The 142,349-nt window shown below is 32.4% G+C and overlaps 18 protein-coding genes, 1 long non-coding RNA gene, 2 other non-coding genes and 1 pseudogene across 31 annotated transcripts in view; 11 read left to right on the forward strand and 11 right to left on the reverse strand.

Annotated features, from left to right (window-relative positions):
* LOC109362179 (MATH domain and coiled-coil domain-containing protein At3g58210) overlaps positions 1–1,242 on the forward strand; it is a 2,398-nt gene extending 1,156 nt beyond the window's left edge. For both annotated transcript variants that reach the window (XM_019607796.1, XM_019607797.1), the window contains exons 4-6: positions 1–213; positions 504–670; positions 839–1,242. The exon at positions 1–213 is cut by the window's left edge. In XM_019607796.1, coding sequence (XP_019463341.1) covers positions 1–213; positions 504–670; positions 839–996 — 538 coding nt within the window. In that variant the 3' untranslated portion in view covers positions 997–1,242. The remainder of the gene's footprint in view (positions 214–503; positions 671–838) is intronic.
* On the reverse strand, positions 1,191–2,882 carry LOC109362182 (autophagy-related protein 8i-like). The gene is made up of 5 exons (XM_019607801.1): positions 2,577–2,882; positions 2,307–2,362; positions 2,026–2,078; positions 1,586–1,704; positions 1,191–1,493 (listed from the first exon to the last, which is right to left on the reverse strand). Exons 1-5 carry the CDS (start codon positions 2,614–2,616, stop codon positions 1,405–1,407), a joined length of 357 nt encoding a protein of 118 aa, XP_019463346.1. The 5' UTR covers positions 2,617–2,882; the 3' UTR covers positions 1,191–1,404.
* Positions 6,959–9,225, forward strand: LOC109362178 (S-adenosylmethionine synthase-like). 4 transcript variants are annotated; one of them, XR_002109373.1, is made up of 3 exons: positions 6,959–7,096; positions 7,778–9,060; positions 9,113–9,225. XR_002109373.1 is itself a non-coding variant. In XM_019607793.1 (3 exons), the coding sequence occupies exons 1-2, from the start codon at positions 6,974–6,976 to the stop codon at positions 8,966–8,968; spliced, it is 1,314 nt and encodes a 437-aa protein (XP_019463338.1). In that variant the 5' UTR covers positions 6,959–6,973; the 3' UTR covers positions 8,969–8,982; positions 9,028–9,218. The 4 variants fall into 4 exon arrangements, 3 of the variants coding, with proteins under 3 accessions (XP_019463338.1, XP_019463339.1, XP_019463337.1); XM_019607793.1 differs by having other exon boundaries at positions 7,778–8,982; positions 9,028–9,218; XM_019607794.1 differs by having other exon boundaries at positions 7,778–8,978; positions 9,023–9,218.
* LOC109362177 (pleiotropic drug resistance protein 3-like) lies at positions 15,099–24,338 on the forward strand. Its single transcript, XM_019607791.1, is given in 24 exon segments — positions 15,099–15,730; positions 16,082–16,205; positions 16,357–16,442; positions 16,649–16,733; positions 16,926–17,085; positions 17,178–17,254; positions 17,325–17,378; positions 17,500–17,590; positions 17,741–18,042; positions 18,133–18,414; positions 18,515–18,931; positions 18,933–19,098; positions 19,173–19,276; positions 19,358–19,511; positions 19,598–19,732; positions 19,829–19,902; positions 19,992–20,324; positions 20,410–20,700; positions 21,459–21,542; positions 22,057–22,190; positions 22,358–22,585; positions 22,799–22,970; positions 23,065–23,319; positions 23,834–24,338. Coding segments are annotated over 24 exon segments (4,419 nt in total). The 5' UTR covers positions 15,099–15,386; the 3' UTR covers positions 24,101–24,338.
* LOC109362918 (pentatricopeptide repeat-containing protein At3g06430, chloroplastic) lies at positions 26,893–29,652 on the reverse strand. The gene is made up of 2 exons (XM_019609010.1): positions 29,219–29,652; positions 26,893–28,359 (listed from the first exon to the last, which is right to left on the reverse strand). Exons 1-2 carry the CDS (start codon positions 29,576–29,578, stop codon positions 27,226–27,228), a joined length of 1,494 nt encoding a protein of 497 aa, XP_019464555.1. The 5' UTR covers positions 29,579–29,652; the 3' UTR covers positions 26,893–27,225.
* Positions 30,201–30,859, forward strand: LOC109362055 (annotated as a pseudogene).
* LOC109362730 (probable receptor-like protein kinase At5g18500) lies at positions 31,393–36,611 on the reverse strand. 2 transcript variants are annotated; one of them, XM_019608725.1, is made up of 8 exons: positions 36,219–36,611; positions 35,009–35,653; positions 34,784–34,888; positions 34,320–34,442; positions 34,037–34,207; positions 33,303–33,432; positions 32,883–33,095; positions 31,393–31,981 (listed from the first exon to the last, which is right to left on the reverse strand). In XM_019608725.1, exons 2-8 carry the CDS (start codon positions 35,647–35,649, stop codon positions 31,856–31,858), a joined length of 1,509 nt encoding a protein of 502 aa, XP_019464270.1. In that variant the 5' UTR covers positions 35,650–35,653; positions 36,219–36,611; the 3' UTR covers positions 31,393–31,855. The 2 variants fall into 2 exon arrangements, with proteins under 2 accessions (XP_019464270.1, XP_019464269.1); XM_019608724.1 differs by lacking the exon at positions 36,219–36,611 and having other exon boundaries at positions 35,009–35,681.
* Positions 45,091–49,335, reverse strand: LOC109362326 (novel plant SNARE 12-like). The gene is made up of 10 exons (XM_019608043.1): positions 49,014–49,335; positions 47,766–47,858; positions 47,338–47,431; positions 47,035–47,072; positions 46,634–46,731; positions 46,253–46,332; positions 46,128–46,184; positions 45,950–46,042; positions 45,788–45,862; positions 45,091–45,524 (listed from the first exon to the last, which is right to left on the reverse strand). The coding sequence occupies exons 1-10, from the start codon at positions 49,088–49,090 to the stop codon at positions 45,417–45,419; spliced, it is 813 nt and encodes a 270-aa protein (XP_019463588.1). The 5' UTR covers positions 49,091–49,335; the 3' UTR covers positions 45,091–45,416.
* Positions 60,078–62,134, reverse strand: LOC109362323 (pentatricopeptide repeat-containing protein At5g66520-like). The gene has a single exon (XM_019608039.1). It carries the CDS (start codon positions 62,095–62,097, stop codon positions 60,190–60,192), a length of 1,908 nt encoding a protein of 635 aa, XP_019463584.1. The 5' UTR covers positions 62,098–62,134; the 3' UTR covers positions 60,078–60,189.
* Positions 63,663–67,182, forward strand: LOC109362324 (probable GTP diphosphokinase CRSH, chloroplastic). The gene is made up of 4 exons (XM_019608040.1): positions 63,663–64,124; positions 65,018–65,950; positions 66,200–66,484; positions 66,829–67,182. The coding sequence occupies exons 1-4, from the start codon at positions 63,756–63,758 to the stop codon at positions 66,961–66,963; spliced, it is 1,722 nt and encodes a 573-aa protein (XP_019463585.1). The 5' UTR covers positions 63,663–63,755; the 3' UTR covers positions 66,964–67,182.
* Positions 69,004–75,534, reverse strand: LOC109362325 (CBL-interacting serine/threonine-protein kinase 1-like). Its single transcript, XM_019608042.1, has 12 exons — positions 75,014–75,534; positions 74,621–74,683; positions 71,352–71,423; positions 71,147–71,254; positions 70,982–71,062; positions 70,707–70,886; positions 70,311–70,523; positions 70,095–70,202; positions 69,838–69,954; positions 69,622–69,684; positions 69,452–69,526; positions 69,004–69,356 (listed from the first exon to the last, which is right to left on the reverse strand). The coding sequence occupies exons 1-12, from the start codon at positions 75,200–75,202 to the stop codon at positions 69,276–69,278; spliced, it is 1,350 nt and encodes a 449-aa protein (XP_019463587.1). The 5' UTR covers positions 75,203–75,534; the 3' UTR covers positions 69,004–69,275.
* TRNAR-UCU lies at positions 80,581–80,653 on the reverse strand. The gene has a single exon. It is a non-coding gene; the product is annotated as a tRNA-Arg (tRNA).
* On the reverse strand, positions 81,090–85,206 carry LOC109363046. Its single transcript, XM_019609214.1, has 4 exons — positions 85,035–85,206; positions 84,205–84,554; positions 81,990–83,887; positions 81,090–81,511 (listed from the first exon to the last, which is right to left on the reverse strand). The coding sequence occupies exons 2-3, from the start codon at positions 84,549–84,551 to the stop codon at positions 82,006–82,008; spliced, it is 2,229 nt and encodes a 742-aa protein (XP_019464759.1). The 5' UTR covers positions 84,552–84,554; positions 85,035–85,206; the 3' UTR covers positions 81,090–81,511; positions 81,990–82,005.
* On the reverse strand, positions 86,588–94,123 carry LOC109361593 (5'-nucleotidase domain-containing protein 4-like). Of its 2 annotated transcripts, XM_019607095.1 has the most exons (18): positions 93,749–94,123; positions 93,048–93,145; positions 92,200–92,319; positions 91,659–91,748; positions 91,463–91,578; positions 91,078–91,177; positions 90,297–90,368; positions 90,171–90,218; positions 89,998–90,075; positions 89,801–89,920; positions 89,515–89,620; positions 88,634–88,797; positions 88,240–88,374; positions 87,626–87,756; positions 87,099–87,161; positions 86,927–87,005; positions 86,786–86,821; positions 86,588–86,742 (listed from the first exon to the last, which is right to left on the reverse strand). In XM_019607095.1, the coding sequence occupies exons 1-17, from the start codon at positions 93,900–93,902 to the stop codon at positions 86,801–86,803; spliced, it is 1,695 nt and encodes a 564-aa protein (XP_019462640.1). In that variant the 5' UTR covers positions 93,903–94,123; the 3' UTR covers positions 86,588–86,742; positions 86,786–86,800. The 2 variants fall into 2 exon arrangements, with proteins under 2 accessions (XP_019462640.1, XP_019462639.1); XM_019607094.1 differs by having other exon boundaries at positions 86,588–86,821.
* Positions 87,765–88,201, forward strand: LOC109361594. Its single transcript, XR_002109307.1, has 2 exons — positions 87,765–87,887; positions 87,942–88,201. It is a non-coding gene; the product is annotated as an uncharacterized LOC109361594 (long non-coding RNA).
* On the forward strand, positions 100,477–107,244 carry LOC109362846 (ABC transporter B family member 4-like). 3 transcript variants are annotated; one of them, XM_019608892.1, is made up of 13 exons: positions 100,477–100,811; positions 101,153–101,559; positions 101,804–101,858; positions 101,942–102,117; positions 102,229–102,450; positions 102,548–102,786; positions 102,881–103,406; positions 103,769–104,042; positions 104,123–104,988; positions 105,105–105,371; positions 105,566–105,829; positions 105,932–106,225; positions 106,554–106,907. In XM_019608892.1, the coding sequence occupies exons 2-13, from the start codon at positions 101,218–101,220 to the stop codon at positions 106,905–106,907; spliced, it is 3,879 nt and encodes a 1,292-aa protein (XP_019464437.1). In that variant the 5' UTR covers positions 100,477–100,811; positions 101,153–101,217. The 3 variants fall into 3 exon arrangements, with proteins under 3 accessions (XP_019464437.1, XP_019464438.1, XP_019464439.1); XM_019608893.1 differs by having other exon boundaries at positions 101,170–101,559; XM_019608894.1 differs by lacking the exon at positions 100,477–100,811 and adding an exon at positions 107,061–107,244 and having other exon boundaries at positions 101,112–101,559; positions 106,554–106,912.
* On the forward strand, positions 109,088–109,705 carry LOC109361927. The gene has a single exon (XM_019607453.1). The coding sequence runs from the start codon at positions 109,088–109,090 to the stop codon at positions 109,703–109,705; it is 618 nt and encodes a 205-aa protein (XP_019462998.1).
* Positions 111,855–111,925, reverse strand: TRNAG-GCC. Its single transcript has one exon. It is a non-coding gene; the product is annotated as a tRNA-Gly (tRNA).
* LOC109362200 lies at positions 122,403–123,115 on the forward strand. 2 transcript variants are annotated; one of them, XM_019607838.1, is made up of 3 exons: positions 122,403–122,593; positions 122,626–122,766; positions 122,851–123,115. In XM_019607838.1, the coding sequence occupies exons 2-3, from the start codon at positions 122,664–122,666 to the stop codon at positions 122,970–122,972; spliced, it is 225 nt and encodes a 74-aa protein (XP_019463383.1). In that variant the 5' UTR covers positions 122,403–122,593; positions 122,626–122,663; the 3' UTR covers positions 122,973–123,115. The 2 variants fall into 2 exon arrangements, with proteins under 2 accessions (XP_019463383.1, XP_019463382.1); XM_019607837.1 differs by having other exon boundaries at positions 122,404–122,766.
* LOC109362198 (auxin-responsive protein IAA31-like) lies at positions 126,621–128,261 on the reverse strand. Its single transcript, XM_019607835.1, has 4 exons — positions 127,719–128,261; positions 127,341–127,543; positions 127,148–127,244; positions 126,621–126,963 (listed from the first exon to the last, which is right to left on the reverse strand). The coding sequence occupies exons 1-4, from the start codon at positions 127,964–127,966 to the stop codon at positions 126,909–126,911; spliced, it is 603 nt and encodes a 200-aa protein (XP_019463380.1). The 5' UTR covers positions 127,967–128,261; the 3' UTR covers positions 126,621–126,908.
* On the forward strand, positions 135,693–139,516 carry LOC109362195 (cation/H(+) antiporter 19-like). 2 transcript variants are annotated; one of them, XM_019607829.1, is made up of 4 exons: positions 135,693–135,903; positions 136,580–137,581; positions 137,875–139,099; positions 139,161–139,516. In XM_019607829.1, exons 1-4 carry the CDS (start codon positions 135,709–135,711, stop codon positions 139,235–139,237), a joined length of 2,499 nt encoding a protein of 832 aa, XP_019463374.1. In that variant the 5' UTR covers positions 135,693–135,708; the 3' UTR covers positions 139,238–139,516. The 2 variants fall into 2 exon arrangements, with proteins under 2 accessions (XP_019463374.1, XP_019463375.1); XM_019607830.1 differs by having other exon boundaries at positions 137,875–139,516.
* The window catches only part of LOC109362197 (protein FATTY ACID EXPORT 2, chloroplastic-like), a 2,808-nt gene continuing 2,281 nt past the window's right edge, over positions 141,823–142,349 (forward strand). The window contains exon 1 of the mRNA XM_019607834.1: positions 141,823–142,318. Within this exon, the coding sequence (XP_019463379.1) occupies positions 141,898–142,318 (421 nt within the window). The 5' untranslated portion in view covers positions 141,823–141,897. The remainder of the gene's footprint in view (positions 142,319–142,349) is intronic.

Here is a 142,349-nt window from a genome sequence, read left to right on the forward strand (position 1 = left end):
CAATGATGGCTCTAAAGGCTATTTGGTGGATGATACATGTGCATTTGGAGCAGAAGTATTTGTCTGCAGGGAAAGAAGCAAGGATAAAGGAGAATCTTTAGTGATGATGAAGGATGCTATTACCTACAAGCACATTTGGGAGGTTACCAACTTCTCAAAATTGGTTTCAGAATGTTGTGTCTCTAAGCCCTTCAATGCTGGAAACTATAATTGGTACAAATAATCAACCCATTTTTTCCCTTAACTTACTGGATGCACTCCAATATCATTTTCCAACTTTTTTTCTGGATCTATAAGTTAATTAAAGGAAAGATGAAGAATTCAATCCAACTAAAAAAATGATAAATTGATATAAATTGCTTAAAAAAAGTAAACTGTGATTAGCACAGTTTCTGCTACCAAAGTGTATTTGCTTGAACCTGACCATAAGTTCTGTTTTACTTCTGACACCTTAACATTTTACTTATTGGTCATAGTGATGTATTATTTTCTCTTTTTTTCAGGAACATGAAACTATATCCCAAAGGAAAAGGAGATGGATTGGGCAGTTATCTTTCACTATACGTTGCCTTAGCTGAGCCTACAACCCTTCCTCAAAGCTCCAGAATATATGCACAGGTACAATTGCGCATCATTGACCAAAAGCAAGCCAAGCATCACTTTGGAAAAGGTAAAGTTTGGTTCTCATTTATAGTTTCAATTCCTCAAAGAGATATGGTAGTGACACAAAATGAGAGTTGAATGAGTAAATGACATTACAGGCAAGTCCAAACCAGTAACCATATAAGAGCATAGATTCAACTCAATAACTGACAGATATTGTTTTCTCCACTTGCAGCTAATTACTGGTTCAGTGCCTCAAATCATGAAAATGGTTCATCCAGATTTATTTTGTTAAGTAATTTCAACAGTCAATACTTGGGTTATCTGGTTAGGGACAATTGCACAGTGGAGGCAGAGGTTACAATTCTTGGAATTGTACGTGCATTGTCCTAAGATTATTCAGACATTATGTATAATATGTAATGTATATATACTATTAAAATGCAGTAAAAATGAAGCATTCTATTAATCCACTACATGCCCATTCGGCTTTCTATAACTGAAATGGTTTCAATTTATGTATAAATGTATACACAGGCATCTTAATTCTTCTACTTTTAACAGAAAAGATATGGCTCTCTTATTGGTCTTTTAAATTGTACATTTCATTTGAAGTGCAATGAATCATAATTTACATGAGAGATTCTGTCAAGTCATACAAGTAGATTATGTACTAAAGTAAATTACAATTGCCAATGACAATACACAATTGACTAATAGCCAATAGCCAAATACATACAATATGCAATTGGTAAATAGCCAATAGCCAAATACATAAAAGAATTAACAAACAAAACTAAGTTACCCAAATGTTTTCTCACTGCTGTAACTCATGTACAGAAACCCATCATCATCCTTGTAAGATTGGTAGATAGAGTTCATAAGACTTGCTGTGGATAGAACATAGGGAAGAAATAGATTAGGTTAAATTTAAGATAAAAACTTATCTATACCAGCAATTTTAGTGATAAGGTGCATTTACCAGTCTGAGGTAAGGTGTTCTTCACGAAAATAAACAAAGCTTTTCCGGGAGGCAAAGCTAGCCTACTACTTAAAATGTGTATAAACTGCCCAACAGACATGTCTCGAGGAACCAAATATCTAAAAGATAAAAATTAGAAAAAAATCAGACCCTTCAGGACAAGATAGACCTTAAATTTATCAATTATCTAGTCATGATTAGGGATTCAATGTGATTACAATAACTACAATATATTAGAGAACAATTGTGAAAATAAATGAAGAACATGCAAAGATATTATAAAATTGAAAAAGCAGAAAGGTAGCCATTAATGGTAATATTACAAATGATTCTATAACCTATAAAAATGGAATGAATTACATTAAAAGCATTGCACAAAGACTACAAAACATATAATCAAGATGTAGGAAACATAGTTAGAAAACGTAAAGTGAACCTACTTCTTCTTGTCCAAATCTGGCAGGTCTGTCCTAGAGTATCTCTCAATGATGACCTGCAATAATACTAAATGCATTAACATAAAGAGCATCATAGAACTCAAGAGTTGCTTACAAATGTCATACACAAATTACTTTTCCATTTAAACACTTTTCAACAATTGTGGTTGTGCTATGATATACAATACAATTATCCAATACTTAAGGAATTGAAATATTAAGCAATTGGGATCTAAAAATCTAGTCTTGTGGAGTAAAGTGTGAATAAATGAAGGAAATGTTACAGGAATTCGATCTGGGTATTTGACTATGATGTTTTGTGACTCCTTGAAACGTTCATCTGCCACACAATACCCAAAAGTTAAAAACCAATCAAAATACATGAGATCAAAATAAGAGCTGCCCAAAGCACGAGGCTATATAATAAAGGTAAATGTATGCAATCTTACCCAAAGATCTCATACCGGATAAAGTACATAAAACAAAGAATGCAATGATACAAATATCATGACATACACCAATTGACAATGAAATGAAAAGAGAGAAAAACAAACCAAGTGAGAACTCTTGTTTGAAAGATTTAATCTTGCCCATGATTCAAAATAAGGGAGACACAACAATAACGGAATCGTAAATCTAGTGAGAATGACTTTGTAATGGAAATGGAAAATATAAAGGAAACAAAAATGGGAAAAGGAGGAATGGGTTTCTGTTTACGGAATCGTTTTACTATATTATGTTACTTCCACCGTCAGATTTTCTGGCATTATTGCTCACAAGTCAATCAAAGAGACACGTTATTAGTGACTTGACAACCTCAAATGTTCCAAAACTAAAGGAATAATTCTAAATATACTTAAAAAATTCTCTTTTAAAACACCAATATTAAGATGGGCTTTAAGTGCTGTCGGTTGGCCTGTTCCTTTGTCTAAAGGCCCAATAAATGTGCATGAGTAGTAGTAGGTAACAAGTAGCTCTGTTGAAAAAATAGAAATTCTACATGAAAAACAAAACAGATATTTCACTATTTTGGGATCGACCACATAAATTGAATAATAACATAAAATCCTATTATAATTAACGCATTAATAAAACATTCATTTCTAAGTTATTCTTAATTATTTTTCCTATAATTTTTTTTGATCGTTTTCCTATAAGAATGGGATTAACTTTCATTTCTTCAGTCAAAATACATAAAATATATTTTTTAATGTGGAGTTTCTATTTTAGATATTTTAATCCATATGATTAGGACATTCATTTAGCATTCTCATTTTTTATGTATTAAAGATGTGTTCCAATTAATAGTTGATGAATAATCTTTTTCAAGGTAGAGAAATATTATTAGTGAATAGTGATTACCACCTCTCCTGATAAAATATTTACCATATTATTTTGCCTATTTTACACACTGTTTTATTTTGAGACGCTCACCCTATATCAATTATTTGGTTTGATTTTGCTTACCACTTTTTTCAATTATATTAGATGGGGCATGCTTTTTTTGTCTTATTATTTACTTGTTATCGGGTTAGTGGTTTTTCCATACTTGTGTGTTATGAGTACTAAGTAGCCTTCCCACATTTCAATAATTATTACTTCTTTTCCACATCAATAGATGTAATATAAGTTGGATCCATTTAAAAAGTCTATGATAAAAGTTACGCGTTCTCCATGCAAGAAACGCTTTTGTGAAATTTAGACACACCCTTATTCAAACGGATTGAGATTGCTTACCACCTTGACCCACCATTTATGGATATATTCCCACACACCCACGCTACCTTAGAAGGAATAAAAGTACATTCTCTTACATTTTTTGTACCAATTATTTGTATTGAATACCAAATTAATCTCATTATAGCTTTTTTATTAAGGCATACAAACAACTCTATGGGTGTAACAAGCGATTACTCTAATTCAACTTTTTTCTATGTTATTTTTTAATAAAATGGGGGAATAATTAAAAGTTCCACATAATAATGGTAAACCTTTTCGTTTTCATTTTGGTGTTGATTAGAGGATGACGTAGCACCATAACCCACCTACCCCTTGTGACTAATCAATTATCAAAATTGGTAGGAATTTCTTTGCTACGAAGTGCCTTTCAAAACTTATTGCTTCATTACCTCGCATGTGTTTGGTAACGTCAAATGTTCCCATTTACACATCACTTGATGTGAATGACTAATGAAAATTATTCAACTGGAACTTGGAAGTATAGGGAAGGGGACAAAAATGGTGACTAAATTATTCAATTATCAAAATATTATATCCTCTTAATAAATAAGCATAAAAAATTAACTATAAAAAGAGAGAGAAATATATATACTAACATAATAACAGTTTTTACACCAACAATGCATCATTGACTATTAATATATTAATCATTAACTATTAAATATAAATAATATAAAATTTATATAAATCTTTATATTTACAATAAATATATAATACACTAATAATATGTATCACTTAAATTAACAAATATCTACATTTTATTGTGGTAGAAAACTCTTTTTCGTTAATTTTATTGCCCACAATTCAATAACGAGTAAGGCTCCTCTCCATTAATGGAGAGACAAGTGATACACATTAACACACAAAATGTAATATGTAATAACAATTTTACCCTATTGTGTATTATAAAATTACCTTTTTACCATTAAAAATGTGAGCAAAATAATCACTTGCCTCTCCATTAATGGAGAGGATCCTTGTTCTTCAATAACATAGTTTTAAGAGTGTAATATATATATATATTATTGGCCTGAAAATTTATTCACGATCAATATATCATTCACTATTCATTTATATTATATTTTTAAGAGTTAATGGTGATCGAAAATGAATGATAGATATTTGAAAAATAGTTAATAAAACTGCATTAAATCCCATTCATACATAAATGGTATGAAAGAATGTTAAAACTTATCATTTCCGTCCATTGACAAGTGGTATGAAGGAACCATATCAAAGCACGCAATCAAGGGAATAATAGCTGTAGAAAAGCGTGTTGAAATATTCAATATTATTGCGACCAGAAAGACAAAACCAGTCATACATAATCACAAAAATATGATAAAGGCTCTGCATAAACAATGTTGAAATCAATGGTAAAAGATAAAGCAACTAAAAAGAACAAGTTACTATATAATAGAACATAATCAACTTAACATGTACATACAAGAAATAAAAAACAATTAGAATATTAAACACTAGTTACATTCCTCTAATCCACTTACTAATAAAGATTTAAATTATGAGACAGGAGAGAAAATCACGAACTTGTTAAAAGGAGTCATAAAAAAATGGAGAACTAATGTGTAAAACCGACAAAGAAGAAGGGGCGAATTTCATGTAATTTAATAACATTAGTGGCATGAATACCACACTCTCAAGTGAATAAATAACTAACTACAGCATGAACGTGGTATGGTCATCTTCCATGACTCTATTACTCTATAGTATCATCCATATCTCAATCTCACGTATTCTTCTATATAAGTGTCTACATGGTTAATTTTTATTATGATTATAATATGAGTTATTTACCATTTATTTTTAATTATTATTGATTCTTCAAATAATATATAGACCGTGTAAAAATCTTTACGTTAACAAACTATTAATATTACATTTTATTTACAATTCTTTAAATATATATATGTTTTTCCTCTTAATTCTTTAACTATAATTCTAAAATGAATGTAATATCTATGCATTGACAATGTAAAGATTTATACGCAATTAGTATATTACTCACTCTTTATTTAGATTACTTACTTTTTTGTTTTGAAGAGTCAATGATAATTGAAAATGAATAATAAATAATAAATAATGTAGTGAGAATGTAAAAAACTCTTACACTGTCTATCAGTCTATATTTTCTCTTCTAAAATTTACCAATTCTTTAACAGCTCCAAGAAAAGTCGTTAAAAGTATTATAAATCCTCATATTTTTCTTGTACCTTAGACTATGTTGTCTGGAAAATCTCGTATGTTGATCTTGGTGATGAGTGATAACCTTTGATACATTCGAGTCAGAACCAGGCCACCCATTAAAATGGTCGGTAAAGAGTAAATATGTAATAAGTCAAAATCAAAGTTAGTGACAGCATATAGTATTTGAATATAGTTATATATGATGGATGAATCTTCCATGACTCTATTACTCAAATCTAGATGGATTTTTAAGAAAAAACGATTCACTATTTGTAATCATTAATATAATAATGATTAAATGACTTTAGAAAAATTATTAAAAGAATGAATAAATCAGTTTAAGTAATTGATAAAATAACTAATAATATTCAATAATGCTCAGAAATACTCGTTGTTTAGGTTTTTTCCTTAAAAACTAATTTACTTATTTGTCAAAAATTCAATTCCAAAACTAATTTACTTATTTGTCAAAAATTCAATTCCAAAACTAATTTACTTATTTGTCAAAAATTCAATTCCAAAACTAATTAACTTCTTTGATTTTTTTGGTAAGAAAACTTCTTTGAGTAGAAACTAGTCAAAAATAAAGTTGGAAACTTTATAATAAGAAGCAGTATTTATGTTTGATATATAAAATTGGAAAAGTTTTATCTATTTAATTAATGATCTGTCATTCACATCTAGAAAAATCAAAATATTAATATTTTAATTTTCGTGAATAAAAATTGTTAAAAAAGATAATCACACGTTCCAAAATAAACTAATTAATTTAGTTTATTATCAAAAACAAAAAAAATATTCTCGATAATACTAAAAAAATCTACTATTTCACCAAATTTTGTATATAAAAAATCCCTTCAAATTTGTGATTGTAAAAATTAGAGGTGGGGGTTGGTGAGTGGCTTAATTGTATTTTACGCGTTAATCTGGAGTCACCACCAATCCAAATGGACCGCTGAGATTGAAATGGAGATGCAATTGGATGAATCTAACCGTAATTACAATCATGTTACTTAGGGGTATTTCAGTCATTGAGATAACCACACTCAAATTTGGCTATAAATTGATCAATCTTACACACATTTGGACTCGAACCCATTTCTTCCTCTATCTTCTACCTTCTCACAAGGTACTCTTCTTTTTCCATCTCTTAACAAGTTAGCATAATTTTCTCTTTATTAATTATTTAAATGGATTAAATACCGGCTTTAATTTTGATCCTACTAAAATTGACCCACATTTAAGATCTTTTGGATTTTATAAATTTTCACTAACACGAATTTTGGTTGAGCAAAATGGGTCCTTACTAATATAAATTTGCATTATATAGTAGATTTTGCTTTGCTGAGATTTCTTAGTGTTTTTGCTGCTATATGTCTTGTTAATTTTTGCTGTTATGCGAGGTTTGGCCTTTATGATTTCAGATCTAGTGGAATTCATGTGTTAATGACGTTTATTTCTGTCAGGTTAAGGCGAATTTGAAATTTTACTTCTGATTTACTAGATTTGAGTAATGAATTCGACTTTGACCTTGCTTGAACTGCCATCGTGCAATTTGTTTGTTTATTAGATTTGTAGTTGTAGTTGCTATATGCAATGTTTATAAATGGGAGTTACCTTTGACGAGTTAATCTGAGTTTGTTTAGGGTTTTTGTGTTTCTTAATATTAATTTAAACCGTTTAACTGAAAAAGAGACTGAGATTCATTTTTTAGGTTTTAGGTTTTACCTAATAGAATCAATTTTTTTTAAGCCTAAGCAAGTGAGCCCTGTGTTTTTGTGTTTGATTTTTGTTTGATGTTGTTCCACAGTTACTGAAGATGGCTGCGGAGACTTTCCTATTCACATCTGAGTCAGTGAACGAGGGACACCCTGACAAGCTCTGTGACCAAATCTCCGATGCCGTGCTTGATGCTTGCTTGGAACAGGATGCTGACAGCAAGGTTGCATGTGAAACTTGCACCAAAACCAACTTGGTGATGGTCTTTGGAGAGATCACAACCAAGGCTGATATTAACTATGAGAAGATTGTCCGCGACACTTGCAGGAACATTGGTTTTGTTTCGGACGATGTTGGTCTTGATGCTGACAACTGTAAGGTCCTAGTCAACATTGAGCAGCAGAGCCCTGATATTGCACAGGGTGTGCATGGCCATCTCACAAAACGACCCGAGGATATTGGTGCTGGTGACCAGGGTCACATGTTTGGCTATGCTACTGATGAGACCCCAGAGCTCATGCCCTTGAGCCATGTTCTTGCTACCAAGCTTGGTGCTCGTCTCACTGAGGTTCGCAAGAACGGAACCTGCCGCTGGTTGAGACCTGATGGGAAAACCCAAGTCACTGTTGAGTATTACAATGACAAGGGAGCCATGGTTCCAATCCGTGTCCACACCGTGCTTATCTCCACCCAGCATGATGAGACTGTCACTAACGATGAAATTGCTGCTGACCTGAAAGAGCATGTTATCAAGCCTGTAATTCCCGAGAAGTACCTTGATGAGAAGACCATTTTCCACTTGAACCCATCAGGCCGTTTTGTCATTGGTGGACCTCATGGGGATGCTGGTCTCACCGGCCGTAAGATCATCATCGACACCTATGGAGGATGGGGTGCACATGGTGGTGGTGCTTTCTCAGGAAAGGACCCAACTAAGGTTGACAGGAGTGGAGCTTACATTGTGAGGCAAGCTGCGAAGAGCATTGTTGCAAGTGGACTTGCAAGGAGGACCATTGTGCAAGTGTCTTATGCCATCGGTGTGCCAGAGCCTTTATCCGTCTTTGTTGACACATATGGTACTGGCAAGATCCCTGATAAGGAGATCCTCAACATTGTGAAAGAGAACTTTGATTTCAGGCCTGGAATGATCTCTATCAACCTTGATCTAAAGAGGGGTGGCAACAAAAGATTCTTGAAAACTGCTGCCTATGGACATTTTGGAAGAGATGATGCTGACTTCACATGGGAAGTGGTGAAACCTCTCAAGTGGGAGAAGGCTTAAGTGATTCCATTGCTCTAGGCTTGGGAATTTTGCTGGTTGCCTTCAATATGATTAATCTATAAATCTTTCTATGCCTTTGTGTGTGTCTCTTTTACCCCCTCTGTTTTTTCTTCTCAGTTTTTTTGTAATTTTTTATTTGCTGAACTAGAAAAAATGTACTCAGTTTGTATGCCCAATATATTTCATGATCTCAAATCATATAGTATAATATGGATGTCCTTGTTTCAATGAGCTCATGTGCACTTTAATTTTAAGTCCGTAGCTTCCCCTGTCCCAAAGGCCAAAACAAATGCTTCAAAAGGTGGAAAGGGAAATGTTGATAGTGTTCTTTATTACACAACTTTTTACACATACTGTACTTACTGTCATGTTATTTAATATCCAAAATTGTACTGCTATATGGTTAGTGATAGTTAAATATTTATAATTTCATTGGTTGACTAAAAATATTAATCAAAATTTATAACATGTGTATTAAGGAGTGACAGAAACGAGAGTCTCATGTTTTTATACTTGGGAGATACTATTAGTAGTGGCGTGCACCAAACGTATTATATGTCACCTAATTCTATAATGCACCTAATACTATGAGTGATACGTGCAGTAGTGGTGTGGTGCACGCCTGACTATAGTCAACGTATTGCTATGGCCCCAAAAGGTGTGAATTTGAATTAGCTTATTTTATTTAGATATATTTTATAATTGAAAAGATATCACAGAAAACTTTTAAAACAAACAATTACTTTCTTGAATCAAGCTCATCCAAACATGTTATAAATGCTCAAATGCACCTGCTTAAAGTGATAGGTAAGATTGGTTATCCTTATGAAAAATGTTATTTTTTATAAATACTATAAAACTTTTACTCATATTAGTGCTATGATTGGCATCCCTATGTTCCCTTTGTACATGCAATCAAATTTTTGGTAAATCAGGAGTGAGAAGTTAGGATCAGTGTGAGCTTCATGAAGACAATAAGGTTGCTGATTGGTCAGTTAAGGAATCTTATATGTTGCTTGTAGGACTTCACTTGTTAACCATCTCACCAAACATGTGTGGTTACTTTTTAGCTCAGGATGGGATGGAGGAGTTAGATGCTTTGATGCCTAAGAAATAAAGGGTTTGGGTGGATTGATGATTGATTCCTCTCATAAAATTAGTCTATAATTTTTCTTATTTTCTTGTACCATAAGAAATTGATACATGGCAATACTTTTATGAGAGGAATCTCCATATCCAATTATGATTGATTGTTGTAGTAACAAGATATGGCTGAGTTAGAGAAATATTCATATTTAGATAAGCTCTATGTGTGTGCACATAATTGGCAAAGTTTATCCTCATACTTGTTTACATGGTTCATTTGTTTAAATTTGGAGGGAATGAAAAAAATAAATAATTTTATGTTAGGTTTGGGCACCTTTCATGTATGGAGAAAGATCTAATTGAATAAAATTCACTTGTCTCACTTAATCTAATGGATAGAAGTCAGATGTGGTGAGTGTGTGAAGTTAGTTTATGCAAAAAGAGACAATAGAAAAGTGAAAGGGGAGTTAAAAGAATTCAACCTGTAGGAACTCATAGCAGATGTGAGAAATTTACGACTACGTCTTTGTTCATCATTGAATCGGGCTGAAATTTGGACAACAGGTTCACAGCTTCTGGTACTTCATTCTGAATGGTTGGATTAGTGAGAAGTCATCCAAGCTGGTAGAAAACGAGCCAAAACAGTGGTTGTTTTGCTTGTTTTCTACAACTGTGTTTTCATTTCCAAGCTTCTTGCTATGTTGTATACCGTATTGTTTAGCACGTTTTGTGCTGTATTTTAGACACACACTTATATTCCTATTTTGATCATAGTGAAACTTGATTTACTGACTTGTGTCCGTAATTTTTACTTCTCACTTTGGGAGGTTTTCCATATTAAAATTTTTGGTGTTCCTTGTGTGTTCTTAGTTATTGCATTATTTGTTATTGTTCCTCATAAATTCTAGCAAATATGAGAAACTATTATCACTACATGTACTCGGTTAGAATTTTCATTGTTATTATGTAATTAACTCATTATATTTCATAAATAAAAAACATTTACTTTCCTCTTATTATTCTCGAAAAAAATAACTCACAAAGTACAGTAGAATAGATAGATTCCACTCACTAAAGAGCAACTTGTAAGCCCATCTTCACATTGGAACTTTGTCAACCCATATATTCTACAAAATAATGATTGACATTATGCTAATCTTCTTCGACAAATAATTTTAAAGTACAAAAATGCGTGAGGTATAATTTCGTTAAATTTTAAAGAAGTTCTTTAATTAAACCATTAACCAATCTCTTTCCACTTTTGTGATATATGATGATTACGTGCTGTTACTTTTGCTTTTTAAAGAACATAAAAGAGAAAGCCACCGTATCTTTTACCATCTTTTTTATAAGAAATATATGAGATTTAGGGAGAAGTGGAATAATTGCAAGTATATAAATAGAGCATCTTCCAGTGTAGGTGCTTAAATATATGAGTCAATATATGGTCACTTAGAAATTCTATATCACAATTCACAATTCATATGAAGCTTCCTCCATTTGAGATTTCTAATGGCTGAGCTACTAAGCAAATTTCAGTCCAGTGCCACCACTAAGTGCTCAACCTTGGTATACCCAGCTTTTGGAGAAGACCATACCCGGTGGGTTTCTCACCCTCTCTTATATTCACTCACCTTTCATTTTCACATCTAATTCTCTCTCTCTATATATCTAAAATGAATGAGTGTCTAATTAGAATTGGTTCAAATCACACTTTTAGTTGTATGTTTATGTTTATTGAAGAGAGAGAAATTAAGGCTTAGAGTTATTATAAAGTAGTATTATGTGACACTATTATATATGTTTATGATATGATAAAATAATTGACAAACCTGAAGAATGGATGTTAAGAATTAAAAATGACTAGATGATGCTATATTTTTTGTGAGAATTTCTACATGTCTAGTTATGAAATCAATTCTTAGGTTGAGTGCTGGTTAAGTAAAACTTCTCTAACATGATGACTTGAAATTGAACTCATAGTCAACAAATATTGGAATGTGTAACGGTTTCTCTCAACAAATATTGTTTTTAAGAATTCAAACTTTTAAACTTTTGTTTTATATGAGATTTTAGCAAAGTCTTAAATTACTGTACTAATGCGAAAAATACTATTTGATTTCCAATAAAAACCTCACGTCAAGTTATTGGAGAGAACTATTAGTTTCTTAAATAAAAGCAACCAGTCTGGGCTAGTAAATTTCAAATAATAGGCCTGAGTTTTGATTGGAGTGGCCTAGAATAATGTTGCTCGAAAGTCCAAATTGAAAATGTTATTTTGAGCTAGCCTACTTCAATCTAGGATTTCATTCTGGAAAACATGATCTCTAAAGTGTTAAAAAAAATCTGTATAGTTAAGAAAAGTATTAGTATTTTAAGCAAATTTTTTACAAGTATTTTGTCTTTAAATATAGACTCTTTAAAGCTATCCGCATAAATAAAGTATTTATTGTTGTTTAGAATTTTCAATAAACATCTTCTAGCTCCCCATTTAATTGAACTTTATGTGTGAGATTCCAAACTTAAAATATCAAATACTCATTTGTTAAGTGCAGGGAATCATAACAAATCTATCCATGCCACAAAGCCAACATTTTTAATAGAATCTTTATTCAATTATTTTTTTTTTGCAGAGATGTTGTACTCATGGAGTAAATTTAAATGATTTTAATTGAAAAGTGTGCAACAAGTTGTCATTAAAAAACAGATAAAAGCGGAAAAAGAAGAATCTGAGGAGAAAGGAATAAATAACTACAATAACTATTTTTTGTCTTTAACAGGATAAACATTGACATTTTAGTGTTTGAGAAATAAAAATTGCACATTTTCATAGTCTAAAATTCCATTATCTAAAAAATTATGGAGAAACAAATGTACATAGTAACACCAAAATAATTTTTTATATTTGACTACATAATCAATTATTTATATTTAATTATTATTAATTTAATTTATAAATAATATTAATTCAATTATTTACACTTAAAATTGAATTGATAAGTGGATTAAGGGACATTATTAAAGATATGTTACTATTTATAGGAGGAAAGGGATGAAAAGGATAGACACCATGACTCAGCCAAAAGAAAAGTTTTAAAAGTCAGAGTTAGTTGAGGTGTGGCCCATATGTTAATCCTCTATCACACGGAAATCAACTTAAATAAATTATCTTATTGAACGCGATAACAATTAAGAACAACTTAAATTTAATCATTACATTACAAAATAAAAACCACCATTTTTTGAGCGTTTTGCCAAAAAAAGCTGCGCTTTTTATGGCAAATAATAATTGTCCGGCCCCACAGACAGAAATGTAAACTATTTTGGTAGAGAAATTATTTAATTATTATGTTTAAATGTTTAATAGTAACCAAATAACTAAATCATATTCTTATGAAATATTAATCTTGATTAATATTTTAAACTAATGATATTTTGTCCATTACATGTATGAGGTACTTTTTACTGTTTAATCACCATAGCCTCTTCCAACTCGATATTGATTTTTATAGCATTTTATAATTTTGTGTGAAGATGACCCCTTGGGGTATTAAAATTTAAAAGTGATAAAAAATGTTAGAAATCTAAATTAACTATTTTTGAAGTATTATACACAAGTAGGATTTGTTTACACCCAACTTAAGTTACATTAATTATACTTAATCTCAATTATTCATTTTCTTCATTTTCTTAGATCCAACATACTAGAATGATGAGTGAAATAAGTGATGAGAGATAAAAAAAATTAAATAACTTTTAATTTTCACTTATTTGTCCATTGAATTTAAGAAAATAGATTATTGAGATTGAATGTAAGTAGTATGAACGATTATATATATATATATATATAGTGATTTAAAAGAAAAATCCTTTCCACATGTGTGACAGGCATCCCATGTCAAAGATGAGTACATAGCTTTTGAGAAAGAAACAAAAATACAGCCTCATTCACTATATATTTATTCAATCAGCCGCCTTAAGACTTTGAAATTCCACATGCATAAGCAAATCTCTATTCCAAATTTGCATCATACAATTTACTATACATTTAATTTGATCCTGATTTTTTGCTTACTGAAAAAAATTCAAAGGGTTAGACATATGATCTAATTAGTATTGTTTTCACTCAACTCATGAAGTGAGCATAGAAAAATAGACACAATTTTTTTATATATAAATCTTTTACTAAAGAAATTGAGTAAAGAGGAAAACACTATTAAGAGATCCAGTTTGGTTAGAGATAGTGATCATGTACTCTCTTTTAATTTAATTTTGATGTGCTGAGTCATTTTTCATTATTGAAAACATAAAAATGTTACTGCTACTATAACAAATAAGAATTCTCACTTTGTAACGCCACAAGGTTAATTGTTATAGGATTTATAATATATATACTTAGTCAAAATTAAAACAAATACCTTTTCTCATAGAAATGCTTTATTATTTCTTCCTCTTTCCTAATCAACTTTATCTAAATTCCATGGCTCCATTCCATCATAGTAACAAAGCCAAAACTATGTTTGTTGGTAGCATAAATAATAATCTATCCTTTGGTAGGTAAAAGCTTAGGACAACAAACGTTGATTAAAGGTTGAAGCAAACTTTGAAAAAACAGCAAGTCTTGGTCTATTACTTGAAAACTGAACCACACAAATCTATGTTAAAAAGTAAAATATATACACTTACCTTAACTTTTTTTTATATTAAAAGATGGTCATTTGTTATTATAATGTGAATTTATAAAAAAATTAAATAGAATAATTCAACCTCCACAAGGAGTTTCTGTATTGGTCAATGAAGGAATGAGGTGAAAAGAAAATAATAGGAATGGTAAAGGCACCAAATTAAATAGCCACCAACAACTCCTATCATTGTTATTGTAGTAGATTTTTCTTGGCGTGATATAAGTAAAAAACTAATCTATTTTTTGGAATGTGTGGCTACGATTTACTACAAGTGTAATCATTCTAACTCTTTACATTTTTGTCTATCTCGGTAGATAATGAAATCTTATACGACTAGTCCTACGACAATTTTTTGGTTGTTGTAGTAGTAGATGTAACAAAACATCTTTCTACATAGCTATTAAATGAACCTTTGATAATCATTGACCAGAGTGGATTGTTTCCTCATAAAGGGTCACTGCCATTCAAGTTAAGTGCTGGCTGCTTTAGCAATCTCATTAGAAGAAGAAAAAGAACATAACAGTTTTGTGTTTAGTAGTCTTTGTCTTTTTCATTTCATGCATCCCCCCAAAACCTGTAACAATCATTGGCAAAGCTTAGAGTTGTTGTAACAGCTTCAAGCAAAGCTCTTTTCATCAATCACAATAATGGAGTTAACTCCAAAGTTAACTCCAAGAGGAAGAACACAAGGTCATGTTTTGACCTTTGATAGAGATGCTGATTCATTTGTGGATGAAGATAAGGAGCTTCAATCAAAGTGGGCTGCAATTGAGAAATTACCAACTTTCAAAAGGATTAAAACTTCTTTTGTTGATGTCAGTCATGATGATGAAGAGGGTGGAAGCACTAGTAAAGAAGGAGATGGAAAAAGGGTTGTTGATGTTACCAAACTTGGAGCTGTGGAAAAGCGTTTGTTTATTGACAAACTCATCAAACACATTGAGAATGATAACCTTCAGTTGCTGCAAAAACTCAGGGAAAGGATGGAAAGGTAATTTATACTAGACTTAATCATGCTGCAAAAGTTCATTCTGTAGAGTGGAGTTTCGATAACCCTTCTAAGTTCTAAATCTGGAATAGTATACCTTTTGACTTGTTTTCAATTTGATGGATGAAAACTTGTTCTCTAGTTTTTACTATGTTCACATTATTATTGCCTTTCAATTTTGAAACTTTAGAAACTTCACTTTTTGTTTTCCCTTTTACTCACTTTCCCACTTTGATCTTTTAGATACACACATTTTTAGAAGCTTATGTTACTCAGTTAGGTAAATGGATAGGGAAGGGTATGGGGTATAGTGGTACTTTATTTTCAAGAATTGAAAAAATGTTTGTTTTTCAGAGTCAATGTGAAGTTACCTACTGTGGAGGTTAAGTACAAGAACCTGCATGTGGAAGCAGAATGTGAGGTTGTTCAAGGAAAGCCACTACCTACTCTATGGAACTCTTTTACTAGCTCGTTTTCAGTGAGTATGCTTCCTCCATGAACCTAAACTTGCAAGTGTGATGCAAAACTGAGTAATATAAAGTTACATATGAGATACAAATAAAAGATGTATGCATAGAAATGTTGGTATCTGCTCTTGCAAAGATGGGCTAAGTTTATCACTTTAACAGGGTCTTGTGAAGACTATATCGTGTAATACACAAGGAGCCAATGCAAGCATTCTAAATGATGTTAGTGGCATCATAAAACCATCAAGGTAAGTGAAAATGTTATATGCATATAGCACTCTAGAACATGCATTTGTAGAGCCTTTCAGAATTCAGTCCCTTAAGCGCATGAATATGGTACAGTGGAAAAAATATGCATATAGCTTATATAAAACCAGATTCTACCCACATGCATTTGTGCATGAATAATTATCAAAGGAAAGTAATAAGTCATCAAAGATGGTTCTAAGTGCAGGCTTACTCTTCTTCTTGGTCCACCTGGCTGTGGGAAAACAACCTTCTTAATGGCACTGGCTGGAAAACTAGATCAATCTCTCAAGGTTAGTAAATATAGAGTGAAATTATTGGACAGAATCATTGAGTTCAAGTGACTTTTTGTCTCAATTTGTCATAATCATATAGAAAGTATGTTTAAGCATAACATAACTTAATCAAGACTATGACTAGCAGTAGCAACTGAGTTGCCCTATACAACAGACATTGTGATGTCATACTGCTTTAATTGTCTTCAGGTTTCTGGAGAAATATCTTACAATGGTTACAAACTAGATGAATTTGTTCCTCAAAAATCATCAGCTTATATAAGCCAGTATGACCTGCATGTTCCTGAGATGACAGTGAGAGAAACAATTGATTTTTCGGCACGCTGTCAGGGGGTTGGAAGTAGAGCCGGTAGGGTTTCTTAATTATTGAAGCATATGTTATCCACAAATTTGTAACACAGATAGGTATTTATATATATCCTTCCATCCTTTTTATTGTAGATGTAATGGCTGAAATCACCAGGAAAGAAAAAGAAGCAGGAATCATCCCGGACCCAGATATTGACACCTACATGAAGGTAATATTAGTAAAGATGACTTCAATGAGAAAGTAAATAATTGACAAATAAAATAACAAGACTTTTGCAGGCAATTTCAGTTGAAGGACAAAGCGAAAATCTTCAAACAGAATATGTTTTAAAGGTACATACTACTAGCTACATCCACTTCTTGCAGGGCTAAGTTAGAGTAGTAGTTATTTAGCAGCTCGCATATGATGTTTCTATTTTTTCTGACAAGTTAATACAAATTATTTACATCCTAGATTCTCGGACTGGATATGTGTGCTGACACACTGGTTGGTGATGCATTAGAAATAGGCATTTCAGGTGGACAAAAGAAAAGGTTGACTACAGGTATGTAGAAAACCAAATAATATTTTCTTTGTCATATTGTTGCAATTCAAAAAAATCAAAGCACCAAATACTCTATTTCTACTATAATAAGACCTCTGCTTAGGTTGTAAACAAACTCTTCATTTAAAAAAAATTCCGAATCATATTCAGGAGAGATGATTGTTGGTCCCATTAAAGCTCTTTTCATGGATGAAATATCGACTGGCTTGGACAGCTCCACAACCTTTCAAATAGTTACCTGCCTCCAGCAATTGGCGCATATCACAGATGCAACTGCAGTGCTTTCACTCCTTCAACCGGCTCCAGAAACCTTTGAATTATTTGATGACCTTATATTGATGGCAGAGGGGAAGATAGTATACCATGGTCCCCGCAGTCAAGCACTCCAATTTTTTAATGATTGTGGTTTCTGGTGCCCTGAAAGAAAAGGAGTAGCAGACTTTCTTCAAGAGGTAAGATAAGGAATGATTTTCACTATTGTTTAGTCCAATCCAGCCTCAGCCACTCAAGTCACACTAGTCTCAAATTTCAACTATGTACAGGTAATATCTAAGAAGGATCAAAGCCAATACTGGTACCGGATGGATATTCCATACAACTATGTTTCAGTGGATCAGTTCTCTGAGATCTTCAAAGAAAGTTATTGGGGAAGAATGTTAGACGATGAGGTCTCACAGCCATCTGATAAATCTCAATCCCATAAAAATGCTTTATCATTTAGCAAGTATTCCTTGGGAAAATGGGATTTATTTAATGCTTGTATGAGGAGGGAGATTCTTCTCATGAAGCGAAATTCATTTATATATATATTCAAAACTGTACAGGTTTGTATTAAGCTCAGCTCAGCTCAGCTATGTTATACTTAAACGCTTCAATATCAATTGTTTCAATCTTACTTGTCTCTTTCTTTCTCTTATGCTGCAGCTCACAATCACTGCAATCATAACAATGACGGTCTTCATACGCACTCAACTGGCTGTGGACATGATAAGTGCAAACTATTTATTAGGTTCGTTGTATTATACACTTGTTCGCCTCATGACTAATGGAGTTGCTGAGCTGATCATGACTATTACAAGACTTCCGGTCGTCGATAAGCAGAAAACATTCTATCTTTATCCAGCATGGGCTTATTGTCTTCCAGCTTCCATTCTAAAGATTCCATTCTCAGTTCTTGATAGTATTGTGTGGACATCAGTAACATATTATGTTATAGGCTACAGCCCTGAAGCATCAAGGCAAGCAGTTTGTAATTTTTTCAGTTCCATGCACAAAAATAGGCCACTTTTCTGTTTCTTTTATATGCTTTCCTCTGATCTTCTTTTATATTTCTTAACATGGAATTAGGTTCTTCCGGCAGTTCCTCTTGCTTGTTGTTTTGCATATGTCATCAACCTCCATGTGTCGTTGTCTTGCCTCCATTTTCAAAACTGATGTTATGGCTTCAACTGTTGGTTCATTGGTGTTAGTACTGATGTTCTTGTTTGGAGGCTTTATTCTTCCTCGACGTAAGCCATTCTATAATTTTTAGATAGGATATAATGCTATTTATAAAGTTACTCATGGAGTTCATTCATTGCAGCATCACTACCATCATGGCTGAGGTGGGGATTTTGGCTTTCTCCTATGTCATATGGGGAAATAGGAATAACACTAAATGAATTTCTGGCTCCTCGTTGGCAAAAGGTATGCACCAAGATGATTTATTTGGCTTCATGATAGGTCACAACAATATGTATATATATCTACAGCTTTTATTATTTGCAGATCCAAGAGGGAGGCATCACCATTGGAAGGAAGGTTCTAATTAATCATGGTTTAGACTTCCATGCCAACTTCTACTGGATATCAGTTGGAGCCTTACTTGGTTTCACAGTACTTTTTGATTTTGGATTTATCTTGGCATTAACTTACTTAAAACGTAAGTCCTATCTGTTATTTGCAAGGGGGGAAAATATCAGACATTTTATTTTGCTCAATTACTGATTTGATGGTAAATGTATTCAGAGCCGAAAATGTCTCGAGCTTTAGTTTCGAAAAAGAGGCTCTCTCAGCTGAGGGGAGGAGAAAAAAGCAACAATGTGGAACTAAAATCAGTTACAGTTGATATTAAGCGCACACCAAGGGGAACTCAAAGTACAGGTGAATAAAGCCACTTTATGATAAACTGTTTTAAAAATGAGTTGGTAGTTTTAAACAAAGTGTAATTCGGAATCTTTTGCATGGTTGGTCATACAGGGAAAATGGTCCTGCCCTTTGAGCCACTGACAATAGCATTCAAGGATGTCCAGTACTTTGTTGACACCCCTCCGGTAATAAGCACAACTATATAGCTTTCTTTTTATGTATATTGTTTACAAGGTTGTCAATTAATAATGTTAAACTTTGTCCTTCTGAACAGGAGATGAGAAAACACGGTTCAAATGAGAAGAAACTACAATTGCTTCGAGATATCACAGGAGCCTTTAGGCCAGGAATTCTTACTGCACTGATGGGAGTGAGTGGAGCAGGGAAGACAACTCTCATGGATGTCCTTTCAGGAAGAAAAACTGGAGGTATCATCGAGGGGGATATAAGAATTGCAGGATACCCGAAAGTGCAGAAGACATTTGAAAGAGTTTCAGGTTACTGTGAGCAGAATGACATACATTCTCCGTATATAACAGTTGAAGAATCTGTCACATACTCAGCTTGGCTGCGGTTGCCAAGGGAGATTGATTCGGTCACAAAAGGGGTATAACATCTTTATCACATGCACCATGATATGTCTCTGTCAGACACCACAAGTATTTGTAACTTTCCCTACATGTCTATTGCAGAAATTTGTGGAGGAAGTCCTTGAAACAATTGAGCTTGATGATATAAAGGACTGTTTAGTTGGGATCCCTGGCCAAAGTGGTTTATCTACCGAACAACGTAAAAGACTAACCATTGCAGTGGAGCTTGTTTCCAATCCATCAATAATCTTTATGGATGAACCAACATCAGGCTTGGATGCACGAGCAGCTGCAGTTGTTATGCGTGCAGTGAAGAATGTTGTTGGCACTGGCAGGACCACGGTTTGCACTATACATCAACCAAGCATTGACATATTTGAGACTTTTGATGAGGTATTAAAAACTGCCTTCTGTTGACAACATTCATGAAATTACAGATTTTAAAATATATAATAAGTCTCTATCTTAATATTCAAAATAATAGCACTACATGTGATATCAGAAATGAACATAGGGATATTATATCCGTTCAACATGTCAATTTTATTTATATGTAAATATACCACAAACATTTGACTTCAAATTTTGCTGTTCATGTGTTGTTTTATCCATTATATTGTTAAATTTATTGTTGGTCCATATGACCTAATTCTCTGCCCATCATAAAATCTATTTTACCAATATAACTATCAGGATCAGTGCCAATACTCTAGTAAACATTGTAGCATTTACTGCTATTGTAAGCAGTCTTCCCTGAAGGGATTATGGATCTCAATAATAGAGAAATTACTTTAACTATATCCTAGACTTATCAAATTTTACTATTTTCAAATACATTTTTTCCAAATTTCATTGAGGTGAATATTATTATTAACTATTATCCTTCATCTATAATAAGATGAAGATACTACAAAATGATTTTACAACTGAATTTTAAAACCTTACAAATTAATCGTGTTTGCGTCTCTTTGTGATTCAGTAAATATCTTGATTTCTTTCTTCTATAATTGAAAGTGAGCAGAAAGAGGGGAAAAAATAACTCCCTCTTTGTGCAAATCATCAAATAAAATGCATTCTGTTATCTTCCTTGTCCTATTGATAAATGTTAACATACAGGTGAGTAACTAAACATGAGTTTCCTTTTCATGCAGTTGATTCTAATGAAATCGGGAGGACAGATAATATACAGTGGAACGCTAGGCTATCAATCAAGCAAACTGATCGAATATTTTCAGGTATGCTTAAATCATCATCGAAGTACTTAGAATTGTAGATTCTAGAACTGGACTGACCAATGATCACCTTAGATTCTAATTTCTTATTCTCGCAGTAGTCTTATGGATGTGAGTGATTGATAAATTGGCATGTAATAAGTAACATATACCTGTATGAGGATGATAAAGGAAACATTGATGTGTATATGCATATAATGTTTGATAGATCTTCCCTTCAAAATGAGAATAGCTTTATTTATTCAAGCAGTTGGGAACAGAAGATTTGTAGATATTCCAGAAGTTCAGATTTTAGTGCATAACATATTTATGAAGTTGAAAGTGACTCAGGAAATGTATAAATACAATACATATTTTCTTTTCATAAAATGTAGTATATAAAAGTACAAATAAAAAAACTGTTCAAGACTCAATTATCAAAACTGCTCTTGGTGGAACCCATAGGCCATACCTTTGTCTCTCACTTCTTCATTTAAGTTTTTGAAATTTGTAACCAAGTGATTTCACTGTCCATCAGAGTATACCTGGAGTTCCAAAGATCAAAGACAATTATAATCCTGCAACTTGGATGTTGGAAGCTACCTCTGCATCTATAGAAGAAGAACTTCAAGTAGATTTTGCAAAAATCTATCAAGAGTCACATCTTTACCAGTGAGTAACAAGTTGACTATAATTCATTTTCAAACAAATATATCTTTACCTTTTCAGGTTTTTACATGCATAACTGGTTTCGGTTATATAACTTGTATTGTGTTCATAGCAGTCATACATTTGAAAGAGAACTGATCCTAAATTTTGAATTACTTTTCTTATTGTAGGGAAACCCTTGAATTGGTGAGAGAATTAAGTCAACCATGGCCAGGTTCAAGCGACTTACACTTTTCAACCCGATTCTCACAGAATATCTTGGGGCAGTTTATGGCATGCCTATGGAAGCAACACTTGTCCTATTGGAGAAGTCCTGAATACAACTTAACACGTTTCATATTCATGGTTGCTGCAGCAGTAATATTTGGTGCGGTATTTTGGCAGAAAGGGAATAAAATGTAAGTACTTGCATTTAATTTGCACTGAAACCAAACTAATTCATTCAACCTGGAAAGTTCATTGAATAACATACTTTATGTTACATTATGAAAACATTAGAGAATGGATATTTTACATCCTAAATTTCTTGGTGTTGGCATGACTCTAGTGCAGTGTTAAACTCAAAGTTGTTCAGATGAAAGTACTGACCTGTTTTTTTCGTATGATTAAAGAAACAACCAGCAGGATTTGTTCAATGTACTTGGATCGTTGTATATTGCTGTAATATTCCTGGGTGTAAATTACTGCTCAACAATTCTACCATACGTGTCAACCGAACGCAGTGTCTTGTACCGGGAAAAATTTGCTGGAATGTATTCTTCCATGGCCTATTCATTTGCACAGGTTTGAAGTTTCTTCAATCAAGGCTATTGGTATTTATTAGATTGGAAAACCAGTAATGTTATGAACTCAATGAGATTCTATTTTGTTGTCGTAGGTGGCTATCGAAATACCATATATCTTATTGCAATCAATTCTGTATGTGGCTATCACATATCCAATGATAGGTTTCCATTGGTCAGTTGAGAAAGTGTTTTGGTACTTCTACTCCACATTCTGTACATTTTTGTACTTCGTATATCTTGGAATGTTGATAATGTCATTGAGCATAAATCTGGATATAGCTGCTGTATTGTCAACTGCAGTCTACACCATATTCAATCTCTTTTCTGGATTCCTCATGCCAGGACCGGTACGTCTTCCGCATCTCCAAAAGTTTATCTCTGATAGTCTTCATAGCATAGCACCCTATGAGTCTGCCTGTATCTTAAGCTTAATCATTTCAGAACTAATGTTTATATCCGAAGAAAAGCATACATTGATGCAAAGACCAATGATATGATGTAGTTACATTATTTCTATTGAAGTTATTTCCCATAACATTCATCACAGAGGGAGAAGGAATGCATTAGTTTTACATATAGGCATATAAACCTTGAACAAAAAACTTTTGAGTAATCTATTTCCATAATACTATTTCCATTCCATCTATGAAGGATCATACCTACTACAATATCAACATCCAAAATCAAATAACTTTCATGTATAAATACTTTACTCTTAATACTAGCAGTCCTGCCTAATTAAGCACCAGCAACTTGGAAACTGCCCTTAAACCTTTCAACAGAATCATGCCCGAGTCTTAAATAATATCGGTAACTTAATTTACATGTCTCTGAAGAGGTGTGACATTTTTTTACATGCAGAAAATTCCTAAATGGTGGGTTTGGTGCTACTGGATCACCCCCACAGCTTGGTCACTGAATGGGCTCCTAACTTCACAATATGGAGACATGGATAAGGAAATACTCATATTTGGGGAGAAAAAACAAGTTGGTTCTTTCCTAAAAGATTACTATGGCTTCAGACATGACAGATTAAGCATTGTGGCTGTGGTGCTCATTGCTTACCCAATTATTTATGCATCTCTCTTTGCCTATTGCATAGGGAAAATGAATTTCCAAAAGAGATAGACACATGCAGATTGCTTCTTCTTCTGCAGTATGGGTGGCTACAGTTTTCATGTATATAGAAATACATGGCTATATCAATGAGCAAGACCTCTCTTATAAGATGTTTATATATTTTTGTTTTACACTTTGTTTTCTTCCTTCTATTGATTCATTTTTATAAATAAGCTAGTTATATAATGATGAAGAATATATCCAAGCTGTACAAGTTGAAAGAACAATAAAAATGAATACTGTTTTTGTTTGTATTTTCGCCCACTAAGAAAAGTGAAGAACTAGCCTAACATTGACATCTAAAGATAAATAAAAATTAAAGACATTGTGTTAGGAAAATGGAAAGGATATAATATTAGAACGTCTTCCGCATCTCCAAAAGTTTATCTCTGATAGTCTTCATAGCATAGCACCCTATGAGTCTGCCTGTATCTTAAGCTTAATCATTTCAGAACTAATGTTTATATCCGAAGAAAAGCATACATTGATGCAAAGACCAATGATATGATGTAGTTACATTATTTCTATTGAAGTTATTTCCCATAACATTCATCACAGAGGGAGAAGGAATGCATTAGTTTTACATATAGGCATATAAACCTTGAACAAAAAACTTTTGAGTAATCTATTTCCATAATACTATTTCCATTCCATCTATGAAGGATCATACCTACTACAATATCAACATCCAAAATCAAATAACTTTCATGTATAAATACTTTACTCTTAATACTAGCAGTCCTGCCTAATTAAGCACCAGCAACTTGGAAACTGCCCTTAAACCTTTCAACAGAATCATGCCCGAGTCTTAAATAATATCGGTAACTTAATTTACATGTCTCTGAAGAGGTGTGACATTTTTTTACATGCAGAAAATTCCTAAATGGTGGGTTTGGTGCTACTGGATCACCCCCACAGCTTGGTCACTGAATGGGCTCCTAACTTCACAATATGGAGACATGGATAAGGAAATACTCATATTTGGGGAGAAAAAACAAGTTGGTTCTTTCCTAAAAGATTACTATGGCTTCAGACATGACAGATTAAGCATTGTGGCTGTGGTGCTCATTGCTTACCCAATTATTTATGCATCTCTCTTTGCCTATTGCATAGGGAAAATGAATTTCCAAAAGAGATAGACACATGCAGATTGCTTCTTCTTCTGCAGTATGGGTGGCTACAGTTTTCATGTATATAGAAATACATGGCTATATCAATGAGCAAGACCTCTCTTATAAGATGTTTATATATTTTTGTTTTACACTTTGTTTTCTTCCTTCTATTGATTCATTTTTATAAATAAGCTAGTTATATAATGATGAAGAATATATCCAAGCTGTACAAGTTGAAAGAACAATAAAAATGAATACTGTTTTTGTTTGTATTTTCGCCCACTAAGAAAAGTGAAGAACTAGCCTAACATTGACATCTAAAGATAAATAAAAATTAAAGACATTGTGTTAGGAAAATGGAAAGGATATAATATTAGAAACCCATAAATTTATTGACAGTCCTGTATACATTAAGATAGCAAAGAGATTATACTCTGGCCTATTTTCATTTCTATTTGTTATCTGTCTAGCGTACCCTTTTCATTTCTATTTTCACGTTACATGATTAATAAATTTTAGTGAACCATGTCCTAGCAACATGAGCTATATGCCATCTTAAAATAAGAATAAAAGAGCTATGTGTAGACTATCTAAGAGAAATGATTACTTGTGAATTCTTCTCCTGAGTTTCTGCAACAATCCGAGATTATCGTTTTCGATGTGCTTGATAGCATTCTTGAGCTTTAAGCTTGCTGACATCTACCACCTGTTTCCCTTGAACTTACCCTCTTGTTTCCATGCTATCATCATCTACATCAAACAAAGCTGAAGTAATCCTCTCAAATGTAGGTAACTCCTTGAGTTCAGCCCATTGTGATGCCTCATCCTCATTTTTCTCAACATCTTCCACATGATTGATACTTGAAACACTGCGGAAACTCGAGGCATGGCTTCTAAATGAGGACCTTATACTCCTTGTCCTTCCTATTTCTGCCAACTCAATTCTCAGAGATTCAATCTCATCCTCACCAACCACCTCAGACATCTCAACACAATACTAAGAGCTGACATATATTTATAGAAGTGTCGTGCTTTTTTTTTACAGAAGTTAATGAGAACACTAGTGATATCAAAGCTGCATGTTGGCATAGTCCATTGCTTTTCTAACTTCATGTAGTGGAACAACAAGCTTCTGGAATGTTAAAACCAAATTGTACATAAGCAACAAGAGATTTTGGTTCGAAGTTTTCTCATCACACCAATGTGGACTGGGGCCATTTTGAGGAATATCATGGTTTTGAATTATAAAAAATTCCATAGACATAATATATGGTTTTATTATTATATATATGGTGGCCTCATTATAACCCTTGTAGAAAGATATGTGTAGGCTTGTTTGGTAGATTTCAAAGTAGAGTTTAAAAGCTATGTACCGTCAGTATAAAGTTTTTTATATTGTCAGCACATCGTCCACAATTGATTTGTATTACTTTTGTTTGAGAGTCAATGATAATTAACTTATGAATAAAGGATGATTTACTGATAGTGTAAAAAACACTTACAATGTCGGTGTATATACCTATGAAATCTTCAAAGTATATGAGGTGCTTAAAACTCATGGCGATAAGTTGACCAAAGTTAAGAATACCAATGCTTATATTCCTTACGTGTGCAGTTTTTTGTAAAATTATTATTTTGTGCTTAGTCCAAACAACCCTTGACCTCAGCCTTGGTGATGCAGATGACTTCACAGGAAAACTGGTCCATCTCAAATTAAATATGACATTAGCTCAATTTGGCAGAAGACACAAATAAGCTCTATTATCATTCCTCTAACTCTATACATAAAAAAAATACATCTGGTTAAATTCTTTACCACTAATAAAATGGATGCCAAAAATGAAACTTGACTTTACAACAGGAAAAGCAGAAGTTGCTATCATTCATCATGAAAAATAAAGCTTCATTATGCAACCTATCACTCCTTTCACGCCAAAACAAAAGTAAACATCAGCTCAGGAAAAATGAAGGAGGTAATACAGATGCAGTAGCACTCTTAAGTCTGAACTACAAGCCAAGAAATCAAGCAAGGATTTCATCCTCAGGTTCACTCACTATTTTATCATCAGTAAGCATCGTCTGCTTTTCCTGCTCCAAGTAGTATATCTTGTCATTCATACCCTCTTTTCTATATGCCTCGATCATGATCGAGTATGTTGTGTCATCTGGTTGACATTGGTTATCCTTCATACGATTGAAAACTCTCTCCATTTCCATCAAATCCTCTGCTTTTGCACATGCAGATAATACTGCATTATAAAAGGTGATATTCTCGGGTATCTCTAACTTGGCAGCCAAGCGAACGCTGCTAATTACTTTATGGAAGAGACCTGCATTTGCATAACCATTGATAAGGCAGCAGAAAGTCTTGGTGTCTGCTTTCATACCCTCGGTACGCATTTGATCAAACGTATATTCCAAGTGTTTAGCATCACCTACATCTGCAAATGCCTCAATCACATTGTTGTAAGTAGAGGTTGTCCATGGAAATTGCAACTTACGCATATACTCCATAACAGATGACATTTTGTCGTACATTCTTTTCTTCCCATAAGCACCAATCAGAACATTAAAAGTACGTGTTTCTGGCTCTATCCCGAAATTACGGAATTTTTCATACCATTTCTCCATCATATCAATCTGACCCATATTACCAAAAACACTGATGATTGTGTTCATTGTCCAAACATCAGGCTTGCATGCAGTGCTCTCCAGCATACCGGACAGCACTTTCTCCATCTCATCAAACTTCCCCGCTTTTCCATAACCATTCAAAACAATGTTCTGAGTGACAGTGTTAGGTGTGATAGATCTTCCGGCCATTTCTTCATACAACGACCCAACCAAGTCAAATTTAAAAGCATCCACACAAGATTTTATTAAGGTACTGTAAGTGAAAATATCTGGCTGGCAAAAAGGAAGGCTCTTCATCTCATCAAGAATTGAAAATGCCTCATCAATCAGATTGCTTCTGCAATATGCAGCGAGTAAGGCTGTGTATAGTTCAGGAGTAGGCTCCAAACCATCTTCAATCATTGTCATAAAAAGCTGATGGGCACGGTGGGGTTGACCAGATTTTCCAAGCAACACAATGAGTTTCATGTAGGTCCCTTCTTTGGGTTGGTACCACGATTGTTCTCTAAGCATGTCAAATATCTGCATATTTGAATCAACAAAAGCATAATTTCAATTTAGAAAAGCATCACCCCAGAAATTCTGATCGAAGACACGACAATCAAATTTTTCCCACCAAGTAAGGTCGGCTATATGGGTCAAAGAATATCGTAATGTTCTATCATAAATCATGTCCTAGACAAATCATTTACATCTAAGTCTTTATTAATAGTTTCACCCATATTTTTCTTTGTCTCACTCTATCTCTAGTGATTGGGTTACTCGCCATGTGATCTACCCTTCTTGTTGGATCTTCTATCTACAGGTCTTTTATATACATGCCGAACCACCTAATGTGATATTCTACCATCTTTTCTACAATAGGTGCTACCTCAACTTTCTCTTTGGTGCATTCATTCCTAATTCTATTGTGTCTAGTGTGATCACTTATCCAAACAATATTCTTGTTTCTTCTATTCATTCTTCTGTCGGCCTTTTACTGTTGAGCATACAATCCCATTCAACATTGCAGGAGATTTCTTATCGAAGACACAAGCCATAAACTTGATACAACTAGGGGCGTGTGATGGTAAATCAATAGTTATTTTTTAAAAAGCTACAAAGTGCTTATTTTCATAAGCTTCCCTGATAAGCTTATCAAAATAAGTTAAAAATAACTTATGACAATGCCATAAGCTACTTTCAAAAGTCCTTTCCTAAATCCAAATAAGCTCTTTCAAGAATTCCCCCACAATTAACAGTCTAGAATAAAACTCTCAATATTTATAAAGAACACACAACACTTGGCATTCAATTTGAATGTGAAATTTTTAGACACAAAAGCATTGACAATGATATAAAGATAGAGACTTTATGAAGCAAAATGAATAAATAGATTGACCTCAAGGGCTTGAAGCCATTGCTTCTTATCAACACGTTCAGATAAGGCTTCAGTGACAGTGTTGACCCAGGCCTTAGCAATGTCCTTTTTGTCCAACCTCTTCTTGATGTTCTTGATGGGAGTCCTCCTCGTACTCGGTTTTTCCGAAGTACCAGGAAATTCACCTTGCTTCCAGTGTTTCTTTTTTACAACTGAGGGCGACGAAGGAGAAGTGGATTTTGAAGGAGGATATGAAATTGCGGAACGGGTAACCCTAAAGATTGAAACTTGGGTTCTGGGGTTGGGAAATTTGAAGCATTTGTGTTTGGAGATAGGAGAGAGGATGATGGAAGAATAAAAAGAGAGAGACATGGAAGCCATTGTCCAAGGAGTAGAGTTTGTGTGTGTTAGTTCTAAATCCCAAGCATACTCCAACTCAATTCCAAATTACCATTTTCTCCTTTTCTTTCTTTGCAAATTCACACTTATAAGTATATATACTTTTAAATGTAAGTATTTAATTAAGCTAGAGTCTCTATTAAGAAAAAAGTTGTTTTTGTTTGTGTTAAAACTTGTGCTCCTTATTTAAATTTAAGCATGTTTGGCGTACTAAAAAATTTATTTTTTAAGATTATAATCTAATTTTGGTAGCTATAGCAAACATATACTTGATAATTTTAACTTTTCACTTTTCTGGTCTTTGAGTATTGACAAAGGTTCAGAATATCTTAATTACTAAAAAAATCTTAAATAAAGTATTTTATGAAATGTGAAATTTTTAAGAAAAAAGAAAATGTGGAACATCTTGAGAAAATTTTCTGCTATGATAAAGTACTCAAACTTATTAAATAAATGGGTTTTATGTGCTAAGCAGTAAATGTGAATCTGTCAGGGGCTTTGGTGAACCAAATTTCAAATATTAGTCTTAATTAGGTGAACCAATGCAAGCCAAACTGCTCAACTTCCAAACACAACTTTTGCTTCCATCATTCAAAACATGAACTTCATGCTTCATTAGTATTATATAATGGTATAGTATGATTGTTATGATCATAATTAACATTGCATTTTGTGGAAGAGTTTTTTTTGTTGAAATGGCTTGCAACACCTCATTATCATTGGTGAAGGAAAAAGAACATGAAGGGGCAGAGATAGTGTATGGCTCAGAAAAATGTCAAAAGCATTCCATAGAGCTGTTACAAGAGCTTGGTTTCCCAAAGGGTGTTCTTCCCTTGAAGGACCTAGTTGAATGTGGCAGAGTTAGAGAAAGTGGGTTTGTGTGGATGAAGCAGAAGGAACCATATGAACATTTCTTTGAGAGAACCAACACAAGGGTGAGCTATGCTGTAGAAGTCACTGCATATGTGGAGAAGTTGAAGATGAAGAAAATGAGTGGCATTAAGAGCAAGCAAATGCTGCTTTCGGTGCCAATTACTGAGATGAGCATAGAAGATCCTTAGGGAAAGAAGATACTATTCAAGACCCCTGTGAGAATTGGAAAGTCCTTCCCTATCACAGCCTTCATGACAGAAGAGGAAGAGCAGAAGTACCTGCAGTTGCATGAGGAAGAGATTAAATAAAATAATTAACTAGGTCTATGGTTAATGAATTCATCACGTATTTTAGCATAATATAATACAATGCCATAATATTTGTTAATGAGAGGACCACTTTGTCAGGGTTGATTGTTATTTTGGTAGTGCTATACTGCTATTTGTTCCATTATATAAATGGAAAGCTTTTAGAGTAGCCGTTGGCTTTTTGGATGGACTTGCTGTTGGAACCATTAGTGCTGGTGCACCAATTCATTTCAATCTTATTATATCTTCACCAAACTTGGAATTTCTGGTGCTAGTTATTATTATTATTATCTTAACGAAACTTACTAGGTAAAGGTTCATGACCCTTTTGAAGCATACTACCAAAAGAAACAACAAATTCTCAATTCCTTCATTACCTAATTGCACATAGTCTTTCTATATTATTAAACATTGTAGTATTGTGAGGAGATTGAAAATCAAGAACCCCTGCATTTCCCAGGGTTTGTGCTTCCTTAGGATGGTATTAAAATAGTGGGGATAGGCTACTTTATGCTTCCTTAATAATGAACTCTCAGAGACTATAATTATAGACAATAGAGAAGTACACATATTTGTGTGTTTTTTTTTATAATCTATACATAGTCGATTCGAAGCCAGAATAAAAGATTATAACAATATCATAGACAATATAACAGATTGTAGACAATAGGTAGCACACCTTTTCTGTGTCTTGCAATCTTGATTTAAAAATAAAACTTAAGAGTCTTGTGCAAGTAAAGAGCAATTCCTTGATGATATTAATGAGTGGTTCAAGAAATGAAAAGGCAAAAAAAGGGAAGAGAAGGTAAGAATACCAATGAACTGTACACACTGATGCAGAGGATCTATTTAATCCCATATTCATGCACAACAATCTATCTTCTAACATCTACATCTATGCTGTAACAACAATCGTGTATATAAATCACCCCGGCGTAACTTGTTCGTGCTCCATGTCTTTTGATGTCAAATATGGCAAGGCATTAGAACTCAGAAGCTCAAGAGAATGCAAAGATTGCCCTTCCATTCGTGTACCTTATTCTGCAATTTGCACATCTTGGCTTTGAGATCCATATCTCTACTTCCTTTGTTTCCTTCTGCCATTGGAATTGGATTCTGGATTATCACTCTTATCTGTATCCGAAGCCTCCTTCTGGGCCCCCATCTCTATATTTTCTGCCTGACTCTTTCGCCGTCTTCTATCCTGAAATGTCATCCACTTTATTTGAGAAATATGCCATGTTTCAAACACTTCATCAAGTGTAAACCTTATATGGAATAGGTCACTTTGAAGTAGTCTCAAAGTAGATGTTTTAGTTACAGCATCTTCAGAAGAAGAAAAATTCAAACATTGCAACAAAGAACCACATGTAAATTCATAAAAGAAAGAAAAACAACTGCTACAAAAAGTCGATGAAGCGCTAGACACAAGACTGATATGGACAGTGTCCAAAACATAAAACACCGGGACACAACAATATACACACACGCACACACACACACATATCTATATATATATTAAAATGTAAAATAAATTAAATATAAAGACCGTGAGAAAAGATCTAAATTGAAATCAGTATTTATATATTTTCTTATGATAATGAGGCTTAAGAAAAAATACCAAGAGGCATCATTACAATGTAAGCACTCTATTTCTTTAAAAGAAAGATTCTCAAGCAAAAGATTAATTATATCTTTCACCTTTATGTGCAACCAGAAATTAAGAAACTACACAGTCTATCTAAGACTCTTCCCCCCTTCTTGATCACCAACATTGAAAAAGACAACCTCTAGTATCAGTTCATCAAGTGATAAATTAGCAAATCCAATTCCACAATCATCAAGTGATCCAAACTTTCTTACTATATCCAACATTATAGTTACCCAAAAATTTGAAAATTTATCTAAATAAAAGTGTCCTTGGAAGTGTCTATCCATTTGGGTGTCATCTAAGCGTCCAATCCGTATCCGGGAGATGTATAAGCACACAACATAATATTCTTTTAATTGACATTAGTCGGACACTCGATAAGTAGTTGTCAATGCTTCATAGCACAAAGTTGGAAACTTGTTATGATTATTTAGATGAGAAACAGAAGTCAAACCTCTCGGGGAATGGGATATTCCTCTGATTCAAGCATACGAACAACTTGACTCATCTTTGGTCTTTTCTCAGAATACGGATCAACACACCTCAAAGCAGTCAAAAGGGCTCGTTTAAGGGAACTTGTTGATGGCCTGGTTTCAATGTTGGGGTCCACCACCTCTTCTGCACGCCTACTCCCTACCATCAACTTGAGCCAATCAACCAAATTTACCTACAAGAACCATCCAATGATATTAAGAAATATCTAAAAAGTTCAAAATACAGTAAGAATAAGTATTATGGATAGACATAAAGTTGGAAAGTACTCCAAGGAAATTTCTAATGTATGGCATGCGTCACATTAAAAATACAAGTGAAAATAATAAAAACAGATAAATACATGCAAGTCGGGGCATATTACAAAATACCAATGACACACCTCAGCTGTTGGTCGGCTATAATCCACTGGGTCTCTTCCAGTAATTGCTTCAAGAAGCAATACTCCAAAACTATAAACATCACTCTTTTCGTTTAGTAAGCCAGAATTGGCATATTCTGGAGCCACATATCTGAAAATTACAGTGCAGACAATTAAAAGGAGAACGTAGTTGGCTAGCTAGAGAGTTAAAAGAGCCAATAAATTCAAAACATAAATGTTATGGTAGGCCCGTAGAATTGATATTTAGAAATGACAATCATACAATTTTTGAAGCAAAATGAAATGAAATGGTTAATATTTTGTTTTGATGAGACCATGAGGGATCCCCACAGGCAAGGCCCATTTGAACCACCCATGGGACTAACTTTTTTATATCTCGGGACCATGAGGGTTACATGGTCTCCCCATAACTTATTTCTCAAGGATTTAAACTCATGCCATCCTTCCAGGGGGTCGAGGTTACTTGCCAGTTCGACCCACCCTTGTGTTAGGTGAAACACTTAATATTCAGCTTAATATGGTATATACATTGTGTATTTCATGATTAGATGATGAGCATGACTTTACCAAGGACAGTTAATCTAAAACTTAGATTAACTATATAACTCCTCAATTTGCATTATAAAATACAAAAAACAAGCGTTAGTAACCATGCCTTCCCAAAGAAGAAATAACAAGGAAAATTACTTTTGAAACATAAAAAAAAGTCCTAAATCTGTAGACAGACAGCTTACCCAAAAGTGCCCATTACTCTAGTTGTGATATGACTTTTTCCAGCACCTAGTAACTTGGCAAGCCCAAAGTCAGATATTTTGGCATTGAAGTCATCATCAATTAGAATATTACTTGACTTTATGTCTCGATGTACAACTTTAGGCTCAATTGCCTCATGCAAATAAGCCAGCCTGTAAGAAAATAATATTAGATCAGTAAAGGAAAGTCATCAAATAATGAAAAGGGAAAAACATAAGTCGGGATATGTAGTTAATTAGTTTTTTGAGAAGTAAATGAGCATACGCTTTAGCTGTTCCAAGGAGAATTTTAATCCGGGCATCCCAAGTAAGAAAACCATACTGCCGCATGGCTCCATGAAGCCATTGTTCTAAATTGCCATTGTTAACATACTCATAAATCAACAACCTGAAATTAATAGGGAATTCATTAAGAATAAAAAATTCAAATTATACAAACCAGTACGAGAGTAGTATGCAAATGCAACTTGGATGCTATTTACCAAGAAAATAAATACAAAAATCTACACAGCATTTGCTGCGATTATATAAGATAAAACAAATTTAGAGACAATCAAATCAAAACAAAAGTAGGCACCAGTAGTCAAAACACAAATGCATGCAGCTAGACACAAGTATGAAATTGGTCATGATTCATATTTCACTGATTCCAAAATATATAGAATACAAATACAAGTGGGAATCTGGATATTTAACCCAAACAAAATGCAGAACAAACCAATACGCTACCTGTGAGTGCCTTCAATGCAATAGCCCAAAAGTCTGACCAAGTTCTTATGCCTTACATGACCAATAGCCTCAACTTCCACCCTGAATTCCTTTTCAGCTTGTCCTCTGCATCATGGACATCAACAGTATTAGATAAACTATCTGAACACAAACAAACATTCTGATAAAACATGAAACAAGAGATTCAAAATTGAAAATAAAAATGAAGGCCACAATGCCACTTACAGATTATTAAGAAGCTTCTTAACAGCTACAGGACTTCCATTGACTAGTTGGCCTCGATAAACAACTCCATATCCACCTTCGCCGATAATATTGTCTTTTGAAAACCTGTTTGTTGCAACTTCCAGGTCCCTCAATGTAAACCAGTGCCCCCAGCCAAGCTGAGAGAATTCAGGCAGACCAGACAAAGGGGATGGTGCGGTTATCGGATGCGAAGAAGACCTATAAACAGACTTCTCACCACTTTCTTCACCTGACTGAGAGCCATAAGCATCTTTCTCGAAATGAACAAATGAACCTGAATGACTGCTATTATCCCCATTTTTTGTTATGATCGTAACCTTTTCGGAATTCCTGTCACTATATTTGTCATACAGGCTCATAAAAGCTCCATTCTGAGGATGATTATTTGCTGATCCTTGATCAACTCTAATCTCTTTGATCACTTCTGTAACAGATAACATTTGGCTAAGGGGAAGCATGCCATTGACTCTTCTGGATTTCTTTCTTGATGAAAGACATATTGATAGCACCACAAGAATGACTATGATGAACATTCCAACTATTAATCCCATTAACTCCCATGCTTTCAACCCAAAAACAGACGTTTTCTTCAACAACCCGGAATTCAGATCAGATGCCATTTATCTGCAGAAGCCAGTGTTAAACATTAAAAAAAACACTACAATTCATAAAACAAAAACAATGTTGCAAAATAAAGCACACCATACATACACCTGGTTTAACAAAGAAAATCACACGTCCAGTTATGTAAAATTCCAGCAAGAAATTAAGTTGTTTAATATACTTTTCAGTAGTAAGAAAGTAATTTGTTTAAAAAAACTGCAATAAATTGAGTTAAATTTTTTTCAATAGTAAGAAACTCATTTAAAAAAAACTGCAATAAATTGACTTCAGAGTTTTTGAAAAAAATAAATCGGAAGAGACCATGGGGAGGATATAAAGGCAAAATAAAATTTGGTTTTACATAATATATGATACTTGGAAAACTTTGTTCCTTTTGTACACAGGAAAAATTAGGCCAAAAATAGAAGTTCTAATTAGCTAACAAAACAAAATAAGTTAAGCCACTAAACCAATGACAAGAAAAAGAGTCATTTGTTAATATCTCACTGGGATTTTTCAGAAATTAATATAGATACATAATAAATAGATAAATAAAATAATACTATATGAGAGAAAGATTGAAGACCTTCTCACAAATCCACAACTCAAATCCTTCACAGTTTTCTCTAAAGCTCCTTTTAAGACCCTAAATGAACAACTTAAACACTAGATCTGTTATGAACCAAAAATCCTCTTCTTTGCCAAAATGTGATTTTGATTTATGGGTTTTCTCAAGTGAGCCAATGGGTATCTATTTTCAATCTCAAAAATGTAACTTTCAGGCAAGCAGCACCAATCCTTATGTGGGTGTTGAATGGAAATGGAGAAACAGAAGAGGCATATGAGAGAAAAGGGGAATGGTGGGGTGTGGTTAATAATAAGAAGGGGTGGAATTATCAGTGGTAGGTGATTGGGGAAGTGACATTGACTTACAAGGCATTAAAAAATGTGAACCTTTCTTTGCTGTTTCTTCAAATCTATTCCCTCCCCCACACACCCTACCATTTTAATCAATCTCTCATTCCAATGTCTTTTACCCCTTCTCTGTTTTCATTTTATTCTTTTATTAATTACAAGAGAAAAAAATGAATCACATCAATGTGTTTATTACCTGAGGAATATGGCTTATTATGCATATGGGATATACAAATATTTGAGTTCTTCTAGAATAAACTTGAATTTGCATGAGATATAAAAATAGGAACCAGTCCTGATAGCAATACTCGTTGAAAGAGACCATCATAATTTTAAAAGAGATTAGTTCTTTATTCAAAAAATGAGGATAAAGAGATACATTTAGTAGTACTAAAAAACTTAAATTTGCATAGTGTTAGTTTTGTGATGTAATTTCAATGAATTTTCAGGTTGGCCAAAATTAAGTTAAAAGTTTATCCTGGTAACGAGTGCGGGTAGTGTTTTCCCATACCTAAGTCCGCAATATTTATGTGTACCCGTGTGGGTAGCAGGTATTTGCGAGTACCTAACGAGTTTTTAATTTTAATTATATATTTATATAATTTGTAACAATCAATATGTAAAAATAATTGTTACATGAATAATATGATTTTTATATGATAAAAGTCAAATATGTGAAATTTATTATGAAATGATAATAAAGTATATGATATATAATCTTCAAATAATAATAAATATATATAAAAATTTAACTAAAAACTAAATATATAAATTTGCGTATACCAACAGGGTGGGTATCACAAAACTCGTTCTCGCCCATATGTTATTATTGCGATACTCGTTGTGGATATTTTCACGAGATACCGAGGGTCAAATTTTTTTGTCATTCCTAAACCTTAAGAGTGACACTTGTTAAAAGAAATATATCATTAATTACAATGAAAAAGAACAAGTCACCTGATTGATTCAGCTTTGCTAATTGATTGTTCATCAATAGTTACTTACATAGAAAGCAACAGTTAAATTTGCATATTTTGTACTTGTAATGTGAATCAATTTCCTTATGATTTTAATATATATGAATTGGTCATCATTCAATTTTTTTATACAAATACTTTTAAGAATCAATAATGCACTGGCATAAAAAAACTAACAGTTTTAGTGCATAAATATTAAAATTATTAAGTACTAAAACAAAATCTTATTATATTTTAACTCTCAAAACATATGGTTCTAATTGAGATATAACAATTATGTGTATGAGGTAGAAAAAAACTTTTGAAGCAGATTTCTCCTTACACTCCTAACAGTATTAGTTTATTTCTAAATGTATTTCATAAAATTAGTCTTCCACGTATTACTATGTCATTTATGTGGAGAATACTTCGAAAATTTTGTATACATAAATATAAATATACTATAAAGAGATTCATGTAATATATGACTTCCTGCATCCGCTTCTTTTCTTTATTGTTTTTGTCATTCTTAAAGTTTGTTCAGACTATGACAGATAAACAGATGCTTAAATGGGATATTTGACATTAAATAAATATGTGTAGGAAAAACAAAAGGAGATGCCCGTTACTACAAAATAATTAATTTCATTTTAGTCTGAATTCTTTTAAGCCAAACACATCAATAACATTAATTTTATTACACGTGACAAGTAATTAGTGTGGTATTGAAGAAATGCTATAGGATTGATGTGTGTGGAAAATAAATTAAGTTGAAAAGGTCAAAGAGAGTACACCGATGGAGATACTCTATCTATATTGGTATCATGTTCCGGACCAATAAAAATATATTATTTTATTTAAAGAAACAATTATAAAAATATAAAATAATATTTTTATATTATTTAATGATACTCCATTAGATAGAGACGTAAGGACAATGTCCTGTTCGCACATAGGATCCGGTTCTAGAGTACACACCTAAAAAGCTGAAAGTAGTCATTTTTTGAAAATTTCAATATCATTGAATTGCGCAAATTGCTAAATTTCATTTTTATCTTTATATATTAAATGTGAGGGTTTGTTTTGTTATCCCATTCAGTATGCTGGATAGTCAAGGAAACAGACTGGACACCATACCAATTTTCCTAATTGCCCATAATACCCCTCTTCTATATTTGTCTACCCAGCTTTGTCCTTGAATGGGAAGATGTTGTGCTGAAATTAGTAGGATTAGTTTTATTATATTCAATATTTTATGGTCTTTTTATAAATAAAAAAACTTTCTCTCTATTTACGTATTTTTTTCAAACATCAACATGTTAATAATTATTTTTTATCTTCTTATACTCTTTTTTGAGTGGTAAAAAATAAATATAAAATAAAGTTGTAAGAGAATTTAAAAATGGTTTTTGGTAAGAGAAATAATAACAATTTTATTAAAGATTAATAATTTCTTTATTTTGCATAAAGAAACCTGATGTGACATAACAAATATAAGTTGAAGTTTCATAAGTATTAATAAATAATAAATATTTAGTCGGTAGTATAAGATGAATTATATATATTATAACAATATAAATTTGAATTGAGATCATGAGTATTTTGTGAATTGTGATTGCTTTTAAGTGTTCATGAGATATATTTTGATTTATCCAAACTTTTTTAAAAATTTGGTAAGTTAGTTGATTAAATTATTGGGAACATTAATTAAAATATTAAATAGATTACTAGAAATGTTTTAAAGCTCCTAAGTTATAACATGCTGAAATAACTATACTTTTTCCATAAAAAATCTCATACCAAAACAGAATTAACTTTTTGATGAAATAGGTTGGTTGGGTAACTTATGGTCCTATCAACAGTGTTGCCATCAAACACACATGCTATCCTCCATTCATCCCACATGGATAATAATGAAAACTTTGAAACTGTATACACAAGAATACCCAAAGCATCCAACTGTTTCAGAAGGGTGTACTTGATTACATACCTTATAAGGGATGAAGGGGTCCTGCACAATGTGATGTTAATAAAATATTATAAAGGAAACATTCTATTGTTAGAAGAGCAATATAGTGAAAGGGAAAGCAAGTCCCACATTGTCAGACAAATAAATGGGCCTGTCATGATTGGCCAATTTCAACTCATATGGCTACCCTTTATACTGTATATATATGGAGCAATGATTGGTTTGAAAGGCCTAAGCTTGTAGATACATAAATATATGTATATGATACACAAGACAAGTCTTGTGGTTTGTTCCTATGGTCCTATGTTATTTCTTTAAGGCAAATTTTTCTGGTCCAGGTTAAGTACTTTTCGAATGCAGTGAATAAATGAACCCTCATCCACTCAACCAAAGACAACCAATTATTTCTGTGCCACTTGTTAAGATGGGGTACCTTATAACTTCAGTTGCAGTTTTTTCAAGAAGGGAACATTGTTCTGCAGTTCAGTTACATACAGATAATTCTTAAATGGAATGAGTAATTATAAGTTATAATTATTTCACAGAAAAAGTTAATTTTTTTGCTCTCTACTATATGATAATACTCTTACATTGTTTTTCTGTATTATTTTTCGGCACAATAAAGGTGTCTCCAATTGAGATCTCTTTCAACAAGGGAATAGTGTAGTTTCCTGTTAGACCGACAAGATGAGATCAGATTCTTAGATTTTGTACTAAATAAACAGATCATTGTTCAAATGTCATAATAACAAAGGCTCACATGAATATATTTATGAGATTTATTTAACAAGACTCATGTTTTAATTTCTCTCAACGACAGGATCCTAATCCTTTCAGGAAAATCTTTTTCATATACATATGTATGACATAAATAGAACATCTAACATCATAAATAAAGACTCAATTCTCTATCAACTATCTTTGATTTTGTTGGTTATGTATCATTTATTTATGATATTGGGTGGCTTGCACATGATATATATCTGGTAATCTTAACCTCTTTTGAACACTAATTATTTTGTTTTGCCCCCTCTGTCTATTCTTGATTTTGATGTATTCTTTCTTAATCATCCAGTTCTTCTTTTCATTAATTTAAATTAGATATTGGGGTTTTACATTTGTATCCGCAACCACTACGAAAGAAGATATATTAAGGTATTAGAAATCATGGAATTTTAGAAGTTGTGAAAAATATATCACCACTACAATTATAATCACATTGATCATATATACTAAAAATTGTTCCAAGCGTTAAGGTTTTTGAAGTTTTCACTTTAAAACTTTTTGAGATAGGTCAAAAGGAAACATAAAGGAGACAAATAGGGGAGTTATTGGATCTCTCGTGACACACCTTTTTATTGTATAAAGCTGATTAAAATGGGAGATTAGCAATATTTAAGCCTAGTGTAACTAGGAAGATTCATAGGGTGGCTAACAAAGATTGAAAACAGTTCCAGCTATATCAGTGGAAATACATAAATAACTTCTTGCTTTAACATTTTCCACTAATACAATTAATAATTCACGTGGAAACAAGGTTCTTGGATTCTTCTTTTTCCATTTAGCCAGGTTTACATGATTCTTTTTATATACTTCTCAATGTAATTATTTACCCAAATAGGAAAAATATATATTGTCAAGAAAAAATATCAATATTTTTTACCCGCATAGGAAATATTTCTTCGGGATCCGTTTATAAAATTATAAAGCAAGATTCTTGTTTGACCAAAAGCATGCTTAGCTGGACAAAGAGTGTGTTAGTTAATTAATTAAGAATGAGAAAGATATGGGTGGCATAATTGCATTGCCTAATAACACTGATGGTCGATGGAACACTACTTAAATGGTTTGTGTTACTTGGATGCACGCAATGTTAATGCACTTGAAAACTATATTATTGAGTCAATCGACTTTAAACGGATAGTTATTTTATTTTTTTATAGTTTTTTCTTCACAAGCGTAGATAAATTAGCTATTTTTTGGGAGGGGACTTCACTATTTGCTTTTAAGTTCATTTATTCAAAATAATAATATCATGGGAGTTTAGAAAGAAAAAAAGCTAATTCTTCCAACATAAACACTAGCTTGATCATTGTTCCATTATCTTAAATTTATATTTCAAATTCTGAACACGGTTCTTCTCATGTTAATCACTATGGAACAAAATGTTAAAACATGAAAGATAAAATAAATAAAAAAGAAAAGCAACCAACTAAGTACCAAGTACCAAAAATACGTTTCTCTAATAGTGTAATGTTCAGCTACATCCCAAACTAACTAAAAGATCAAATTTTCGAATGAGTACTCAAACACCTCAAAAGATATAAAGATTAATTCATTACCCAAAAAGTGATAGATATCCTTCTTAGTACAAAAGATACAAACAAACTAAGAACCAATTCTCATGAAAAGAAAGGTTAGGTATTCATTTTCTTTTGTATATCTCGTTTGGTAAGCCGAATACAAGGAACTGAAGCAAGGAGGCATTCGTTATGGACTCATGGAATATCCTCAAGATAACATAAACAAATGCAAAGACTTGTCTTCTGCCGACAACTGCTGCTACAATTTTACAATAAATTCTAAACTCAATCTCTCAACTGCCTTCTATGGTAAGATTTTGTCAGAAGTTAGATACATTCCCAATAGCTGAACTTTATACTTTCAAGTTTCAATACACATATTAATAAAAGTAAGAGTAACTATTTATTTCACTTTTAAAAAAATTGTATATATTAATTTGGTCCTTGGAAAATTGAATAATTCAAAATGGTTCCTAAAAAAATAAAATCTAAGACATATTAATTATTTTTAATATTTTTTATAACTTATGTTAATAACTATTTTGATTCATATTTTTTATCATTAATTTATATTTTTTATTTGATCTAAAGTATGCTGGATTTTTTTACTACTTTAACACAATTTCAGATTCATTACCCAAAAAACAAAAGGAGAAAGTACCCTTGATTTATATTCTTGGCTTGTGACCCTCTTAAAGTGTCCCCCGTGTCCTAAATTTACAACGCACAAATGCTACTGGGACCAAAACCTTTGAGTTAAATATTCTATATAATACATATAGTTAACACAGCACATGTTTTTCAAAATAACAAAAGTGAAAGTCTCCCATATTAGATTATTCCTTGGTCATAAACCTTCTAAGGAAGCCCCTTAATCAAACTCAATTCAACAAAACTCTACTAAAATATGGATTATATGGTATACCAGCATAGATTTCATTTCAATTAAAAAGTGATAATCATGGGACTCAATAAGCAAAATCATTTGTTCTTATAATAAATTAAATAAACAATAATATTTGGTGTTGTTAGTGAGACCAAGAGAAGCTTCCACAGAAACAGTCTAGTTGGTATGCTTTGATATTTATTCTCTATTCACAAGAGATTCCAATTAATCATATGTGACATTAGGCTGTAATTTCAAGCTGTTGAGACATCAAATTTTGGATGTGGCTGTGGCGTTTGAGACACGACCACATATGATAATATGACCACACACGCAATGTTGTGGATTCTGGTTTGCTGCTATTGTTGCTTATGAATTGTGATAATGCCTGCTAGTAGTTGAAATTGCTTTGTCTGTTGATGTTATACTTATATAATAATATTAATTGTTAGCTTAGGTGGTAGTGTCAAGTGTCAATACATTTTCATTCATATATCTAATTTATCGTAGGTAATCATAACTATAAATGTGTGTGGTAGCCTACAACTATATAACATGCCTAACAGTTCACATATACTCGTTTAATAATGAACCATAGGTTGGTTCTGGTTCAGGTTTTAAGTTTTTTTATATATGTGTCGTTTCTTTTCTTTCTTTTTTTATATATTTTATCGTAAGGATAGTAAGCATTTGTCATGAATCATGACGTTGACTAAAATTTCCTACCTAAAAATGGGTATACTGGTAGTTCAATAAAATTGTTAATTCAATTGTAGAAATCTAAGTGTTAACTTCAATACCTATCAAACGGAATTCCTTAATATTAATCTTTTTTTCAGGACAGGTGATTGATTTTTCAAAAATGATTTTGGTAGTGTTACTTAGGGTTGACAATAAACTGAACCAACTCGGTATTCGTTCGAAACTCGATTCGTTATTTAGCTCGATAAACTTGGTTCATAAACCAAATGAGTCAATTTTGAGCTAAAAATTGAGCTCGTTAAATAAACGAGCCGAACTTGAGTTAGATACAGTTCGACTCGTTAGGTTCATGAGCTGACTCGATATATATATATATATATATACAAATATATTTAGATGTATATAAATATATGTATGTATATGTATATATATAACTAATTTTTTATGATTATTATGATATGATTTATACATTATTTTTATTTTTATATTTATAATCAAAGTTAAATATATATATAAAAAAATTGTAGTATTTTTAAAAATGAAATAATTAATTGAGTTGTCCAAATGAACTAATTCGAACTGAGTCGAACAGTTTGCGAACTTTAATCGAGCCGAACTCGAGTTAAAAAAATAACTCATATCGAACTCGAGTCGAGTTTCGAGTCAAACCAATTTTTATCGAGCTAAACCGAACAGAACTCTAGTTCAACTCGGTTTGACTCGTTTAATTATTTTGTGTGAAGCGAAAATGTTAAGCTTCTCCTAAAAGCTGAAATTTGGCTTTTATCCACACAAACATTTTTTTATTAAAACTAAGCATAAAAGTGAGGATTAACTTGCTCCAAGGGTAAATTTAGTCTTTATTCTAATTATCAATTTTATGAATATCTAATAGTTTAAATCTACTCACTAATTTAAAACCATTAGATTTCCATAGAATAGATGGCTATGATGAAGATTAAGTTTAAAAAACTTACTCAAGTGGATCTCATGAACCAAATATATAATGTAATAAATAATTTTTATCATACCAAAAAATACATTGTTTAAGAAATAAGCCTAAACAAACGGAGTCTTAGTTCTGAATCCAAATTGGCTTAAAGCATAAATGGAGATCAGTAGAGGGGCACACTATTTAGGATTTCATTTGGAAAAAAAAATCAAGCATCCCATGGATTAAAATAGAAATAGGATTATCACATTTACTAGAATCTTAATATTTAAAAAAATGAGATTAAAATATGGCTATAATCAACAATACGTATCTCAAATGAAAATAAACCAGCTACATTATTCTAAGGTAACCCATCTGCAATTCCAAAGCTACCCATTACTACAGTTTCATGTTTGTAATTGTGAAGAGCACATAGGTAAACCTCTAACTTATATAGTCTCTGGGTTTAATCTTTAGTGTTGGCTCAATCAAATGGGCTGTTAATTCAGTTTTTGCTCAAATTTGTTTCCAAGTGCAAATCTTCAGCCACAAATCTAGTTGTAACATAACTGACAAATTGAATTTTAAACATTTTAATAAGCACTTTTAATACAATTTAGAAAGTAGAATGATCAATTTTGCACCCTGTTAGTATTTCTCATTCAAATTCGGCTAAGTAACTAAATGAAAAACTTGATGTTGAAATATCAGGATCTAGGACTTCGAGGTCCAGGGAAAGAAAAATAACATGAGAAGCTGCAAGCATGTTTAAAATGTCACTTACAAAACCGAATAACTCATAGATTACAGATTATTCATAAATCTCATTTGAATCAGACATGTACATCATGGATTTCACAATAGAGTATTATTTTCATTCTAGTCCCACATGTTTGGAAGTTTACATAAGAAACATGGCATTCAAAGCAAAGCAAAAGGCTCTCGTGTGGTTTATATAGAATCACAAACAGAATGTGCAAGAATATATTTTTAAATTCAAATTAATTGAAGACACCGGACCGATGTCTCTGACAGCAATCCTCTAACTTTCCCATTGATACAAACAAGAATGAAATTGGTAGGATTCAGATGGAGAAAACTCTTCTTCACATTCAAAAATTAATCAAATCGTTCTCCACTCTTTACATACAAAAGCCTTCTACTGGTGGGAACTGGAGGCGCCAATCCTGGGATATCTCTGATATCTTTATTGTGAGGATTCACAATCTGCAAAATATTTCTGGTTAAAACAGTATTGTACACAAAAAATGAAACATTTGATGGTGCAAAATGGAAGATTTGTTGACTACTCAAGCATTTCAATAGGCAATTACTTGCATGGGTCAACATGCAACATAAGTTCTCCCCTTTTTTCAGTGTTGTATAATGCATTACCTTATTTTAATCTTTAAAATGTGTTAAGTTCACTTGAGACAGAAAAATATTTCCCCAATCAATTCATCGAATTAATAGGGAAATGAACAACATACCTTGACGACAATAATGGCAACTACACCACAGACGATAAGGAACAGAAAAAGCATGATGCATTTGTCCGTAGCTACCTGACAACATGGGGAGAGATGATTTAGTTCCAATGAGAGGTTTGAAAGATAGTAAATAATATAAGAAAGCAATGAAAATGAAACTACCTGTCTACCAATCTCCTTAACAAGTTGGGAGGCCTTCTTTATAGAGAATTGAATCGAATCAAGCTCGTTAACAATACGACCCATTTGATCAGTCTGAACAATTTGAAAACCAATATAGATCAAATTTGTGATCACTTACTCTTCAACTCATAAAGTATATTCCACAAATCAAACTTACTTGGCCCTTCAGAGTAGAAGCAGTTTGGGTCCCCACTTCAATTGTTTGATGTACAACCTACATTTTGACAAGGGTCAGAACAAAGGACCAAAGGACAATGGAGTCATAACTCCAAAGTGACTCACCTGCTTAGATCTCTCAATAGCCTGATCAGTTTCATCCATTGTCTTTGTCCCAGCATCAATAAGTTCTTGATTTGACATTTCTATAGGACAAGCCAAATAACATTTTGGGGAGATAAATGTGTGTTATTCGCTACATGTCAAATCATTCAAAATACAATGAATACCCCAGCCACAAGTAGGATGGACTAACAAAGATGAAAGACTGAAGTATGCCATTGCAAAAATTAGCAACAAAAAAAAATACAATATAGAGATCCCAGATAGAGACTGTTTACAATAGAAGCACATCACGGTAAATTAATTTCAACTTATACGGTAACGTGCAGCCATTGTCTCATTGGTTATCAGCTAAAAGTCTACAACTTCAATTGAAATTTTTACCTGATGCCATTTGAACGTTTTCTTGAGCTGTAGGTTCACCTACTCCCGTCCCCATGTCGAAAAGCTCAACTTTCTTATTACCAAGTGTATTCATGAACCTGCCAATCATCCAAGTGATAGTATAAATCCTCCTTTCCCCCATTCATAGAACCCAAACGATTAAAAATATTTAGTTAGGAGCAAAAAAAATTATAAAACAAGGAAACTAAATTTTCCTTTATTGATTCTGCTGACACCAAGACCAAACATTTGTCATGAACTTCAAAGTTGAATAATATAATCACAGGAAACATTGGTATTAATCATCTGATTTGTTCCATAAGCTTTAGAAGACCCAATTGTATGCTGAAAAGAGAATTTCCTTTTCAGACTACAGAAATAGAAAATATAGATTAACTTACGTTTTTCTCAATGCCACGTAAGAGTTTAGCTCCTTGATCTGCAAGAGAAAAGGATGTTAGCAAACATAAAGAATTGGCTGTTTGAATACAAGGACAATCAATGTCTGACATACACATGGACAATATCCATAAAGTAATTGGCATCCCATGCAAACTATTGATGAAGTTGTTAAAACTTGAAAACAGGATAAGCTGGATAATCAAATTCACAACACATGGAAGATCTTGCACCCCCTTCCAAAGTTTCAAGAGGTACATAGAAGGTTCCCAACATAATCAAGAAAAAGGGTTCTGGGTACTGACCATTGATTGTTTTTCGTCATTGAGTTGCTTGTTCACTTCCTCAGGAGTTCTTCCTTCTGCATCTTTAATTTCATGATCAAACTCTTTTATCAATCTGAAACCAATAATAACAATATAGCAATTAATATTCTAAGAATGCTAGGAATGCATCTGAAAAGAAAATGGCAAAATATGCAAGATCACATAAAATTTCACTTCTTTCAGCATTGGCATATAAAAAGGCAAAAGAAGTTTACCTGTCAAATAAGAATTCTGGAAAGCACATAATTAGTACGATAAACAATATATCCAGATTTGTTTTCCATACAAAATTCAATATAGAACAAGGTTGCAAGTATCCTTCTCATTCAGATTTTTTGTGGGATCTCTCAAGTTACAGTTCCCACAAAGAGATGTAAAGATTACAACTAGATAAATGTGCGACTTACCTTTTGCACTCCCTCATTTTCCCCGTGAGTTCTTCCAGCTGATTACTTTGTCTATTTGAATCTTTAATCTTATCCAGCTTATGGAACCCATTTCTGGATGCAAAAAGGTGAATATATTAAAAATGCATACATAAAGAAATACATTACAGATCATCCACATTCTAACATGTATCAACAAATGCTTAAAGAATAGGATCTATTTAGACAGAGCAGTTAACCTTTATTTTCCTTCTACAGAAACAAATAGTTGTGTAACATGTGGCACTGGCTAAGGGTACATTATTACGAGACCAAAAGCAAAAAGTAAACCATACATCACTTATAAAAAGATAAATAAAAGCAAATAACATAATATCCATCAGACGCTTTAACCAATCACTGAGTGGAAGACAGAAACCCAGGCCCCAGACAGTTATATTCACAGTTTAAAGACATGTGAAACAAACCGTTGTCATCGGTTCAAACATGCTGGTAAGTAAAACATGCAATGTTTCTCTAACAACTGACTTTCAATATCCTTTGAAATCCAAATTAAAACTTTTCCGCAGAACATTAACGAGTGCCTTATATGATAAAATAAAATATTAAAATTGAATGAGGATTCACTTTATTCTAAAGACACACATCATGGACATCCAGCAATCTTACATAGCTAATGAAAGTGAAATAACAATGCATAACTATACCTCCATAAAAATTTATGTCTTCAAAATGATCAACATGTAGAATAAGGACAAGCAGTTGCTGAGATTGATGAGGGAGCATGGAGTTCGAAAAAGCAGGGAGCATAATTATACCACCATCACAATGTATTAATACTAGTCTACTATAATGTATATCAAGTGCCCCCTTCTAGTTCAACTAGTACCCTCCGGTCACTCATTTCGAGCACAGACACACTCAATTCACAAAGTACTGTCCTCCCATATCTAATTAGGTAACTATGTACCTTTAGAAACCATAAACCACCTAAATTCTGAAATATCACGAAACATAAAAGGCTAAGATAGAAACAACACCAGAGTGAACAATCATAAAATCTTTCAGCAAGCAACCTATCACTCAAAATGGCCAATTACATATCCCCCAACGTCAACAATCATAAAATCACGATAATCACAACCAAACATACAAAAAAAAAAGTCTTTCTTTCCCATGATCACAAGCAATGGCATACAATAAAAATACAAAGACAAAAGCAAAATAAGCATCAATGTAACATAATGATGATGGGCAAAGATAACATACGCGAGAGCTCGAAAATGGTCGCGAATTTCACCGTGGATCTGCTCAAGCTGTGGATTCATCTGCAAGTTGGAAGCCATGGTCGCCGGAGATAAATTCCGGCAATTAAAAATAAAGGGGAAAAGCAGAGAGAAACCCTAGGTGGTGGTTGATAAAAGAAGCATGATTTTGTTTAATTACACTAACGAGGAAGAAAAGAAAATGAAAATGAAAATGAAAATGCAGAATAGAAGAGAATGAGAATGTGGCAAGCTTTGGAATGAAAATGAAACTGAAAAATGGAAAGAGTGCGTGCAAGCAACACATTATCGCTGTCTCCCTGACAGATCAGGTCAGCTACTATTTATTTATTCATTTATTTATTGTTTTTATTTATAACATTCAATCAACACAAATAATGTTTGCCCTACACTCATTCAATATATTAATTTTTAAATATTATAATTTTCAACATAATATTTTTTTCCCTTGAAATGTCCAATGTAATATTCTATTCTTTTACTCGTTAACCAGTTCAATAAATACCCAAACTACTAAAATTTAAAGGTGGAACCATTAACAAAAAAAACTTTGTTGTTAAGCGATAATAATAAAATAAGGAAACAAGTTTTTTTTATATATAAATTAGAGTGACCCACCCCATATGTCCTTTGACACCCACACACAGCGCATTCCACTTCAACAAGGCTTGGCACCTATTCTTTCAAAATCATAAATTTCTCACCAATAATTTCAAACTAACAAAATTTGGATTTAACTTAACCAATTCATGCATATTTACTTTCGGCGTCCACCATTCATTGTTCAACATTCATGCATGTTCACCAAACTTCTTACTGCATTTTTAGTGTGATTAGATAAGTAACATGGGCTAAGGACTTAACATATACTCCCTAATCTATCCCACCAAATAGAAGGCACCAGTGGCAGCTTTTCCGTCTCAATAAAGCATGTAATGCAATGTAAATTAACATATGACAACAAAATAAATTTATAATATTGTAAGCAATGCTAATATCTTGCAGATCATGCACGCAAATTCAATTCAGGAAAATGGAACCATACAAACAATTGGAAACATTCGAAACTCATGCTGGTCGAAAACTGGATTGATATTATTAGCACATTTGGTGTGGGGTTGTCTAGCAAAGAGCACCTTCACATTCATATCTATACATACAAGGTTTCAATCAGTTTCTCATAGTTCTGAGATGTGGAGAACGATGTTGATTGATGCTACACACAATAGACAGTGTTATTAGCAATCAAAATTGGGCACACAAGCTCACAATGGGTTTTCATAGGCTTTCTCCGATGACACCATATTTCAGAAGAGACATGTTCAGTTGATAATGCATCTTCTTCTTCTTCTTCAGTCGTATACTCTAGAGATGTATAAATCAATGGTGAGTTCATGCTTGGTCCCAGAATGGGAGTGCAGATTTCAGTGTTGGCAAGAATGGTACAGTACTTTTAGCACCCAGTTTTAGTTAGTCCCACATAGGCCAGTTTCCAAGAAGTAGCACGAAGACTGAGCTATAAAACAAAAATGGGTGGGAAGGAGTAACATACTTACCTGGATGGGGTCAATGGGTGATCAAGAAGGCCCATGGCCTAGGGAAGTGACCTCCATTGCACTTAGGAGGGGTGCTTTTCTAAGGTCTACCCAAGTGGTGGAGCCTACATCATAATTTGTGGCAGTGGGGGCCTGCGTTCGCGCGGCCCCTTCCAATATTAGTCCAAGGGTTTTTCGTAATGGGTTACATGTAGAGATTAAGTTCTGGATACGAATTTTCCGCAATAAAATGTAATGGCATTTTCGTGTGTTATTTTGAGATGCATTTTAGTTACTGTAATTTCATTAGAGTGCCATGATTTTCTTGAACAAGCCAGCCCATTCATACCCTTTGTGGCCCATTTGAAATTGTCCAATAATAATAATACCCTTTTACCGTTTTAAAATTTCAATCGCCATGTCGTTTGGTTTTTCTCTCTTCGCAAGTATTCTATTGGATTTTCTTAGATGGTTAAAATTGCAATAAATTAAAGCATTCTTTTTTATCATAAGCTTTCATCCTCTAAATACAATATCGGGCTATGACTTTCTTAGTTATGTATAGTTTTCAGTTCACACAAATTTTCTTTCCTTAGACGTCTTCGTTGCTTGGTCATGTCAACAAGGCTTGGAACTTGGAAGGATACATTTAAAATTTGAGTCTATAGCAAAGTAATTTTTCCCCAGATTTCAGTCTATTATAGTCCTTCCGTTTGCACACTTTGGATCCTGCCATTCAGCTTATTATTATACAAGCATAATACTTGCTTAGGTCAGGGCGGCAAGCTAGATAGGTTTTGATTCAAACTCAACTCTCCTAGATTGGACTCAACAGGGCCAAGTTCTCTCAATCTTCGAGAGTTGGAAACTGTATAGATAGAAATCTCAACTTATATCCTTGAAGGGTTGTGCAATGTGTGTCCGTGTCAGGTTCAAATGATATTTTTTATTCTTTGAAAACTCTGGAAGAGGGTAACAGGCTGCAACTAGCTACTTTTTTGTCCTTAAATCTCACCATGGACCATGCAGTTGAGTGTACCATTCCATAACAACTAGTCTATCACAAAGAAAATGAAATACAAGTTTAACTGGACCAGGTTCTAAGTCTTGCAAGTTGGAACTATGAAGGGGAGGACGAACAGTGTGCTCCCAGCAAGTAATCCCTCCATTATTTCAACATTCTAGGAGTGAATCATTCTAGTTAGTGATCCAAGTTGTTAACAAACGTTTGTTAGGATTCCATAGTTGTTGGTTGAAGGTTGAAAAAATACTGCATTTGTGCCAAGTATGAGTGTTGAATGACAAAGTCCAACATTGCTAGATGGAGAGAAGAAGCAGCCAAGACAATATATAAAAGCAGCATTCCTCTGTATTGTTAGTCATACCTTTCTCGGCCTTTTGGCTAAGATCAAGTGTAGTATCTGTTCTTATCAGTTTAATATCTGATATGTGGGCCATTGGCCCACACGATATTAAATTTATTTTTTGAGGGGGAGAGCCATATCAATAGCTTGCTGTTGGGCTCCTCAAGCGTCGCCTATGCCTTGCACTATAGCATGGGCTGGCACACCCCACCTATTCAGTACAATTATTTGTTTCGTTGTCGATTTTAGTTGTCTCCCCATTATAATTTTTCGTTAAGTTACATACTCTTACATTGGCTATTTGGTATTTTGGGTCGTAATTTTATTTGTCATTTTGTTTCGTATTTTTAATTGTTTAGTCGTGTCATTTGTAGCGATGTTTTAATTTTGAAACAATGCATAGAAGTTATCCTGGAAAATGTTGGAATGCATTTTTGATTGTAGTAACTGCAATAATGGATTGTCTGTGGGTATGGTAGTATGCAAAGTCTAAGAAAGAAAGTGTATTTCTTTTATCAATACTTGTAAAACTTGAGCATGCAGCAAATTGATGTCGTAGTGATTATTAGACTATTAAAGACTTACGTATACACAATACGTTGCGCCATTAAATGAGATAAAAAACAGAGGATCATCTCTTGTTCCTTCAAAGACATAAAAGCACATGTGACCTTTGTGAAACATTAAAACTCAACGCTCCTATTAACAGGAGATTTTGATTTCTTTTATAAAACTTACTAGTAGGATACCCATGCATTCGCCCAGGTAGTAATGTATTTTGCGTAACTTTATTTAAAAAGTAAAAACATAATTTGTTAATAAAAATGTTATTGAACCCATAAAAAATGATATTGATATATTTGATTGTCGGTGTAGAGTTGTTGACAGATTAGATGTTGAATTTATTATATTAAATAAATAAAGAATTGTTACAAATTAAAGAAAAAGTTCAGAAAACATTGTAAAATAAGTTGTAGGATACATTTTGGTGAATTCTATTGCATTGTCATGATTTTCTAGACGCATATTCTTTGGAAGGGTTAAAATTACGCATTAATATCTATGATATATGTATTGATTGTTACATGCACAATATCTAAATGACAACCTCTTGAAACCATTGGCAAGATTTGTCTGAAATCACAATCTTTGCTCTGAATAAAATGGAGTCATTTGTTGTCGTAATCATTATATCTCCGAGACTTTTATTAAATGTCTTGAAGTAAAACTTATGTGTCATTGGAGCTTCATCCCATATAATTAACTTTGCTTGTTTCAATAAGTCTACAAGTTTAAACCCGTAATGAATGTTGCAACAGATTTGTCAAGACTTGTACATGTATTTTGAATTTAGAGTGTGATATTTTATCCTCGTTAATAATAAAGAAGTTATTCTCAATATGCTATACATGTCCTTTAGATGCATATATATATATATATATATATATATATATATATATATGACATTTTTAATATTTTTTTAATATGATCTTTGCATTGAGTACATGATTTGTCTATTTAATGACAACCAAGAACAGATGAAACCTGACTCTATGTGAATCCAATTATGAACATTAAATGTGAGTAAAGTAGCATCCTGCTCATCTCATCCCTAGTAGAAGTTATCGCATCAAATCAGTGTATGAAATAATGGAGAAATTAAGTTCCCACATCCAATCTCACTTCAGGCAAAAACAGCCATAGCATCTGAGTCCAATGACATTTGGTTAAGAAAACAAAACTTTGCTCATCATCCTATATATTTGTATTTTCAGCTTTTTTTTGGTAATATTTGCAGTTTTTTACTTTGATTCAGTGATTTTGGTAACTTTGGAGCAATCTTAAAATTAACATCAAAGACAAATTAACTCGACAAGTCTAATCATATCTAAACTATTCAAATCCAAATCCAAATCCGAATCCAGTCAATCATATCTAAACTATTCGAAAGTCACTGAAATCATCACACATCATTGGAGAATCCCAATCCGATTCATAAATTGAAGAGACAGACAGAGCAATCAAATCTTCAGTTACCAGATTAATTTTCAAGAATAACACAAGGGTCTAAAAATAGATCAATTACCCAAAATGAAACTTTATAAAAATATAGAATCATCTTAACTACAGTGGAATATTAAATTGTACAAAACTTCCAATAAAGAAAAACTACAAAGAGAGAGAGAGAGAGATTAAGCCATGGACATGTTAGAGAGCCTACTAGGTGTTGGCCTAAAATTCAACCATCTTAGTGCTAAACGTTTTGGTGCTGGTGTCAGTGCTCTCCTCAAAATCTCTTTACTTGCCAATCGCTTCTTCATCCTCTTCTCTGATGGTGGCACCAAATATCCGTGCCGCACACAAATAACTGAACCGGTCCTGTTCGAGCATGTGCAGGCCGATCTGGATCGTGGAGCAACTCTAAACTGAACCATCTTCTGCCCTGAAACTGAAATCTTTGGCTGAAGTTGTAAACTTTCTTTGGTTTCCTGCAAAAGGGTACCATCCATTTTCTCTGGTCAACTATGAATATCAAAGAAAAAAGTAGGAAACGGTGTTTTCTTCTCCTTCTGAAGCTCTGGTTTTTGGGTTTCGAAGAGGTTTTCAAGGTAGAGACTTTATAGTGGGAAGGTTTGAATAATAGTTAATGCTTTAATGGAATTGTTGATTTTGAATAAGACTACGTAATGGGGAGTGAGTGACCAAAAATGTTTGACCAAGTACTTATACTAAGTTAGGGTCAAGTAATTGGTGCTTGACACACTGATTTGAAATTCGAACGTTTGATGATTTCTTGGAATATACTTGTTGGCTTCTTTATAACGTTTTGGAGCTGGAGTTGCTCAGAACGTTCACAAAAACAGCTCATTCGCAACTAGCACTGGCCCATTAAGCCCACTTGCATTGATGAGGACAACTTTTTTGGTACTGACAAATAAATCTTCTTACTTTAGATAAGAAACTAATTTATATACGTGACTACATCTCTCAACAAATATAGTTCCCATGAATAAAAATTTTAACCTTTTGATTTGGGGGATAACCTTACACACCACTAAACCAACAATTTGTTGGTTTTGACGAGGACAAATGATATATCGTTTTTCAATTTTAAAATAAATAGGTTTAATTAATCGTTTCATCCTCAATTTCTTTCTAAGAGTTTCAAATATATTTTATTTATACTTGCAACATTTAATTATGGTATTAAGCTATAAATCCTCAAAACGAAAAATAGATTTAGGTTAACATGTTATAAAATAATATTTTATTTATAGATATTTAATTTATAAGTTACACATATCATTTTCTTCTTATAGACGAAGATCTATTTATAAGTGACATGTCAGGCAAACTCTTCAGGGTCCAAGTGGCAACACACTCCCACTCTCCCACTTATTGCCGCATTCCAAATCTTACCCTTTCACAGGATGCTATGGTTGTTTTTGCGTTAAGTGAGATTGGATCTGGTATATTAATTTTGTCTATCAATTCCATCACATTTTGATTTGATGTGGTAGCAGCCAGCTATTGTTATATTGTAAAAATCAAATCATAAATGTAATCTCCGGTTATTAGGAGCGTTTGAGTTTTAATGCTTCACAAAGGTCACATGTGCTTTTAATGTCTTTGAAGGAGCAAATGGAAATGGAGAACACTAGTTGAGAGGATTCCCTTTGGGTTAGAATGCTAAAGTCTAAATATGATCCCTTGAGAAGTCGTGTGATTAACAGTATAGAGCTTAAGAGAGTCAATAAGGAATCTTTATGGTGGAGAGATCATACACAATATGATAACGAGAGAGGGGTTGAACAAAGGATGGTTCTCAAACTGAATTCGGAAGGTGCTGGGAAATGGGGATCAAACTAGATTTTGGAAATATAATTGGATAGGTGAAAAGCCCTTTATAGTTTGAGTGATTATTTGATATGAGCAACTATAGGGATGCCCTTATTTGCCAATTGGGACAATGAATTAAGGGAGACTGGAATGACGCCTGAGTTGGAGGCGACAAGCCGAGAACCTTTTGAATGGGCGAAACCGATTTTGACTGGAGTTGGAAATATGACGTGACATGCAGTTACACAGTTAAATCAGCATATCAAACTATTTATCAACACTCTGAAAGCGGAATTGAAGATAGGTATTTGTTGGAGTTGTTATAGAGTTCAAGGGCACCCTTAAAGGCTTCACCACTGACTTGGGAGAATCATCATGGAAATACTTCCATGTAAATGGAACCTTGCTCTAAGAGGCGCTACGCTCTCTGGGAATCTGAATTGCTCTTGGTGTAACAAATACCAAGATGTAAACCATCTATTTTTTTCTCCTGCAATTTTGCATATTCAGTTTGGCAAAACATTTATAACTGGTTGGGTTTTCAATTGATTCTACCGTCATCCGGAAAAACACATTTCCTACAACATTCTCATTTTAAAGGAAAGATACTGCGGAACTGATTTTCAGTAATATGGATGGTCGGAGTATGGTCCTTATGGACAATGAGGAATTAAGTCGTTTTAACAACACGGTTAGCATGAAGACGTTGTGGACAACATTCGACTGAAGTCATGACTTCGGATTAAATCCAATATCATGCATACTCTGTTATTGCTGGTAGCTGGTTTTTCTGCAGATCAAACAACTGGTTGTTTATGGAAGAACATTAAATTGCATTTCTCCCTTGCTCCCTGGTACCTTGTTCACTGGACAAATAGGACATATTAAGAAGGAAAGAGGTATAGCAGATTAGCACGAATACTGCCATAGTGTCTTGCTGTTATGTTAATTTCTACTCTCTTTTTGTTCTGCTGTTTACTGTTATGAACTGACGTACCTGTAACAGTAGAAACTCTCTTCCTACATCCATAGAATGAAATTGACTTGTAAAAAAAATGTATTTGAATGAGTTAGAGATGCCAATCTTTGTTTTTGATCTCATCTCATGGCGATGTATTGTGAATACCTAGGCCTAATAGTGTAACAGAGACAATAAAGGACAACTTAATTTTCAAATGTCGAAAAAAATAAACAGAAGCATCATAGAAACCAATTAAAACGAGCCACACGGTACTGAAGAAACAATGCATATTCCCCAATTGTAACCACAAACCTTTTGATAATAATAATTACTACGTCATTTAAAAAACAAGAAAGCCCAGAAAAACTTCAGACAGAATTGGTGGGGTGTGCCAGCCCATGCAGTAGTGCAACAGAAGGGCGACGCTTGAGAAACCCAATAGCAAGCTATTGTAATAGCTTCTCCCCTTAAAAAATTAATTTAATATCGTGTGGGCCAATGACCCACATATCAGATATTAAACTGATAAGAACAGATACTACACTTGATCTTAGCCAAAAGGCCGAGAAAGGTATGATTTGTTATGAAAAGGAAGGCTGCTTTTATACCATGTCATGCCTACTTTTTATCTCCATCGAGCAATGTGGGACCTTTTCATTCAACACTCATACCAATGCACCAAAATGCAGTATCTTTTCAACCTTCCACCAACAACTGTGGAATCCTAAAAAATGTTTGGTAACAACTTCCATCACATACTTAAATGATTCCTTCCAAGATGTTCAAATAATGGTGGGGTTACCACCTAGGGGCACACTGTTCATCCTCCTATGCATAGTTCCAACTTGCAAGAGTCAGAACTTGTTGGTCCAGTTAAACTTGCATTTAATTTTGCTCGGGCTAGACTAGGTGTTATGGAATGGTACACTCAACTGCATGTTCCAAGGTGAGCAACTATGGGTGATTTAATAACAACCAAGGAAGCTGGTTTCAGCCCATTGCCATCTTCCGGAGTTTTCAAAGAAGAAAATATTATTTGAACCTGACACAGACACAACCCTTTAAGGATATAAGCAAAATTCCTTATAGTCGATTTATTGATTCCCAAAAATGTTCAATTAAAGGTGATATTTCAATCTATAGAGTTCCCAACTCTCAAAGGTTGAGAGAACTTAGCCCCGATGAGGCCAATCTAGGAGCGTTGAGTTTGAGTGAGAGTCTATCTAACGTGCCGCCATGGTCTAAAGCAGGTATTTGCTTGTATAATAATAATAATATAAGCTGAATTGCAGGATCCAAAGTATGCAAACGGAAGGACAATAATCGACTGAAGTCTAGGGAAAATTAAGTTGTTATGACTCAAAATTTAAATGCATCTTTCCAAGCCTCATTTTTTTGTAAATATTTATGCACCAATAGCATAAAGATCTATACACAGTCAATGTATCTTCTTCATTTTGATTACTTTTCTTGAAAAGTCAATAATAACAAAAATAAATGGTCAATGATATACTCACGGAGTAAAAACTCTTACGTGTATACATCTTTTTCTCTTCTTTTTTATCTACATTGGAATAAAGAGAAACAAATGACAAATCCAACTGGTTGACAATAACCAAGCATCGTCCCAACACGTCTAAAGAAAGAAAATTAATGTGAATAGAAAACAATACAAAACTAAAAAAAATCATAGCACTATATTGAATTTAGAGGATTAAAAATGATTTCAAAAATAATACTCTAATTATTCAATTTTAAAAAGAGTTTAATATTTATGTATGTAAAAAAAATTATTTGACAATTTGTACATTTGAAAATCATAAATGATGTTTTCAAAAAAACTTACATGACAGTTTATAAATATTTTTAAAATATCTAAGCAATTCTTACCAACAAAGAATAACCAACCGAATATTCCTGTTCAATTTTATCTCTGGAAATGGACTTGATTTCTAAGGGACCACTGTTGGAGGCCAATTTAAATTTCAAATATAGGTTAAGAGAATAATCCTATAAAAGCCGACAATTAAAAAATTACAATTTTATAACGGTAAAAATCCACTCAAAATGAAAAAAAACGTGTTGAATAAACATGCCATGGGCCACAAGAAGGTGTTGGACTAGAATTGGAAGGGGCCGCGCGAACGCAGGCCCCCACTGCCACAAATTATGATGTAGGCTCCACCACTTGGGTAGACCTTAGAAAAGCACCCCTCCTAAGTGCAATGGAGGTCACTTCCCTAGGCCATGGGCCTTCTTGATCACCCATTGACCCCATCCAGGTAAGTATGTTTCTCCTTCCCACTCACTTCTCTTTTATATCTCAGCCTTCACCCTACTTCTTGAAACCTGGCCTATGTGGGACTAATTAAAACTGGGTGCTAAAAGTTATGTACCTTTCTTGCCAACGCTGAAATCTACACTACCATCCTGGGACCAAGCATGAACTCACCATTGATTTAGACATCTCTGGAGTATAGCACTGAAGAAAACGAAGAATAAGAATAAGAAGAAGGAGAAGAAGATAAAGTCTCAACTGAACATGTCTCTTCTGATATATGATATCATCAGAGAAAGTCTCTGAAAACCCATTGTGAGCGTGTGTGCCCAATTTTGATTGTTAATAACAATGTCTGTTGTGTGAAGCATATTTCTCCACATCTCAGAACCATCACAAGCTGGTTGAAACCTTGTATTGTATCTTGTATCAGTTGTATGTATAGATGTGAATGTGAAGCCCCACACCAACACAACCTATTCCAACTGCGAACAAACGTTCCCAATCACTTTCTCTACTGATATGACAAATATTTTCATGCAAGTATTGTTGAAACCTGATAGCCTTACTTTTATAAATTTAAGGCATCATGTGTATATGTGTAGTGATCAAATGACATAACAACATCTCTGACCAGGAAGAACAAAATGGTGGTTGTTCAAGTGCACGCACACCAGTCATCTGAAATGATAGTGCATCTGGGATGGCACAAGTTTATTTTACAAATTTAGGGAACACTACAAACTAGCACAGCATTCACATTGTCATCTATAAAATGAGCCTTGCCAAACTTTAAACTCATGCAGTAACCAAAAGTGCAGTATAAAATGCTTGAAGACTGAATTCGTGGAGTGTGCTAGCCCTTATAGGCAAGGGCAATGCTTGAGTGGCCTAGTAGCAAGCTATTGTGGAATACTGAGCTCAACTGCAGGATCTAAAGTATAACACTAGGTACCAGCGGATATAATAACCGGACAAGGATGCTGGTTGGAGCTAAAAACCTTCTTCAGAGTGTTCAAATATGATGGAGCATGATGATCTTAATTTGAATAAATATACATTTGAAGAATACACAGAACTTTGTCAATAGCATTTTCATATATTTTGACACTACTGATACATACATATACATACCAAAAACAAAAAACACAAAAAACTGCTATAACTTATTTCAGTAGCAGTTACCAGTAGTCTTTACAAGAACACACTCCCTTTCTAAAATGGTGGAAACGATTCCTGTCCCTAATTATTATATCACAATCATAAACTTTGGAAATCAGTTTACTCGCTTGGTGACAATCTTTACAAACCCTCAGATTCTTAGTGATATGGAGGGTTTCTCCCCTTTTAGTCTTTAATAAACCATAAGCAATTGCAAGTTTTTCACTATGGTAGAACAGGGAATTCTCCCTTTCCTCCTCAACAAGATCATGTAAGACACCATCTTTGTCAGGAACATAACCAACCAACTTAATCGATTCCAACATCTCATCAACTTTGGCATATATTGCTTTAGCTAAAGGATGAGTCATTTCACCTGCAACAAACTCATTGACAGTGCCTTCCATTTCAATCATAGAAAAGCCTGGTTCCTTCTTCACTCCCCTATCACTCATTAATTTCCTCACATTAGCAACTTCTTCCCACTTACCACAATCTGCATATATATTAGCTAGTATCACATAACGCCCACTATTTGCAGGCTCTACTTCAATCAGTCTCTTGCCTAACTGCTCTCCTAACTCAACATTTCCATGGATTCTACAAGCTCCAAGAAGGGCACCTAATATGCTAGCATCAGGGCTGATGGGCATCTTATCTATGACCTTTCTTGCTTCTTCTAGCCTTCCAGCTCTAGCAAGCAAATCAACCAAGCAACCATAATGCTCCTTTGTAGGCTCAATGCCGTGAACGTCGGTCATATAATGAAAGTAATAACGCCCTTCCTCAACCAATCCGGAATGAGCACATGCACTGAGAACATTCACAAAAGTGACACTGTCAGGGACAACCATCTTCTTCTCCATCTCCCTAAAAAGCCTAATAGCATCCTCTCCTTTACCGTGCATCGCAAGTCCTCCAATCATGCAATTCCACAGAGACAAACCTTTATGAGGCAACCTATTAAACACTTCCAGTGCCTTCTCCAAACAACCACACTTACAATACATGTCAACAATAGCCGTAGCAAGCTTCGAGTCTAACTCAATCCCATTCCTCTCAACATATCCATGAATCCAATTGCCTTGCTCTAGAGCTCCTAGCCCTGTACAAGCGGAAAGCACCGTAGCGGCCAAAAACTTATCCAACCCCACCTTCTCCATCTGCATCCTAACAAACAACTCAAACGCCTCCCGCAAACGATCCCTTTTCACAAAGCCCGCAATCATGGCATTCCAAGAAGCAGAGCTCTTCTCCGGCATGAGTTCAAAAACATCAAAAGCGTCATCCAAAAGTCCCCACTGACAATACCCAGAAATGATTGTAGTCCAAGACACAACAGTTCTCACAGGCATTCTATCAAACACCTTCCTAGCATCACCCAAGTAACCAAAATTAACATACATATGAATCAAATTGTTAAGAGCGAAGGTATCCAATCCAAATCCAAATTTAAGAACATGGGCATGTATCTGTTTTCCTTGTTGAACCGCATTATGGAGTGAACAAGCCTTAATAAGAGAGGGGAATGTGAAGGAGTTGGGGGTAAGGGAATGTTGTTGATGGAGCATATAAGAGTAGAAGAGGAAGATAGAATTGAAGGGGAAGTGGTAGTTGTGGAATAAGAATGACTTAAGGAGAGTGTTGAAAAGGAAGGTGTCAGGGTTGGGGAGGGTTGAGAAAAGTTTGAGAGAGTAGTGGAAGTCACCATGGTTGGAGAGGGAGGAGAAGATGATGATAGGAGTAATGGCGTGGTTGTTAGAAGAGAGACCGAGACGGATGAGAAGGGAGTGGTGTTGCTTAACCTCCGCCATGGTAGAATATGAGTCGGTGACGTTAGAGCGGAGGATTGGGGAGTAATGGGTGGTAGAGGTTGATGCAGGCTGAAGAGGATGAAGAACCTGCAACTGACCCCAACAGCGACTCATTATCCTCTTTTTTCTTGTTTTTGTTGTTGTAGTCACTAAGCTTCAACGTGTTCAGGGTTTTTATATGTTAATTGGATTCTACTCATTTAATATGTTGTTGTCCAGGAAATATTATTATTTAAACTTCCTTGTTTTGTAGATGAAACTTTGATTATGAAATATGGTTGAATATGGTTCAACTTCAATCGTTTGACTTGTAAACAAATATGCCAATTTTGTGTATTGGAGTTTTTTCCCATGCTAAAGGAGATGTTATTCTTTTTTACAACCAATTATACCCCAAAAAACTAATGATTTCCAGGATACTTAAATTAGTTAGATATCTCACTTAATAAATATTACTCTCATCCATTGAATATTTAAATTTTTTTTACCTATCTAGGAAAACCTTATAATACTAGACTTTTTGGTAAAGAAACTTGTTATTTTATTAACTATGATTACATTGGAAGGAAAATAACGAACCCATTTTGAATTTCATACGGTAATGGAGGTTAGGATGGGTCTATGTTTTTAATCAATGGAAACATGTCCAATTATTTTAAATAATGGCCCATTTTAACTAGTGAAGACAAAGCGAGGTACAACCAAGATAGTTCAACTCCTCTCCACTCTGGAGAAACCATTTGCTGGATGAAATTTTTTTTAAATTTATTTATTTATTTTTTAATAGAAATAACATGTAATTATCATTGTTAAAAAAAAAATTTGTCACAAGTCTTAGAGAGTTTGAGCTTTAACTAGAGTGTAGATGTATTGATGAACTACTTTAGGAAAGAAAAAGTCTCACTAAAATAATGCTCTATCACTAAAATAATAACTTGTGTCACAATTTAAATCTTTGTTATGAACAAAAAATAATATTATCTAAAATCTTAAAGAATAATGTGGATCTCTATTCTCTTTTTTAAGTAATATAGTGTTTTTTGTACTACCAAAGACATTTTCTCACATTTTATATAAGAAATTAATATATTTTGGAATGTGTGATTGTCTCTCATAATAAGTATCGTTCATAGGAATCAAACCCTATACTTTTTGGTCATCCAGGAGATCCAGTGGGTCTTACACTATTAAATTAAGACATTTTTTTTATTAAGAATTGTATTTTGATAAATAAGGTTCAAAATTTGAAAACATATATATCTTTTAAAGTTGAGTTATAAATATTATTTATAAAAAATTGATATTTCTATTCCCCTCCTAAAATGAAGATGAATAATATTTATAAATTAGTTAATTATTGCACTAACCAATTATATAGATTGAGTATAATAATATTCATATCTTATACATAACTAATATATTATTTATTTATTTGTATTATTTTTAAAAAATTAGATAATATTAAACACTAATAATAAAATAATGAAATGATAAATGTGAAAATTCCACACATGGATTTTTTCTAAGAAATATTTACAAGCAAGAAACTACTGATTTTTAGATATAAAATTCAAACAAATATTATCTAGATATAAAAAAAGTAGTATTATGGGAAAAGGAAAGTTAAGTAGGGCCCATGACATGGTGAGGAGATAACCAATGAAGAAGCAAAAGAAACGGTAAGACCCACATCGGCTCTGAACCACAAAATAATATTGTGACTCCATGGTCGAGGAACAGAACAACAAAGTTAGCTGAATCACTGAATTTGAATGGAGCTGTTCTCACACTTCCACTCTCTCGATTTCCCTCTACTCTATTCTCTCTCCAAACCCACTCTTTCAATTCCTATCACTCACTTACTCTATAGCCGCCGTCGCCGGAGCTCATTAGGCAGCTTCCAGTTGGCATGTGGCGGCGATGTGTCAGCGATGGCTGGAGGGAAGATGGTGATAGAGTTGGTGGGTGCTTTCAACGATCTGACGGAGAGGATGAACGTGTTATCTACAAGCTCTTCTCGTCTTCTTTTCAAGTCATTGAAGCTCTCTATTCCTATTTTGCAAAGTTCTCCTCTTTCACCTGATGGACGCTCTCCCCTTTCTAAAGCCTTATCTGTTGCTATGCTTCTCGCTGATCTCCAGGTTCATGCTTATCTTTTTTAATTGTTTATTGATATTCTTAATTATAGTATTAACCCAACCAATTATAGTATTATCTTTTTCATTTTCTAGATTAGTCTTAATTAATGAGAAGTTGATCCATACCATATAGGTTTGAGACATTGGCCCAGACCGGATAATTCAACCTTCAGTTTTTATCCGAGCTTAAGACCGGTTAGGTATAATAACATTAAGCACACATAATGGTTCCTACCTAGCTGGATTGAGGCTTTGTTGTTTTATTATTATGCTTCATCAAAATGTGTTTGTATAGGAGAGATGCTAACACACTTTTTTCACTATTCTCTTCAACACACTAAGATTTCATGGACTCGGTAAATAATATATGTCTGCTTTCTAATTAGTGGACTCCATATGAACTGCACACAATGATATAAAATGTATTGAAGAGAGTGTTAAAAATGATTCAGACTTTCTAAGGTGAATTTGTCTCTAAAGTGAGTGAATAAGGGTGTCTACCTTGATTTGATGAAGTACATTGTGATCTTAATTCGCAGCGAGGATAGACTATTATTAGCCCACTTTACAGAGGCAAGTTCATTTTAAAGTATCCAAAACCCATAAAAAAAGAGTGTGTTGTTAGCACTCCTCTTATATAGGATGCTGATGTGGAGTTATTTCTGTAAATTATCTCTTTGGGTGGTCTTCACACCTAGTGGAATAGGCTTGGCTGTTGTTATTCTTGGTGTATCACTTTAGGAGGTTGATATTTTGATTTGTATTCATATCAGTATCAGCGGATTAATTTAAAATTATGTCTTCATACACTTTACGTGTTGATTTTGTGACTAATATTTTTAGTAATCATTATTTCATTACTGTTTATTGTTTGTTTATAGTAAATATGATTGCAGATGGATGCCGAAGTGATCTCTGCTGGAATATTGAGGGAGGTGTTGGAGGCAGGTGAAGTAACTATGCATGAAATTCGGAATGAGATAGGTGTCGGTACTGCTCATTTGCTGCATGAGAGTTTGCGTGTAAACAACATTCCATCTACAATACAAGTTCTGGATGATGAGAATGCTGCTGCATTGAGAAAGTTCTGCCTCACTTACTATGACATTAGGGCCTTGATTTTAGACTTGGCATTGAAGCTTGACATGATGAGACATCTCCATTATCTTCCAAGATATCAGCAGCAAATCCATTCTCTACAAGTTATGAAAATACATGCTCCTCTAGCTCATGCAGTAGGAACTAACTATTTGTCACTGGAATTGGAAGATCTCTCATTTCAGTATCTGTTTCCTTACTCATATCTTTATGTTGATACGTGGTTACGAAGCCATGAGACAGGGGGCAGATCTCTTATTGATGTATATAAGGAACAGCTGCTCCAAACACTTAAAGCTGATGCTTTGCTCACTACACTGGTGGACAATATCTCAGTTAAAGGTCGCTACAAAAGTCGTTATAGTACAATGAAGAAGCTCTTGAAGGATGGTCGGAAGCCTGAAGATGTAAATGACGTGCTTGGGCTAAGAGTTATACTAAATCCTAAACCTGGTGATAATGCACTGGAAGATGGAGATAAAGCATGCTATAGAAGCCAACAAATCATCCAATCTTTGTGGAAAGAACTCCCTAATCGGACAAAAGACTATGTTGCCAGGCCGAAAGCAAATGGGTATAAGAGTTTACATATGGCAGTAGATGTAAGTGAGAATGGTAGGGCTAGACCATTGATGGAAATACAGATAAGAACAACTCAGATGGACCGGTTAGCTGTTGGTGGAGCAGCATCCCACTCATTGTACAAGGCTGGCCTTACTGATCCAGAAGAGGTCAGTGTCCTCAAAATATACAAATTAAATGATCCCCCCTTCTGTCCATATAAGTATAAAACCAAATTAAAAGCAACACCATCTTTACATATCTAAAAACTAAATCAGCAACTACACTTGGAGTCATCTAACTTGTTTCTACTTATTCATGTCTGTCCTGTGAGGAAAACTTGTCGAAATCTATTTAACATTTTTGTCACAAGACAAGATAGAAGGAAATTGACATTTTTTTTAATTGTTGATGCTCAGGCAAAGCGTTTAAAGACCATCATGCTGGCTGCAGCTGAACTGGCTGCTCTGCGCCTTAAAGATTTTCCAAGCGCAAATCATAAAGGAATTGAGATTGACCAGAGGGATAGAGTATTTCGCCTTCTTGACAAGAATGGAGATGGTAAAATCAGCATTGAGGAACTCACAGAGGTGATGGAGGAGCTTGGTGCACCGGGAGAAGATGCTCGAGAGATGATGCAACTCCTTGATTCAAATAGTGATGGATCCCTGAGCTCTGATGAATTCGAAATGTTCCAAAAACAGGTGATTTGATGTCTTGTTACAGAATAGTGTTTTATTTTTTTATTTGCATCTTCATGCCTTCTTAGGTTGTTCTTAATATCCAACTATATGTTCATGGAGAACTTTCAGGCATTGCAGATTGATACTTTGGTGCCTGAATCTATTCCCAGCTTTCATAATTGGTTGAAACTAACTTATTTTGATTTGGATGCCTCAGTTTATGATAGGCTTCCGGTTGGGAACTTTTAAATCTTTTGTAATGAAGATTTGTCTTTATACAATAGATAACAACTTGTTATTGCAATATATGCTAAAATATCATGTCTCATGAATTGTAACCTTTTGTTGTTAATTTGACTTTGTAGGTTGAGTTGGTGCGTAATTTAGAAGTCCGTGATGATCAATACAAGAAAATATTGGATGAGAAGCTTCATATGGCAGATGAGTGTGGTTTAATTCAAGTATATAGTAAGGAGTTTGGCAACAGGCTTGCAAGTTAGTGCTGCATTTTACACCACTTGTTGTAAAGGTGCCTACCATGCTCTCTTCATGTCCCTTCAACCTATCCTTAAACTAAGTGAAAATGGTCATTAAAAGCTAGAGCAATTTGTAAGTGATACATTTTCCATGTATATTAATGGCAGTGTGAAATCCTATCTGTCCAGAAATTGTGACCTATTGGAGGTAACATACCACTCCAGGAGACAAATTGTGACCTATTTGTCTGTGAGGATGCACAAGGAATAACTTTTTCTTAGAATCAGCAATGGATCCAGAAATTTTAAGCAGTGGGGTATGCACATAAATTTATAAATTTGGTTTTCAGAAGAGAAAAAATGAAGATAAAGGCTAGAGAACCATGAATTATACTTATGGAGGATCCTCAAACATTCAATTTCCTTATTTTTCTCATCCAAAAATCAACTCAATGTTTCAAACAATCCTTAAAAAATAAATATTATTTAGATAATGTGGAAATTTACATACAGTATATAAATAATCAAGAAAATTGGAAACAGGGGAAGTTGCCTTCATAACTCATGGTTGGGATCATCCTTTTATTTGGGCTTTTGTACTTTTGATTATTTGGAGAAAAAACTTAACTAAGGGCCCTTTTGTTTAGCCTCAGAAAGAAAATAATTTTCCATAACTGACATAAACAAAAATTCCACCGGCCAGTGGCACGTGTTTCTCGGATTGTCATTGTTGATGTCAGTCACAGGTAAAGATGCTGTTGTGCTTTATTTTCATTTTCTTCCTTTTCCAACTTTTGGAGGTGTTGGATTTAATGGGTTGACTTTTCACTTTACTGACCTCTTCTGCTTCGTTGAAATTTGAAAATATACATAGTTTTTTGAATCCTTTTACATCACTAATTCTAATTTTGTTGTCTCGTTTAGAGCATGGTAGAATATAAAAGAATTTGCATGTGTCAACTTTTGATTTTTTTTATGGTATTAGCTGTCAATTATGAATGATGTTGCTATATATTCTTAGTTTGGGTAACCTAAACTTTTTACAAAAACCCCGAGTCTTTGTTGACTTCAAGAATGAATGATGTGATAATGATAGTAAATGAAAAGCACGTGATTAATTAAATAAGCATGTAAATACTGGCATACTCAATAATGCCAGAAGGCCATTTCATGTTTAAGTCAAATTTACAAACCAGAACTATTTGAGAATGAATTTTAACAATCATGTTTTACAATAAATCATGATAGATTTTTATATTTTGATCATTTATCTTTACATACATGCTATCATAAACTTATGTAATAGAAACAAAATGACAACTTGTAAGTTATTATAATCTCATTATTTAGTTGTTCAACTAATATTATTAAATTCAAATTTTGCTATCAACTCCATTCCACTATTTAATTACATCCCTGTATGAGCGGGTGAATAATATTGATTTATATAATTTTGATTTACTATTTATTTAAGAGAGAAAAAATGTGTGCATTGACTAAGTTTTATACATTGTATCATCCATCACTCATATTTAATCATTATACAAATGAATGATGTGTGATACATTATCTGTGTATAAATCTTAACACAAATAATACATAAATATTATACTCTTTATTTAATATAATATCTTAGTGATAATGTTGGGAGATTTATGATAAAATTAAAAATTGATATATATATATATTATTTATGTTTACATATACTATTCACATAGGCAATCCTACTAGAATTGAATATATGACAATTATGGATGCAAAGACCTCTCTCAAAAGGATTTAACAAAGATGCATATTCAAGGTTATTAGAATCTAAATATCAATAAAGTAGAATCATCTATCAATTATGTCAACTACTTCACATGGTACATACTTTTTGAGACTGCAATGACCACTTCATTATATAAGATTTTGGATCAAAATTTGATATCAATTAAGTAGATCACATGTCTATTAAAGAAGACACACCCGTATTTTAATACATTTAAACTAACACAATTACCATTAGTAATTGATATTTTCAATTGAGTATTTAACATAAAATACTAGCTAATATACATTAACTGCTAATTTCAAAATTGGTGCTATCATCTTATATCCAATAAACATGACTACATGCATTTCACCGATTCTTTAATCAGTTTAATGACAATAGTCACAATACATATTAGGCATGGTGGATGCTACTATCATTCGGCTACTTGCTCCATCAAGAACAGTTTATATGGATGAAACAGAAGATATTTAGATAATATACAATTCTACATGCATAGTTATATTGTATTTATAGGAATACATATATAACTATCTAACTCGAGCAAAACATTATATGTCTTCTAATTCACTTGTGACCCTGAGCTTACTACCTCCATATGATTTGGGGGAACACCCAAATCATTTGATAACCTCTTGCATAACTGCATCACATGAAGAAAACATAGTTATATATATATATATACACACACATCTATGTCTCTGATTTTAGAATATAATTAGGGCAGTGTATATATACCTGTCTATATATTGATGCATCTCCATAGGACTTCCTTAATTCTACTACATACAATGATGGGCTTATTTCGAACACCTGTAATATTATCAACTGAAGTTAGTGTTGCTACCTCAGCAGAATTAAAAGACATCACTCACATCAGTTTATGAAGATTAAGGTAAATTAATTACCTCTGTTGCCACTGAGAGGCAACCTAGACTTTTATGCGTCTTGTTCTCTAGTATCACTTTCAACTGAAATAATTAAGGATGTTATAGTGAGTGACATTGTAGGTAAACTAATATTTAGTTTATATTTTCAGGTTTTGTTTGGAAATATAAGTAGGTTAAACAAATATGATTAAGCAATTATCAATATATATATATATATATATATATAGTACTAACCTTGCCATTTTTATTCCGGATTCTAAATCCCATTTCTGTCACAGTATCCTCAATCCTCTCGATCAGATCTTTAGCTGAAAGGTTAGATGTAAATCTTATGTTCCTTTCAGAGACATCCTGGAACACAAAGCATGTTGTGCATGTAAGTGAGTGAAATTTATCCTTTGGGAGAGGGGTGGTGAATATTGTCCAATGGCACAAGAAAATTATGCTCAAAGCCTCAAACTATATAAAACAAGTTAAGTTTCCATTCTCACCTCTTTCTCAAAAAAGTTAGAGAGGTCTAGGCATGAAGACATCCCTATTAACTGAAATGCATTGATAAGAGTTGGTGATGTGAGACTCCTCTCTTCTGCATCATGCGGCTATTACCAGGAGAATATGGTTTTGGGTTACTACTAATAAATAAAGAATGAAAAGGGGAAGAAGGTGGTGGAATAGATGTAGCATCAATTAAGTGTTCAAAATTATACCACTTCATTGATGGATAATGCTTCATTGTGAATATTTATATCCTCATCCTCATCATCATGGTTTGCTGGATTATAGTCCTCCTTGAACCATGGATCTTCTTTGATTTCGGAGATCGTTATCCTTGTTTTAGGATTGGGATCAAGAATTACCTTTATCATGTTTTGGGCACCCGATGATAGCCATTTTGGTATCTTAACATCTCCTTTAAAAATCTATGATCAATCCCTCAAAAGAAAAGATAAATAAAGAATTAATTTACAATTATAAATGATCTTATATAATTGAACACAATAATATTGTTTAATATATATAGCGGACCTCATCCCTTGACATTTTTTGAAAACTACTATACTAACCATAGTGAACGGAGATAGTAGAGGGAAACATTTGAATACCTTTTGATAAAGAACCGCAAGATTTCTATCATCAAAAGGTAAGCGTCCTGTTAGGATAACGTACAAGATAACACCACATGACCATACATCTGATGTTGCACCATCATAACCCTTATTAGCCAAAATCTCTGGTGCAACATAATTGGGACTTCCACAAGTTGTATGCAGCAACCCGTCATTCTGAAGTATTTCATATAATTATCATTAGTCAATAACCAACCACAATGATATACTTTACATTGAGGTCATGTGGTTCAAAGAATATATATTCTTACCCTAAAATGTTGGGGTAAAGCACTAAGGCCAAAATCTGATATCTTTATGTTCCCTTTGCTATCCACAAGTACATTCTCAAGCTGGAAGAAAACGCATCATATGCGTATCAAAATGCAATTCATGTATAAATAGTGTAACAGTTCTTAAGACGAATGAGTTAGAACCTTGAGATCTCTGTGAAAGACACCTTTATTGTGGCAGTAACTAACACCATCAATCAACTGTTGGAACAATTTTCTCCCCTCCGGTTCGTTAAGTTTACCCTTTGATGCCTATGTATGAATACAAGTAGAAGTAGTGGGTCATTTTAATACATAAAATTGAATTATATAGATTGCATGCGAAAAATAGCAAGTAGGATGTCCCCACAATTTTGTAAAATAACTCCCCTCCAGTCACGTACTCAAGCACCATGGAGATTTTTGTTTTGCTAGCTAACACCTGCGATAGTTGCAAATATGGATTGTAATAAGAAACATAAATGATAAGATGCACATGCGGTCTCTGCAAATGCAATAATAATCACTTTATTGCTGATTATATCTGTCAAGGGCCTATCTATATTTCTATCCTCAGCAAACATGAGAAACCATAAATATAACATGGGAAAAAATTACAGTAGCTGAGCCCACTGGTTGGTTGAAGGACATTCAGCATTAAAATATTATTAATAATGTATATATATAATTATAATTATTGATTTTGAACTGTATAATGATTTTTCCATTCATGGTTTATCTTTTTTCATAATGATGATTAAATTATGAGTGGATTCTCAAGTACTAAATAATTTGAAAATATATATTTTATACATAGTGGAGTCTCCTATATTGATACTGATACATATACTCACATGAAAGAAAGAATATTTTCCAACCAAAAAGGCAGTGATGGCAACGAGACTAGAATACTAGATGATTGATGTGCGGAGCCCACCAACAACTACATACAAATCATTATTACTGTCAAATTGACGTATCTAATGTTTTCCACTAAACTTTAGCATCATCTCACACGGATGATCCTCCTCATCACCTGATACAGGACATTATTTCTGATCATAAATAAATCTCTCCCTGATTGCCCCATATCATCAAAATTTCAATAAAAAATAAAGAAACAAAAGTCACTGTTCACCCTATGTCCAACAAGTCACGTGTCATTTAATTGCTGAAAAATCAGAATTTCAGTATATCAGATGATGGGGCTGCCGCATAATAATTTTGTCTACATGTCTGCCTAATTAAATTTCTAAATATATTTTATGTTGGTATGATTTTTTTGATTAAGTACCACATTTTCATTCAATGGGATAACAAAGACATAGTTGAAAATAGGTAATCTCTATTACATAATATGGACTGTCTATCCAAGATAATTATATCTTCATATATTTAGTCAAATAATTTTCTCCAAATAATATAAGGTATAATTTTTATACTATCAATACATATATCTTTTTATTATAATATAAAATATTATTATTTTATATGTTTATAGTTTTTTTTTTTTAATTAAGTAACATTTTTCATGAGACAAAAAAAGATAACAGGAACACGGTTGAGAACAACAACAAAAATTCCATCTCAAAAGGAGTCCTCTATCCCAAGATATAATTCACGTACCCACTTCTTCAAAATAAAATTCTTATCAAACACAAACAAATCACAAAAGGGACACAACTGAACTGAACATGCATCCATATATTAAAGATGGAATAATAGGCTTGTATCTTCACTTTATCTCTATGAATATAAATTATTATGTTATTTGAGAGGGGAAAAGCAGGTTTTTCAGTTAGAACCTAAATTGGCTCATGTTCGATTTGCACATTAGACTAATATGCATAATTTTGAATCAAATTTAAGTATAAATTCACTAACCAAATATAATAATTTTAATCTTTAAACGAAAAGGTTGCAACGGTGGAGTCATGGCCGCTTGAGGTTTTTTGTTCATTCCCGAACACCGTTGCGACCAAAACCACCACCACCGCTTCTTCACAACCTCCACATGTTCCAAAAGAATGTCGAAAAATCTGAATCATTCAATGAAAAAAAGAATGTCGAAAAATCTGCAGAAAAGAATGTCGAAAAATCTGAATCATTCAATGAAAAAAATCCAAAATAGGAGTCAACAAACTAGATCGATCATTCCCCAAAGTCTTTCGATCTGAAAACTTCAAAGTTATAGCCACCATATATCACATTCATCCGCGGCAACCGCCGTCGACAACTTCGCAGGTATGAAGAAGAATACGAGGAAGTTAGCGCTACAAATTTTCGTAAATGCCGTTTACGAGGTTAGTGGTGGTGATAGAATATGGGGAAAATTTGGAATTGCATAAGATACAGTGAAAACATTTTATCTAAAAACTATTAATCTGGGAAACATTTTTTCTTTACATGTGACATGTATGCTTTCTTTTCATAGGAGAATCATCAAAACGAAGTTAGAGATGTAGTGTGTACAACAAGGTTTGTCTTTATTGATAAAAAAGGACAAATATTTATTATGGGTAGAAAACTATATTTTTAATTGAAATTTTGATGAGTTAAGTCCAGAGTAGCTAGGAGGGCCTAATTAAGGGAGTAGAGAACTATATTTTAAATAATGGTTGGTATTTTTATTCTCTTCTACTATTAAAAAGAAAACAATCCATTGCATATTTGGGTTTAGATTCTTGAGAATGTCTTGGGATTTTTCCAAGGATGTTGTCCTGATACGAGAAATGGGGGCTCTGTCCTGGAATTGGTGGCAATAATAATAATAATAATAATAAAAAATCCGTAACAGTGCTACGCGATTCTGTAAAGCGTTAGAGAGAATATATCCATGATAATCCATCCAAAGAAGTACTTCCATCATTGGATTTGCATCTACCCAAATGGTTACATGCATGTTGGGAGGATGAGACTGGCTAAGGTGGTCCGATCACTTATCCTACTTCAAAAAAGTTTTGGATTATAGTCTTAATTGCATGAGATGTTAAACCACTTGAATCCAAAGAAGTTTCGTTTGACCTTGTTAAACTCAATTAAATTAGAATAATTCAGAAAGTGAGCAATATACTTTACTTAAAATTTTAAATTTTTTGGAACACTAGTATAATATTTCACTTTACTGGGTCGTCCAAAAAATGATGGAGACATATTATTTTAGTATAATTATACATAATTATATAAAATTATATATTTATATATAATTATTAATAATATAAATAGTTTAAAATTTGTGCACCGACAGTGTAAGCTCATCATCCACCATTGATTTGTATTACTTTTGTTTGAGAGTGAATGATGGTTAATAAATCAATGTTGGATGATTGATTGACAGTGTATAAAACATTTATACTGTCAGTGTATACATATTAAATCATAATATAAAATCATTGGATCCAACTTAACAGTTTAATTATTTAACTTAATACCACAACTCTTCCAATTTAATGTCCTATTCTAGTTTAGTAATTTGCAGGTGGTCCAAAAGTAATTAGTAAAAAAACTGTGCAGGTAATAAATTAGAGAGAAATCCTACTAATGGTTAGGTGCAACAAAATTAATATTTCCTTACCCCTTTAGTAATAGAATACTATATGACAAGTCGAACAAAAAGGGGTGAGAATGATGGTACTATACCTCGTGTAACCTAACAACATTTGGGTGTTTGAGGAGTTTCAAGGATGCTATCTCTCTCTTTATCTGCAGTTATCACAATCACCACTACAATTAGACACATTGGTCCACCATATGGGTTTTGGAGTTAACATCACGGTAATAACAGAGAAAATGCGTTAGTTTCAAACAATATATATTAAGGAGTTAAAGAACCAATATATTGCAAATGGACATAAACAGGGTACTTTAAATTGCTATAAATAAGTAACCACAACATTGCAAATTTAATAGCATCCATGGCTACATCGGAAATTGTTCACAAATGCATAATCAAAATCAAAACTGCAACCAAATTTGAAACTGAGAAGAGGCATGGTTAATAAACTGTAAACTTTGAGAAATTGAGAAACAAACCTGATCAGTAGTATTGAGATCAATGATCTTCTTCTTCTCAAGAATCTTAACAGCAAAAGGTTGACCAGAATCGGTGTTCCTGGCAAACTTGACTTTTCCAAAATTGCCCTCACCTAGAGTCCTACCTAACTCATATTTTCCAACTCCCATTCTTTTTTGACCTTCCTTGTCAAGGTTCACAATCACCATTCACAAACTTCCTATATCTTCTTTTCCCTTAACTTCTCTTCCTCACGCCAAACTTGTTTCTATAACCTTAAAACAGATCAGGTTCACCAATAAAGCAAACACGACAAACTCATTGTAACTGTGACAATTTTGTGTACTAGCTTATTTGTTTTTATTACGTGTAACTGTGTAAGTAATGGGGTAACTCTTGCCACAACAATTGAACCGGTTTTGGAATAAAATGAAAGAAACGTAACGAGGTTTGAAAACACGGAAAAATCAATGAAGGTTTGGAATAAGAAAAATGGGGAGTAGAAATGGATGAAGATGAAGAAGACCGTACAAGCATCTGTGCTTCTGAGTTTCTGCACAATGCCCTTTAAATCTTCAACTTCATACTAGCTACCCCACAGTTTTTTCTATATTAAAATAGTTTATTATGGAAATTTATTAATTAGAGTATTTTATTAATTAGAGTAGTGTCTATCCATAATTATTATATTATTTACCATTTATTTATACTATTTTATTATGTTTTTTTAGACTCCATTATTATTAAATATGATTGGTCGGTTGAATGATACAAATGCATGAGAGAGTACATTTTTTCACTCTAACATAATAGCACTGTATTTTAGTTTTTAAGTTGGATTAGTATTTTATTATTATAATCCAATTAGCGTATGAATTTTTCTTTTTTTAAGTTGGGTGGAGATCCAACACTTATTTAACAATGCACACTTTTAAATTCAATATATATTATCCAATCCATTTCCTTTCTCGTTTCAGTATTATAAGGGCAGTTGTTTTATCTCTCCATAATAAGGTGTATAATTATTATAAGGATGTTATTAATAAAATAATTATAAATAATATTACATTGGTATGTGTGATAATCTCTCTCAACAAGTATTGCTCACAAAAATAAAAACTTTAACATTTTAATCGATATGAGAATTGAGTAGAGTCTTACTCCGCTATGATGTGTAAATACAAATAAAAAATAATGTAATTTGACTCTTAATAAGAAATGGGGTTCCTTTGAATACTAATGAAAAGTATTACAAAGACACAAACTTTTCAAGAAACAACGATCATTTCTATTAATGAAGAGATAATGTATATTTCTTTTATTATTTTTAATAATGTTAAAAGTATAATTTCATTATAGTTAAATGGATAGATATCTCATTAAAAATTATATTTCTTGTATTTGCATTAATGATGAGGCTATTAACTCCTTTTGAATGTGCTTGTTTTCTAAGAAGGGTCATGGAGTAATCATGTTCTAACTGGGAAAAATCTATATCAGGGAATACATTTTATGAAAATATAGTTTATGAGCTGATATAAGAAGGTTATGAAAGATATTTTTTGCTGAACATGCTCCTTTTTTGCTGAACATGTATACATTAAACCAACTATTCTAATATATTATATGCAATAGTTTACAATAAAAAAAATACTAATTATCTTGCTTTCTTAACCAATGTCATAGAAAAAAGTAGTAAGAATCTTTCTTACAATCATTGCTTAATACATTACGTTTATTAAAATTATCAATATTATTTTTAGTTTCTAGGTCGTAGTATGAGTATTAAGTTATGGGATTATAAGACAAAGAGACAAGTAAAAAAAGAGTAAAATACTTTCAAGACCATGAAGAAAACTCCTAAAGTGACATCAAAAATATCAGAAATAAAGTATTTCCTAAATCTTTCCTTATTGATCAAATGCTTTACTTTTTATAAACAAATTAATTATTTCGATAAAGGTTAATTATAATTTAAACAATTAATTAGAAACAAATATTTCCTTATTGAAGTTATATAATTTTTATAAAATCTTAATTCTATTTTTTATTATTAAATATGACATATCATCATAGATAATAAATAATTATTTTTATAAGCTCCTATGAAACGATGAAACCTACTCAACCTCTAACAAATTTTCTACTCAAAATATCATGTTTTTTAAAATTGGATCGGATTAGTCAAAAAATCGTCCATGTGACTAATAATCTATGTTACCATCTGAATTGGTGTTGAACAAGTGGAACTGGTTAATAGCCAATTAAAATGGTGGTCCAGGGCTACAAGCCTACAACCACTTTAAAGCTATTGTGGGAAGTTTAGATGTGACCATTGAGTATGAAGAATAATCATAATTTGTTGTTTTGTTGTTTTTACTACTGCCATTGCTATTTTTTATTGACATTGTTGTGCTACTATTATCATCTTGTCTTGTTTTTGTTGTTAAAATTGTTATTGTTCAGTGAATACTTCCTTATAAATTTCTACTTTGTACATTTTCAAATAAATAAAAATTATTTCTAGTATTCGAAAATCAGGAATGTGACTTAAAATAACATTTGTTATAACTTATATAAATGTTAAAAATAATGATTCATATTTAATAATTTTTTAGATTATTTTGAGTTTCCTCAATGTTTCAATATCAAATTAGTATATATACAAATTTTGATAGACCCAAATAATAGTCTTTTAATTTTTTACAAAAAGGCCAAATCTATTCACCTAAACGTACCAAGTGTTGTCGTGGCCGTAAAGGAGTCTGTCCTCTCAATAAAAACGTGTATAGCTTTTTATATGATAATGATCTTCATTATTAACAAAGAGATAAGTATCATACAATAATACACAAAAATAATATAATAATATTTTTATTATTTTATTTATTATGAAATTATAATTTTATTATTGAAAATATAAGTAAAAACAACAGCATACCTTTCAATTAAATTCTTGTTTCTCTATATATGCTTTAACATTCTTCAAGTTATACGTTCGTTTAAACTGATTTTTGTTAGGAACGTCTTACACATGTTTAAAATTGTCAATGAAGATAACTAGAGCCGGAAACGAGTCGAACTAAGCTGAACTGAGTCGAACCAGAGTTCAGCTCAGGTCAGTTCGATAAGGATTGGTTCAGTTTGAAATTCGACTCGAGTTCGATACAAGTTATTTTTTAAGTTTGAGTTCGGCTCGATTAAAGTTCGAGAACTGTCCAGCTTAGTTCGAATTGGTTCATTAACTCAAATAATTAATTACTTTTAAAGAAATATTATTTTTATATATAAATATAACCTTTATATATAATAACAATAAATATAAAAAACAATGCATATATAATAATAAATATAAAAATTAGTTTATATATATATCAAGCTAACTCATAAATCTAACGAGCCGAACCATATTTAACTGAAGTTCGGCTCGTTTATTTAAAAAACTCAATTTCCAGCTCAAATTCGACTTATTTGGTTTATGAACTAAGTTTTTTAAGCTAAATAACGAATCAAGTTTCAAACGAATACCAAGTTGATTCGATTCGGATAACTACAAAATTTTCTATTTCTCTTGTTTATCAAGCAAGTGCCCTTGTTTGAAATACAATTTTGTCTAAAAAAGTACATTATTGAAAATAATAAGAATACACACCCATTAATTTGGCTATGCAGACTATTTTTTATTTTGCTCTGGTGATGATTAATTTGCCTGATTTCCTTTGAAAACACGAAGTGCATCGAGAACTTTTCATGTCAACTTGTCAAGGCATTATTGACAAAATAGGATGGAGGTTGACAAAAGAAGCAAGCAAATCAATATTCTGACCACATATTCACCCCAAAAATCGTGTGTTAGGTACTAAAGATTAGTATTGAATCAAATCTTGTGAGCATCACGTGTTTGTGTATTATGATACGAGTAAATTACACTGAAACTATATGAGTTTTAATGAAATTATACAAATTATTATTTATTTTTTTATTCTTACATAAACCTCTCATAGTTTTTATACTTTCATTACACTGACCACCCCTGCATAAAAAATAAGTGTAATTTTTTAAACAAAAAATGTGATAAATACAATTAAGTTAAACAAAACATGTTTTGTTTAACTTAATTACAAAATGCATCACCAATTCGAAAGAAATATTGTTTAAATCGCTCTTATAATATAGTGTAACGAACCAAAAATAATAAAGAAATATTGACTTATATATTATTTGGATCTATCTCATAATACATCATGTTTTGTTTAACTTAATTGTATTTATCACGTTTTTTTAAAGAGTACACTTATTTCTTATGCAGGGTGGTCAGCGTAATAAAAATATAAAAATAAATTATGGGAGATTTGTGTATGTATAAAAAAGTGATGGATAGTTTATGTAATTTCACTAAAACTCAGGGAGTATCAATGTAATTTACTCTTATCATATCCGGTGCACTGTCTGAATGGCTGCAGAACATGTGTTCACAATGTCTTGACCCATGTGCCACTTTAAAGTTTCTTCCCTAACAACATCATTGATATTTTGTTTTCTTCCCTAACAAAATCTTAATTAGTTGAGGCATTCATTCACACTTGACCCACACAGTGTCCTTACTTGCCTTCGCCACATTGGTACTCCTGATGAAGCGTATATGTAGTTATGTACCCCCACAAGTTCATCTTTATGTACCGTTTAAAATTTACTGAGAATGCATAATGTAATGAACTTTTATTCTTCACTCATCATTCATATATTATCACAATTAACTCTGAAATAAAAGTAATAAATAAATCATTAATGATATATTGACTACATATAAATTTTTAATAGATATTACATTCAGTCAATAAGATATTAGTAAAAACTCTAATAAAACCTAATTATGCTTTTTGGAAGTTGGAACTTTCGATGTTTACTACCAACATCTACGACCATGCATGTGTTCAAATATTTGACTAGCAAAGCCAATGTGGTAGATAGTCAGTTTCTTCAACTAAATGTTTGATTTCAATCATGTGTACAAAACAATAAAATATTTTATTGAAATAAATAAATTTCATCTTAGTTATCTCTACCTTTAAGGAAATTACATGTCCCATACCTAGATGTACTTACGAAACAGTGGTGAAGTTAAAGTGCGTAATGGTAGTTTCATGGCACCTATGAAGATTTTGTACACTGAATAAGATGAGTACCTTTATTTTTTAACAAATATTATTTGTATAGAAAATATGACTACATGAAATGTCACAAAATGTTGTATATGTTAGTTAGAGAAAGTAATAAGGCGTCAACTTGGCAGAATGGCAGCATTTGTCCTTTTTCTTGTATTTATCTACTATCGGAATTGAAAGAGAAATATAGCAAACGGCAGCTTCTTCTATTATTGTTTTTTTACCTCTTTTATTATATATAATGGTAGATGATGTGTTAACAGTGTAAAAAAATTTACATGGTCAATACATAGATTTTAAACTTTTTGTGTAATAACTATGCTATCCGGATGAGATCACTATTAAATATAAGGGAACAGCCCTTAGAATTGAATTAAATAAAATAAGCACATTATTCTACCTAAAAAAACAAAAAATATTGACACGCCCAGTGGGACTCGAACCCACAATCGCTTGATTAGAAGTCAAGCGCCTTATCCATTAGGCCATGGGCGCCATATGCTTAAATCCATTAATCAAGATATATAATACATATCATTAATAGCTGTTAAAGTTAAGCCAACAATCCCATTTGGGCCAAAAAATAAAAGAGAAGCCTCAATTGCGATACCTTGGCATGTAGACATGTTTAGTGACATTAATTATCAACATTTTCTAAAGGCTAATTGATTTTAGCTGCAACCACATTTGCTAGTCTATCCAATTATAAATGGAAAATATTAACTCCATTAGAGACAAGTATTTTGCAAATAGAGCTCTTAGGTTTAAAATTCAAGGCAATCATGCTTTTTATCTCTAAATCTTTGAATCTATTTAGTTCCTTTGAAACAAAATGAATAGTAAGTTTGGAGCCATTTAATGTGCTGATTAACTCTAAATATTAATCATATGGCATGACCAAGGCCTAATGAATCTTGCCCAAAAAAATGGATAAAAAGAATCTCCAATCATCATTCACAAAGAGCCATAAGGATAATAATTGGCATTCCATAGGACACAATATAATATCTCTACACTTAGGAGGAACTAGATGAGATTCCATTAAATCAATAATAAATATAAATAAACAGAAAATATCCCTACACTGAGAAGAGAACTCATGATTTCTGTTCTACCTTAACAGTACACAAAATATATATACCTAACAAGAAGCAGTAATTTGTTCTCAGATCTCAGCCAAATGACATGTAGGAGTGAGCAAGTGCCAAAAAAAAAACAAACTAATATCTCAACAATCTCATGAGAGTCCAACCAAATCCACTATGGACACAAAGAAGTATTTGAGTATTTCTTTCTAGGCCATTTCTCTATGGTGGTTGAAAATAACTTGCATTTTGCTTCAAAAATGATTCCCTGTGCCATACAAAATGTTTCAGTTAATACAGATTTTGAAAGTTCAAGCTTAACGACTAGTCCAGTACCCATGTAGTATGTGAAGCATACACACATATAAAGTTATGTACATAATTTTATGCATATCGTTATTCATAAAGTGACAACTATGTCTCGTTCAAAATTTTAGCAATGTCTAATTGAAGCTGATGCGACCCTTTGATGCAATGAGGGTAACCATCCTTCATGGAATGCATTATATATGGATATCGATGCTTAAACATTTCAAAAACTACTGAAGTTTTAGTAAGCATTAAACATGGTATGATGTAAAGATTAGAATAGATAACATGCTTAGTTGGGATTTGAAGAGTGGGGGTGTGCAATTAGGTTTGGAATTTGTCTGAGAAACCGCAAAAATTCATTTGAACAATTTCATGCAAAAATATAGCTTGGCAACAAGCATATACACCTGGAAGTCACAGAGAAAGATGCTTACTATGTTGTAGTCCTAACTATGAAAGCTTGCATGTCTTCCTATTGTGGCCAAGTCCCTTACAATTACTGCACTGCAGCTGACGTTTAATTATGTCTATTGATTCAACAATCTGCTTTGTTCTTGGTCGACCAGGAGCCCGCTTAGTTGGTGGAGGAGTTACAACAACTGCCAGACTCGATTCACCCAGGTCTGGTCGGTCAACATTTGGCACAGGGTGAATCGATTCTGCATATGTTAATCGGTAATTATCAACTGTGAAGTATCTCGAACAATAATCATATGGGCTCCTACCAACACATTCAAAGACAGCAATGGCATGACAGCAAGGCATCCCAGTAAGTTGCCATCCTTTGCAGCTGCAATCCCAATGATCAATATCAACAATATCAACAGTTTCTCCACGGACCTCAAACATGCTGCTTTCTTGTGAGAACACTTGAAATGAACGAGCAACTGATGTTTCTTTTTGGAGCATTTCCTCCTTGGATGGTGTTAATTTTGTCATCCATTGATTAGACTCTACTCCTCGTGCGTAAATTATTTCCATCATCTTATCTCGCAACATATCAATCATTTGAGTAATTGGCAACTCATGTGCCTCTGATACCCAACTGTAGAATTGCTGTCCAAAGTTTGACGTCAGATAATTATACCTAGCCCCGCCAAAAAATGCATTGGCCCAGTGCTCTGGCTCACTGTGTATGACCCAATCGTAGGCTTCAGGAGAAATACCTTTTATGTTCTCAATACTACGTTCGAATGTCTCCAGTTTGGGTGCATAAGCAGCCGCATAAAAATCATTAATCATGAAACGCCTGGCCTCATGAGAGAACTGCCCTTTCAAATCCTTGTTAAGTTTCTCAGCAAGGTGGCGTAAACAATAGCTGTGGTAGCAATTGTCAAATATCTCAGACAACGATTTTTTAATTCCATTCTGAAAATCTGCAATAAATGTAATCTGCTCTGATGTTGAGATTGCTAATTTCAGTTCCTGTAGAAACCAATGCCAGTTGTCCTCAGTATCAACATCTACAACAGCAAACGCTACAGGAAAAATGCCATCATTTCCATCCATAGCTGTTGCAGCCAATAAGTCCCCCTGGTACTTTGAGTTTAAAGGAATTCTGTCAAGGAAAAGGAGAGGGCGACAGCCTTGCAGGAAACCAGATATTGAGGCGTGAAATGATACAAAAAGACGATGGAAGCTTGAGTCCTCTTTAGTCGTAAATGTTGCAATACTCCCAGGGTTAGTCTCTTTTATCCTCTCACAGAAGAATGGTAACTGGGTATATGCCTCTTTATAGGAGCCTTGGAGTTGCTCTCTAGCAATCTCTTTTGCACGCCATGCTTGAGAATAATTTAACTCAACCCCATACTCCCGCTTCAGGTCATCTGCGATATCCTTTGGCTTGTAATTGGGCGAAGCTTTCAGTTTCTCTTTTATAATACTTCCCACCCAACCCCTAGTTGCCCGATACCCAGCTTTAACAGCTGATCCGTCACAAGTATGATTTGCATTCATTTTCTTAATGCAAATCAATTGTGTAGTTGACAACCGTGACGCATTTATCCTCCAAGGGCAACCTGGAGATTTACATTTGACTGTGACACGATGACTATCATTCTTTTTATATCTGTAGGCAAACTCATGAGCAATAGAGTATTTATGCAATGCATCTCGGAATTCACTAAAACTATTAAACCTTTGGTCCACTCCAGTGATGGTATTTTCCCACTGTTGTGCAGCTTTACGATGCTTGTTGTCAACGGCCAAAGAAAGTGGAGAATGTTCAGGGACTTCATTAGCTACAACCACCTCAAGTTTAGCGGAGGGTTGGGCAGTATCAAGAGGGGCAATAACAGGAACAACAGCTTCTGACATAGTTGTCCTGCTTGACCTGCAATGACAAGTGTTCTATAAGATTTTCTAAAAAACATGTAAGTGAATAAACAAGAGTATATCCTAATATTCTATAGCCATTCATTTTGATCACAACCAATTTTCCAATTATGCGGGGCAGGTCTTTAATCTTGAGAGAATAAAAAAATATGGTTAGAAAAACTAACACATACAACTCTAACTTCACTCATACCTAAGCTCTAATTTCTGCAATTAGGGGCCAGATTAAACTATATCATTGTCTACCAGTATCTAAGGAAGTCTATGCCTGATGAACAGGGGGATTGATAAACAACCATAACTTTGAATAACTACCTACTAGCAGGCATGTTGGATGTATTTCGAGCTGGTATTTCCTCTGATATGACGAACACATCAACCGTGTTAGCGTCTCCGAGGAAACTGACCATGCGATGCAAATCCTTGTCCTTTGATACAGTAATGAGTGTTTTCTTATTGCCAGGAAGGAAGTATTTGATAATCACCGTATCCGTATTGCAGTTAAACATTTCTGCTATTTCGGTCTTGAAATCATCCAACTTTGTCTCCTGATCAATGTCTATTGCATAGGCATCACCCCCATTGTATAACAATGATCCATCTCCATTTGTCACAAATTCACCCCCTGACTGACATATAGCTATAACTTTCTTTGTAGACATGACCTAGCAAGTAGCAAAAATATAAATTATCATTTTATTTTATTAAAGAAAGTACTAGTGAGGGCAATGTAGCAATTGGAACTCTAACTGAATGAAATAGTATGCATTTAGCATTCTGAAGTATACATTGCAAATGTCCAACATGTAAAGTTCACTGCCCAAAATCACATAGTCTTATTCAATATAATCAACATGTATATAAAATCTTATATGTGAAATTCACATGCAACAAACATAATGTAATCCATTGTAAAACTTTGTGATAAAGTTTCAAGCTTTAACCCAAAAAAATACTGCCCAGATGAGAAATTAATAATCCTGAGTAAAAAATAAAAAAACCCTAATGTAATAAATAACAATAAAAACATTTATGAACAATAACATGTACAATAAAGTGACACAAGAAAATGCAATAGAAGTATAGTGTAGAAAAGAAAAGAGGAAGAAGGAATCAAAACCCAATGAAAATGAAAAGATAAAGACCTAAAAGCCAGAATGAAAATTGTAGTGCTGGTGTTGGTGCAAGAAAGTTGGAAACTTTTTGTTGTGTGAGCTGAACCAATTAGAGAATTGCGTCTCAGTTTTGTTAACGCTCAAACCCCAGAAACTGTAATATCACCTTCGCTACGACGTCGTCTTGCTAATCTTACTTCACTTTTCCACAAAGGGAATTTGACTCTCAGTTATCATTTAGCATTCATTGTTAATCGAATTTAAAAAAAAAGTAATAGAAATTAATAATGGATGAATTATGTTTATAATGATAGTATATAAATATTACGGCTAATAAAAAATTCCATATTAACTTCAATTAAATTTGTATTTTTTTTTGGGTAAGCTATTAAATTTATATTTAATATAGTATTTATAATAAAATGTTTAGTCAACTTACATTTATAAATAGTAAATCTATTATTTTTTGGTTTTTTTTTTGTTGTATTCAAATATTTTATTCAATAATTTAAGAAGGATTACAAACAATAGAAAAAAACTATGAGTGCATTTTTTTATTTCCCATATTTAGGGCCATTAGATTTTGAAGAGAAAAAACGTTTCCTATTTTTATTTTCCAATATTGATAATGACCTCATGTTTTAATTCCAGTTTTTTGTTAATTCTTCTTCCTGTTTTCAAATATTTATATGAGAAACAGTGGAACCAAGTCATTTGTTTTAGGTGAAAGGGAATGAAGAAAAAGGAGGATTCAAGCAAAGGCAGGAAAGAAAACAAATGCACAAGAATAGAAGGCATTACATTTTAGAGACATAATTTGTTCTCTGTTGTCTTACTTTATTGTCCTGGCTAATAAGGGTTCGTTTCCCGGGAGAACGTTGGGAGAGACAATCACATACCTAAAATAGATTAGTTTATTATCTATAAGTGAGAGATACTCGGTATCCAAAAAAAACTTTGAAGTATTCTATCAAAACATTTAACTTTTTATCCCCTTCTAACATATTCACATTGCTGAATGTCAGTTTTAAAAATTGTTTAACACAAGTAAAAAGATATCCATAGTAATATGTTTGACCATTTTTTGTTCAATTTTCTATTTCCTCCCACTTTTCCTTTTGTTTTTACTAAACAACTTAAAAAAGACTTGTTTTTTGCTACATTTTTCTTTCAACTTTCTTTCACAAACCAAACAGAACATCAAAATGAAGTTATATCTACTCACCATTTTCTGTTAACACTTTTTATTACCTAATGATAAGTGTAATTTATTTTACCATACATCTCCATAAAAAAGCCTTTCATAAAAATCAAGGTTAATATTCTGTCCAAAACAAAGACTAATTCTCATTCAAAGTTTAGAAAAGGATAAGTTCATAGACAAAAAAAAACATTGAACAAGGATCTACTTCAGCAATTACTATCATGCATTACTATTTTGTTATTCATTCTCCCAAAGAGAAGAAAAGATAACAGAGTAAATGCATAACAATTAACATCTACCTTGATGGTAGGAATATAATTCATTTAAACCAAACAGAAGGATACATATTTGACTAATTATTTATTGATATTATTTGATTAATTCATCTGATGGTAACATCTACCTTGAAAGTTACCATAGGAGTTTTTTATGGACTTTATATGGGTTTAATAATATACAAGGTATCAGTACCTATTATTACAATGAAACATCTGCTTATAATGTCAACAACAACACCTATTTCTTCTGTTTATCCTCCATTTTTTCCTCTAGGAAACAAACTCATCATTATGATAACCCGACAGTAGTTTGATTATGAATCATGGGCAAGGCTCTACAGAACAAAAAGAAACATATCTAAGTCAGTTCAAAACCCAAATAATGATTTAGAGTTTTGTGGCTTATTGTAACTCAGGTAAGAAAAATGTTATCTGAATACCTGTTCCTGAGAGCGGAAATACATGAAGGGTGTATAGTTTAAAAAGTTCGACACTCGAGATGTATAGATATCAGCATACCTGCCATTATAATACAAATTTCAACATACAACTCATTTCAAAGAAAATAGTAAATAACAATAATGATAGAGAGATCGAGAAGATAGCGCATACTTCTCAATTTGTTTCATCAAGTGACTTTTATCCCACAGGCCAGCACGAGATAGAAAACCCCACCTAATGCAGATAGATACACCAAGTTAAATAACAAATGACTCGTAAAATGCAAGACAAGAAACTTCTAAGTTGATAGCTAGCAAAAGTACCCTCTTAATTGCACAAAACCATTTTGTATGCTATTTTGTTTTCCACGAAACGATTTTGCTTTTTCATGTTCATGTTCATTGTAATAATAACAACTTCACACTCCCTTGGGACCACAGAAAGAAAACTAACCAAAACGAAGGGGAAGAAAGAAGTTTCAAAATATCATGACAGAGGATCTTCGATCTTTTTTAAAAATGGAAAGTACTATTTTAACCCAGGACAAATTCACCAGTTGGACTATTTCTCAAAGTCATGGCAAATGGTTATGTAAACAAGGCTTTAAGTATTTAGCAGTGTGGTATAAATAAATAAATCAGATATAGGATGAGTGCAATTAACGACTTTGTCAATCAAAAGCTCTATTTTGAGATTACCTTAAATTGAAGAGCTTCCCATCTGCCTCTAGCATTGGAGCAATTTTCTCATCTAATCTTTGCATAACAATAAGTAGCTTTTGCATGCTTTCATTGAGGTCTTCATCATTTATGTTAGTTGCTGCAAGGGTCTTCAAGTACATGGAAAATCTTGCAGTCAATATTAAAGTAACAGATCTATACATATATGAAACGGTACATTGGACACCTCCAAATTGAGAACCAAGCAGACAGATGTGTTACTCGGTATATGGTGTACAATGTTCTGACTTGTGTGGGAACGAAAAATAAGTTAAGAAGTGATATAAATTCCGAGATATGGACGGTAAAAGCATACCGGGATTAATTATTGAATTATCTTAAGAAGATTAATGACTGTATTAGATAATCACATTAAGATTAAGGTCAAAGAGAACTGAATTAGGCAAGATAATAGCAGCAGCAGAAAGGTTGAGCACATGGGTACTACCAAGTACCATTATAGGTTAGAACGCAAAACAAAATTTCAGTGCCTAATGCTTCCATTTTTCCAACAATGGTGAAAGGTATGTCGCATTAGCACAAATTAAACATAAATACAGAACACATAATAGAATTGTAAAACCAAAACTTACTTGAGCAGGATAGTTTTTGCTTCGCCTTTGCAGAGCAAGCCGAAGTTGGTTAAAGAGATCCCCTGCAAGTTCCTTCTGGTTTATTAGCTCCACCAATGATTCTCTATGACTCTGGCTACGAATCAGGGCATTGTACTGCAGTTTTAACATTTATAAATTATAAAGCACATGCACATTTCATGGTTGGATCCAGTCAAGGCATATGAACATATAGGGTTGCTGAAAGTCATAAAATGCACTTTAGCTTTGAGTTAACAAGCAATTATGTCTGTTTTCACCCAAAAGAAAGTAGTTGTGATACTGTTTTACAAAGAGGAGAAAAAAGTTTCTAGAGAGCATAGTTGAGATTTCTTTACTCAGAGAATTGAATCAAGTGTAAACTGATTATACTAACCTCATCTTCCAGTTCTCGACAAATCAATGCTGTTCGCCATCGCGAATGGACTTTGGATTGATTGACATCAGTGTAAATATGGTCACCGACATACAATATCTCATCTCCATGGACATTCAGGGATTTTTCAACCATCTGTGCACACCCCCCTGAGTACAAACCACCTACAGAAGATGGTAGATAAAGCACAGGGTAATCAAATCATGTAAAATATAACTGAAGTATAGCATATCATCAATTCAATGAAAAACCATGATGATAAGTAGTAATATTAGAAGGTCAAATATCTTGAGTAAAAACTAATACAGAGGTTATTTGAGTAGTATTAAGAGAAATTAAAAAATTGTCAGCCATTCTGCATTTCAGCTATGCATTAACGTGATAGGAACAATTTAACAGTTATTTCCAAATATTATCAACCCTAAAATATAAGTGCTTGATAATTATGCATAACACATCATAAAAATATCATTTAGACTAGTAGCATACATGTCTAGCAAAAATACACTAACTCAAAGGGCTGCCGATCACACATGTATTAAAGACAGAGCATGATAGAATACAGATATATAACTTGTTTGGCTTTGTTAAAGAAATAACATCCTGTGTCTCAATTTGTATGATTTGCATTCAATTTTTTGGTGCAATGATAAGGTTGTTGCTTAGTGACCATGAGGTCACGAGTTCAAATCCTGGAAATAGTCTCTCCACTTGCAGAGGTAAAGCTGCATAAATTTACCCTCCCTAAACCCCGCTAAGAGGGAGTCTCGTGCACTGAGCCATCCTTTTTTCATTTTGAAAGGAAAGAAGTAAATTATTGAATTACATCTTAGTAAAAAATCAAATAAGACATGATAGGGAACATAAGGAGTAGTAAGCACCAGTTTGAGCCTTGAAGCATGGACGCATCAAACCCTCGCCTGTCACCACTTCATACAAGGGGTTTGACATTTGGAAGAACCCTGGTTTTCTAGCTGAGACAATTACCTATCCACATAAAAGAGCCACATCAATTAATGCAAGGTATATTTCATAATAAGACAAGGCTGGTATTTTGGGCAAGTTCATGAAGTGAATGTAGAGTATTTTTCGTTCCTCCAAAGTCAAGAGAATAATGGTTTAGTAAATTTCTTCAAAAGGAAGACAAAGTAATTCATATGAACTTACGATGTCAAATATATCTCGCCAATCCATATCACTGGGAAGGAATCTATTAAAAGAATGTTGCATCATCTTGTTAGTATAATGATAATCTGAGTTGGTAATAAGCAGAAGTTTTTTGCCAGCCTGTTTCATGGAGACAACTGAGTAAGGACTCGAAGAGTATCACATGCTATGCAAAAATAACACATTAGAGGTAGTACCTCCTTCTGATCCAAAAGTGCCAAAGGTAATTGTGGATCAGGCTCCACAAACTGTTCCGGCTTAGACATGATCTCACTCTGCGTAAATTCCGTAAGTTATTTGGTGGTTATAAAGCACATCATTTAACTATCACAGGGATAGAGGAAAAAGGCATCAACATTAATGTGTTCACCTTAAGGTGACCTTCTAGATGTGCCTGTAAGATAGCTTCTCCAACGGCCTGAAAGATGTGCCAATGATAAGGAAAAAGAACACCGCTAATTAAACATGATGTTAACAATTATTGCAATAATATTACCTTATAAAGCCCTTTATAATCAAAGGGACCAATATCTGGTAGTATAGCTCCATCATCCAGTCTGTCAACCATCTGAAAGAAATTACACCCAATTAATTAAGTCTCATCTGAAAGAGGGTGAGCATCGGCACAACAATAAAGTTGCTGCTTAGTGGCCAAGAGGTCACGGGTTTAAATCCTGGAAATAGTTTCTCTGCTTGCGGGAGTAAGGCTATGTACATTGACCCTCCTCAATTCTCAAAAGGTGGGAGCCTCGTGTATCGGGCCACCCTTTTATAACCAGACATAATTACATTATATAAAAAACAACATCCTTATAAAAAAGTGGAAACAAGGTTATTTATGTTAATGACAAGAACCAGAGAGAGCAAGGGAGCTGCCCTATGTTCAAACTTCACATCTTGCTATCTCTTTAACTCTCATTTGAACTTGCAGCCTATTTGAAATTTGGAATGCATAGTTGGCCCATAAAGAGTCTACACGGGGAACTGAGCCAACTGACACTCTAATAACTTTCCTCTTACCCCATTAGGGTTCACCATAAAATGCTAACAATGATCAAATTTGAGACACCAACAAAATCCATAACCTAATGGAGAGATACACAGAATCCACATAAACTAAGATCTGAATATACCAAGATGGTTTGAGTTCAAATGCTGGTACCATCCAGACAACAACAAAAACTAAGATCTGAATCTATAGCTAAACATATGGCAAATTGGCAAAACATATTATGCTAATGAAAGTGTAATGGTTTTAAACAGCAATTGCAATATACCTGCATGTAGGCCACAGCTAAAGCCACAGAGAACAGTGTGTTGAGAAACTCCCATCGACTCTCGTTTCGTAGGTCCACCAGTTCCCTCCCATACATCTCACTTCCATCACATACAAAATTAAGTAGCACAACATAAACTATTACTCCAGTTTTGAATAAAATATTATATACTAAGCTATTAATAAGTATGTGTTTATGTGAACTACTACAAAGGCAGTGCTGCAAAGCAAACAATCAGGAAACAGACGAGCCATGTGCTAACGTATAATGCACAGATCTAGGGTTACAATAATTGAAGCCTAAAGTGATATATGTTATGATAAGTTGATAGCCTCTCCATGTATTTTCATTATCGGAATTCAAAGTCACAAGGCCTGACATTTACCTTACAGCTAGAGTAGATAACATTTTGGTGCCATGCATGGCTCTTTTTACATAATTGAATCGATCTGCTTTAACCAAATTGCCTCTCTCTCTGTCTATGACAAGGCCGCTAATTACCTGGAATACAAAAATTAGTTGGAGAAACGAGAAAATATGGATTGCCAAATGCCTTCAGCTTGCCAGAGATAACATGTTACCAGGTCAGGATCAAATGCAAGTCCATCAACAGGGAAACCCTTATTCCTAAGCTTTTCCATACAGTAGTCATAAACCAGGCCTTCCCAAGCCTGTAATAGCACACTTGGATATTAGAAAAGTCTAGTTACCTGAGTAGAGAAAAGCCTACAGTTCAGGGAACACAACAATGGAAAACTTCTGTCATATTTAAATGACTTGAACAACAACGCCAATGATTTTAAACATTCAATAGTACAAGCTTCAATCACGTAGTAAGACAATACTTTATTATTTTATTTTTTAATCACATGGTAAATGCAAGAACTAGCGAATATCAAAGATCAAATGAGTATAAAGATCAATTAGAGTCACTATTACCTAATGCTAAAATTACAAAGGTCTAGTACATTATAGATTATTTTTTTATAAATGAGATGTATGATACTGATACAATTAAAAATTGAATGGAGTGAGTTATGTATACATCTGCAGGCATAATGGTTAAAAGTATAGAAGTCCGTACAAAGCATATGATATCACTAACATGGAATAGATGTGTACCATCACATTATAATGGATCAAGGTATAGTCCATATCATATCCAATGGCTCTAATTGATCGTAGGTTCAACGTGCGGCTGCAGAATATTTGACATGATGAATTTCTGGATGAAGAAGGGCTCTAAACAAGGACACAAAAACATGTTATTTACATAATAATCATGAAAATACATCTCAGTCAAAATCCAAATAGAGAAGAGTGGGAAAAATTGAAGACATTCACTGTGCCAGTCAGAACAATTAGATCAAGAAATAAAAAAGTGATGATGGAAGTAGTAATCCTTTGTGAAAAGGTTGATATTGATCTAACATGTTCAAATGCAAGGTTAACAATCCCATAAAAAAATTATCTTCTAGGGACTTCATTGATACACTAATAAGTAAATGATAATACAAATATAATTAAATTACATCAACCTTTGAAAACGTTATGAAACCTATCCAAACACCGTAACAGTATTCATTGTATACTAAGACTCCCGAGACATATTTAATATAGGAGAAGCCTGTGAAATTTATAAACCTAAGGGGAATTACAGTAATCAGTCCATAACTTTTCAGTCTGCGGCTGCCAGAATATTAAGCATGCATGACACATCTTCACAAAAACAAACTTATAGAATAGCGATCTCCACTATTCATCTACGATTTTGTTGAGAAGAGAACTTCATAGTGAGACATGCACCTACACAAGTACAGATGATAGGATACCAGTAGATGCACTGCTAACACATTCATTCATCAACTGACGGAATAGAACACACTGAAGTATACCACAGGTACTTTTAAGCCGAAAATAATAAGAACTAGAAAACGAGTAAATAAGCAAAAGGGGTAGGTCTACTTTACCGGAATACCCAGGTGTTTCAGTAAACCCTCTGCTTCTCTAGCCTCTGTTTTAGCCACTTCCTCAATTGGACCTTCTAATGCAGCATTGCCATCAATTCCTACAAAGGAGTAAACCAATATTTACCTTTTCAGCATAAAATTATGACAGCCCTGTTCAATAAAATAATGTCTTATATCTTCATATTAACCAAAGAGAAATATTGCAAATAACATCAAAAAATTGTGACAGAAGAAGTGGCTGATAGTAACAAAACAGATGTACTAGAATCCAATGAATGAATGAAATAGGTCCAACCAGGTTCTTTTTAAATGAGAATGTACATTGTGCAACATGGTTCAATGTCCATTCCTATGAGCAAAAGGCGAAGACGGGCTCATTGTAATACAAAGGGATTTCCACATGTATCTTCAACAGAACAATAGTATTTGGTGTATGAACAAAACAAGATGGAATGTGTTGTTCTGTTCTCTAATTCTTCTAAAGGGTATAACCAAAATATTTCACTTCGTTTTTATCCTATCGTTCTATTTATAACAGAATAGAATTCATACATTATGTTCCGTCTTGTTTAAAAAACACTACATATAATAAGCTTAGAAACATGATTTATGAAGCTCTTCAAGTAACATAACACAAACAATAAACAAAGTATTAAAGTAGAATGAAAAAAATGAGATTTTGAAGAAGAAGAAAGTCAGACCAAAAGCTTGAAGATATTTGAAGTTGAGATTGAAATCCCCTTTAGTACTTTGGCCAAGGTAGTCGACGTCAGAGTCATTGGGCGGCGTGACTGAGAAAACGTCACCAAGAACGGAATTAGTCTTGGCGAGGAACCCCATATTATTCTTCACCATGTTACGTAAAGTGGGTATCGTAAAAGTTGGGTTCTTGAAGTGGTTGTTGTTGGCGGAGAGAGAGAGAGAGAGAGAGAGAAAGAAAGATGTATCACCTCCTCCGTGTAAGCGGAAAAGGTGGTGGTTCAATTGATGAAAGTGAAAGTGAAGGACAACTCAGGTGAAAACGAAAGTGAATCACCAATGTAATTTATGAAAGATGGTATTGTTATTTAGCTTTCGATTTGGAGGGAGCACTTCCAATAAAAGTGTGTCAAGTTATCTAATAACAAATTATTTTTCTAATGGATTCATTTATGTCTTGGAATAAGACAACAGATTAAGAAATAGAGATTATTTATCCTCATTTCTTATCTTATTTTTGTCCAATAAAAATATGACACTTAATTAAAATACAAATTTCTAAAAATATAAAATAATACATTTATATTATTTGGAGAAAATTTATTGGCGGACATAAGGACATCATTTTAAGACAAGAATCCATGTTGAAGACACAATTCCATGTAATGGGTTTTGCTATATAAAAAAATAAGTAATTGCCCTAAATTCTTTATGTTAAGTTGTTTTAGGTAGTGTTGTGAGAACTGCAAAATCTCAATCTTTATGTAAGGTTGTTTTAGGCAGTATTGGGATAACTTGACTAGGTGGTCCGACTAGTTTGATTGGTGACTAAATTTAAAAACGACTTTAGTTTGTAGTCTTAATTGAATAAAAGTTGAACCATTTTGAATTGAAGAAATATTAGTTCAGTTGTGTTAAATCTGATTAAACTAAAATAAAATGGAAATAAACTGTACCGTTTACTTAAAATTTTAAAAAATGAAATACTACTCTAATCTTTTCTTTTACTCTGATCCAAAAAAGATAAAGATATATTATTTCAAAATAATTATACATAATTATTAATTACATAAAATTTTATATTTATATATAAGTATATATTTATAGATAAAAATTATTTATTATATAAGAAATCACTCGGTCTACTTAAACAATTTAACTATTTAAATCTCCAGTATCTATTACAGTTTAATATCTGACTTGAATTTCAAGATATTAACATTAGATTTGTATTAAGGTATTAGATTTTGGAGGTGGGACAGGTTTGATTTTATGGTAAAAGTGTTAATTAGTTTTTTCAAACAAGATGGGTTTTTTAATACATTCAATTTGAGGCAAGGGAGAATAAAGAATTTTACATTTTAGGAGAAAAGCTAGGCTGGAAATAGCTTCATAGAATTTAATGATGCTGCCTAAATTATTCTAGTCAATTAAATGGAGCACATTTGTTGTTTTTTTTATGCATTATTAACTTTAATTGGTTGAAAATAATTTATTAAAATTATAAATATTAAATTTCTTCTGGCTAATCGCACATCCTAATACATACACACAATAGTGGGACAACAATTACATAATTTGTCCTGTCATCAACTTACACATTGGGATTTCTCCCTTATTTTAATTTATAATTTATGAAGTTGGACTATATTGAAAAAAATATTTATACTATATATAAAGACAAAATTTGAAATAATTGCCACCATGATTTTATTTTCATATTTTGTCTTTAATATTTTTTATTTCTAAAGTAAAATCATATAATCTTATAATCATACATAACTATAATTAATATATCTATCTATATTTCTATATCTATCTATACTATTAATAAAGGGAAAACACAAAATAACGACCCATCATGGTGTAATTTGTGTTTTCCTATTTTGCCCTCAATATCTTTTTATTTCTACCATATAATATTATTTTCTTATTTTATCCTTATTATCTTCTTATTTTAAAAGTGTATTTAAAAAATTGAATATTAGACCAATTGAATAAATTCAACCGTAAATTTAGCGCAAAAAATTATATTTGAATTTATAAAATACAAACTATACATCACAAACGATAGAAAAGTGGGTTGACAGGCACGACAGTGCATGTCAACACGCTAGTATATAATAATAATAATAATTGATATTTATGATTACATGATTAATTGGAATATTTGGTTTGCTATAAGATTTAAAAGTTGATACTCGTCATCAAAAATTAATTTATTAGTTAGAATCAAGAACTTATATTTAATAAAAAATAAGAATTATGATTAATGAAATTTCGAGTCAGAGGATGAGAGAGGAAAATCCTTTAGTTTTAAATTTTAGCCTTCAAAATACAAAAAAAAACATTGACCTTTCATTTGCTTGTCTTCCTTTGGTATATGACAACATATTTTATTTCTGCTTTAAACTTTTTGATTCCATACTTTGGTGAAAAGATGTTTGAAGGCTATCTAGGGAAACAAAATTAAATTCCAATGCCTGTACACACTAGTTATATATAAAACCAAAACTTAAAATAACTATCACCATGATTCTATATTCCTATTTTGCCCTTAATATTTTTTATTTCTAAAGTAAAACCATATAATCCTAGAAGACTATAATTAATACATCTCACTTTAAGTTGGATATTATAATAAATACAAAATTAAACATGAAGTACATCCAATAAAAAACATTCTAATTCTCTAAAATAAAAATAAAAATTTAATACTAAATATCAAAAAATAAGAATGTGGATCAACACACTAATAGAGATAAAATAAATATAATTATTATTAATAATAAAATTAAAATAAATAAAAAAATAAAGACATGAGTCCCACCATATTATTATATTATTTACTTTCTTCATTTAAGTCTTTCTCTAGTATTGAAAAGAAAATGTAAAGGCATGAGCCTCTCATTTTTTCTCTCATTCTTTGTATTAAATACAATCAAACTATGGAAAATATTTCTCTATCCCATTTCATTCATGCACTTTTAAACCTACCTAACATACCCAATTATAAGATCAAATTGAAATATTTAAATAAAGGAAAAAATATTATAGGATACATGCAACAAAAAATTGTTAACAAAATCATAGAGAAACTTGGAAACAAACTCGCTCAGACTTCCTTTAAATTTATGAAAATATTTGGTGTGGTAACATGTTAACTGTCACACACTCACACATATTAAAATAAATTCTTACTTAAATTTATTTAACAATGTAGTAAATAATAAATAAATTATAAAAATAAGACACGAATGAAAGCCGAATGGTTAGGAATATATAAGTGATTCTCATATATAGTTATGTCATTGGTGAGAAGAAAATATAGGATGATGATAATAATTTTCATTGAATTTTATAAATAAAAATTGTTATATGTTACATAAAGAATGTATAATCAACATTTTCAATGATCAATTATTTAATTATGTAATTTGCAATAGAAAATAGTGTTTAAAAATTATACATATTATACGTATAATGATAATAATTACGTCATTTTAAATATATTATACATAGTTGTGTATATTCTTTCCTCTCATTTTTTTCATTTTCAATCATACTAAAAATAAATTTATTATTTCATTTTCTACTACTTTTCTTTTTTTCAATTCTCTTTCTTTATACTTTCATTCATTAATCAAACATAACGTTAATAGTTGATGAATTTGGAATTTTATTCTACTCTTCATTATATTAATCTCAAGGATTTGCCACTTATTCATAGTTATGACGGCATCCAAGCACTTTCTCAAAAGCATTGGTAAATGAGAGGGAGAAGATGATTAGAGATGTCAAAATTATTCATAATGCACAATTTATTAAAATCCAAGAAAATTAAATTCATCTAAAGTTAATGGATATAATTCAGTGGTTAATTTTAATAATAGATGAATTTGAATCTAATAAAAATATCTATGAATATGCCCATTTGGACAATATATAATTCATCCAAAAAAATAAATATTTATCACTCCTTTGCTTTTTAATTATTTTCATTGTCTCACCTCTTACTTTCTTTATGTGCTTCTTATTCCCACTTTAATTTTTTATTAAATTAAATTCTTATATTAGTCTTACTTATAATTGTTTTGTGAAATGATAATGAGATCAATAGTAGAATATGTGGATGTGGTTAATATTAATTTTTTATTAAATATATAACATATATAAATACCTATTAAAAACTTCACACACATAATCATAAACTATGTATGTTTGTAATATGTTGCAAACAAGTGAATTTGTTTAAAGTTAAAAAAACACCTTATTAAGGTGTTTATTAAAAAAACGTAGAAACTCATTTTTAACAAATGAACTTTAAAAATGTTTTATGAAAAAAATAGTTTAAAAAAATACTTTATTGATATAGTGATTTTCAAAACGATAATTTTCTTTAAAATTGTTTTTTAGTTACAATAAAAAAAAGAATTATATATTCATTTATCCAATTTATTAAAATGGATTCATGCATAAATTAAATTTAGATATGAATTGAATAATTTAAAATATCATTTAATAAATTATATGGATTAATATATAATTTTCCATTTTCTTATCTATTTATTATCATTCAAATTCCTATCAATCCATTCATCTATACAGTCGTTATAGTCAACAATTTTTCTCACTCATTGAAACTGATGACGAGGAATAAAGATGTAGTTCTTTTGTGGACATGCTCACAATAATGAAAATATATTATGTTAATTAAAAAATTAAATATTTATTATTATTTTTAGTTTTATTTCAATATTATTAATGTGAGACATTATTTATAATACAATTTAAGATAGCATATTGCATTAAACATGCCAAAATGAATGTGAGTTGGTCCATGAAGTGAGAGTAATCTTTATTGGGATGCCCTTTTTTATTTCCTATACCAAGGTTGAGAAGAAAATATATGTAAGGGATAAGGTCTTTAGAGTGTAAACAATAGTTAAAGTATTATTGACCGTTAAATATATAGAGAAAAAAAAAATATATTGACAAGGTATGAGTTTTAGATATTATTGTATCATTTATGTTTAATCATCATTGATTCTTAAAAATTAATATAAATAAATAATGAATGGTGTAATATGGGTATAAATCTTTTCATTTGACAATACATATATATTACACTTGTATAAATAATATACAATAATTTAGATGAGCCATTAAAGATTTATTGACCATGCAATTTTTTACATAGATATTTAACTCTTAAGGATTAGAGAGATAAAATGTATACAAGAACAACAATGTAAGAGTTTTTTTAAACTCTCAATGCATTAGTCATTATTCATACTTAAAAATATGTGTAATAGATGATATGATTGTATATAAAAATTTAAAGTGTATACATTTAACTATTATTCATTCCCAATTGTGAAAAATAGTTCACTATATTGTTTTGTAAGTAGCTTTTCCATTTTGACTCCTAGCGCTATGGACCACGACTTTATAATGTTCCTAGCACTAATGAATGCACTTTATGCTAAAACAACATTTATTTCAATCAATATACCTTACTTGAGTAATGGCAGAACAATTATTTAGCAAGTTATTGTACAATTACATTAAGTCAGAATATGAATCTTCGTTGTACATCACGTTCTACATAAAAGAGTTTGTAAATTGTATCCATTGTACAATTACATTAAGCCAGAATATGAATCTTCGTTCTACATCCCCACCATATAAAACTCTTCAAGAGTTAGCTGTCATGTACATTCTATATACAATTTTTGGGTTAATAATCATATTATATATTTTTATTGCACGGCTCGTGTGTTTTTTCTTTCTGAGTTTCCTTCTTTTTCTCCCCTTTAAAGATGCTACCCATACCTATTGAAGCAAATATTAAATTACCCAGATGTATTATCTCAGTCCAGAACAAAGACCATAGAACATAAATTTGTACTTTATATGTACCTATCCCTATCATAAAAATTAAGCAAAGTTTTACGTTAATCATCGACTATTTAACACAACTTTCATTTTTTATTTGAACTTAAAATCAGTTATGTATAACATCAACCACACATCACTAGAATAATGATATTTGGAAAAGATATCGGGATACTTTAATTAGAAAACATCATGGGGTGTCTTAGGTTTTTTGAGTCAAATCAGTAGCATAACAATAGAGTAGCATAGGACAAAAACAAAAATACTATAAGCATAATTAAAGAGTCATCTATATATTCCAATGGCAACAGCACATGGCTACCATTGCAAGCTTAGAACCTACTATTGCAAGCTAACTTCAAAAGAACACTGTTTCACTAACTCTCTAGGGCCATAACCAATAAAGTGGCAAAACATTATTGTAATTATTTATTCTGTACATCACTAACTATTATTGTTGAAGTCACCCAAATCCACAACAATATCCTTCTACCTTCATTGTCAGTGACAACATATTTGATACTTTCATAGGAAACAATTTTGGAGTCTCTATACTTATGTTTATGGAAAGTGAGAAAATGTAACTTTTGGGTTTGGTTGAAACTTTTACACCAATTTTTCCTACAAAACTTGATTTTGGAATAAAACTTCTAAACATGAATGACTTCATTTTAAACTCAATTAAAGATTAACTTTGCAAAATCAAGTTCATGCAGGGTATCTTTTGGGAACATTCACCCAAGCACACTTATTGGAATCAAAATTCTATACATTAGTACTTAAGTGAATTCCAATTTTAAGTTAAGTGTAACAGAAGATTGAATAATACTGAAGTGTGACTGACAATAGAAATTTGAAGTGAAATTAGAATTATTTCATACCAAGTAATAAGTGTTTCATATCATTGAGCTCTTGTTGGTGCATGATGCATCTAAACCGTGAAAAAATTATTCTTTTTGGAAGTGGGTATCTTATTCTGTTCCATTCTTTTGCTTTATTTCATTTTCATGATTTATAGATAGCTCAAGTTAGCTTGCAATAGTAGGTTAGTGCCAACTTGGTTCCATCAACCTTATAGTTTTCCTTCATTTCTCTATTGTTGCATTTTAGTGCTAATTTGTCATCATTCAGGTTGGAAGCACTTTTTCAGTCACAAGTTTGGCAAAGGTTCGTTTTTGCTTTTACTTTTGTTAGAAAATAACAATAACAGGAACATGTTACATGGTAAGGAACACCTTTGCTTATATAAATAGACACACACACACACATTGGTTTTGAATGTGATTTGATCAGAAATGTTTGTTTTGCAAGTCCACCTTGCATTTTAGTTATCTTCTAGGGCTATTCTGGTTTCCCTGGCAACTATTTTTTCTTTCACTCTATTGTTAAATATGGTTAACTCAAGCAGATGCCGATTTACGTAGATTTTATAGTTGCTGACATCTAAAGAATTATAACTCACTTGAGTGGTGATTTTTTAAGGAAGAACTAACTCTAGCTCAAATCAGTGATCCTACTTTTGCAGCTATTTTTAAGTAGTGCTTGTAACCGGTAGAGGCCTTGCTTCTCGGAAATGGCCACCGAGGCCAACTTCGATGATGGTATTAGTCCAAGTGAGATGATAGGATCAGCAAGTAATCCTCAAGTTCCTGGTCTTGAAAATACTGAAGAAATGAAAAGGAGGCTGCAGGATTCGAAGAGAAACAAGGAGAAGAAAGGAAGCAATAAAACAGTTTCGTTCTATAAGCTTTTCTCATTTGCAGATTCTTGGGATCATCTAATGATGTTTATTGGGACAATAAGTGCTGTTGCGAATGGAATATCATTCCCTCTAATGACTATAATTATTGGAGATACAATTGATGCTTTTGGAGGAAATGCTAACACTACACAAGTAGTTCATGAAGTTTCCAAGGTAATGAATAGCTCCTCTTCATTAAGAATCAATGTTGTAAAATATCTATAGGGAAGATATAAAGATGAATTGTACAGAACTCCGCTTTAAATTGTCGCACATTTTTGTTGAACCAAACAAGTGTAAAGATTTTTATTCTAAATTTTATGCTGTCACGCTTCTCGGTCAACAATTCCGCAATAAACTGTATGAAGTTTGATGGGAACAATTTGTCATAATCCATAATGGTTCATTTTATGCTCAGGTATCTCTGAAGTTTGTATACATGGGTGCTGGTGCCTTTGTGGCAGCGTTTTTGCGTAAGTACACCAAATTCTCTCCGGATTATGCATACAACGTAACTATGAACCTAATTTTGGCTTAATCTAATGCATTATTCTAGAGGTGTCTTGCTGGGTGATCACCGGGGAGAGACAAGCTGCAAGAATAAGAGGCTTATACCTCAAAGCAATTTTGAGGCAAGATGTTAGCTTCTTTGACAAGGAAACTAACAGTGGTGAGGTTGTTGGAAGGATGTCGGGTGACACAGTTCTTATTCAAGATGCCATGGGTGAGAAGGTATTAATGGATCACAATACAAGTCCTAATTTAGCACCATTTCTTCTAACTATATTGAAACAAACGTTTAAGAATCATAACCTTTTCTTTCTCCTCTTTGGGTGATGTTAGGTAGGAAAGTTCATACAGTATGTGGCAGCTTTTTTAGGAGGCTTTGTCATAGCATTCATCAAGGGATGGCTTCTAAGCCTTGTATTGCTATTTTCAGTTCCACCACTAGTCTTCGGTGGTTATCTAATGACCTTTGCTTTCGTAAAGATGGCATCCCGTGGACAAGCAGCTTATTCGGAGGCAGCATCTGTAGTAGAGCGTACAATTGGTTCAATTCGAACTGTAATACAGACAATCTTCAGAAATAACTTTTCATCATTTTTATTTTCCATGTCGCTCGAGGGTACCATAAAGGATACTACACATTCTTTCAATGCAGGTTGCATCATTTACCGGTGAGAAACAAGCTATAGCTCAATACAATCAATCCTTGAACAAAGCTTACAGGATTGGTGTGCAAGAGGGAGTGGCTGCTGGTTTTGGCCTTGGCTCACTTCGTTTATTTGCTTATAGTAGTTACGCATTGGCTATATGGTATGGAGGGAAGATGATACTAGAGAAAGGATATACAGGAGGTGAAGTCATAAGTGTATTTTTTGCACTATTGACTGGATCCTTGTAAGTTTGTTTCTCCCTTACTATCTAAATTCTTGATACATCATTCCATATCTTACACCCCTCCAAAAACATATATGATAATCTTATTTTTCAGGTCACTGGGGCAGGCATCTCCAAGCTTAACTGCTTTTGCTGTGGGACAAGCTGCAGCCTTTAAAATGTTTGAAACAATAAAGAGGCAGCCAGATATTGATGCTTACGAGACCGATGGTCGGCGTTTAGATGATATTGATGGAGATATAGAATTTAAGGAGGTTTGCTTTTGTTATCCTACAAGAACAGATGAATTGATATTCAATAAATTTTCTATTTCAATATCAAGTGGCACCACTGCAGCTTTGGTAGGACAAAGTGGGAGTGGGAAGTCAACAGTTATTAGTTTGATACAGAGATTTTATGATCCACAAGCTGGTGAAGTTCTCATTGATGGTATCAACCTCAGAGAATTTCAACTGAAATGGATCAGACAGAAAATAGGCCTGGTCAGCCAAGAGCCAGTTCTTTTTGCTTGTAGCATTAAGGAGAATATTGCATATGGTAAGGATGGTGCAACAAATGATGAAATCAGAGCTGCAGCAGAACTTGCTAATGCCGCTAAATTCATTGATAAATTTCCTCATGTGAGTTCTCAGTTCTTCACTCATTTTGAGAATATCAGTTTTTTGCCTCCAAATTTGCAATGTTCTTTCCCTTTTCAACAATATCAGTTTCAAATTACACAATACTGAAGCTGCAGGGGGAGGGGGTCAAAAAGTTCAAGACTATGTTTAATACAAATGTACCCTTTTAAATAAGTTCAATTGTATGTATGTCAAGATACATATAGGCCTAAAAGAAGCAACTAGTCTGAAGAAACCATATATATTCTAAAGTACACTGACTGAAATATACAAAATTGAAATGAAAGTAACCACAATTTCTAAGTATAATGTATACTATTCTATGTGTATGTTTTCACCAAGTGGCCCTTTTACCTCATTAGGGGCTTGACACAATGGTTGGAGAGCATGGAGCTCAACTTTCTGGAGGTCAAAAGCAAAGGGTTGCTATAGCAAGAGCAATTCTGAAAGACCCAAGAATTCTACTCCTTGATGAAGCTACAAGTGCTCTAGATGCTGAATCTGAGAGAGTAGTGCAAGAGACACTGGACAGAATAATGATAAACAGAACAACTATCATTGTAGCTCACCGCTTAAGCACAATAAGGAACGCTGACATGATTGCTGTTATCAACCAAGGAAAAGTAGTAGAGAAAGGTATATACATAACTCAATATATCTTCCTTTTTCCTATAAATGTGCCTTGCTGAATTCTTATATCTTTTTTAACTGAGTAGGTTCTTATGCTGAGCTCACTGAAGATCCTGATGGAGCTTTTAGCCAGCTCATTAAATTACAAGAAATTAAAAGAGAGTCAAAACAAAATGGTGCAAATGAATCATGCAGTCAAGAAAACTTTGTAGATTCAGTACAACAATTGAGCCAAAGTTTTTCTTTAAGTCACGGATCATCTGGAACTGGAAACAGCAGTAGTCACTCGTTCAGAACATCAAATACTATGCCTACCAAATTTGCTCTATTGGAAAAATCAGAAGTTGTTCCTTCAGCTGCATTACATAAACCTCGACAAGTCTCATTTTTCCGCCTAGCTTGTCTTAACAAGCCTGAAATCCCAGTGTTACTCATAGGGACTCTGGCAGCAGCAGTAACCGGGGCAATATTACCAACTCTGGGTCTTCTTACATCGAACATGATAAATACTTTCTATGAGCCTGCAGATCAACTCCGTAAAGACTCAAAGTTTTGGGCATTAATCTTTATTGCCCTTGGTGTGACTGCCTTCTTATTTCATCCTTTGAGGTCATACTTTTTTTCTGTAGCTGGTTCTAAGTTGATAAAAAGGATCCGGCTAATGTGTTTTGAGAAAATAATTCACATGGAAGTAGGTTGGTTTGATAAAGCTGAGCATTCCAGTGGAGCACTTGGAGCAAGGCTGTCAACTGATGCTGCTTCTATTCGAGCTTTGGTTGGCGATGCACTTGGTTTGTTGGTTCAAGATATCGTTACAGCGATTACAGCCTTGGTAATCTCCTTTGAGGCAAATTGGCAGCTTTCTCTCATCGTTCTTGCGTTGCTACCTCTACTTTTAGTAAATGGACATGTGCAAATGAAATCCATGCAAGGATTCAGCACAGATGCAAAGGTTTGTAACTTACTGACATCAAACTATTGACTACTAGTAATAGTACGAAAACCATTTGAGAAAATCTAAACTTCAGGCATAGTGTATAATAAAAACAAATCATATTTGTTGGACAGAAACTATATGAGGAAGCAAGTCAAGTAGCAAATGATGCTGTGGGGAATATAAGAACAGTTGCTTCTTTCTGTGCTGAAGAGAAGGTGATGGAGTTATACCAGAAGAAATGTGAAGGACCAATCAAGACAGGTATAAGACAGGGCTTAGTCAGTGGAACTGGTTTTGGGTTATCACTCCTCTTTCTGTACTCCGTCTATGCATGCAGCTTTTATGCTGGAGCCAGACTTGTTGAGGATGGCAAAGCAGTAGCCTCGGATGTTTTCCGTGTAAGTTATTGTCCTAACTTGATCAACATGTTAGACATAAAACTTTTTGACTTATCTCAGCTGTTACTAACAAAGTATCTCAGATAATTTCTCATATAGATTAAGAAGTTTGAAGGGGAAAACAAATATGATTGAAGAACAACTAAGTTCATAACACCCTCCAAACATTGATTATTTCATTTCCTACTTTTCAGGTATTTTACTGTCTCACAATGGCAGCTATAGCATTATCTCAATCCGGCTTCATGTCCCCGGGTATGACTAAAGCAAAAAGTTCTGCTGCTTCAATATTTGCTATTCTTGATCAGAAATCCAAAATAGATGCAAGTGAGGAGTCTGGAATGATATTGCAAGATGTGAAGGGGGATATTGAGTTCCACCATGTCACTTTCAAGTATCCAACCAGGCCTAATGTTCATATATTCAGAGATCTTTCCTTGTGCATTCATTCAGGAAAGGTAACTTACTAATTGATACTTTGTTTTGAATTTCGATGCCTAATTCGCATAGCTCTTTCTCAAGGGAGAACCTAAGCATTTGATTATCATGATGAAAATCAGACAGTTGCTCTAGTAGGGGAAAGTGGAAGTGGAAAGTCAACAGTGATCTCATTGTTGCAAAGATTTTATGACCAGGATTCAGGTCAGATTACACTAGATGGAATAGAAATACAAAAGCTACAACTTAAATGGTTTAGGCAGCAGATAGGCCTTGTAAGCCAGGAGCCTGTGTTGTTTAACGACACCATTCGAGCCAACATCGCATATGGAAAAGGAGGTGATGCAGCAGAGGCAGAAATTATAGCTGCAGCAGAACTGGCAAATGCCCACAAGTTCATTAGCTCTTTGCAAAAGGTAAACTACACAGTATCAATGAACTAAATCTGTTCCAAGACTTGTGCAACAAAAATATGGACAAAACTTATGTCTTGTTCTCTAGATGCTTATGGTGTTGTTTATCAATTATAAAATTAGACGTGTAACAGCGCATCAATGAAAACATAGCATGCAGCCATGCGCCACAGCGGTTATACATGTTATTTGTAATCAGAAAATAACATTACTAGCAACAAATGAACAATGCATAAGTTTGGTCCTTAAAACATATGTTGCAAAATGTTGAAATGGCTAGTAATTGAAACACCATATTTAAAAGGTCTGCATTATTGAAAAACATGTGCAGGGGTATGATACAATAGTAGGGGAAAGAGGGATTCAACTATCTGGAGGGCAAAAGCAAAGGGTGGCAATTGCAAGAGCCATAGTGAAGAGTCCAAAAATAATACTACTTGATGAAGCTACTAGTGCACTTGATGCAGAGTCTGAAAAAATGGTCCAGGATGCATTAGACCGAGTGAGGGTGGATAGAACCACAATTGTGGCGGCACACAGATTATCCACCATAAAGGGTGCAGATTCAATTGCAGTGGTTAAAAATGGAGTCATTGCAGAGAAAGGAAAACATGAAAGTTTGGTCAACAAAGGTGGTATCTATGCTTCTTTAGTAGCACTTCACACTACTGCTCCTTCATCTTAGACCCCTTTTACGATCAGTCTACATCTTCTGTCCTAAAAAAGTGTATATGTGTCATTACACTTAATTATTAAATTTTTAACTTCAATACATTTTTTCAACCGATCACAAATAATGACATATGGAGTTGCACACTTTGTGGGATATATGTGCTCATTTTACCAAGTTACATGTATTATCTCATGATTTCTTCCTAACATCTTTTAAAGGCATTATTTCCTATTGTATGTAAAATTGTAATGTAACTATCAAGAGATCTGATAACTCATTCATTCATGGGTCCAGGTCCAAGGGTGTACATTTTACTGCTTAAATAATACATACTGAATATCATACATAGTTCATGAAAATTAATGTCTTGATGGTTCAAATGGATAGAAATTTCCCCTCTTCATTGAAGGAATTAAACGAACTTATATTGATTTGGAGAAGATAAGACATGCGATAATGAGCACAAAGAATTATTATCCAAACAATCAAATATATGTTTGATATGGTTAAGGTTGATATGATAACACATTACATCAAAATAAGATAAAGTATATGAAGATACAAATGTGCCACTGAACTTTTGGAAAAAATTATAACAAATGTAGTTTTGTTTTGAACGAATTTTGATATGAAAATATTAACGAGAGAATACACTTAATATGATAAAAATGGTAATGTTACATTGGACAAGAGAATATATTAAATAGAATATGATTATAAACAATGAGTTAGAATGAAAATTGAGATAGCCCTAATTTAAAAAAAAAATTGATAGAATCTCACCTTATCTAATTTTGGCCCAACATGTTTTTAGTAAATAAGTAGAAACCATATTGAGGATTTTTAGGAGTGTTATTAAACTCGAACCGGTCAATGACTAGGTAAGGTTATTGAGTCAATGATTGGATCGGTTAACTCATTTTGAATTAAAAATTCGTAATATTACATATAATGATATACTCAAAATTTAAAAACATTATTATGTCTAATTAAATAACAAAAAACAACATTTTACTACCGTAAAATGACACAAGTAAGTTGATAATATCATTAAACAACATACGAACTATATTTTGACTACAACAAAAATATGCAATAAATTTAAAATTTAATTAAACAATGAAAATTTTGTTATAATGTATACTAACAAATGACAAACAAAACTACAAATAAGTTAAAAGTATTTGTTTTTCACTTAAAAACGACATCAATTTGATTGTTTTTTAAAAGAAATATTTTTTTGATTGACTCGGTCGGTTCAACCGGTCTGAATGCCCGAGTCACTAGTTTTAGGATTAAATTGACCGAATCAACCCGATTTGTTGCAAAACTAATTAGATGAGAGGTTCAGACTGCTTAGATATCTAGTTCACGGTTGAACCAGTCGGATCGGTCGATTCAAGCCAAATTTTATAACACTAATTTTTAGAGACAAAAAAATTCGAAGAAAATATAATGGTCGAAACAATTAAGATTTAGACATATTTTAAAATCCTTGAATCTATATAATCAACCCATATAATAAAAATAAGGTAAGGTTAATGTTATATCGCCATTTACAACTTATCATATTATGACTATTCAATTGTATCAAACATTTTAAAAGATATGCATTTATGGAGAGTACATCATACTTCTAATTAATTAATTTTTCAATATCAAAACTTTAAAAGTCTGCAACAAATTACCTTAAAAAATTAATGTACTAAAGAATTATAGAAAAAAGTTTATTTGTTTAGAATAGTATAGAAAAACATTATTGCACATAACAAAATTAAAATATTGATTTAGAATCCCTAGACACAACATTAATGGATGAGGCATATAGTAAAGTGGCGTCAACAAAAAAAAATTGTATACAATAATACTTTTGTATTTTTATATTCATTATGATAAAATATTTTGACTCTTAAAATTAAAGAAAAAACAACCGTACTCTTTTTTTAGGAGTTCTAATAATAAAAAGACAAATAATTATTTTTACTTATATTTTTAATAATAAAAATATGATTTTACAATAAATAAAAGTGATATTAAGCTTTATATCTTATTCTTATTCTGTGACTCAAATTATGGTTAAAGCAAGTGCTACTTGATTTAACACACAGCATTGGTCGTTGGTGTTCCTCTATTGAGGACTATTCATTATTCACGTAGGACTCTTTTTCCTTTCTTCAAATGCCACCACTCCCATGAACCACTCTTCTCAAGTACCCTCTCCCTCCGCCACTTGCAGCGGTTGCGGCACCACTCAACGCTTCTCTCTCATCATCCACAACGTCTGTTATACCTCCCATAACCGCCACCTCTGCACCAACTGTCTCCTCAAGAACCACCATGGTCTCTTCTGCCCTATCTGCTACCAAGTCTATGATGACTCTCTTCCGTTACACCAACGTCTCAAGTGCCTCCGTTGTCCTTCCGTCGTTCACCGCTCCTGTGCCCTCCCTTTCTCCACCACCACCACCAACGCCAGCTCTGCTCCGCTTTTCCTATGCCCTACTTGCTCGGACGTGAAGTTCTCATACTTTAACCTCTCCGCTGCGGATCGTATCTCTCGAACTGTCGATGAGAAGTCCTTCAAAGTGCTCGCTGCTGCGTCGAGGATCACTGCAATGTCGATGAGTAGAGGCGCTACTGCGGCAAGGTTTGAAGCGGAGTGGCTTGCTAAGGAAGCGGCTATGTCTAGGAAGAGAGCTATGGAGGCGATGGAGGAGCTCGCGGATATTCAGGAGAATGAGGAAGAGAAGAGTCATGGTTGCGTTTTTGACCTGAATCTTGATGCTCGCCTTCATGTCACAGAAGAATAGTGTACTTACATCAAAATTTGCAATAAAAATTAGACTGTTGATTTGGTTATTCATCATGAATCATGTTATGAATTTTGGTTCATTTTTTAATTAGAATTAGTTTGATCATGGTGATTACACTATTCAAAAATTGAATTGATTTTATTCTCTCTGATTGTAATAGGATCATTTCTTATGCAGCATTTTTATAGTTTTAAAAGGGAATTGAGTCAAGTTTGAGCTTGTGTTGTGTGGATATGCTCTAGATATGTGGATTATCTCCTCTTCCAATGATTATGTTTTTGTTACCCCCAATTTATTATATTTTGTAGTACTAGTTCAACATAATACCTGAGTTAAAGATTTGCTTTATGGTTTATGATAGCTTTTATCCCGCTAAGTTGGGTCGGCTCGTAACATGGATATTCAACAAATTTTTATGTTGGTTGTCGAATGCCTAATACAATTTTCACATTAATTTATTCGAGCTTAAACGATCTTATGTGATGACACTCATAAATTAGTGTGAGCTCCAATCTTTTGAGGAATGATAGTAATTGAATGATTTAGAGCAAATACGCTTTAGACATCAGGAATGTTAAGCATACAAGGTTTGCCGTCATTGTTACATTTTTAGTTTGAGATAAATATTGGATTGATTCTTTCATTGGATTATATTTTAGCCCTTATTCTAAAATCCGGAATAAATTATTACTGTCTGCTGCTCATCCAGTGTGATATAATGTACAAAGTTTTGTCTTTGAGGTGGTATAACACTTCAATATTAGGAGCCACTCCTACTTTTTCCATGGCCTATTAACTCAAAACAGTTGGAGTGAAGATATATATGCTTAACATACGTGTGTTCTGCCTTTATTCAAAACATGAGTGGTTGAGCTGGGGATATTGCCAACTGTTTTTACTTATGGGTCAAGAAGGACAGTTTAAAGCTGTTCTATCTTATATTTGATCCTTTCTCAGGTCTAACTTAGTATCTCTCCTCCTAGTCCTCCCCCTACTGCAATGGAGATAGGGCAAGTACTTGCAAAGACACGTCGACGCTCGAGCAAATGGATGGAGAAGTATAGCTGAGAGCAATAGATGAGTGAGTAACTAGTTAGAGGCTCCCTGAGATGCTTGTGCTATTTATGGAGAGGATGAGTAGGCCAATGCATCAGATCACTTGTGCCGCTAGCACAGCTATCTGCACTACAGTTCAAATCCTGTACTCGGCCTAGAACAGAAGCTTTAGGGTTTGTTTAGAAGTTTGGAGGTGGAAAAGGAAAGTGGAGGCTTCAGGGCCATCTCAACAGTGTATTTTATGACTCTGGAGCCGTTTATTTCCCTCCAAAACTCAACTTGCAAACAGATCCTAACGAATTGATTGCTTATGTTGGTGTAATTGACGGTGACTTTATCTTTACACCATTCGATCATCGGGGGCTATAGGTATTCAGTGGGGCAAAAAAGAGAATGAACTCTTCTCCATTTATAAGAAAATTTTAATGAGATGCTTGTATTCAGGAACAGAGAATACTCTGCCAGTTTGGCAAATATTGGATTGTATTCATAATCAATCCATGGCTTAACCTTGACATTTACATGATAATTGTTTCATATACTATATTTTCTGTTTTCATTCATGTCATATTATGTCATTGGTGCGATATTGTGTAAACCAATAAAAAAGATTTACCAAGTTAAAATGGAAATGTGAGGGAGGTGAAACTATTTTCAATATTGTTGATCATAAACACTTCAAGGATGAATATTACTTTGTTCCAAAGGTCTATTGATGCAAAAGCATTAAGAGAGCATCAGCATGTGTTAGGTAAACTCCTTAAAAAGGCTACGTGCTTTGACATTAAATAGAAGTATTGATAAGCATGATGTGTTGATATAAATGATATCAGCTATACCTTCCTCAAGTTTATTTGGCTCTGTCCAATTTTCTCTGAAAGTTTCGTTTATTCCTTTCTATAAAATTGTCTGAAAATATGGATATGGTTATTAGAGTCCATATTTTGTCACTACTTGTTAAAGGCTTTCAGTGGTAATATGGTTATTGCGGGGTTCTTGGAGATGTTTTCTTCGGGGCATATCACACTGTTATTGGCGTTTGATTATGGCAAAAAATCACGTGAGTACCACATAAGGCGAAAAAACAAATTGCACCAGCCGGGAATCGAACCCGGGTCTGTACCGTGGCAGGGTACTATTCTACCACTAGACCACTGGTGCTATTTGTTCTAACAACCTAATTATCATTTTAATATCTTTAACTTTGTGTTTGCCATTAAGAAGATATTTGACTAATTATAACCTACATAACCATACACTCCGTCTGCCATGAGCCTTTCTAATTTGAAATTTATTTACTACAAATGTTATTAACCAAAAAATGGTTGTTATTTTAACCAGAGAGATTCACAAAAGAAATTTAAGATTTATTGTATGTAGGACAATGTTTTAGATATTAAATTGTTTAGCAAACCTACTTAAATTGAGTGAATAAGGGTTTTGTTTGGAAAATTTATTTAATGAAAGTTAAATTAAAAGAGTTTAAATTGAACGGTAAAAAATATGATATTAGACTTCATCATTCAACCTCTAATATTCAATTTTTTGATATAATAAAGATAATTGAAAGAGTTCATAAATAAAAAAGACACAAAATTATTATCTTAATGTTTTAATATAAGACATCTCACTTGCAATTAGTAAAGATACAGTGCCTTGTATTTGATGAAGTACATTTGTACGGGATGTACATGAATTACATATACCAACTAATGCATACCATACCATACCTACTACCCTACCCCAAGAAGGATCCCTTAAGAATTAAGATCTCATAAAGTTATTATACAGCTTGAGGGCACTCTCTTAGGATAGTAAGGAAGTGGGATCTTTCTTCGAAGGTGTCAGGCTTCACCACTCACAGTTATTGCTAGCTGCCTCTTCCTAAAATCAACAATAATGCACATATACCAACATTAGTACATATATACTATACTATACTATACATAAAGCTTAAATAAAGAAAGTATACAAAGTTTGCTTTGGAATTTTCTTTGCTTGTAAATCTTCACTTTCCACTTTATGATAAATCTATATGGTACCAAGTACGCGGTCCAACTTTACATGCATAATACAGTGGTCTCTTAAGTATTATTATAACCAATTCTTTTATACTTCTTTTGTACTTGCATAAGAGAGTGGTTTCTATTCGAAGATTAGTTTTTGAAAAATCTTCAAACTTGTTTGATTAAAAAATGAGAATAGCATAAAACTGCTGGTAAAAAAGAGAATAGCATATATATGCCCTCAACATCGATTAAAAAAGTCTTGTATACCAAACCAAAAAAGCAATTAAAAAAATTATTGGCCCTAGAAGTGTTATTTTAAACATCTATGGAAAAAAGTTATAGCAATGTTTATCTCCGATTTAAACTATCAAATTCATCTTAAAACTAATCGACTAGTAGTATAAAATTGTCAACAAATTTAGAAACTATATTAAGGTTAATTGGTTAAGAGTTGCACCAAATTGCTAAAACTTACTACAATTACCAAAAGAGTTCATTCACTAGTAGGTCAAGTACTTATTCCATGGGTTCCAAGAAGGGTGAATTAGAAAGGAGATAAGCACACAGAAGTAATAAGGGTGCAGAGGTAAAGTCACATATAAATTCAACAAAGCTAAGAGTAAGAGTTGGAGTAGAGGCATTAAACTAATTGGTAGGCAATGTTTAAATAAGAAAAAAAGAAGGCATCATTAGTTGGAAACAAATTGATAATAGTAAAGAAAAGCAAAGTTGGACACTCTATATCACCTCAAGGGAAACAACTATCAATTCAAAAGGAGAGGACAATAATGTTTATGCTTTCTTTCTAGTTTTACAACCATCATTGTAACCATTCTCATTTGTCATTTCAGGTAATCCTGATCATCCTTTTGCCTGAAAAAAACAACTCATAATGCTTCATGCACGTGAGATACCAACACTGCCAATTGCCAACACATCACTTCATATGTGTGAGATGTAATAGAATCCAAATGTAATTATAAAAAAATAAATGATCTTTTTATTTGAGAAAGATGTCGGTCATTTCGTAAAATACATATTTGGAAGAAAGTCTCACATAATATGTTTTGGAAGTGATTTAAATACTTATTGAGTTTCTTTTATAACTTATTGATTTCGTAAATACATGTTGGAAATGATTGAATTTAAATCAGAGATAGAGCTTAACACCTTTCTAATTGTCATGGGTTAAAAGTAAGTCTTTGCAATGAAAAAGTAAAAATTTGCAATGACAATAAATTATTAATATTCAACTATTGGTAAAATTTGTGAAAATAAAATCTCTTGAAGACTAACCTAGTCTATGACTATGGCTAACATGCCAAGCATATATGTTAAGATAATAGAAATGTTCAAGATATAAAATACTGTTTTTTGTGTGATCATGTAGCCTATAAATACAAGTACTACTACTCCATGCTACACCAACCAAGCAAGCCTAAAGTGACATTCACCTGCAGGATTCTCAATTTGTGAGTGTTGAGAGTTACAATACAAATCATCATCCGAAGAGAATTATAATGGGAGGTAACAAATCATCTTCATTTTCTTTATGTGGCATGTTCAAGTCATGTTTCTCAAGTGGAAGTAAAGATTATGACTACTATTATGAAGACAATGGGAGAAGGATTTTTGCAAGTGATGAAGACAGAGGACGTTGGATTGCTGAACCTGGTATTGACAACAAAGCTTCTGCTTTCATTGCTAAATTCTATGCCAATCGTGTCACTGATTCTGAGCACCAATTTGCTTCTTCATAAATTCTACTGTTTCATACTAGTGCTTTTTATTACCAATAACTTGATCACTCAATTACCTACCTTACTTTTGTTTCTCTTACATGTAATGTCTAACAACCTAATTATCATTTTAATATCTTTAACTTTGTGTTTGCCATTAAGAAGATATTTGACTAATTATAACCTACATAACCATACACTCCGTCTGCCATGAGCCTTTCTAATTTGAAATTTATTTACTACAAATGTTATTAACCAAAAAATGGTTGTTATTTTAACCAGAGAGATTCACAAAAGAAATTTAAGATTTATTGTATGTAGGACAATGTTTTAGATATTAAATTGTTTAGCAAACCTACTTAAATTGAGTGAATAAGGGTTTTGTTTGGAAAATTTATTTAATGAAAGTTAAATTAAAAGAGTTTAAATTGAACGGTAAAAAATATGATATTAGACTTCATCATTCAACCTCTAATATTCAATTTTTTGATATAATAAAGATAATTGAAAGAGTTCATAAATAAAAAAGACACAAAATTATTATCTTAATGTTTTAATATAAGACATCTCACTTGCAATTAGTAAAGATACAGTGCCTTGTATTTGATGAAGTACATTTGTACGGGATGTACATGAATTACATATACCAACTAATGCATACCATACCATACCTACTACCCTACCCCAAGAAGGATCCCTTAAGAATTAAGATCTCATAAAGTTATTATACAGCTTGAGGGCACTCTCTTAGGATAGTAAGGAAGTGGGATCTTTCTTCGAAGGTGTCAGGCTTCACCACTCACAGTTATTGCTAGCTGCCTCTTCCTAAAATCAACAATAATGCACATATACCAACATTAGTACATATATACTATACTATACTATACATAAAGCTTAAATAAAGAAAGTATACAAAGTTTGCTTTGGAATTTTCTTTGCTTGTAAATCTTCACTTTCCACTTTATGATAAATCTATATGGTACCAAGTACGCGGTCCAACTTTACATGCATAATACAGTGGTCTCTTAAGTATTATTATAACCAATTCTTTTATACTTCTTTTGTACTTGCATAAGAGAGTGGTTTCTATTCGAAGATTAGTTTTTGAAAAATCTTCAAACTTGTTTGATTAAAAAATGAGAATAGCATAAAACTGCTGGTAAAAAAGAGAATAGCATATATATGCCCTCAACATCGATTAAAAAAGTCTTGTATACCAAACCAAAAAAGCAATTAAAAAAATTATTGGCCCTAGAAGTGTTATTTTAAACATCTATGGAAAAAAGTTATAGCAATGTTTATCTCCGATTTAAACTATCAAATTCATCTTAAAACTAATCGACTAGTAGTATAAAATTGTCAACAAATTTAGAAACTATATTAAGGTTAATTGGTTAAGAGTTGCACCAAATTGCTAAAACTTACTACAATTACCAAAAGAGTTCATTCACTAGTAGGTCAAGTACTTATTCCATGGGTTCCAAGAAGGGTGAATTAGAAAGGAGATAAGCACACAGAAGTAATAAGGGTGCAGAGGTAAAGTCACATATAAATTCAACAAAGCTAAGAGTAAGAGTTGGAGTAGAGGCATTAAACTAATTGGTAGGCAATGTTTAAATAAGAAAAAAAGAAGGCATCATTAGTTGGAAACAAATTGATAATAGTAAAGAAAAGCAAAGTTGGACACTCTATATCACCTCAAGGGAAACAACTATCAATTCAAAAGGAGAGGACAATAATGTTTATGCTTTCTTTCTAGTTTTACAACCATCATTGTAACCATTCTCATTTGTCATTTCAGGTAATCCTGATCATCCTTTTGCCTGAAAAAAACAACTCATAATGCTTCATGCACGTGAGATACCAACACTGCCAATTGCCAACACATCACTTCATATGTGTGAGATGTAATAGAATCCAAATGTAATTATAAAAAAATAAATGATCTTTTTATTTGAGAAAGATGTCGGTCATTTCGTAAAATACATATTTGGAAGAAAGTCTCACATAATATGTTTTGGAAGTGATTTAAATACTTATTGAGTTTCTTTTATAACTTATTGATTTCGTAAATACATGTTGGAAATGATTGAATTTAAATCAGAGATAGAGCTTAACACCTTTCTAATTGTCATGGGTTAAAAGTAAGTCTTTGCAATGAAAAAGTAAAAATTTGCAATGACAATAAATTATTAATATTCAACTATTGGTAAAATTTGTGAAAATAAAATCTCTTGAAGACTAACCTAGTCTATGACTATGGCTAACATGCCAAGCATATATGTTAAGATAATAGAAATGTTCAAGATATAAAATACTGTTTTTTGTGTGATCATGTAGCCTATAAATACAAGTACTACTACTCCATGCTACACCAACCAAGCAAGCCTAAAGTGACATTCACCTGCAGGATTCTCAATTTGTGAGTGTTGAGAGTTACAATACAAATCATCATCCGAAGAGAATTATAATGGGAGGTAACAAATCATCTTCATTTTCTTTATGTGGCATGTTCAAGTCATGTTTCTCAAGTGGAAGTAAAGATTATGACTACTATTATGAAGACAATGGGAGAAGGATTTTTGCAAGTGATGAAGACAGAGGACGTTGGATTGCTGAACCTGGTATTGACAACAAAGCTTCTGCTTTCATTGCTAAATTCTATGCCAATCGTGTCACTGATTCTGAGCACCAATTTGCTTCTTCATAAATTCTACTGTTTCATACTAGTGCTTTTTATTACCAATAACTTGATCACTCAATTACCTACCTTACTTTTGTTTCTCTTACATGTAATGTTGTTCCTTCATTTGGTTGTAGTTATTTAGTGAAGTTGTGGTCAATAATAATGTAAAAACTCATTCATTGTTATTACAATTAAGTTTCATTTGTTTTTACATCTTTTTTCTCCCTTTATACTATCACCTCCTTTTATTTATATGGCTACTCCATGCCTTGTATGTATTTATAACTCATAAGAAAATGATTATAAAAATTATCTCAATTGTGTATGTCATGGACATAGTTTTCTGCTAGAATTCAGATAAATGCTTCTTTCACTACAGCATTTATGTTCTGGCCATTTGATAGCATCTATTATCTCAAAGTGTTTTGACTAAAATTATAAGATAAACTGAATTAATTCAGATATTAACAGCATGGTGCATGATTTATAATTTTCCAAGCAAAGGATATCATTCACTGTTAGGCCAATCCAGCCCTAGTGGTGACTTGACCTAATTAGGTGATTAATAATTATAAGCAATTATTTACAAAGTGGCCTAGACCACATTACCTTAATCTTATTTCTTTTCGTGACCGTGTCAGGCTTGGCCTCTGACCGAGCCAATTTGGTCTTTGTGACCGTGTTGCTCGTGTGGCCTATCGACCAGTTTTGTTTCATCATCTTATTCAATCTTTGAGCTTATATTGCTCATCTTTTTCTTTTTCATCTTTTCTGATAAAGTTCTTTCCATATCATTTCACTTTACCTATCTTTGTGGCATTATATTTCGTGGTCTTTGTCAAGAAAATATCACGACATTTTTAACCAATATATATTTTCATAAGTTAGTAGGATGGGGTGTTATTTTTCATTTATGAGGTGAACTCCAATACTATAGTCTATAGTGCTGTATTGGGAAGAAATCAAAGAACTAAACACAGTTCAATTCTGTTAATTATATATAAGTAGATATTCTTATAGCACATTATAATGGATTTGCAAGTTGTGACAGAGAACAAAGGTAGCTACATTCATATACAATTTGTATAGCTTAGAATACTAAAGGATAAACAAGCATCTTTGTCAACTTTATTTTTTCAAACCTGGATAAATAATTCATGTTCACAAGACAAGCCATCATTTAGATATTCAGATTTTTACATGGAGAATTAATTAGAAATCTTATTAATGAAGGAACAAGTGTGATACAGTGTAAGTGCTAACCATAACTGTTACTTTCATGAAATTGTACTCTAGTGCTTATTCTGGAGTTCACTTTGGAAACAATTGGCTAAGGTTGAATAGAATAGTAAAAAAAGTGTAAAACTGAATGACAAGATACCATAGTGAAATTGGAATATCATTCCAACATCTTGTTCACCTTGGAAATTGAAATCACAAGGTTCTCAGTTATGGCTTTTATGTACAAAGTTACTTTCAATTATATTTTCACTTCTTCGTTCTTACATAATTTCAGTCCTATATATATACATACTCTATGCTTAATAAGCTTTTTCTCCATATAGCATGGTATTTTACTTTTGGTGCAAACTTTGGAGAGTTAGTTATCTTACTTGGTATTGAGATTCTAACTTAGCCTGATTTGTTGTGTCTGGAACTAGAAAAATTGTGTCCTTATGTAAATTGATGGAATCTGATTTGAAGTTATCTTATGCACAGATTTAGAACAATTATATAAGGGTAGCACATGTACTATTTTGTTCTCTATGTAACTTTAAGCAGACATTATATTTGATATTTTTGGCTGTTACTCTACAAGGAACTGAAATTGTTGCTACAAGTAAAATTACATGGCATCTTGAACAATGGAATAAAGAGTTACTGACAAAAAATTTTGTAAAGATTATACTGAAAGTTGTTTGGCTTGTGTCCTTTGATATATTCTCACAGGTTTCAACTTATATCATATATGTTCATATTTTATACCAGAAAGCATTCTGAACTGTATATCATTAGCAACAAAAGATGGGACATTTTTAGCTAAACAAGTTGATTTTTTTCTTGGACTTGTTTTTGAATATAGCCCTTTTGAAAAGGATTATGTAACCCTGTAACTGAGTTATGACTAATAAAAGATGAAAATGGCACAATTTTTTTATCAGTCATCCAATCAGCAATCAGTCTTTGCAATTTGAATGGTGGAGGAATCAAATGTTATCTTATATGGGGTCCAACTCATAGCTTATCTAAAAAATTAAGCACCACAAAAGTGACTCAAATCCTAACAAACAAAAAAAGAGTAATTCAAAAGAAAAAAATGTGAAAGATAATTTTAGTAGTACAAAAAAGAAAAAGAAAAAACGAGAAATAGTTATGATGAAAGATGAAGAGAAATCTTTTATCTTAAATTATATCTTATATATTATTTTTAGTCAATTAAAATATATCATGTCAATTAATAAAAAATTAAATGTTGCTTTGATTTCATTATGATTAGATAAAACAATATATTAGACATGACTTAAGATAATAAATCTATTTTCAAAAGTTTTAAGTATTTGCACAAGTCACTAATTTTCTTCTATCATTATGGAATGAAAAAAAAAATCATGCTAGCATAGTAGCATGCAAGCTAGAACCAAAAGTAATAAAATGTGTTAAGAGGAAATAGAGACATCTAAATTAATATGAACCACATTCCTTTATTGGTCCTCTATGATATGTTGGTCTAAAGTCTTCACCAAATTTCCATCTTTCCATTCCACTACTTATACAAGTAGAAATTAAAGAAAGAATGATTATGGTTCAGTGGTGCGAATAAATACTATAAACCCCTAAAATTTATTTTGTTTATATAAGATTCCAGAGGGTCTAATTCTAAATATTCCATAGACTAGAATAGGCAATAATCACGTGATTCTCTACGTGAAATTAAGCCGTAGACAAGGCACGGGACAAAAAAAAGAAGCAAACAAGAAGAATCATGAGATGACAGATAGAAGTTGTTGAACGTTGATTCAAATTGGCCACGAATATCAAATATATATAATGAGCTATTGTTGTTCTTCAAATTTGGAAAATTGTAAAATTTTACAAATGATGTACAAATTTATATAATTTGAGCTAAAACTTCAACTTTTTTGTGAATTTTTTTAATGCTTAGGACTCCTGCATGACATAGGAAAAAATGTATTCCGAAGTTGCAAATACCTCTAGTAAGAAGGGAAAAAATTATATATGTTGTATTTGTTTTTACTTTTATATCACTTCACTCTCCACATGAATAATGATACTAATTTTACTTCAAACAAATCTTAGTAGTCTACACAAGACTAAATAGCCAAGATTAATACTTCTCTCAATTATAAAAAAAATACTTCTGTCAACATTTAACCTTCATTGTCTTTTTTTTTTTCATGTACACTCTAAAATCTTTAATACACCTTTAATAATTTTTCAACAAAACCACCGTTAATTAGAAGATTATTACCTTGATTATATTTATAAAATTCCATGTGCATAAAAAATTATTTAGTGTCTTATTAATATATCACTATATTTTGCAACTAATCTCTCTATTTCACTTTAATTGACATATATATCAATATATAAATGAATACAATTATAAGAAATATTTTTCTATTTTGTTATTAATTTTAACTTTTACTTAATTTATATTCTCACCTTTCATTCTATTATTTCTCTAAAATTAATTTATCATTATAACTTTTATTTATAATATCAAATTTATGATAAAAAACAGATTGATAGGCATGACATTGATGTCAAAATGCGAGTTTAATATAATGATATGGATTAAGACGATCAATATGTCAATTATCAATATAAAATAATCTATTTTGATCAACAGAGTCATATTCACAATTTTCTCATTCAATTTAATTTGCAATGATAGTTATAAGATAAAATAGGAAAAAATTGTTAACTCATAGTAATTTCTTAAATGAAGTGTTTGAAATAAGTAAATACTCATTTTAGTCACTCATATTTTTTTATTCTTATTAGTTTAGTATCTCAAAATTTGAAAAAACACAGTATAATTTCCAAAAATTTAAAATATTAGTTAAATTAGTCTTTTTTAGCATGTTTTACAATATCAAAGATTAATTTAACAATGAGCTATTTTGACACTTAACATTCAAATTTGTATTTAGTGGTGAAATTTCAATAGCAATGGAGAGAGTATATAATACAATATACATTATTAATCCTTGTCTATGATATCGAGTTTTAATTCAACGGTGGATTTGATGAATAAATAATTTAGCAGGAAGTTATTAATGGTGTATGAATAATTTTCACTTGCCAATAGTGATAATGATGATTATAATTCCTGCTAGTGGTCTTACCGACATAATCGACAACTACATAGCAGAGTAAATTCAACAATGTAACAACTCAGAAGCTTTTTCTGACTCAACTTGTTTTGACACCACTACCAAAAAGCATACATATAACACTCAATGTGACATTTATTTTAATAGAGCAATATTTTGACTCTTACTTAAAGCTGCATTGGGAAGCTGATAATGATACCATTACTTAAATCACGATGTCTTTGTCAACCCATGATTAGAATCAACGGCACCGTCGCACTAGTGTTCACATTTAATGTGCAGTTTTATTAATTTAACTTATATATGCAGGTTAATATGATGAATCCTAAGATTTCATTTCCTTAGCTATATAATATGGGCATTTTATGTCAATGTTAGGTACTAAACTTCCTGCATGAAGACCCCACAACAATTGATATTTTTTGGTTGCCTTGCCTTGTGTTCATAAGTCTTCCACGTTCTCATTCCCCAAACCATGTCAATATCACATGCCATTTAAGTTCACAAAACTACAATATTTATAAAAGATGTATGTGATGTAAAAAGTGTTGCACAAAAACATTTTAATTACAAGACATGCACTAAGACATGCATAGTTATGTGTTAATTAATAATCATCATAATCAATCAAAATCTCAAGATAACAATGTAAAGATACTTTTTACAGAACCACAGTAGCACTGTTTTGCCCAAGATAAAATATCTTAAAGGAGAAGTACAGATTTAACCTTATCTAGTGCAGAAGTTTTTGACCAATAGTCCAAAACAAACATAAACATATAATAGCAACAGTGTAAAAAGAAATCACGTGTAAGAAGGAAGGTGTGTCTGTGAGTAGAAAGCGTGGACCATGTGGTTGGGTACCTTTAGTTTAATGAGATAAGGAAACTCAATAAAAAGGACTCATTTCCCTTAGCTTCCATCAATAGCCTCATCTCACGGATCTTGCTTCTCTTTTCTGTGTTTGTGTTTTTCTCTTCTTCTTTTCTTATTTTAGTTCATTCTCTTATAACTTAGACATTCTCTGAAGTCCTAGAAAATACATTCATTGCAAAGAGATAGACTTGGGTAGAAAATTCAAAGGGTTAATATAAACTACTAGTTCAAATGGCCTCTTGGAAGAAGACCATCACAACACCATTCAAAAAAGTTTCCACTCTCTTTAACCAACAACCACCAAGGGATAATAATGCTAAGAAGGCTCAAGCAGGTTTGTACTGTGTACAATGAAAAAACTTTCTTATAAATTATAAGATATTCAAATGTTGATTATATGGTATATATGATTTTGCAGAGCAAGAAAAACGTGTAATGGATCTGCAGGGTGAAGTAATGGCTTGTGGGTATGAAGATGTTCAAGTTATGTGGTCTATGCTGGATAAGTCCAAATCCACACACTGCAACATATCTTCATAATAACATGACACAACGTCTTTATAAAATATATGACAGTGAAGTAATTGGCAAGTGTTTTTGTATGCTAATGTTACTTAAAAGTCATAATTGCATTATCATACTATAGCTTATATTAGCTAGCTATTTAATCTGGTATGATTGTAATTGTCATTGTAGAAAATGGTAAGATATTACTATGAAGGTGTTAGTGGTATCAGTTTGTAATATTTTCAAGTAAGAAAAAAAAAGAAATCCACATGATTGACGAAAGAAAATCATGGCGAGATTTTGTTCAATGTGTCCTCTCTGCTATTACTCTCTCCCACCTCATCATTTTGTTTATATTCACTTCATTCTTTTGGTAGGTTCTTTAAAATAATATAAAGTTAGTTGTGAAGTAAAGGACGTATTTTTTTTTTGTTGAGGTAAATTCTTGGATATTTCTTTCTGCCTTCTGGAATCCTCATCCATCTTTTTTTGTGTTTTTGTCTTCTTTCATATAATGAATGTGTTACATACATAATAAAACTCATTGTTAGTACAATCAATAAGTTTATTCACTGATTTATTTTTGTATAAAACTGAAGAGAAGACTATAGTTAACATCCAAAAAATGTTGATTCCTTAGTCAGGTTGTGGTAGAATATGCTTTATTAAGAAAAATAAAACATTTGAATCAACCCAACAAATTTGATGTCAAAACGTTCTCTTTTTATTTTTTATTGTTTCTAATTCTTGGTTTTTTTATGAATATTTTAATGTTACTTTAATAATGGTTTGATGGTTTGAATTTTTAAATAAAATCAAATCATTTTTTTCAAAAATTAAAAAATCAATCCACACCGTAGAGTAGTAGACAAAACATTTTTTTTCTAAAATATTTATTTTTTAAGAGGTGAAATAAATATATTCATTTTTTCATGGAGGCCCAAGGGTTACAGTGGGCTTTGGTCTCTAACCTTCTGCATTCATAATTAGACTTCTGAATCCACTATTCTAAGGGTAGAGCACTTGAGAGATAAAAAAATAAAATAAATTACACTAACACCTCATAAGTTTTAGTGAAATTATATAAATTATCTATCACTTTTTTACATGTACATAAACCACCCCTTCATAAGAAATAAGTGTAATCTTTTAAACAAAAAATGTGATAAATGCAATTAAGTTAAACAAAACATGATATATTGTGGAGACTAGTCCAAATAATATATGAGTCAATATTTCTTTATTATTTTTGATTCGTTACACTATATTATAAGAGCGATTTAAACAATATTTCTTTAGAAATGTTGATGCATTATGTGTAGGTGTAAAAAAGTGAGGGGTAGTTTGTATAATTTCACTAAAACTCAGAGAGTGTCAGTGTAATTTACTCTAAAAAAATCTTACTACAACACGTGATTAGCTTCTTCATAGCAGCCATTAGCAATCACCATGGCTGAATTTAGGGATGACAACATGAAGGTATAGGGATGAATTAAGTGAAAACAACTCTCATATAAAAATTATGAATAATAAATTTAGGTCTTACAACTAATCATAAATAATTAGAATTAAAAGTTAGTTATTAATAACATGATAAATATATATATATTTTCTGTATATGACTATACCAAACCTAACTCCAAACCCAATATATGAAATGGTTTTAATCGCATTAAATTTGGATTGGATTTAGGAAGGGTTCAGTTTAGGTTGCCAACTAAATTGAAGTTGAAGTGTTGGTTGGCTGCATGAAAATCATAGACGACTAAAAATGTAATTGCCCGTGGGTGTTCCCAACATCTAATACTCACGACCTCTCTATTCTAGTACTAAATAGCTGCTATCAGTGAAGGTGCTACATGCTCCCTGATTTTTTGAAAAATGTGTCTAAAAATATTTACTTTATGTTTTATATATTGGTATTAAATAATTTTATACTATTGTGAATATATAATCTTAAAAAATTTTATGATTGTTTTTCCAAAACGAATAATTAAGTGTTTCTTTATATATTTTGTTTGAGTCTAACCAATTTGTTCTCTAAATTTAATGGGAAAATTGATTGAATTTGCAAAGTTTTTCCATATGTTTTTTGTTCAATTAATTTGGTGATATTTGATAATCAACCTCACAGTTACATAAATGAAATGTATATTAATATTGAATTTGTATTTTTAAAAGGAATCAATAATCTTTTAGATAAGTTGTTTGAAAGTGACATTGTATGCTCATTAACTTTTTTTTTTAAGTTAAAAATGATTTTACTTGTTGTCACAACATCAATTGACAAAATTATTTCAACTATGAAAGTTATAAAAAATAGGTTGTGTAATCGAATGAGAAATGCATGGATGAAAGACTATATAGTCACTTATACTGAGCGATAAGTGTTTAATAACATTGACTACGAGAAGTGTTCAATACATTAACAACGAGTTGATAATTTAACGATTCAAAATATGAAGTCACATATAGATCAATTATGAAATATATAATTTATTTGATTGATATATTTAAATTTTGTCTTCATAATGATATTTATAGTTTTAATTTTTAACCTGTGTCGCACGCCCTATCTTCAAGTCGTCACTGGCTGCTATAAATTAAATTTTTCAATACTGATATTCTTATATTTTTATCTTCTACTTTATTTATATTTTATCTTTTTTTTCCTACACCACCTATATCTAAAAAATGTTTTGGGTTTAACATTTTCCTAAATTTCAACCTACTCCAGATCTCAATAGAAAATAGATGATGGAGTTAGAGACAATGTCCTTTCAAGTAGATGGAATGGAACAATAATGTCCTTTAAGCATGTTTCAAGACAATGTAAAGTGTGTAATTCACTGAAAGTTATATTAATTTACTGGATTCTATAATAAAATTGTAATTTTCAAATATTACAATATTAATATTAGAGTAACAAAATGTACTATATAAGTGTATCTTAAAAAAATAACAAATAAATAAATAGGAAATGTATTTTTGGTACCAAGGTTTCAACCATAGTATTGGTGGTGATATCGACTATGTCAAAAACCGGCTAAACTAGCAAACATGAAAATTGTTTGAATACAACATGTTTCCATATATTATAAATTTCTTTAGTGTATAATATATAACTGTTATTTGGGTCCAAGATGACCCGAAAAACTTCAATTTTTTCAACCCTTTGCTAGAACTGAAACTTGAAATTGAAGGGCTATGAATGATTATCCAATTAAGATATCAATGTCAGTTGGTAAATGTTTCATCTACAATAAAAATAAGTTGAGCAGACAAGTATTTGAATACTTCATTATTTAATTCATAGTTAGAGTTTTGGTCTCTAATTATGACAATGAAAGCAAAACCACTGTTTTTGACACGAGGGATAGATGTGGAGTCCATAAGCATTATTATGTTGTACCCAACAAAGGTAATAACATCAAAAGCAAAGAAAAAAGGCACCTAATTGGAACTTAGGAAAATTGTACCTGCTTTTCATTGTTTCACTACTAGCTTTTGATAAATTTTGAGCAACACGTGAAGTTGAGTATTTAACACTCTAACTAGTAGGTGAGTTTCATTAAAGGAAAATGCAATATATATCAAATGACCACAAAGATAGTTGAGCTATAGCTATATATATATATATATATATGCCTTGTAGGTAAGATTGATGAAAAGGAGATGCAATATATCAAATGACTGCATAAGAATTGAGGTAGCTCTTAAACAAGGTGGTAATTTAGAAGACATGTTCTCATAAAATGAGAGACTAAGAAACACTATAGCTATGCATTGAATAGAACAATTTGGTCAGAAGATATAAATCTAAGTTTTTTGGTGTATATTGCTATCATATTCATATAATAATAATCATGGAAGTCATTGTTTGTTTGTTTTTGTAATTAAGTATTTACTAGGACAAAACTTCATAAACAATGAAAATTTAGGAGGTGCTTGTGTGCATTATCAAAATAACTAGCATCTGTCAGCTCTTATGATCCTCAGCCTCTTCACACTAGTCAAGAACATCCTGTATTAAATTCAATGAAAAACTTTTAAAATACTGAAAATGAAAGAGGCTCCATATTCATATTGCTGATAGCAGAAAAGGTGAAATAAGTAACATTTAATTTTATTTCTTAGATAGCAAAACTAAGGTATATATATATGCATACATACATATATATATATATATATATATATATATCACTTACTCCCATGGTACATCTCCAACCATCAGCCAGTCCCCTTCTTTATCCTCATAAGTTAGAAAATGAAAATTCCCATAATTATTTGGATGGGAGTTAGGGTCTGTAAAAAAAACAATTTGATATCTTAAATAGAATCCTTGTTGAAATAAAAGAAACTGCAAAATGGAAATGATTTTGTGAAGATTTCAAAACTTACTAAGAATGGTGGTCCTAAACATATGACCGAGAGCTTTTACTAGTCCATCATAGCTATGGTGTGCCATCAGATTCAATTTTCTACCTATGAGAATGCCTTCCATGTAGACTTTAACAAACAAAGAGGGTCTATGATGGTTTTGTTTCTCAACAAGGGTGCTCCTGAATATGGACTTAATTGGTGGCCAATCATAACTATGCTCCCTGAATCATACATTAACATGTTAATTCAACTAATCATATATTATGCACACATAAAAATATCATAGTCTACTATATGAACACTAATATCAAGAGAAAGTAACAAAAATCTATTAAGTATACTAGCTTTTATCTTCAGAAAAGTGCAACTGAGAACAATATGAGAAGAGAGATGAACCTTTGGGAAGAATTGAAAGCTAATTCAGATTGAGAAGATTGACATATACTAAGACCAAGTCTGAGGTCAGTGCTTAAATCAGTTTTTTTGGTGCTATCAATATTTATGCAGACACCTGAGAGACACAAAGATGAAGAGGAAGAGGGTGGTGGTGTCTTAGAAGAAGGGTGGTTGTTGCTATCAATAGAAGAAGATGAAGATGATGATGACTGAGTTTGATGAGCATCAATTAGTTCTAATGTTTCCATATCCTCCAAACCAATGAAAATGACCAATACTGAAAAGAAAACCAGCCACCTTAGGCTACTTATATATATAGCATAAAAACTATACTTTAAACACTCCAATTATATAAAAATAAAAAAAGGGTGAGAGAGAATGAGAAGCAAAAGCAAAAGCAAAGTGAGACATTGAGCAAGACTCTTGTTAGTTTTGATTTGCCATGATGGTGGGTGACATGTTCACAAGGTCTAAGTTACATGGTCTTCAATTAATTACTTATTTTGAAGTTTTGGTTGGTTGGAACCTAGAAAAGTTGTTTATTTTATTAAAAGTCTTAATGATCTTCCACCCCTTTTTTCTGAATATTTAAATTTTGGAAAATCATTATTTTATTTTAATCACTTCTGCATTCCATTGCTGATGCCTTCACATCATCATGTTTTGAAATATTAAATAGTAAAAGGGCCAAAGGGTTTGGCTCAATAGCCCTTACCTATAGACATGCACACCATGTATATAATTAATCAAATCAGAAATAATGTAAAAGTGATATTTGGATAAATAAATATATCATGTCTTTCCAATACTATATGCTTATAATCCATTGTAGAATTTAGTGAGTTTTCATATTTGTTTGAGTATTACTCTAAATCTAACATATTGGACCACACCACAGAACATTATTTCTTGATATGTTAGAATTTTCTACATTTTCTATTTTGATATACAAACATAAATCATGGACAGCGAAAAGCTCTTTAATATGTACCATGTTCTGGTGGAAATCCAACCCAATTTCAACTGCATTCTGCCATAACAATAATAATGTCAACTAATTTCTTACAAAAGGACATTCTATTTGAAGGAGTTCAAGTATCAAATTAACACTTGTTTGCTAGACCCTTTTGAGCATTATCCTTATTTGTTAATGGAAAAAGTGTAATGACTCAATAGGTTCATCCAAATTTAACTAAAGTTCAAGCCAAATTCATGCCAGTGCATAAGTGTTGGAAGAAATGATGGAGACTAATGTACAAGGGACATTCAATTCAGTCTTTGATTTTGTACCATCACAATACCCAAAGAGAAAATAAGGAGAAAAGAATTAATTTGACAGCTTGATCCATAATATCACCAACCCAAGTTTGGTAAGTTGGAGTAACTATGATGTTCAGCCTTATTTAGTAATCTGGGTGCATTTATTTCAGCTAAACATAGTAACAAATTTGAATACTTGGACCCCCACTGCAACAATTGTTTTTTTCTCTGAATGATAACAGAGCAATTGACATGTGTGCAAGTGTGCAACAAATGGAAGATATATCAATATGTTCTGTTTTATAGTATTATAGAAACTTTTATTTGCATGGAGATAATCCATTTTCAATCAAGTTACAAAATATATACATTTCGATCCAAATTTTTCAGATGGCTCTTTTCCATTTTTATCCTTGATTTCATTGAATTTGGTGTAGGGTAAAATTTATCATCTCTCATACTCTTAGCTGAACCTTTAACTTATAAACTTTTTTTACCTATATACTCATATAAAAAATAAGACTTCCCAATTTGAATATACATAACACAACCTTGATAAATGAACAATGACTCATATTTGAATTTGAATATTTTACTATATGACAATGACATTTTCATTAATAAATTGTCCAATATTACTAGTAATAAAAACGGTACTGTACAACCCATAAGTATGTTCCTAATAGCCTCGAATGGATTTATTATTCAATAGACCCATGGGCGTGGGGCTATATATAGATCAAAGATGTAATGAAGAGAGGAAAAATAAATTATTAAGTAATAAATAGCTATTTTAATTTAATAATAATTAGCAATAATTACTTATTATAACAGATAACTTGATTGATCAAAATACATTTAATTTGAATACTCCCTGGAGAGATAATGAAACGTGATTTAAAGTCAAAATCTCCTCTTTGCAATTTGTAGAGTAGACAATCTTCCTGGTCTCGGTTGTTAAATGTTTCTACGTTTTCCACCTTTACTTATCACCATTCCCATTTCTAAAACTATTGACCTCGACTCCTTTTTAATTGATTGAGATACTTTCTAATAATAAAGAGATAAATACTTTAATTTTTTTATATTTTTAATAATAAATATATTATTTTAATATACTTAAAATGATAAATATGTTACTACATGTTAGATTTTTTATTTTATTTTTCAAGGAATGGAATACTCCTTTTAAAGAGACATGCTAACCAAAGAAATTGAACTATGCTGGGAAATCCGTGAATACATGCCTATTTCATCTTAATCACAATTTAATTATATATAGAATTCGAAGAAACCTTAATGAAATTTAACAACTTGCATTTATGTGGCTATTAACAAAAATATTGAAATTTGACTATGATGGATTATATTATTAACCTGTAGCTAAAAGATAACTTTCTTAATTAACACAAGTTTGAGTGGAAAAAAATCTCTACTCGGAAAATTAATTGTAGCTTATCTCTCTAGCTGGTAAAAAAAAATACAGTTTTAATTTGGTAAGCTTAATGAATTATTTAGCCGAAAAGTATGACATGCAGCCACATTGAGAGACATGCAATCAACTACTGTGCTCTCTTCTTTCTCTCTCTCAATAAAACGTATTTGCATGTGCCTAGGCATGTACAATACCTTAGCAATACCAATTTCTTGCAATACCATTATTGAGTTTTTTTCAACTACACTAATATGGTAATATCTCTTATCATCATATAATAAATGTCTTGTTTTCTACTTTTATTTACAAGTTAATTTTGTTGAGTTGTTGATACTGAATCTTAATTTGCTTCCAATTCTACTTTCCCTTTTGATAGGGCATTGGTAACTAGGGGAGCTAGGTAGCAACAATTATGACAAACCCATTTGTGATAGCAAGGAAATATTAAATGGTATCAAGCTATAACAAGACTAGAGAGAATGTAATGCATAGATGGTCACCACTTTCTTCTTTTTCATTCTTTTCCTTTTTCTCTTTTGATGCTTTTTCATCACATCTATGTGAAGATGCTGCTACCACTATGATGTGAACTTGTGCATACTATCTTACTTTTATGGTGCTTCCTATAGTGTATTTCTGTAACGTGAAACTGTATGGAATACTTTTTTACTGGTACTAGTATAATTGCATATGACACAGCAAGAAGAGAGTGAGAGTTAGAAGCCACAGGAAACAAAATTATTCCACAAGAAAGGGAGAGAGAGAGAAAGAGATATATAAGATTTGGTTTGTGAAAAACAAGGGGTAAAAGAAAAGGTTGTTCCCCAAGGTTGCTTTACTTGGACTTCTCCAATTTTTTCTTAAATGGTTAATATATTATTTATTTCATCATTTTTTTTGTCATTGTACTTTGTGTGCATCTTAAGCATATAGAGTGGATTTTCTCTCTTTTGTTGTTATCTTTTCTTTCCAAAAGGTTGGATAGAAGAAGACACTATAAAAGAATCAGAGGTGGGCATGTCAAAGGAAGAGTTGGATACATGGCCTTTTTTCCATACTGAATTGGTTTCCATGTTCAGATTTTATGAAGCCCAATTAAGTCATTTGTGACTTTCATGAGTATGCAAGGACAATATGAATTACTGAAATGTGAATAATTTTTATATTAAAATCGTGAGAATAATAAATTTGAGTTATATAATTATATTAAAAGTTAATTATCGGTTATATAATTACTTCAAAAAAATTATTTATATATTTTAATTTTTGTCATTTAAATCAGAAGAAATGATACAAATTATTTTTTCTTAATTTCTCACTAAAACCTTCTCACATTAATTGTTGTTTCTTATACTTTTATTTCTTTTGGCAAGAAAAATATTTATTTTTACTCATGTTTTAATGACAAAAATACTATTATATTATATATAGAAGAATTAAAATATTTTTTCATATGTTTTTAGTATTTATCTTTCCACTAATAAATATGGGCAATCTTTACATTTTGTATTTTGCTGAGAAAATACATTTGGATAACATTCGTGTTAGTTTGTCTTCTATGCCCCACTTCTATCATTAAAAGAAAAAATATGTTTTTTTTGTGTCTGAAATTTTGTGTAGATTGGTGAAGTTCATGTCAGTCAACATGTTATTGATGGACATATATTTGAGCTAGCTAAAGTAGACTAGATCACTAGAATTCTCTCTACATCATGTTGTAAATATGTACCTATAATTTACTTTGGAATAATGCCGGGGTAGCAATACTAGTAGTGCACTAAAATTCACAATTAATATTAATTATAATTTTTTTTGTTTCCCACATGTATCCTCGCACTGGAGGCAATCTTGTCCGAGCCGGGAACATCCACAAGTACGTGAGGCTAAATCTCCAACGAATATTTTTTCATCCACAAGACTCAAACCCGGATTCTTGCTTAAGAGGAATCAAGTATGTACCACTTGAAGCAACGCCCCCGATTGTTATATTAATTATAATCTCCAAACTTAAATGTGAACCATGCATATTTTATTGTATTTTAGTTAACAAAGTTTATGAAAAGAGTAACACTGTCCTAAACAAGTTTGAACATTTGATAACAAATTCTACCCTTAAAAGTAAGAGGAAAACTAACAACAGTGGCACATATTTTTGGGGCTTTTTCCTAGGCTCCTCAAACCTTCACCATGGTGAATTGTTTCTGTCATAAAATTATGAATAACCCATTTTGAAGAGACCTTGAAAAGCATTGACGTTGATCATATTGCCACTAATTTGTAATAACAACTTACATCATGAAACTGCTACTCATAACTCAAATAAATATGTACATCCAGTTATCACACCAGTCAAAGTATTATAATAAATGTCTTCAATTATAATTATTATATACTATTTATAACTCAATTATTTTATATATATATCTTAATTTTGTTAGATATATCACTAGAGAAACAATGTAAAGAGAGAAAATGTCAGAGTTTAAAGACTGAATGTCTCCGTGCTTATATTCTATAGCTTAGTCGTCAAGATATTAGTTGTTATTGTCTTCATTCTTATTTGTTATTATCAACCCAGTTTCCTGTATGTTGAATATTTGATTTTGACTAAATTTTAAATAAATAAAAGATTTATAAGAATAAAACAAGTTGTAGTCTCAGCATTTATAATTAATTTCAGAAAATTATAAGAAGCATCTACCAATCTACGTAGCAATATATATGAAAGATGCAATTGCATGAAAAAGAGACTTAGCTTATTAATATTATAGTGATTGGTAGAACCCTCAACACTGATATAATATGCAACATTGAATTTCTGGAAATCACTCAGTTTGGCCAATGGTACATAAATTCCCATAACCCAGTTTGGGTATTTAAGCCATAAATGCCTTCAACAGATACTATCCATGAACATCCACTTTTACATCTTACCTTGTCCCTGGCAAAAGAATATGCATCAAAATGATATTTCTGAACTTTTTCCCATCCTAAATCACAGTAAAATAGTGTGGTTCCAAAAACATTATCATTGAAACCCCAGCTGAATTCATCACCATCTGCTATGTTGTGCTCGCCAAGATCATCATCTTTGGATTGACAATGTAAACTCATGTTCTTACCGGATCCTAATTTGTTCTTGATGCTAACATGTTTGGTGTTTGCAGCGACAACAACAATAACTTGGGTGGATAGTAATCCAATTATTAGCAACAAGGCCATAATCATGGCTAAATCATGCGTACGTGATTCCATTTAGGATAATCAGTGATTCTGTTTCAGTGGGGATTAATTGAGGAAAAAGATATAGAGAATTGAACAAGAGGAACAAATTAATCTCGTTTAAATGTAGTGTATATTTATATATGGTACATGAGGAAAGTACGTTAAAAAGTAAAAGAAAAAATAACGATATGATATAATAATTTTACTATATTTTTATCCTTAAATGTTAAACGGAAAGCAAAAACTCATATCTCCCATATTAGAAATTTGTTGTATTCAAAATAATATGCATGTGACGTGGAAGTAATAGTCGTGTATATTATTCAGGAAAATGATATATACTCTTATTATATCTTCATACTAATCCTTCTATTTACAATAATATAACATATGTTATAAGTAAATATTTTATTTGTTAATGATTAGTTTATAAATAATATGTGTCATTTTCTTATAAATAGAAAGATTTAGTAGGATATATAATATTACAAGGATATCTGAACCATTAAGATACATAAACGCAAGATATATACAACATTCTTAATGGTAAGAAAAGTATAGTGTCTCATGTAAGTAAAATTAACTCACATGTTTTTTTTTATATGAACGATATTCTTTCATTTTTTTTATGTAAGGAACTAACTATTTTCATATTGCATGATATTATTTCCAACAAATGTTATTCTAGAAATTGAACTATTAATATTTTGATCACCGAAATAACTTACGTTTTGTTTCTAATACCTTTTAATTGAACGATTTTCAGCTTAGCTTCGGTTGCATGATTGGTTTGGGATTTTGGATATTAGATAATATAAACATTATAAGGGTTTTTTTATAAAGCAATCTTTTTTAAAGAAAGAATTTTTGATAAAAATGTATTCAATTATACACTATTTTTGTACCATCCAACTGTTTTTATTAATTATTATTTAGTCTTTAAAATAATATAATTCAAATGGATGGTGAATGATATAATAATTGTATATAAATCTTATACTAACAAAATATATATATATATATATATATTATACTCACAACTTTATCATTTTATTGAGTAATTTTCTAATAGATTGTTATTAGAGTATAATATCTATGTATATATAAAAATTTATATAAATTAATATATTATTTATCATTTATTTGAATTACTTTTTTAATGAGGAATAAATACGATGATTTAGTGAAAATAAAGTATCACTTTACAATTTTTGATATAAACATATACTATATTTGTTCTTGTTTATCTATCCTATTGTTAAAACAAAAAATATATTGCTTAAAATGTAATGATTTAGATAATTTTTCTAACTTTCTTACTTAAAATAATGGGTCAATAAAAAATGGTGTTGAATCTTAGCGTCTTTTTAAAGGTGAACTTTAGAAAATGTACTTACTCAACACGATTTTTAAGTTGAATTAAAGAATATATTAATAGAAGATGTGAGAGAAGTCCACAACAATATTCCTAAACTAAATTTCACTAGTAAAAACAAAAAGAGTGTGTTTACTTGAAAACTAATAGAAGAGAATGTGGCCTAAAGAAAAAGAGAGGGGATTCACATATTAGAGTAAGTGATACATCCTAGTCATTTATTCTTAAGAAATTCAATGATTTGAATTATTAAGTAAATCTAAATTATTAAATTTTTCAAGAATTAATGGATAAGATATGAAATAAAGATATCTTTCGAAAAAAATACATATATAAATGGTAAAATACAAAATACATAGAAATCCATATATCCATTTTCGTTTGGAGGAATGTGACCTACAGAAAAATAAGTTGTAGATTTAGATTAGCATCATAACAAAGAAAAATCAACCTACCCCTTCTGTAGTACCCATATTAGTGCCATATATAGTATACAAATTTTCATTACCACACAGGGTATAGCACTTTATGCCTTGGTTTGCGTTTCCATGTTGTCCTTCATTCTTGTAACATCCTTATCTGTCCATCTTCATAACTAGGTTTAGCCACGTACACATATTCATATACATATATACATATATATATATATATTGTTGTTGCAGACTTTAGTTTTTTGAGAAACAAGGGAAGGCGTAATGGAAACGCCTATGAACGCATCATGTCCTGCGCCTATGAAGGCCGTGTCAAATGGGGCGTTCCAACATGAAAATCCTCTCGATTATGCTCTTCCCTTGTTGATCCTTCAGATATGTTTGGTCGTAGTATTTACTAGATTTCTTGCATTCCTACTCAAACCTCTCAAACAACCTAGGGTTATTGCTGAGATTATTGTAACTTTTCTTCTTTCTTCGTTTTCATTCCTTCATATATTGGATGTTATTATTGTTACCCTATTTATCTATCCTTTTGCATGCTTTTGTGGAAAGATGCTCTTATGAACGTCATCATTTTTTTATTGTTTGGATCTTTTTCTAGCAAATGCTTTACACAATTTTCTTGCATCCTTTCCTTAAAAACTATGTATGTTGTGAGAAATTTTCTGAATCATTAGTTTTTCAAATCACGATTTAGAATATTTTGTTCGAATGAAATATTTTGATTGCTTTTGTAGAAAACCACCCATGAACGATCGTTCTTAACAGTTGGAGTATGCTTTTGATCAATATTGGCTCTTGTAGAAATATGCTGTTACCAACGTGGTCTCTTTTTTAAAATAATTTGAAAATATGTTCTTATAGGCCCTTTTTTTAAACTCAGATGCTCACATTCTATGTCATGCAAATCTATTGTTTGAATAATTTGGATACATTGTGTTTAGCAGTATTGTTTGAATGATTGATTTGTACATCTTCTGATGTAATTTGTTCAAGAACTATATATATATATATATATATATATATATGATGTTGCAAAAGTTGTTTGGACTCGTTGTTTATATCAGATATTCTTATATTTCATATGGATGCATGGATTCTAATTCCACTTCCATGAAAATGTTAAATGCAGGGAGGAATACTTCTAGGACCATCTGCAATTGGAAGAAGTGAGACATTTCTGCACACAGTTTTCCCAAAGAAAAGCTTAACTGTTCTTGACACACTGGCAAATGTTGGTCTATTGTTCTTCTTGTTTCTAGTGGGTCTTGAACTTGACATGCGTTCTATAAAGCGCACAGGTTACAAGGCCTTATGCATTGCAATTTCTGGTATCACAGTTCCTTTTGTACTTGGCATTGGAACATCAGTAGTTCTTAGAGCCACAATATCCAAAGGTGTTGAGCCAGTTTCTTTCCTTGTTTTCATGGGTGTTGCACTCTCAATCACTGCATTCCCTGTCCTTGCTCGTATCCTCGCTGAACTTAAACTCCTCACCACCGATGTTGGCCGTATCGCAATGTCAGCTGCTGCTGTCAATGACATTGCAGCTTGGATTCTTCTTGCTCTTGCCATTGCCTTATCTGGCACTGACTCATCACCTCTCATTCCATTATGGGTTTTGCTTAGTGGTACTGCTTTCATTCTCTTTGCTATCTTTGCTATTAGACCCTTGCTTGTAGTTATGGCTAGGCGTTCCCCTGAGGGTGAGCCAGTGAAGGAGATTTATATATGCATCACATTGACACTAGTCTTAGCTTGTAGTTTTGCCACTGATACTATTGGTATTCATGCTCTATTTGGGGCCTTTGTGGTTGGCATTATTATGCCCAAAGATGGTCCTTTTGCTGGGGTGTTGACTGAGAAGATTGAAGATTTGGTCTCTGGCATTTTCCTCCCACTTTATTTTGTGTCTAGTGGTTTGAAAACCAATGTTGCAACTATTAGTGGAGGGGTTTCTTGGGCACTACTTGTACTTGTGATATTCAATGCTTGTTTTGGAAAGATCATTGGCACATTTGTTGTATCATTAGTATGCAAGGTGCCTTTTAGAGAAGCCCTTGCACTTGGATTTCTCATGAACACTAAGGGCTTGGTAGAGCTCATTGTTCTCAACATTGGAAAAGATCGCAAGGTAATGTATCTTCCCGTGATACAAAAATCTGCTATAATTCTTGTGCTCACATACATATACATAGTTTTGGAAAATGTTCACATTGCTACATTTGCTATCACACCACTTCTTATACCTAAATTCTAATCACTTATCTATCATTTATCAGTTGATGTTTCCAAAGGAAAAGTCTTTTAAAAGGTGATTATAAAATAGATGTTGACAAAACTAATGTGACAATATCAATAGTCTGATATTCTCATGTATTAAACATTTATGATTGTCACTAATTGATTATTGCAATGCAATTTCAGGTACTGAATGACCAAGCATTTGCAATTTTGGTTCTTATGGCATTGTTCACAACCTTCATCACCACACCAATAGTGATGGCTGTGTACAAACCAGCTAGAAGAGGAGCACCTTACAAGCATAAAACAATTCAGCGCAAGGATCCTGACTCAGAGCTCAGAGTGCTAGCTTGCTTCCACAGCACCCGCAACATACCCAGTTTGATCAATCTCATAGAGTCTTCTCGGGGAACAAGAAAGAGAGCAAGACTTTGCATATATGCAATGCACTTGACAGAACTCTCAGAGCGATCCTCGGCTATCACGATGGTTCACAAGGCACGCAACAACGGCTTACCATTCTGGAACAAGAAACAAGATGGAGAAGATCAAATGGTCATTGCATTCCAAGCTTATGGAAAATTGAGCAGTGTCACTGTTCGGCCTATGACTGCAATATCACATCTTTCAAACATCCATGAAGATATTTGTACTAGTGCTCATCAAAAGCGTGCAGCCATGATTATCCTTCCATTCCATAAGCACCAACGTATCGATGGATCAATGGAGTCATTTGGACATGCATTCCATCAAGCAAATGAACTTGTCCTAGGCCACGCACCTTGCTCAGTTGGAATCCTGGTTGATCGCGGTCTTGGCGGAACAAGCCAAGTCCAAGCTAGTGATCTATCCTTCAAAATAGTTGTACCTTTCTTTGGAGGAGGCGACGATCGCGAAGCACTTTCGTATGGTCTAAGAATGGCAGAGCACCCTGGAATTCTGCTCACAGTGATTAAGTTTGTAGCACCACCAGGGAAAACATTGGCCTTTGGTGCTAAATTGGTTGGTGTATCATCAAACAAGGACTACAAAGTAGTAATTGAACAAGATAATAAAGAAAAAGATGATGAACTATGGTCTGAATTATTAAGCATATGCACCAATAATCATGAAGTGTCAATTAAATATGAGGAAAGGTTGGTTGATAGCAAAGGTGATATTGAAACAGCATTGAATGAAATCAGTAATAGCAATCTAATATTGGTTGGTAGAATGCCAGCAGTGTCACCATTGGTTCCTAAAAGTGATTGCCCTGAACTTGGTCCTATTGGAAGCTATTTGGCTTCTTCACAATTCTCAACAACTGCATCACTTGTGGTAATTCAGCAATATAATGCATCAACTGATATACATCCATTAGTGATGGAAGAAGCTGATTATCAAGATCTGCCAGAACCAGACACGCCAAGGACTTGATTTATTGGAAGATGCATGCATGTAGGAGTTATAAGCAAGCTTGCATCTTGGCTAATATTTTATAGGCAGTTCATTCAACAATGCCCTCACCAACTTATACTATTACATCATTCTTTTGAATATGGTGTAAGAGAGATGTTGAGATCTTCTCCGATATGACCGATAAATTTATATAATTCAAAATAATGAAAAATCTGGATTCTTAAATTATTTTTTGGTACTGCGTATTAGAATTAGTATTTTGAGTGATGTTTTTCAATAGGAAGAGTTGTCCAAAGAGGAATGAGATATTCATATTTTCACACTCAGGATGCATTGCAGTTACATTTGTTTAAAACATTACTTGATAGATAAGTATTGTCTATTTGACATTATCCACACAATAATATTTGTTGTGTACCTATTGTGAGAATATCTTTGTTATGGCTTCAAATTTTTTAACTATGATGTTGTAGCAAAGGTAAGAAGTGTACTAAAGGTAATGTACTGAAGAAATTGGTTTAACATTTCGAAAGCTCCAACTTGGACTTTCCAATGAAATTTTCCCATCTCTTTATTCTTAAATACCATATAAGAATATGGTTTAAATTCACTAACTTTAGATTATAAAGTGCAAACTGCTCTTTAAAGGAAGGGGCTTCATTGTTCAAACTACCCACCACAACTAAAGCATACGTAAGTAATAAACAAAATAGTAACTAATTTTTAGAATAATTTAAGTAATAAAGTATTATAATAAATTAAAATGGTATTTAAGAGAATTGTTGAGCGATATTATAAAAAGCTTTTATATTAATTAACAATAAATTTAAATTAAGTCCTCAAGTATACTAATTAATATTTGTCCAGTGTTGTCTCTTAGGAAGTTAGTTTGTCTATGGACCTTTTCTCTTGGCCTAGAGGCATCTTAGATGTTCACGAAAAAGACATCGAAAAATAATAATAGAAATAATATAGGAGTTTAAAATTTGTGTACCAATAGTGTAAAGTTTTTTAATACTTTTAATATATGATCTATTATTAATTTGTATACTTTTACGTTAGAATAACAAAATGATTAATAAATAAATGGTAAATGAGTTACTGACAATATAAAAAATATTTACAATGTTAATGTATACATATAAATCCATACCTAATACTTATCTCATGTACAAGAAAAATAACATTCATATCTCATCATTAGGAGAATTGGTAATACTATTAATTTAGATTGCAATCTCCTATTTTAGTCTCTCTTTTTTCTTTGTGGTGATGTATCAACTATCAAGAACTAAATATGTGTATCAATTAATTTGGATTCAAGCTGAATAAGAGTAAAAGGAAGACAAAACTCTTGTCTCAAGTATTATTTTTGGTAGAGTTTATCAACAATATTCTTGTCATTTTTATTTTACATCACCATTATGATTGTATTTTTTTTTATTTTCTATCATATCATTAATTATATCTCTATTCTATTTATTTCTTATTTCTTATTCTTAAAACACACTTTTTAGTTTTCATCATTTATCTTATTTTTAGGTTTTAATTTGTCCATTATAATGGTGTTAATTTTTCACCATGTCAATTTTATTGACGATTCCATATCTTTCAATATTCCCTCTTTCCTTGTTAACCCTTCTTTCCTTCCTTTCCTTTTTTCTTCTGTGTCGTTCAAGAATTCAAATTAAACTAAAACCACACCAATTATTATGTCCATCAGTCCATGTGAGAAAATGTGGATTCTAACATTGAAAAATTTATAACCAAATTAAAATATTCATGAAATTTAATTATAATGAAATGATGAGATTTGATGACATTTAAAAAAGAGAAATGAATGGATGCTTTAAAATGAAGAACCAAATTATAACATAAATGAAAAAATATACATTATCCATATTTATTCATATATAGGTAGGTGGTACAAAAAAATATAATATTTATGTCACATTAGTATAAAGATTACAATTATTATAGAGTAATTAGAGTGACACTCTCTCATCTCTCAATTTTAGTGAAATTATATAAATCACCCCTCATTTTTTTATACCTATACAAACTCTTATTTTTTATATTTTCATTATACTGATCATCTATGTATAAGAAATATGTGTAATCTTTTAAACAAAAAAATGTAATAAATAGAATGAAGTTAAACAAAACATGATATAGTATGAAAACAAATCGAAATAATATACAAATCAATGTATATTTATTATTTTTTGTTACAGAATGCATAAACAATTCTAAAGAGATATTGTTTAAATCGTTCTTATGCTATATTATGACGAACCAAAAATAATAAAGATACATTTATTTGTATATTATTTGGACTTGTCTTTACAATATACTATGTTTTGTTTAACTTAATTGCATTTATCACATTTTTTTGTTTAAAAGATTACACTTATTTCTCAGTCAGAGATAATTAATGTAATGAAAATATAAATAGTAGGTTTGTGTAAGTGTAAAAAAATGAGAACTAACCTATATAATTTCATAAAAAATCAGGTAATTATAATTTACTCATTATTATATTATCTATTACTTATTCGTATTTAATTTAAAAAAGAAAATAATAATTAAGAATAAATGTTATGAACTATTACAAAACTCTTGTGCATCTCTTGGGTACAGAAAATGGTAGCATATTTGCATAAGCAAGTTCCACGTGGTGTTGCGTTTATTTATTTACTTATATAAGTGAGAGAAGAGTGAAAGTGGGAGCCACAAACCGAGACGAAGAAGAAAATAATCAAAAGCAAAACGAACCCAACCTAGACATAAATCAGATAAGAAACAACAATGGCAAAAGCGGCGTTTGGTATTGCATCGAATCCTTCATTCTCTCTCCATCGTCCTACCAAATCCAAATCCAAATCCAATTTCAATTTCACTTGTTGCGTTTCTCTGCCCCCTTCTCCTCCTTCTTTCCAATATTTGACTCAATCACTGTCTTCTTCCAATTCACACTTATACTCTGCTGCTGTTGTTTCTTCCGATTCTAAGGCCGCTTCTTTTGAACTCAATCAGCCCGATTTCGACGTTTCCGGTGGTGGTGGTGATGACACTGGTGCTGGCAACGGTTTTGGTGATAGAGGTGGTGGTGGCGGCGGAGGTGATAGCGGTAAGGGCGATGAAGGATCGGATTCGGAAGGAGATAAGAGGAAGCTGGCTCTTTCAATGTCTCAGAAATTGACTCTTGGTTATGCTCTTCTTGTTGGAGGTACTACTCTAAAACCTCCCAAACCCTAGAA

This window comes from Lupinus angustifolius, chromosome LG12 (assembly GCF_001865875.1).
Source record: "Lupinus angustifolius cultivar Tanjil chromosome LG12, LupAngTanjil_v1.0, whole genome shotgun sequence".
Classification (NCBI taxonomy): domain Eukaryota; kingdom Viridiplantae; phylum Streptophyta; class Magnoliopsida; order Fabales; family Fabaceae; genus Lupinus; species Lupinus angustifolius.

Excerpts from the sequence above, each read along its gene's own strand:
- LOC109362182 (XM_019607801.1), bottom strand. The coding sequence starts at position 2,616 with ATGGGCAAGATTAAATCTTTCAAACAAGAGTTCTCACTTG. Across the intron at positions 2,079-2,306 it reads AATACCCAGATCGAATTCCT|GTCATCATTGAGAGATACTC; the intron begins GTAACATTTCCT and ends GTATTATTGCAG. Across the intron at positions 1,705-2,025 it reads CCAGATTTGGACAAGAAGAA|ATATTTGGTTCCTCGAGACA; the intron begins GTAGGTTCACTT and ends TTTATCTTTTAG.
- LOC109362178 (XM_019607792.1), top strand. The coding sequence starts at position 6,974 with ATGTTACTTAGGGGTATTTCAGTCATTGAGATAACCACACTCAAATTT. Across the intron at positions 7,097-7,777 it reads ATCTTCTACCTTCTCACAAG|TTACTGAAGATGGCTGCGGA; the intron begins GTACTCTTCTTT and ends GTTGTTCCACAG.
- LOC109362918 (XM_019609010.1), bottom strand. The coding sequence starts at position 29,578 with ATGGCTTCCATGTCTCTCTCTTTTTATTCTTCCATCATCCTCTCTCCT. Across the intron at positions 28,360-29,218 it reads AATGGCTTCAAGCCCTTGAG|ATATTTGACATGCTTAGAGA; the intron begins GTCAATCTATTT and ends TCAAATATGCAG.
- LOC109362730 (XM_019608725.1), bottom strand. The coding sequence starts at position 35,649 with ATGGCATCTGATCTGAATTCCGGGTTGTTGAAGAAAACGTCTGTTTTT. Across the intron at positions 34,443-34,783 it reads TGCATTGAAGGCACTCACAG|GTTGTTGATTTATGAGTATG; the intron begins GTAGCGTATTGG and ends TATTAATTTCAG. Across the intron at positions 34,208-34,319 it reads CTCCTTGGAACAGCTAAAGC|GCTGGCTTATTTGCATGAGG; the intron begins GTATGCTCATTT and ends ATTTTCTTACAG.
- LOC109362326 (XM_019608043.1), bottom strand. The coding sequence starts at position 49,090 with ATGGCTTCCAACTTGCAGATGAATCCACAGCTTGAGCAGATCCACGGT. Across the intron at positions 47,432-47,765 it reads AAAATGAGGGAGTGCAAAAG|ATTGATAAAAGAGTTTGATC; the intron begins GTAAGTCGCACA and ends TATTGGTTTCAG. Across the intron at positions 45,525-45,787 it reads TTGCCATTATTGTCGTCAAG|ATTGTGAATCCTCACAATAA; the intron begins GTATGTTGTTCA and ends AATATTTTGCAG.
- LOC109362323 (XM_019608039.1), bottom strand. The coding sequence starts at position 62,097 with ATGAGTCGCTGTTGGGGTCAGTTGCAGGTTCTTCATCCTCTTCAGCCT.
- LOC109362324 (XM_019608040.1), top strand. The coding sequence starts at position 63,756 with ATGGAGCTGTTCTCACACTTCCACTCTCTCGATTTCCCTCTACTCTAT. Across the intron at positions 65,951-66,199 it reads GCCTTACTGATCCAGAAGAG|GCAAAGCGTTTAAAGACCAT; the intron begins GTCAGTGTCCTC and ends GTTGATGCTCAG. Across the intron at positions 66,485-66,828 it reads TCGAAATGTTCCAAAAACAG|GTTGAGTTGGTGCGTAATTT; the intron begins GTGATTTGATGT and ends TTGACTTTGTAG.
- LOC109362325 (XM_019608042.1), bottom strand. The coding sequence starts at position 75,202 with ATGGTGATTGTGAACCTTGACAAGGAAGGTCAAAAAAGAATGGGAGTT. Across the intron at positions 71,255-71,351 it reads GGGAGTTATTTTACAAAATT|GCATCAAAGGGTAAACTTAA; the intron begins GTGGGGACATCC and ends ATTCATACATAG. Across the intron at positions 69,527-69,621 it reads GCCTCTCAGTGGCAACAGAG|GTGTTCGAAATAAGCCCATC; the intron begins GTAATTAATTTA and ends ATAATATTACAG.
- LOC109363046 (XM_019609214.1), bottom strand. The coding sequence starts at position 84,551 with ATGTCTACAAAGAAAGTTATAGCTATATGTCAGTCAGGGGGTGAATTT. Across the intron at positions 83,888-84,204 it reads TCCAACATGCCTGCTAGTAG|GTCAAGCAGGACAACTATGT; the intron begins GTAGTTATTCAA and ends TTGTCATTGCAG.
- LOC109361593 (XM_019607095.1), bottom strand. The coding sequence starts at position 93,902 with ATGGTGAAGAATAATATGGGGTTCCTCGCCAAGACTAATTCCGTTCTT. Across the intron at positions 91,749-92,199 it reads TGATCCATTATAATGTGATG|GCTTGGGAAGGCCTGGTTTA; the intron begins GTACACATCTAT and ends GTGCTATTACAG. Across the intron at positions 89,621-89,800 it reads GGCGAGATATATTTGACATC|GTAATTGTCTCAGCTAGAAA; the intron begins GTAAGTTCATAT and ends TTATGTGGATAG.
- LOC109362846 (XM_019608892.1), top strand. The coding sequence starts at position 101,218 with ATGGCCACCGAGGCCAACTTCGATGATGGTATTAGTCCAAGTGAGATG. Across the intron at positions 104,043-104,122 it reads AGGAAAAGTAGTAGAGAAAG|GTTCTTATGCTGAGCTCACT; the intron begins GTATATACATAA and ends TTAACTGAGTAG. Across the intron at positions 104,989-105,104 it reads GATTCAGCACAGATGCAAAG|AAACTATATGAGGAAGCAAG; the intron begins GTTTGTAACTTA and ends TTTGTTGGACAG.
- LOC109361927 (XM_019607453.1), top strand. The coding sequence starts at position 109,088 with ATGAACCACTCTTCTCAAGTACCCTCTCCCTCCGCCACTTGCAGCGGT.
- LOC109362200 (XM_019607838.1), top strand. The coding sequence starts at position 122,664 with ATGGCCTCTTGGAAGAAGACCATCACAACACCATTCAAAAAAGTTTCC. Across the intron at positions 122,767-122,850 it reads TGCTAAGAAGGCTCAAGCAG|AGCAAGAAAAACGTGTAATG; the intron begins GTTTGTACTGTG and ends ATGATTTTGCAG.
- LOC109362198 (XM_019607835.1), bottom strand. The coding sequence starts at position 127,966 with ATGGAAACATTAGAACTAATTGATGCTCATCAAACTCAGTCATCATCA. Across the intron at positions 127,544-127,718 it reads GCTTTCAATTCTTCCCAAAG|GGAGCATAGTTATGATTGGC; the intron begins GTTCATCTCTCT and ends TGTATGATTCAG. Across the intron at positions 127,245-127,340 it reads GTTTAGGACCACCATTCTTA|ACCCTAACTCCCATCCAAAT; the intron begins GTAAGTTTTGAA and ends TTTTTTTTACAG.
- LOC109362195 (XM_019607829.1), top strand. The coding sequence starts at position 135,709 with ATGGAAACGCCTATGAACGCATCATGTCCTGCGCCTATGAAGGCCGTG. Across the intron at positions 137,582-137,874 it reads ACATTGGAAAAGATCGCAAG|GTACTGAATGACCAAGCATT; the intron begins GTAATGTATCTT and ends ATGCAATTTCAG. Across the intron at positions 139,100-139,160 it reads GCCAGAACCAGACACGCCAA|AATATTTTATAGGCAGTTCA; the intron begins GGACTTGATTTA and ends TGCATCTTGGCT.